Raw genomic sequence first — 116331 nt, forward strand, 5'->3', positions numbered from 1 at the left:
ATGTTGGAAACCATGTGTAGGCCATGGCCTAGCATCATGCCTATTCACAGTTAAAATGCTGGACTATTCTCCTCTCTCTGTGTCCTCTCAGACAAGCATCATATGAATGAACATGAGGTCCTAATAATAAGCTTTACATTACAGGTTATTTTTTTCCCGGAATACTGCGGCTGTAATTAATGGACACTTGGCATGCTTGGTGTGCCTGGCGATTTGTCGAATCCATAAAAAGAGATGTCGAGGTAATTATGTTTGGCATGATATATTGAAAGTAGGAATGGGCGAGCTAGTCAGAATGCCTGACAGCTGTGGTGTGCAGATGCTATCAGACCTCTTGTCCACGGCGATCAAATGAAAGCGGGTCATTTTAACAGCTAACAGCTGTTCATGGCTAATTTGTTCAATTATGTGTGGAGGAGGCACGAAGAGGTTGTTTCTGGGCCCTAAGGGACTTCCACTCCTCCTAGATATTCTCTCTTTCTCTCTCTCTTGTTTTCTGAGAATGAACATACCTGCAAGCAGAGCGACTTTGCATTCTTAGCATTCAGCAGCAGGGGAAGGCTCCGATGATGACACGATTGATGTTGTTATTTCTCTTATGGTAGCTCAATTAATTATCAAGACATACGTATTTATTGCAGTGCAACTGTCTTAATAAAAGGACACCAAGAATAAAAATCCCTTGATGACTTATGGCCAGAACAGTTTTTTTTCCCCTTGAGTGAGAAGTTGCAGGAGTTGTCTGACTGATTTCAAAACCATATAACGTTTATTTTAAATATTTAAAGTGTGTTTATTGGTCTGTGTGGCACGGCAGGATGTGTGTGTGTGAGGGGGGGGGGGTCCACATGTGTTTGTGCATTTGTGCTTGTGTGTGCAAAGCCGTAGCCAGGGTTCATTCACCTCAGTCTATCTACAAACACATAGCCTATTAGCTATATAATTAGCCGCTGCACATTAACTGAGCACAGGGAAAACTACAATTTACACTGAACAAAAATAAAAATGCAACAATTTCAATGATTGTACTGAGTTATAGTTCATATGAGGTAATCAGTCAATTGAAATACATTCATTAAGCCTAATCTATGGATTTCACATGACTGGGAATACAGATATGTATCTGTTGGTCACAGATAGCTTTAAAAAAAAGTAAGGGCGTGGATCAGAAAACCAGTCAGTATCTGGTGTGACCTATATTTTCCTCATGCAGCATGACACATCTCCTTTGTATAGAGTTGATCAGGCTGTTGCTTGTGGCTTGTGGAATGTTGTCCCACTCCTCTTCAATGGCTGTGCGACACACACTGTCAATACTGAGCATCCCAAACATGCTCAATTGGTGACATGTAGCAGTGAATTGGTTTAGGTCTTATATGACCAACAGAACAGAAGCATGTAATGTTGATGATGTTTTGTCAGAGGCCAAATAAATATCCTGTGGAGTACCGCAGGGCCTCGCTTATTTTATATATGCCAGATACAATAAAGTTCAAACTCCTGCTTTATGCTGATGACTCAGCCATACTGGTATCAGTAAGTTTTGCATTTTGTAGAGATTGGTTGACTGACAACAAATTGTCGATACATTTAGGAAAAACTGAATCAATTTTGTCTGGAACAAAACGTAGATTGCTTAGAGTTGACAAGATAAAGGTAAACTGTGCAGGTAAGGATATTGAATCTAAAACAAGTGTAACTTATCTTGGTGTGTCCATAGATTAATCCCTTTCTGGAGACCTGATTTCTGCAAAAATGATTTAAAAAATGGCGACCAAATTGACATTTATATAGATATGATATCCAGTAAGCCTCCCTTTGTATTAGTAGGATCTCCATGTTACCTCCTCTCCTTGGTAGAGCAACATGCTCAATGCCTGTGTATTTGAGGGAGGAGATGGGATGGTTAGCTTCAACAAAGTGAGCTGCTACTGGATAGTCAATGTTCTTACACCTGATTGAGCTGCGGTGTTCAGCTCTGCGTTGTTTTAATTGTCTTTTCGTTTGTCCTACGTAGGCTTTTCCACATGAACAGGTGATGAGAGAGATTACTTGGTCTTGCATGAGATGATACCCCTAACAGGGATCTTTCGACCTGTATGTGGGTGTCTGAAGAAAGACGTTTTATAGTGCTATTGCACTGTGCGCATGAGCCACATTTGTAGTTCCCATTTGGGATCGGTGTCTAGAGTGTCAGGGGCCATGTCAGATCTCACCAAGCTATTTCCATGATTGCGAACACGCTTATAGACCACCAGTGGGGGTTCCTTGAAGAGGTGTGCGATTTTTTTTCTGATTGCAGAATATGCCAGTGCTTTTTCAGGATTGCTTTCATTTTGGGTGGCATGCAATCCAGCAGCATACCACCCTGCATACCACTGCTGGCTTGCTTCTGAAGCTAAGCAGGGTTGGTCCTGGTCAGTCCCTGGATGGGAGACCAGATGCTGCTGGAAGTGGTGTTGGAGGGCCAGTAGGAGGCACTCTTTCCTCTGGTCTAAAACTATTCCAATGCCGTGTGTAGGGTGCTGTCTCTCTGATGGGATGTTAAACGGGTGTCCTGACTCTCTGAGGTCATTAAAGATCCCATGGCACTTATTGTAAGAGTAGGGGTGTTAACCCTGGTGTCCTGGCTAAATTCCCAATCTTACCATCACGGTCACCTAATGATCCCCAGTTTTACAATTGGCTCATTCATCCCCCTCCTCTCCCCTGGAACTATTCCCCAGGTCGTTGCTGCAAATGAGAACGTGTTCTCAGTCAACTTACCTGGTAAAATAACAGATAAATGTAAAAATTCTCCAAACCCTTGGTGTGCTTAGTTCAAAAGATGGTTGTGTTGTTTTTCTTCTTTGGTTGAGTTTTTAGTAATTAGTTTTTAGTAATTCCTCTCTTGGTTTTTGAGATATTTTCATCATTGCAGCATCAAGAGTTTTGTCCTTGTAGCCTCTCATTTTAAATGTATCTGTCATTTTCTTAGCATTGATGTCAAAATGGTGGCCACAGATTCGTTTAACCCTGCATAACTGGCTATATGGTAGACCGTTCTTGAGGGAAAGGGGATTGATGGTTTACATGAGATATTTGAACATAAAAGTTAAGGAACAGTTTGTCCCAACTTTGATTCAGTGTTATTATGACTGCCTGCTCTGCTTGATATAATGGGCTATCAAAAAAGCAACAACAAAAAAGAGAATGCAGGTCATGCAAAATAATGTTATCAGTACAGTGCCTTGGGAAAGTATTCAGACCCCTTGACTTTTCCACATTTTGTTACGTTATAGCCTTATTCAAAAATGTATTCATTCATTTTTTTCCTCATCAATCTACACACAATTACCTATAATGACAAAGCAAAAACAGGTTTTTAGAAATGTTTGCGAATTTATAAAAAATAAAAAAGACATTTCACATTTACATAAGTATTCAGACCCTTTACTCAGAGACACCGTTGGGTATGACACTACAAGCTTGGCACACCTTTATTTGGGGAGTTTCTCCCATTCTTTTCTGCGGATCCTCTCAAGCTCTGTCAGGTTGGACGGGGAGCATTTCTGCAGAGCTATTTTCAGGTCTCCCAGAGATGTTCGATCAGGTTCAGGTTCGGGCTCTGGTTGGGCCACTCAAGGACATTCAGAGACTTGTCCTGGAGCCACTCCTGCATTGTCTTGGCTGTGTGCTTGTAGTCGTTGTAGTCGTTGTCCTGTTGGAAGGTGATGCCGGCAGATGAATGGCACGACAGTGGACCTCAGGATCTCATCACAATATCTCTGTGTATTCAAATTGCCATCGATAAAATGCAATTGTTTTCATTGTCAGTAGTTTATAATTGCCCATACCATAACCCACTGCCACCATTGGGCACTCTGTTTACAACATTGATATCAGCAAACTGCTCACCCACACAACGCCATCTGCCAGGTACAGTTGAAAACAGGATTCATCCATGAAGAGCACATTTCTCCAGCGTGCCAGTGGCCATTGAAGGTGAGCATTTGTCCATTGAAGTCGGTTACGACGCCAAACTGCAGTCAGGTCAAGACCCTGGTGAGGACAACGAGCAAACAGAAGCGATTTTCTGAAATGGTTTCTGGAGAACTTTTTTGGTTGTGCAAACCCACAATTTCATCAGCTGTCCAGGTGGCTGGTCTCAGACAATCCTACAGGTGAAGAAGCTAGAAGTTGAAGTGAAGTTCCTGGGCTGGCGTGGTTACACATGGTCTGCAGTTATGAGGCCGGTTGGACGTACTGCCAAATTCTATAAACATTGGAGGTGGAACATTTCTGGGATCTTTTATTTCAGTTCATTAAACATAGAACCAACCCTTTACATGTTGCGTTTATATTTTTGTTCAATATAATACATGCTGAGGGATCTGTTTGCAGAAAAAGTATTATGTAAACAAATGAATTTGACAGCAAATTTCCAGCAATTCCACACATTTTGCTATGACTTATGGTAGGTTATTAATATTATATCTGAGTGAGATTGACTAACAAAATCATTGGGGCCCCCTGGAGGTCAGGGCCTCTGGGCACTTGCCCTGCATGCCCGGTCGATAATTCTGGCATGATTACTAAGTCTAAAAATCTGTCTAGACTAACTAATTTCCCAATCAAAAATATTTTAACGGTCATGAGCTAATTGAGTGACTGTCAGTGAGTGATATAACATGAGCAAAACTGCTGTAACCAAGTTTCGAAATTGCACCTTGTGTATTCTAACTCTCAACAGCAAATTGAGACTCCGACTGAGGTCCAAAAAATACTGTTTACTAAAGAGTATCGCTGACTAATCCTCTCGCACTGATAAAAAACCACTCAGTGGATGAAAGTCATCAGTAGGGATCTATCCAAACAAACTACCGTCTCTCTCTCTCAGCCCCACTGCTCAGAGGGATTTGGCTCCTTGGTGATTCAACCTGCTAACATATTTCTGCCAATTAAATTAGATATGTGCAAGGCAATATGTAAGATTACTCAGAAATGATGAATATATACAGTTAAAGTCGGAAGTTTACATACACTTAGGTTGGAGTCATTAAAACTCGTTGTTCAACCAATCCATAAATGTCTTGTTAACAAACTATAGTTTTGGCAAGTCGGTTTGTGCATGACACAAGTCATTTTTCCAACAATTGTTTACAGATTATTTCATTTATAATTCACTGTATCACAATTCTAGTGGGTCAGAAGTTTACATACACTAAGTTGACTGCGTCTTTAAACAGCTTGGAAAATCCCAGAAAATGATGTCATGGCTTTAGAAACTTCTGATAGGCTAATTGACATAATTTGAGTCAATTGGAGGTGTACCTGTGGATGTATTTCAAGGCCTACCTTCAAACTCACTGCATCTTAACTTGACATCATGGGAAAATCAAAAGATCAGCCAAGACCCCAGAAAAAATTTGTAGACCTCCAATAAGTCTGGTTCATCCTTGGGAAAAATGTCCAAACGCCTGAAGGTACAACGTTCATCTGTACAAACAATAGTACGCAAGTATAAACACCATGGGACCACGGAGCCGTCATACCGCTCAGGAAGGAGATACGTTCTGTCTCCTAGAGATGAATGTACTTTGGTGTGAAAAGTGCAAATCAATCCCAGAACAGCAGCAAAGGACCCTGTGAAGATGCTGGAGGAAACAGGTACAAAAGTATATACAGTGCCTTGCGAAAGTATTCGGCCCCCTTGAACTTTGCGACCTTTTGCCACATTTCAGGCTTCAAACATAAAGATATAAAACTGTATGTTTTAGTGAAGAATCAACAACAAGTGGGACACAATCATGAAGTGGAACGACATTTATTGGATATTTCAAACTTTTTTAACAAATCAAAAACTGAAAAATTGGGCGTGCAAAATTATTCAGCCCCTTTACTTTCAGTGCAGCAAACTCTCTCCAGAAGTTCAGTGAGGATCTCTGAATGATCCAATGTTGACCTAAATGACTAATGATGATAAATACAATCCACCTGTGTGTAATCAAGTCTCCGTATAAATGCACCTGCACTGTGATAGTTTCAGAGGTCCGTTAAAAGCGCAGAGAGCATCATGAAGAACAAGGAACACACCAGGCAGGTCCGAGATACTGTTGTGAAGAAGTTTAAAGCCGGATTTGGATACAAAAAGATTTCCCAAGCTTTAAACATCCCAAGGAGCACTGTGCAAGCGATAATATTGAAATGGAAGGAGTATCAGACCACTGCAAATCTACCAAGACCTGGCCGTCCCTCTAAACTTTCAGCTCATACAAGGAGAATACTGATCAGAGATGCAGCCAAGAGGCCCATGATCACTCTGGATGAACTGCAGAGATCTACAGCTGAGGTGGGAGACTCTGTCCATAGGACAACAATCAGTCGTATATTGCACAAATCTGGCCTTTATGGAAGAGTGGCAAGAAGAAAGCCATTTCTTAAAGATATCCATAAAAAGTGTCATTTAAAGTTTGCCACAAGCCACCTGGGAGACACACCAAACATGTGGAAGAAGATGCTCTGCTCAGATGAAACCAAAATTGAACTTTTTGGCAACAATGCAAAACGTTATGTTTGGCGTAAAAGCAACACAGCTGAACACACCATCCCCACTGTCAAACATGGTGGTGGCAGCATCATGGTTTGGGCCTGCTTTTCTTCAGCAGGGACAGGGAAGATGGTTAAAATTGATGGGAAGATGGATGGAGCCAAATACAGGACCATTCTGGAAGAAAACCTGATGGAGTCTGCAAAAGACCTGAGACTGGGACGGAGATTTGTCTTCCAACAAGACAATGATCCAAAACATAAAGCAAAATCTACAATGGAATGGTTCAAAAATAAACATATCCAGGTGTTAGAATGGCCAAGTCAAAGTCCAGACCTGAATCCAATCGAGAATCTGTGGAAAGAACTGAAAACTGCTGTTCACAAATGCTCTCCATCCAACCTCACTGAGCTCGAGCTGTTTTGCAAGGAGGAATGGGAAAAAATGTCAGTCTCTCGATGTGCAAAACTGATAGAGACATACCCCAAGCGACTTACAGCTGTAATCGCAGCAAAAGGTGGCGCTACAAAGTATTAACTTAAGGGGGCTGAATAATTTTGCACGCCCAATTTTTCAGTTTTTGATTTGTTAAAAAAGTTTGAAATATCCAATAAATGTCGTTCCACTTCATGATTGTGTCTCACTTGTTGTTGATTCTTCACAAAAAAATACAGTTTTATATCTTTATGTTTGAAGCCTGAAATGTGGCAAAAGGTCGCAAAGTTCAAGGGGGCCGAATACTTTCGCAAGGCACTGTATATCCACAGTTAAACAAGTCCTATATCGACATAACCTGAAAGGCCACTCAGCAAGGAAGAAGCCACTGCTCCAAAACCACCATAAAAATGCCAGACTGCGGTTTGCAACTGCACATGGGGACAAAGATCGTACTTTTTGGAGAAATGTCCTCTGGTCTGATGAAACAAAAATAGAACTGTTTGGCCATAATGACAATCGTTATGTTGGGAGGAAAAAGGGGGATGCTTGCAAGCCGAAGAACACCATCCCAACTGTGAAGCACAGGCGTGGCAGCATCATGTTGTGGGGGTGCTTTGCTGCAGGAGGGACTGGTGCACTTCACAAAATAGACGGCATCATGAGGAGGGAAAATTGTGGATATATTGAAGCAACATCTCAAGACATCAGTCAGGAAGTCAAAGCTTGGTCGCAAATGGGTCTTCCAAGAGATCAATGACCCCAAGCATACTTCCAAAGTTGATGCAAAATGGCTTAAGGACAACAAAGTCAAAGTATTGGATCACAAAGCCCTGACCTCAATCCCATAGAAAATGTGTGGGCAGAACTGAAAAAGTGTGTACGATCAAGGTCTGCAAACCTGACTCAGTTACACCAGCTCTGTCAAGAGGAATGGGACAAAATTCACCCAACTTATTGTGGGAAGCTTGTGGAAGGCTCCCCGAAACGTTTGACCCAAGTTAAACAATTTAAAGGCAATGCTACTAAATACTAATCAAGTGTATGTAAACTTCTGACCCACTGGGAATGTGCTGAAATAAATAAAAGCTGAAATAAATCATTCTCTCTAATATTTCACATTCTTAAAATAAAGTGGTGATCCTAACTGACCTAAAACAGGGATTTTTGTACTCTGATTAAATGTCAGGAATTGTTTAAAACTGAGTTGAAATGTATTTGGCTAAGGTGTATGTAAACTTCCAACTTCAACTAAGTATTTGGGTAGGCTTGCGATGCTGCCCAAGTATGGGCTATAGACTGGGTGAAGACACAGGGATTCACAGGAATATACTGTGTCTGCAGAGTGAACAGAAACAAACTCCATAAGCCTAATATCCACACTATCTGAAACAGGGACATGACTCTGTACGCTTTACTGTGAGCCCTCAATGAGCTGCCCAACTGTGTGTGTCTGAGTGTCTGTAGTAACCCAGTGGTGTGTACGTAAAGATCAACAGCCTGCATTCTCAAAGTCACTGGAGCCAGAGCACAGCCAGAGACATGACTTCTGGTGCTGTTGGGCTAGCTAGTGTTGCTCATAAAATCTCTTATCAGTCTGGCATTCTCAACTCATATCTGTTGCTGAGCTAAGGGTTGGGAAACTGACGGTATGCACCAAAGGCTGCTGTACTGATAGAGCCATATGCAGGGGTGGAATTGGGAGAAATCACCCCAGGAACTTACCACTGTCATATCCCCGGGCATTCAGCTTTGAAACATTGTAGCATCTTAAAATACTCCCCCGAGATTTTCACTTTGTGAACTCCATTCCCCCTGAGATTTTCACTTTGTGAACTCCATCCCCCCCGAGATTTTCACTTTGTGAACTCCATTCCCCCTGAGATTTTCACTTTGTGAACTCCATTCCCCCTGAGATTTTCACTTTGTGAACTCCATTCCCCCCGAGATTTTCACTTTGTGAACTCCATTCCCCCTGAGATTTTCACTTTGTGAACTCCATTCCCCCTGAGATTTTCACTTTGTGAACTCCATTCCCCCTGAGATTTTCACTTTGTGAACTCCATTCACACGTGTGTGACTTTGACGGCATTGACTTGGATCATGTCCACATAGATACAGGTGAGATCGGTCTCACTCCCAAAGACACAAAGCTAATTCATTTGGTTTTCTGCCTGATGCTGCCTCGCTCTGTTTGAGGGACATAGAGATTGTGACGAAATAGTGCCCTCCTGTGGAATAATTATGCACTTTAACTCAGGAACTATATTAATTAAAATGTAAAATCATTCATCATAGCTACATCATTGGAGCCCATCTGTCTTTGGGCTAACAAAGTTGATAACCACTGTATAAGACAAACTATAAAACACAGGCATTGGCAAATCCACCATTTTCACTGGGACCAGGCAGAAAGAACAACCTATTTTTCATTTTTTTAATGAAGGAGAGCATTCTCTCTCAATCAACTATAAAACAATTGCAATTAAAAAACATTCTTTCAGTTAGAATATTTACATATTAACAAGTGGCTGTGCAAAATGTACAAGATATTAATAAGAAGTCATCTGCTTCAGGTTTTTCACTAAAAACAGTTCTCTGATAGAACATGGATAAAGGGAAAGATGCGTAACAGCTGCTAGGGGCTACAGTATTGAAAAATATGTACAGTCTGAAAGGTTTCATCAATACCATCCAAAAGCTTAACAACCAACCAATTAGTATGTGCGCTAAGAAATATAAAGAATATACATAAAGTGGGTGTATGCTTCTGACCGACTGCTTGATTAAAAAACGGATCGTTCGGGGGTGCATTCTGCATACCATCCCACATCACCATGGCAGCTAGCAATGGCCTCCCTTCAATCATAAACGCTACCTATTGCCAACTTTGCATCAGTCTCACTTTTCATTGTTGCATCAATTAATTAATGTAAATTGTTTTACATTACTCTTCTGAAAAAAAAAATATATATATATATTGTATATCAATTTCTTCACACGGTCTACTGATAAAAACCTACAATTTACCGACTGCTTCCATAGGATGTGTGTGTGTTTTCATGTATGCATATACATGTACAAATGTTAGCAACAGACATGCTGACAAAATAAATAATCATTATAAGTGATTAAAAACAAAGTCCAACACACAATCACCTGGGAAGAGATGCTAAAGCAGAAATCAAACAAGTCTAAAATCTCTGTGGAATATTGACTGATTGAGAAGGAGTTCTGTCATCAGAGGTGGAGAGTTAGAGATGTATGATTAATATGGCTTATTATGGCTGCAAGGCAGCTCGATGGAAGAGTAATACCAGTCAAATGAAAATAATCCTCAGTCAGTAAAAGAGCACTAGAATGAATGACTAGAAAATAGGAAAAATAAAACGTCTCCTCAACAAAATGCAAAGAGTCTCTGTATCGTCAGGTATTTGACGTTACTCCTGCAGGTTTATACATTTGTTGGTTAAACGTGTTTAAAAGTCCTCTAGCTGGGGATCTTTCTAAAGAACGTCTAATCATATATTGCATGAGGTTAAAGGATGGAAAAGCTAATGCATGTCCCTACTGCAAAACATGAGGATATTTCCAGACCCAAAGGAGACCTCACAAATAAGAGCATTTCCCCTCTAGGGGAGTGTATGGGAGGGGACCTGGTTGCCAGTAGCAGGTCTCTAACATGGAGAATGATTGAGGCCTCTAGTGGACAAAAGGCCGTATTAGCATAGGCAGCGCCATTGGGGGCATCCACCATTTTAATGTGGTCAACTAGGTGGGACTTCCAACTTTATTGGCAGATCTCTCCTGGTGACCTTGTTGAAGTCATGTCCAACTGGGTCATCAGGAGGGATCAGGCAATTGCGAAGAAGGCCAGAAGAGCTAGTCTGATAGGTCAGTCCCAACAACTCATTGTTTCACAGCTGCAACAGCCTGGTCTCTCTTGAGGAGGGAGTGTAGGGTTCAGCTGATTATTCATTTTCCAGGTGTCATTGGTCTCTCCTCTAGTCTAGGAGGTCATGATTCTAGGAGAGCACAGAGGAAGAGACGGTACCATCAAGGGTAGCTGGTCTATCTTGCCCTTTGAGGGAGGTGCTATTGGTTGTTCTTGTCTCTAGGGGAGGTGCTATAGGGAGTGGCTGGTCTCTGTGTTAGGGAGGTGCTATAGAGGGAGTGGCTGGTCTCTGTCTGTTAGGGAAGTGCTATAGGGAGTGGCTGGTCTCTGTCTGTTAGGGAGGTGCTATAGAGGGAGTGGCTGGTCTCTGTCTGTTAGGGAGGTGCTATAGGGAGTGGCTGGTCTCTGTCTGTTAGGGAGGTGCTATAGGGAGTGGCTGGTCTCTGTCTGTTAGGGAGGTGCTATAGGGAGTGGCTGGTCTCTGTCTGTTAGGGAGGTGCTATAGAGGGAGTGGCTGGTCTCTGTCTGTTAGGGAAGTGCTATAGGGAGTGGCTGGTCTCTGTCTGTTAGGGAGGTGCTATAGGGAGTGGCTGGTCTCTGTCTGTTAGGGAGGTGCTAGAGGGAGTGGCTGGTCTCTGTCTGTTAGGGAAGTGCTATAGGGAGTGGCTGGTCTCTGTCTGTTAGGGAAGTGCTATAGGGAGTGGCTGGTCTCTGTCTGTTAGGGAAGTGCTATAGGGAGTGGCTGGTCTCTGTCTGTTAGGGAGGTGCTATAGGGAGTGGCTGGTCTCTGTCTGTTAGGGAGGAGCTATAGGGAGTGGCTGGTCTCTGTCTGTTAGGGAGGTGCTATAGAGGGAGTGGCTGGTCTCTGTCTGTTAGGGAAGTGCTATAGGGAGTGGCTGGTCTCTGTCTGTTAGGGAAGTGCTATAGGGAGTGGCTGGTCTCTGTCTGTTAGGGAGGTGCTATAGAGGGAGTGGCTGGTCTCTGTCTGTTAGGGAGGTGCTATAGAGGGAGTGGCTGGTCTCTGTCTGTTAGGGAGGTGCTATAGGGAGTGGCTGGTCTCTGTCTGTTAGGGAGGTGAGTGACTTGGTTAGTCTCATTCATTTCTTGTCCCTTAGAAAAGCGTTATTGGGCATGTCCGGTCTCCCTGTGTTATTTGAGGAGGCCTTTATAGAGCAGGTGTGAGCGGCTGGTCTCCCTCTCATTTTCCAGACAGAAGAGCAGGTCCCTGAGGTTAACCCGGGTGATGCGCTGGCGCTGAGGCCTGGAGCCTCCGCTACTGTACCCACCTGACGGAGAGGGACCAGAGCACAAGTCCTGAAGAGAAAGAGGAGGAAGAAGGGGAGAGAGAGGTGGGGGAAGATAGAGGAAGTAAAGTCCATTTGATCTTCAAAAATAAAAATGTGTATGATAGGGTGCTATCATCTAAAAGCATTATTTTCTTGGTTAATATCCATTAGGATACTGTCTCAGCCTCCAGTATTTATGCTGCAATAGTTTGTGTCGGGGGGCTAGAGACAGTCTGTTATATCTGGAGTATTTCTCCTGCCTTATCCAGTGTCCTGTGTGAATTAAAGTATATATTCTCTCTCTCTCCCCCCCTCTCTCTCCCTGAGCCCGAGGATCATGCCTCATGATTACCTGGCCTGATGACTCCTTGCTGTCCCCAGTCCACCTGGTCGTGCTGCTACTCCAGTTTCAACTGTTCTGCCTGCGGCTATGGAACCCTGACCTGTTCACCAGACGTGCTACCTTGTCCCAGACCTGCCGTTTTAAACTCTCTAGAGACAGCATTTACTCCTGAGGTGCTGACCTGTTGCACCCTATACAACCACTGTGATTATTATTATTAGACCCTGCTGGTCATCTATGAACATTTGAACATTTTGGCCATGTTCTGTTATAATCTTCACCCGGCACAGCCAGAAGAGGACTGGCCACCCCTCATAGCCTGGTTCGGGTTTCTGTACAGCACTTTATGACATCAGCTGATGTAAGAAGGGCTTTATAAATTAATGTAATTGATCAGGAGTCAATGATCTAGCCCAGAGTACTAGTCTATGTTTGGTTATGATACTCTACCTCAGCCCCGGTTCCGCTGACAGGGAAGTTCATTTTCCTTTTCTTCCTGGGGCCGATGGCTGCCAGGGCCGTCATGTTGGCCTCCTTCTGCCTGATCTGATTCAGTTCCTGCTGCTGCATCTAGACCACACACACACACACAGAGAGAGAGGGAACAGGCATTACAATACAAGACTACTTTGCCTGAAGACAGACACATGACCACACATACCGGCACCCACTATAAATGAACATATTGACACAAAGAGTATGAGAAACACTAAAATTCATTCACATACAGCATGTTACACACACCATGTATACAGCTACACCAGCCTGTACTCTTACCTCTTTAGCCTTCTGTTTAAGCCGAAGCTGCTCTGGGTCCTCTTGTCGTGATCGAGACTGGGGGAAGAAAGAGGCACAGTATTCAGTATCAACACTACTAGCACTTACAGTATATGACCACTAGATGGCATAAACAGCTATATACATTACTGCCTCTGGTGGAGAGTTAGTTACCTTAGCTGCCTTCATCAGGATCTCTCTCTCCTGCTCCTCCTTCCTCTGTTTCTCCATCTGATCCAGCTGCTCAAAGAACTTCAGCTGTGATCGCACATCACTCACCTGTTCACACTTATCATCCTCCTGAAGGAGAGCGAGAGAGAGATGGAGGGAGAGGGGAAAGATAAATAATGAATTACAAGGGTAAAATGGTTCAATCAGATATTATCACTGGCATCATCAAATTATTTCAGCACTTTTTGCAAAACTGTTGCAATGAGCACCAGTGAAGATCAAATACGAAATAAACTGGTTTTGACTAAATATATATACAACTTGAATAGCTCATGAAATAACTCTTCCACACAAACACCCACAGAAGCTGTGTTCATTCACCTTGAAGGTGATGCTTTTCTGCTGCGCCACCACCGTCAATTTCTCCAGCAGGTTCTGCAGTCGATGCTGTGTTGCATGGGACACGTAGCTGATCACCTCCGGCCCCAGGTCAGTCACCCCTAACCTCCCGCCTGTTACAACACAAGAGGACAGGAGATGTCATAGATTTTAGGTACAGAATGTGGGTGTGTGTATGTGTGTGTGTGTGTCTCACCTATCTCATGTACTCTCTGGGTTAGTGAAGAGGTGTAGAGGAAGGCCTCGTCTTTACAAGAGCGAGTCACCATGCCGACCAGCTCAGAGTTGGTTGCCAGAATGCGGGCACTCTCCTCTGATAGGTTGACTCCAGCCATAGAGGCCACGTCATTTATATCATCATCATCCCTGAGTGGAGGGAGAGAAACTGTTTATAAGGCCTCATTTTCACTTGAAGAATTCCAAAATCATCTGATTTGGACATGTATGTCTATGAGTGTGTGTGTGTGCGTCTATGAGTGTGTGTGTGTGTGTGTGTGTATGTGTTTACTTGAAGGTTCCTCCGCCTGCCTCCTTCTGCCTGTTCTTCAGTACTACAGAGAGCATAGACTGGGGCCCCAGTGGTACCTTGGCTCCTGGTGCTAGAGCCTGCTTCACTACAGGAACTGAGAGAGAGGGAAGAGACGGAGAGAGAGCGCGAGAAAGTGAGGGGGCAGTTACATAACAGAGACACTATATTTTTATTTAACCTCCTAACCCTTTCACATTGTATATCATAACTCAGTAATAAATAATTAACTTTTTCTTGGTAGAGTTGTTGTGAGCAGAAAAGAGAAGCGGACGTCAAGAGGAAGAGAAGAGAGGAAGAGGAAGAGAGATGGCGGAAGAACACATTTCACAGATGGAGAGCTTTCCACGGTTCCCTCAAAACCCCATCCATCAATACACTTGATCAATATAGCATGCAGTTATATACATATGTCACAAGGGGAAGTGTTTCAATATAGTCCTCGGTCAGTGAAGCCAGCAAGGCAAGCCAGGAGGACACTGGACACACATACACACCCACAGCAGCAGCACTTATCATATTACTGCCGTCTCCACTAGCTAATAGCAGCTGGCCACAGACAGAACCAGTACACTTCTTTCTATCTGTCGCCTTCGATCATGGACACTGCTAACTGGCATTGTTCACACTGTGTGTGTCTTTGTCCCAGAGCCTCACAGCCCAGTGGGAAAAATACCTCACACAGGAAAGATCCAATCCTGCACAGGTGTCGTATCACATTCTACAGTGATGGTAGGTATCAAAGCATTAAATAATACAATTAATCAGGTAATACAAAGTACTATTAGGCCCATAGTATATTTTATATTTTGTATAAATTATATTTCTATTAGAATGTTCATCTATGACGAGTACACAAACGCATGCATCAAACACACAGGCAAAATGCAGATAGAGTCGATGTCTGCGCCCCAGCGGAAATCTAATTAGCATTGCCTCACAAGACACATCTGAAGGTCCCCCGTACCAGTTGAAAAAATGAATGGAAGTATACAGAGCATTCTGAAATATTCAGACCCCTGGACTTTTTCCACATTTTGTTACGTTACAGCATTATTCTAAAATGGATTAAATGAATTGTTTTCCTCATCAATCTACACAATATCCCCCGTAATGGCAAAGCAAAAACCAAAGCCATGAGGTCTAAGGAAGTGTCCGTAGAGCTCCGAGACAGGATTATGTCGAGGCACAGATATGGGGAAGGGTACCAAAACATTTCTGGTGAACTGAAGGTCACCAAGAACACAGTGGCCTCCATCATTCTTAAATGGAAGAAGTTTGGAACCACCAAGACTCTTCCTAGAGTTGGTCGCCTGGCCAAACTGAGCAATCAGGGGAGAAGGGCCTTGGTCAGGGAGGTGACCAAGAACCCGATGGTCACTCTGACAGTGCTCCAGAGTTCCTCTGTGGAGATGGAAGAACCTTCCAGAAGGACAACCATCTCCTCAATAAAAGTGAGTGGCCTAGCCGGAGACTGGACTTGAACCTGATCGAACATCTCTGGAGAGACCTAAAAATAGCTGTGCAGCGACGTTCCCCATCCAACCTAACAGAGCTTGAAAGGAATGGCAGAGAAGAATGGGAGAAACTCCTCAAATACAGGTGTGCCAAGCTTGTAGTGTCATACCCAAGAAGACTCAAGGCTGTAATCGCTGGCAAAGGTGCGTCAAAGTACTGAGTAAACAGTCTGAATACTTCTGAAAAAGACTAACGTAACAGAATGTGGAGAAAGTCGAGGGGTCTGAATACTTTTCAAATTTCTGAATACTCCCCCCACCCCCCCGGCTTCGACAGGGCTAAGATTGTAATGGGATAAGAAAGGACACAGAAAATACAAAACACACACACCTGTCTGAAGCTGTCTGACCACCTGCGGCTGCCCCATGATGATGTGACTGTGGGGCTGGCCTCGGAGCGTAACCATGGGTGACTGGGCCAGAGTCACCTGAGGCCTCCCCATTGCCCCCTGCTGCTGAGGCACCATCTACACACACAGAGACAGAGAGAGGCAGAGAGAGACAGAGAGAGGCCATAGAGAGTGAGACCAGAGAGAGAGAGCGACCAGAGAGAGCGAGACCAGAGAGAGAAAACAGAGAGAGAGAAAACAGAGAGAGAGAAAGTGAGAGAGGCCAGAGAGAAAGAAAGAGTGCAGACCTGAACCTTACTGTGCAGGCTCGGGTATTTCCTTTTCACATAGTCCTTTCCAGCATGTTTCCGGCAACTATGGTGGACGCGTAACCAGGCGATACACTTGGGGTCATCCCTCAACATAACATACAGTCATATAGACTTCCCATTACATTAAAACAACAAGGCACCCTACCCATACAACAGAGGAAACACTGAGTGGAGTATCGTTAGGATATAGTATACCAGGCCAGGCTTGTTATGAGGTGTCTGGGCCAGGCTGATGACAGGAGACTGGTGCATGGTCCCCTTGGCCCCAGGGCTACTACTGTTGAGACGGGAGTTCTGTGCCGTGGACATGCCCCCCAGCACCGCAGCAGTCAAGGCCTTGGAGGGGGCGGCAGGCTGGGCGCCAGTGTGAGGCAGCTGGCTCTGCTGGATGAAGGCTGCCGAGTCAGGGGTCATTTGACGCAGTGCAGGAAGACTCCTCTGGAGATGGGGAGGAAGAGCACAAATCATTCTCTCATCTACAGTATATTGCATCGTTGGCCACTTGTATTTATTTGGGTGTATAGCTAGCTACATTAGAGAAGGGAAAAGCCATCAGTCTCACCTTGAGGAAAGGCACGAGATATGGCTGAGGAGAGGAGTTGAGCTCCCGGTATAACCGACTGGTGAAGTCCTCCGCTTCGATCTTACTCTCCTGTGGTGGTAGAAAAACAGACAACATAGAAAGATCAAGTGATAGAAATAGTGAGAGTGAGTGCAAGAGACAGACAGATGGCCAGACAGATGGCCAAACAGACAGAAAGGTGTACCAGCAGGCTCTTGACTAACTCCTTGACGTTGGCTGTGGTCTCAGACGACTGCTTCCCGCTGGATGCCAGTTTGATCAGCGTGGACAGGAAGTTCTTACACTTCTTCACATTCTCCAGGATCTCCTAAACACACATATACACAAGTTAGGACTACTGCATGACTATTTAGGAGTAGATAAATGTCGGCAGGAGGGAGATGAGTGTTGTCTCACCATGGTAGAAACGACTGGTGTCCCTGCTCTCTGGGTGACTGCTGCTGAGCAAGGCTGCACTGGAGCCTGACCTGAGGTGGCGGCCGCTCCACCCAGCATAATGGTGTTCTATAGGAGGTGGGAAAGAGGAAGCAGGGTATGAAATAAGACTAAGGGGGAGATTGAAGAGAATTGAAGAGGGGGATGAGTTGTGTACCTACCTGTTGTAGTACAGGAGGCCTCTGGAGGGTGGTGGTGGCCTGGACGGTGGTCTGGGCCGTGGAGCCCTGCTTAGTGATGGTGGGGGTCACCTGACGGGACATCATGGGCGTCCCTGGAGCCTGCAGGACAGAGGAGAGGACAAGGGTTCAGGGGTTCACACTGTGATCTCTCCATCACTGTAGGTAAGAGATGATTAGTGTGTGTGTGCACCTGTACAGAAGTGATCTGGACAGGGGGAGTGCTGGTGGGGGTAGCTGCCCGTGGGGTCATGGCGCTCTGGGACTGGGATTGCATCTGGGCCAGGGTCTGCTGGTGGATCATCAGAAGCTGCCCACTCTCACTGCGTACCAGCACCATGCCTACACAGGGCATGGAGGGGTCAGGGGTAAGAAGTCAAACAGGGGATATAGATCGACAGACAGACACTTACTTGCTAAATACAAATAACGTTTGGTTAGAAAATACAGTGTTGGCCACTCTTGACAGAAAATGACCTTTTTTATTGTCACAACAACAACAAAAAACATTCAGCTCTCAGTGGAGAGTTTAACTAGAGCTAGCATTTTTAGCCAGAACCTGTGAGACATGCAACTCCCACAGAAAATGTGCCACATGCATGCAACTACATTACATGATGTGCTATGGTGTCAGCGTGCCTATTGATCAAATCAGTCCATTGTATGTGTGCCAGGGTAGCCTGTGTGTGATTTTACAGACGACACAAGTAGACAGAATCAATAGAACGTTCCCACAGGTCAATGTGCTCGTGGAGCATAAACAACTGACAGCAAAACACGCCCACATGCACAAGGAGTTTTGTCTAATGAACAAACCAAAGGTGCAGCAGCGATGGCAACTGTAGCTGATATGACATCTCAAATGTTAACGACAAGTTTGCAACAAAGTTTCTGTTTCACAGAGAGTGTTTTAAGCTGCCCGCAAAATACATTGTAGCCTCTCTCGACTGTGGCTAACTGACATAGGGTGAAGTCAGCTTTAGTGGGACACTTTTTGGTAGATTGCCATGTAGACAGTCAAAATCAGTGTACCCCTACTCAAGCAATGTTAATTTAAATTAATGAATGTCTTATCTACATTTTAATGATAAAACAAGTTAACCATGTATTATTCAGTGGATGCTACATCCCCTAAAACAAAACCAGAGCCCTACAATGCTAGTGGGACACTTTAGTAGATGAAGTGGGACACTATTTTCTCATTAAGAACACAGTGGCCCACTGGCACTTGTGAAATCATCAATTATACTTTGTAGAGGCTTATAGAAAGCACACCATCTGTATAAAAAAAATTAAGTTAAAGACAACCTTCGACTAGACCCTCTCAATGCCCTTGGAAAATGTATTTGGGAACACTCCAAGCTCTTGGTGAAAAATCTAACAGAGACATCACAGCTTTACCCCCCCCCCCCCCAAAAAAAAACACTGTCCCTTTCAAAAATTGTGCCTCTTTTCTATCCTCTCTTTTCTGTCCTTTCTTTCCTTTCCAACTCTTGCTATTTCCCGCTAATTCTATCCATCATCATCCTATGCTGTTTATGTGCCAAATAGCGTCTAGAATCGATTTACAGATGTTAGGAGCAACTAAAAGAATATATTTCAATGTATTTTAGAATATCCAATGAGTGAATTTACATTTAAATTTGATGAAACATTTTATTTTGTGCATTTTAATAGCTGAAAAAGTCCCTGTCCCACTATCCAAACAGTGGGACACCACTATAAATCAGATTTTCATTAATATTATAACTATTTACGTGAATGTTTATTATATTTCAAAACACTACCAGTAAATATTAACTTTAACATGAAAAGCTAGATTGTTGAATTATAGTTGACAGAATGACAGGTTATATGTTTCCTATGTACAGCATGTTTCATCTGGTCTCTCCATCTGAGAAACCTGATTACACACAAACACCACAACGATGTCACACTCAGCAAAACCATGTTTTCATGCACAGAACACAGTCCCAGTTGGGACTGGGCTGCAAAATTATAGTACAGATACAGTACCCTCAAAGAAATGGCCCACTAATGCCGACTTCTCCCTAACTGGCTACTACTACGTCAAAACACCTGAGAATGAAAGTTACCTGGAGGGAGCTGAATGTTTTGGATGTTTGAAGCATTTTGTTGGGGTTGCGGAAGTCTCGGGGAGAACACCTGTGGCGCGATCGCCTTTATCCCACCAGGACAGGCTGCAATTGTCGATGGGATGGAGGTCCTCACATTTTGTAAAACCAGGCTTTTACCTACAACACTGGGGCTGGTCACTTCTGAAGTCGTTTGTGTGGTCGTTTTTGGAGACTCCAATGTGTTGATTTGCGCTTCTGAACTTGCAGGGTGGGCAACGTTGGCAGATCGTATCAGAACCGTATTATTACTCCCGCTCTGCGCGGTGATTGTTCCGAGGGGTTGCATAGGCGGCCTCACGAGCGTGACAGTGGGCACACTGTTTAGAACAGACAGCTGAGACGATATCACAGTTGAAGTGACAGCATTGTGCATAAGAGGTGTTTGAATGACTGTGCTGGAAGTTGAGGGTAAGACTACGTTTCCTTTGACTACGGAGCTCGGTCCGTTGTTGACAACCGCGACGGCGGGCACTGTGCTGCTTGCCGAGCTCACCAAAGCGGCAACACTTCCTGAATTATGAGAGTTTATCACAACGCTCCTTCCATTTAAAGTTTGCACACCAGCCGCCCCAGTTTTTCTGATCCCAGCTCCGTGATCGGGAACCTCCGTTATCACACCACTGACTGCCCCAGTCTTGCTCGGACTGTGCCCGGCTGTCATGCTCGATCCCACCGCCGTTGTCCCGACCGCAGCATACATGGTTGAACCCTGGGACCTCCTACTATTAATGACCCCCCCTGGCACGCCAGTCCCTACAAAATAGGAAACAGATGAGGGATGGGAATATCTATCAATTGAACATGTGTAGCTGTATAAGCAAGTTGTCAAAATGTGTGGCTAAAAGAGACAAAAACAGAAAAACAACGTGACCAGAATAAGCTAACGTTAACCAGTAATCTATTTTACCTGGTTTAGCAAGCTCTTGTGAAAGTCCCATTTCGCTGTCCTGGACATTGGAATTGCGACCTACAGCTGAGTTGTCAATGTGATTTGCTGCAGCCTGGACCCTAACTGAAGACTTTCCACGACCCGATCCCGTGAGCTCAGACTCCAAAGACCCAACTAGATCACTAACTACTTTCTCGTCCACCTCTGTGTTGAAGAAAACATCATCCAGTAAATCGGAGCCCGCCGCCATCTTTACTCGCTCGTGAGACGCCTGCACCGATTGGATACTCCGTCACTCACATCGGATTCCAGGGTGCTCTGATTGGTTATTGTTAGATTTACAGTTTGGGATAAATTGTTATAAATTACATTTAAGGAATCGCAGCAGGATGCGATATAGCACGGGCGAAAAAATTGGGACGACAGTACAGACAGGGTTGCATTTGGTAGTTGTGCGGCTAGCGTTGCCAAATGGAAACGAACCACACATCGATTATGTTACCTTGTTTTGTTACTATTTTGAATCATTATAGAGGAAATGCAGTGGGTTTCTTTGAGTTTTTATTCTCGACTCAAAATGGCTGCGTTGTTTTTCAGGCAGTCTGTCCTACAGCTGCTGTCACCGCCCGCACGAGGGCGCTGGTCGAGCGCTCGCTGCCGACTGTCAGAACTGGACAACCAGCTTCGTGCCCACTGACAAACACTGACACATATGCAGGACAATAGCATCTGTCATTGACTTTGTTTTACTGCGGACATGTAACGGTAGCCTATTCATACGTTAGAGATTGATGTACATGTGATATTTTAACTTTCACTTGGTATGCTGGTGCTAATGCGCTCGAGAGAGAATGTGTAGGCTAAATATAATTTTAATAAAGTTGAATAAAAACATTATAGGCCTATACAATTATCATATATTTCTTGGTTTCGGTCATATTGTACATTTGTTTTTGATTAGCCTATTGATATTTAGCCTAGTTTATGGGCTACAATAAATATCATAGAACGAAATTGCATGAACTCGGCATATTTGCAACGACACTTAGCCAATATGCATATATGCCATCAATAACTGTTACAATAGAGTATAGTTGATTAAGTTCCAATTAACTTTTATAACTCTTCAGCAAATGCAATCCAACCATGACCCCTTGAGGCACAGGTGCACTTGTAAATGAGAAGGCGTGGCCCATGGCTCACCTTGGAGTGATGGTCCATAAATTCCCTCTAATGAGCCGCATATTACCTTGCTGTCATGTGAATCACATTTAAAATACAACGCAGAGATTAGGCTACTTGACGATTACTTGTTGCCATTAGTTCACCAGCCACCATGAGCGTCGGGACTCCTTATATCGGCAGTAAAATCGGCTTGATTTCCAAAGCTCTAAATCGGTATGAGGGCATTTTATACACCATCGATACCGTGAATTCGACAGTGGTGTTGACAAAAGGTAAATTATGCGAGCGGCCAAAGAGAGCATATCCACTCTCAGACAGCAGTTGTAGTCAAAGAAGAACTGTTTGCTCCTAAAATAAGGGATTGTGATCACATGTGGCATTACAAATAGATGATGGAGCCCATACTTTAAACACAGACAATGCGAGCAGTGGGATGTGAAAGTAAAGTTTCAATATGGTCACTTAGGCCTACCGTTGTATTTTACCGGATAGTTTGTGTGTACAGATGTCAATGGATTCCATAGTAAAAACATCTGCGTTGGCCTGTCAATGACCTTCCATGATTGTTTTCTTGTTCATATGCAGTGAAGTCATTTGGATCAGAGGGCCGACCCACAGACAGGCCAACCCCTCCCAAAGACGACGTCTATGAGTACATCATATTCAGAGGAAGTGATATCAAAGACATCTCATTGTGTGAGCCTCCAAAATCCCACCATGGCCTGCCCCAGGACACTGCCATTGTGCAGGTAGGCAGGCTATGCCTCCCTCTCACTCTAAGTGACATTCTGCCTTCTCAACCATTAGCTTCGCCCAAGACTACCTAGTGTGAACTACAGTACTGACGCTGTGTTTTAGCGTTAAGAAACGCCAATCATCGCTTGAGATACTGCTTTTGAAACATATGGCCATTTCATCAAGGGAAAACGTCATTCAAATACTAAAGATACACTTACTGTAGCCGTTTTGCACAGATCGATACAGCTATGGGTGCCTCCATCCAACAAAACTACACTTCCACCACATTTCCAGAGTTGGCTTACACAAAGGTGTTTGGAACACGCTAATTAGCAAAGGTAGTCGCTTGTCTTCTGTTTTCCGTAAACAAACGCTGTAATATGGAGATATGGCAATTTGGGAACACTAGCCCTTGGGTGTTTATCAATTTAAACGTTTTACTTTTTAAAGTATTTCTCGGTGTTGTGTAATGAAAGCTAAAGTCCTTCTGCTTCCAATACTGTACTGCAAGCGACACGTTATTGTTCAGATTGAGCATCGGGGATCTTAACAAAACTCCCCCTACAGAAAACGTCTTCCTCCAATGATTTGTGTAATGTAATTGAGTCATGATCAAGGGCTATGCCATGAGCCCGTCCATAATATCAGTGTTTCGAGTAATTTATTTATACATTTGCTGTATTCTTTCCTTGTTTTGGTGGGGTTCAGTCATCACTCAGCACCTCAGCGTCCTCCTATAATCCAACTCCAGGACCAATCAGTCCCTACAGGATCCCATCGTATAACCAGCTAGCAGCAAACTATCTGCTCAACCAGCAGTATGCTGCATCCCTTGGTTTGGGTGAGTCAGTGAATAAGACTGGGAACTGATGGAGATGATTTGTTGCAACACTATTCATTTTAATGATAAAATCCATTATCGGGTGCTTGTTTCCAATGATGATATATAACCTCCCTCTTGGTCCTGTTCTACTCAGGTGGAACTCATGGCCCTCAAGTGAGAAGGGGTCCTATGGTGGAGCAGGCAGTCCAGACTGTGCCTCTAGATGAGACGGGGCAGAAGAAAGGTCAGAGTCTGTCTCAGGAGCAGCGCAGGGAGACCAGTAGGCCCATGCAGCGAGCTGCACGAGGGAGCCCACAGCCCCAGAGTCGTTCTGGACCAGGCAGTAAGCAGACTGGGAGCAAGCCGGGATGAGCTGGTGGTACTTCAGGCTGATATGGGGGGGGGGGGGGGGGGGGCTCCTCTGTATTTACTTTATGCTTGTAAAATAAGGATAAAGAAATGCATTGTAGAATATGAAAAATAGAAAGGACCTGAATGTGTGTTCAGCTTTTGCATTGTAGAAGATGCACTACTTCCCATAGTATACATTGGCATAATGCCTGATTTTGAATTTAACTGATGTCATTTCACTTGTTTGCTCTGGTTAAGTTGTAGATGTAATAAAAAATGACCCCTTGTGGAAAAACATGCATTCATACTGTAAAACTGACTATGTATTGTGATTTGCAACTAGTTTTCTACCATCAGGTGGCTCCGATGTACAGCTTCGGCGTACAACTTCCCAAGCCAATGACGAGAACAGGCCACCACCAAGGAGGAGACAAGGTGACCCCCCCCCCCCCTTTTTTTTTTTAGCTCTTAGGCCAGGGACAAATCTAATTTGCTCTGGATGGTTGTATAGTAAACCATTTTGTTATAGAATTTCTCATACCTTAGAATGAATGACTTATCATTCTTTCCATTTTTGTCCTGCAGGAGCTCGTAGGCCCAGGAATCGTAATCGGGGCCAGCTCCTTGTGAAGAGCTCCATGCCCAGCACCCTCAAGTTTGAGTCAGACTTCGACTTTGATTCTGCAAATGCCCAGTTCGACAAGGAAGCGCTAGAGCGGGAGATGCAGGACAAATTGAACATCAAAGGTTGGATGCATTAAAATAACCACATGTCCGTGACCAATGGGCCTTCGTGCTTTGTACTGTAGTTGCAGGAATGTGGCAATTTGACCATGACTGTGATCATGCATTAGGCAACCATTAGCTCATGATTTGGCCATCACTGATTGGGGAAATTAATGCAAGAAGGGGACTTATAACTCTGGCGGAAATGTATCCTACAAAAATATTATTTGGTATCATCTGCAAGCATTTCAGAACCATGATTTTGTTCATTGTTCATCCATGCTTGCATCTTCACTAGAAACACAGGATGAAGGGAAGGCGAAACCAGAAGTAGACACTGGTGAGAAGACAGTGGAGAGGGATCCATTTGGGCCCAAGTGCTACTATGACAAGGCCAAATCCTTCTTTGACAACATCTCCTCAGACCATAAATCCAGGTGACCATGTTTATTTTATAGATGTGCTCTGAAAGTGACTATGTATTGTGCTGTCAATTTCATGTGTCACAAAATGCTTATGAAGATCTGACTAATCTCTGTGCTTGTCTAATCATGTTACACTATGACCCAGACGCACTACCAGGGCAGAGGAGAGGAAGCTGAACGTTGAGACCTTTGGGGTTCCTGGTCGCTTCCTGAGGTTCCGTGGGGGCTACCGCGGCCGGCGAGGGCTAGGGTCCGCACAGCGCCGGCCCTCCCAGCGAACTGGGAGGCTGTGAGGGTCAAGTGAGTAAGGACGTATGTTTATTCAAAAGCCTGGATATATATTGCTTGCGATTTGAGTAACCAGGCAAGGCTAGTAATATATATATTTTTTTTAACCCTGCAGGCCTCGTTTGATGCTTGGGTTACCTTGTGCATGAATTGCCACTGTGGTTGGTTGTGTATGTACTTTAGTTTTTGTAGTTAACCAAAATGTAACATTTTGCATTCCATTATTTTTCTCTGCCATCATGAAGTGTTTTGTAATGAGAATTTATTTTGACTCTTGGGACCCCACACCTGAATAACTATATGAGAAGTGAAATGCTTTGCTTTTTCTTTATTTTCTTTGAGCCTAAGGTACATTTTGGCTTTTGACATTGTTTTGAATTTGCTTGTGCTTTTCATCCTTTTCTGTATTTGGATAAATGGATGACATGCAAACTTCCTAAACTGTTCAAGGGATCAATTTGAAGGTGAAACTGGTGAGGGTAAAATACTTCATGATATTGTAAATATTACTTAATATAATTATACTTAACTTAATTAAAACAGACCATGTCTGCTAAAAATATTGAATTCCCATGTATTGGTTTGTTTTCTATCATTTTGAGAAAATAAGTGTTCAATTGTTACAACTCAAATAAACATGGGAAATTGCTTATTCACTTGTTCTCTGTTCAATGATACTAGGTGGATGTTGTAGTTTTTAAATGCAGATATTTTACATTGCAAGAATAAGGTAAAATCTTAAGATTGCATGTGATCCATTAGGGCACCAGTGTTTCTCAATCCATTCCATTGGGACTCCCAGGGTGGGAGCATTTTGTTATAGTCTTAACACCCAGTACCTTGAGCACTGGAGTCTACCAGCACTACCATCGCCTACCTGATTCAACCAAACAATAGTCTGCTGATTAGTCAAATCAAGTGTTTATGCCGGACTAGAACAAAAATATGCAATCCTTGGGGGTCCCTCCAGAAATGGCTAGAGAAAAAATGAGAATTCATGTAAATGATGAGATTCCTGATGCAAAGGCACATGTTTGTTTTGTTGTCATGACTGGTCAAAATGTTCATGGTTTCTTTTGTTTCTCTGTTTCAATAGCTGTGACATATTCCTCGATTTCCTCTTGGACCAGAATCTATTTACAGTAGAAAATAAATAATTAGGGCAACATTATGTTGCACTATTACACAGGTGAGATCCTCTGGATTTGCTAAGATGTCATGATTTCAAACAGACCTTCATTGATTCATCCCGCTTCATAATGGCTAGCTCAATGTTCTTTCCCCCTGACTGGACAACCTGCGAACACAGGGTGCAAACTTTGATGGAGGAAAATCTGTGCTTTGTGTTCCAATCACTACATTGTCGCCGTCAAATGTTCTAAAGTGGTGTAAGCCTCACCTCAAGTAGCGCTCTGATGGCAAGCTTAATGGTGTCTGTATCGGACTCCATATCCTCTTTATAGTTCTCTAGAAACTCCCGAACAGTCTTGGCAGATCTTCCAATAGCATTTGCCTATGTACACAACCACATTTTATTTTTCATGTTTTGAAGCATCTCATCAATGATTCAGATGTATGGGTCAGAAAAACACCCCTACCTTCCAGGCATGGTATGTTCCTGAGGGGTCTGTTTGGTACAGATGGGGTGTTCCATTGAAATCAAACCCCACAATGAGGGAGGAGATGCCAAAGGGCCTTCGCCCATTGCTTTGGGTGTATCGCTGAAAGTCGGAAAATATATATATATATATATAGAAATGACGTATCTGGATGGGTGGGCGGGTGGTACCTGTTTTATGCTGGAGATGTAGCGTGTGATGTACTCTACTGTTGCAGGGTCTTCTATTGTGAGCCTGTGACTCTGACACTCCACCCTGGCCCTGTTAACAATGATCCTGGCATCGGCAGTCAATCCTGCAGGCCATTGGATAAGGAGGAAGTATGTTACACCAATGAAACACCTCACCCAACTTGGTGTAAAATCAATTTGCTCAATTTCAGCAGTAACATTACATGTATCATTCAAAGTAGGCCTACAGTGCCTTAAGTATTTTATACCCTTGACTTTTGTCCACTTTGTTAAAGTGGGATTAAAATGGGTTTAATTCAAATTTGTGAACTATACACAATACTAATGTCAGAGGAAGAAAAACACACAAATTAAACCAACATGATTAGATAAGTATTCAACCCCCTGAGTCATTACATGTTAGAATCACCTTTGGCAGCGATTACAGCTGTGAGTCTTTCTGTGTAAGTAAGCGCTTTCCACACATGGATTGTGCAACACTTGGCTATTTTTTAAATCATTTTCTAAATACTTTAAGCTCTTTCATTGGTTGTTGATCATTGCTAAACAACTTTCAGGCCTTGCCATTGTTTTTAAAAACAAACTCCCCATTCCTTAATGATTACAAGCATACAAATCAAATCACATTTTATTTGTCACGTGCTGAAATGCTTACTTACAAGCCCTTAACAAACAATGCAGTTCAAGAAAGAGTTAAGAAAATATTTACTAAATAAACTAAAGTGGAAAAAAAACTAACAAGTAAATTACATAACGAGGCTATATACAGGGGGTATAGGTCCTGAGTAAATGTGCGGGGGTACAGGTTAGTCAAGGTAATTTGTAAAGTGACTCATAACAGTGTAATCACCACTGTTTGAAAATATGGAGATTGGCACTCCGTAATGCATTGGAGTTGCCCAAACATAACACTTTGTATTCAGGATGAAAAGTTAACTGCTTTCCCACATTTTTTGCAGCATTACTTTACTGCCTTGTTGCAAACAGGATGCATGTTTTGGAATATTTTTATTCTGTACAAGTGGCCTTTTCACTGTCAATTAAGTTAGTGTTGTGAAGTAACTACAATGTGAAATCCCTGAGCGGTTTCCTTCCTCTCTGGCAACTGAGTTAAGAAGGACGCCTGTATCTTTGTAGTTACTGGGTGTATTAATACACCATCCAAAGTGTAATTAATAACTTCATGCTCAAAGGGATATTCAATGTCTGTATTTTTTTTTTATACACATCTACCAATAGGTGCCCTTTGCGAGGCATTGGAAAACCTCCCTGGTCTTTGTGGTTGAATCTGTGTTTGAAATTCACTGCTTGACTGAGAGGCCTTACATATAATTCTATGTGTGGGGGCACATAGATGAGGTAGACATACAAAAATAATGTTAAACACATTGCACAGAGTCCATGCAATTCATGTGACTTGTTATGTACATTTTTACCTCTGACCTTATTTAGGCTTGTCATTACAAAGGGGTTGAATACTTATTGAGAATAATTATTGTAAAAATTCTAAACATTATTACACTTTGACATTGGGGTATTGTGTGTAGGCCAGTGCCAAATCTCAATTTAATCCATTTTAAATTCAGGTTGTAACAGTGGAAAAAGTCAAGGGGTGTGAATACTTTTTGAAGGTACTCAAATGTTGATGACATAAATTATACCAGACATGGTAATTACATATTTTCAATCACCACTTGACACCGTCTGTGGTTTGGTGTGCACTATCCTATGTTTAAAATTTACCTGCAAAGGCCATGAAGATATTGTCATCCAAGGAGCAGATTTTGCGCACTGTCCTGTCTTCTTGGAGCTTGGCAACAGTTTTCTTCTCCACTCCTAGAACAACAACATGTTTTCCTCACACTCCAACCTGTAAAATAATTAGGCACAATTGATACAGTTACGCCAGTTGGAGCTCAATTTGGTTCCCACCATGCACTTCTCTTTGATAGGCTACATGGTGGCATGCTTGACCCAAAAGCCATTTCAATATTTAAAGGGGTAGTTCGTTTTCTAAGAAGCTATCTTTGTTTATTTTTAACAATTTTTATTTAAAACAATTACAGTAAGGTACTGTTACTCAGAAATGATTTGATATTGAGATTTAAAAAATGGAGCATTGGAACTTTAAGAACATAACGTGGTACTTACAGCAGTTGAACCTTTTTTGACCGCCTCCTGTGCGTAGTCCACCTGGAATAAGTGGCCATCAGGTGAGAACACTGTGATGGCACGATCGTAGCTCATCTTTCATTCAATTCACTTTTACATACAATATTATTTCTGTGTCCTTGGCTTGCCTACGCTCTGTAAACAAAAGTAAAAGTAATCAGACTGAAGGAAACAACCAAGCACGAGCTAGCGAGATACTATTGGGGCATGTATTTGCACGTATTTGCATATTTCCGTTAGGGAACGATGCCTACTCTGTAAAGTGCGGTTGTGCAATAACTAAATTCGCCCTTGCACTCCTTCTAAACAACGCAATTTGGCAAAAGGTCAAATCTATCAAACCTTGCCCACTCGGTTCGTAACAGATTCTAGTTTTGGGACAGAAAACTGTATTGGGAAAAATGAAAACATTTGCATAATGTCGGCCAAAATCCATCTTCTCCCACTGCCGGACACTAGGCTTCCTCATCACCATATTTAGTAGTGAGTTGAAACGCCAACCGGGTGCTTCACACTTACACATCCGGTGAAATATCTGTGTAATTGTTCTATCTGTGATTCTGTGGAACAGCCATCGTCTGATTTATTGCGGCCATCAACCTGTCTCTATTTACGTTGGAGAGCGAGCGTAGTGAATCAAAAAACACCCATACCACCGTTTCTGGACTGATGTAAAACTGTATCTTGGCCTCAAATTGCATACAACCGTTGAAACTTTGTTTGACATATTATTTTACTACATTGATTCCACAATTGAACGTGAGTATGTCATAAATCTCTTTATTTTATTAGGATAATTTGTCATACCCAAATCAAAATTGATGAAGAAAAATCCCCTTTTCTTTTTTTTTAAAGTCTGATTTGGAAAACTATTTAGAGTCATTAAAACGTATTCAAAACAAAATGTTTTTAAAAAGTATTCGATACATGTCTGTATTCGAATTGATATAATGTGGATTAGTTTTATTTTATTTTTAAATTAATTTCTTTGTGGAATCTCTTTGGCTGTTTTGTTTATGTTTTGCATGTTACTGTTAGTAAAAAACAATTTTTTTTTAAATACCGTTTCTAAACCCAGAGGCGCAACATTGCAAGACTTCCGGGTATAGCTTGTGAAACAGACCAGGGCCCAGATTCACAAAACCTTAAGAAGACATTTCATCTTAACTGCCATTTTTCCCTTAACAATAGATTGACAAAGAAAGTTAATCTTGGAAATGTTGTTAAGCTATTTACCTTGTTTCTCATTTAGTAAAAGTTAAGAAGAAATTTGATTCTTGAAAATAACGTTTTTAGATTTCTTCTTAATTCCAAGATAGCTAAACCCTTGTCTTAAACTCAGGCAGTGAGAGAATAAGTGCATGAAAGCAATTGAACATGTTTCATTCACCCAAGAACATGTTTTAGAACAGTAATCCCAGTAGGAAATATATAGTATATAGTTAAGAAAAAAATGTCAGTTAACAAGAAATTGCTTCTTAAGGTTTTATGAATTTGGGCCCTGCACCTGCGAAATTCGGCGCGAAAGGACCCGATTTCGTGTTTTTACGAATTAGTTTAGCTATCCAACGTTGCCATGACATCGACTACAAGTGTGATGGGAGAAGGAGAAGCAGTTATTGGAGAAGCAGTTTTAGCAAAGATATAACTAAGCCAAGATAGTTCATCTGTGTCGTTCACAGTGGGCGTAAATGAAGCATTGTGCGCGGTGCAAGGAGATCGGAAAAGCTAAGTACTAGCTGGTGAAATCCTATTGTCGCGTTGTAGCATGTATTTGCATATTACCGTTAGGGCTCGACACGTCTGTGAAGTGCGCGTGTGTACAAACTAAATTCATTCCTTCTTAACAACGCGATATTTTACAACTTAGTGCACTGTGTTCGTAACAGATTCTAGTTTTGGGAACAGAAAAAGGTATTGAGATCAGATGTCTCATGGATGAGAAATAATGTCGGCTCGGTTTCATCTAGTTCCACTCTCTCTCACTACCCGCGACTGGACTTCCATTCAATTCAATTCAAGGGGCTTTATTGGCATGGGGAACATGTGTTAACATTGCCAAAGCAAGCGAGGTAGATAATATACACAAGTGAAATAAACAATAAAAATGAACAGTAAACTCACTACCATATTTCGTGGTGAGAACGTTCTAAACGGATGCTTCCTTCAGCTTTATAGCCATGTGACGTGTCTGGGTTACCTCTTCTCTCTGTGGTCTTCTTACTGTACTGTCTTTGCCTCTATTACTGGGTTGTCTGGATATATCGTAAACATTTATGAAAACAAAAATTTGCTTTATGGTCTTAATTTAATGTTAGGGTTATGTTTAAAATCACATTTTAAGAAAACAAATTGTAGAAATGGGCGGGGTTTAGGACTTTGTGGCTGTGGTAACTAGGGACGACCCTACTACTGTGAGAAAAAATCTACTGCAGCCTGCAGCCTATGTCTGGTTTATACCAAAAAATTACTGAGTGAGCGTCTCGATCAAAGCGAATCTTTTCATAGACATTATGGAACTCTCCATCTTTGCAACATCACCAAATGTAGAGTAAACTATCAATTTGCGTCCAGGAGAATATTGTTGTTTATTCGTAATTTCTTTTCATTTTGTTGTAATCCAGGGGTTCACACACCCCTATGATTTTCATAAAATGGGAAACCTAACTATGTTATAGAGGGCAACTATGTTATAGAGGTCTGCGCGCTAGATATAAGCTACATATTACAATAAAAATAGGCTTTTCATTTTTTCCATTTCCTAATATCACAATGTCGGTTGCATTTTCATCGGCGCGCCCAAGGAGCAAAGGGGAGGTGACACAACAAACTATACAAAAGGTAATGCTATTTCTTTTTGCTCCATTACGTCGTCAAATATGACATATTTTGTCGACTTGAGAGCTTGCATAGTCAGTCAGTGTCAATGGTGGGAAAGTAGTGAACATCAGCACAGAGAAGGCAACTGGTACAGTAGAGCGAGGCAAACAGCGAGGGGATGATATGACACTATTAAAACAGATTGACATTACTCAAAGGCTACTTTTTGTTGTTGTTTCCGTTGCCCCCTAAAACTTCAGTGTGTCTTTCTATGTAAGCTTACATAACGGCTACTATGTTATGCGTTAAAACATCAATGTTGTCTAATAATAGAGCATAAACATCCTAGAAAAATATGCAAGTTTGTTCCGAGTCTGACTGAAATATTGCTTATTCTGGTGCATGCCCTTCATAGGATATTTGTGAACTGTTGCGAGTGATTTTTTTCTTGGATCAATATTGTTTCTTTTGAAAACCATACTCCAAATTGTTACCAAAAATAGCAAGCCGTGACAGAGACGTGAGAGTAGACTAGTGATAATTATTTGGACAGCCAATGAGTGGTAAGAGGCACGTGCACTCGATGAACGGATAGTCTGACATTGGCGACAGAGAGTGATTCATGGAAGGTGTGTGGATTACGGGACAGTTTTGAGCCTACGTGCAACATACTTGGACCTTTGTTAAACCTAGAGGGAATCAGGCAGGCATTGCATTAATTTAGGCTGGCTTTCAAATGTTTTAGGGCATCTGGAAGTATTTTAATCAAACACGGTTAGAGCGCTTAATTTGGATATGCGTACCGTAGTTAATAGAGGACAGCACAGGTTCTCCTTTCTAGTTCACTCTGTTTTTTTTTGTCACTGATGACGGAATGTTATGATTGGCTGAAGATAATGAAAGACTTGAGTTGCAGGGAAAAAAAGAAACAATGGCTCCGTTCCACTGAAACCGTCTCTTCTGCGACGTTAATGATGCTCCAAGAAAAACATCCGACCCAGATAATTGTGTTGAGCAAGAAAGGGGGGGGGGGGAGTATTCAGGACAATTTATTATAGTGTAGTAACATTATAGTAAACTACTCTAACGTTTTTTTTTTGGTAACACTTTACTTGACACCCAGTGTCATGACACAATCATAATATGTCATAATAGCTGACATAACTTGTCATAACCTGTCATAATATGGTCATGACCCATATATTTACACCTGTTGTGACATACACTATATATACAAAAGTATGTGGACACCCAGTGGATTCAGGTATTTCAGCCACACCTGTTGTTGACAGGTGTATAAAATCGAGCACATAGCCATGCAATCTCCATAGTCAAACAATGGCAGTAGAATGGCCTTACTGGAGAGCTCAGGGACTTTCAACCTGGCACCGTGATATGATGCCACCTTCCCAACATGTCAGTCCACCAATTTCTGCCCTGCTAGAGCTGCTCCAGCCAACTGTAAGTGCAGTTATTGTGAAGTGGAAACATCTAGGAGCATCAACAGCTCAGCCGCGAAGTGGTAGGTCACACAAGCTCACAGAATGGGTCTGCCGAGTGCAGAAGTGCATAGAATATAGAAATTGTCTGTCCTCGGTTGCAACACTCACTACTGAGTTCCAAACTGCCTCTGGAAGCAATATCAGCCAAATAACTGTTAGTCGGGAGCTTCATGAAATGGGTTTCCATGGCCGAGCAGCTGCACACAAGCCTAAGATCACCATGCGCAATGCAAAACGTCTGCCGGAGTGGTGTAAAGCTCGCCACCATTGGACTCTGGAGCATCTGGAGTGATTAATCACTCTTCACCATCTGGCAGTCCGGCGAACAAATCTGGGTTTGGTGGACGCCAGGAGGACACTACCTCCCCCAATGCAACTGTAAAGCTTGGTGGATGAGGGATAATGGTCTGGGGCTGTTTTTCATGGTTCGTGCTAGGCCCCTTAGTTCCAGTGAAGGGAAATATTAATTCTACAACATACAATGACATTCTAGCTGATTCTGTGCTTCAAACTTTGTGGCAACAGTTTGGGGAAGAACCTTTCCTGTTTCAGCATGACAATGCCCCCATGCCCAAAGCGAGGTCCATACATAAATGGTTTGTCGAAATCAATGTGGAAGAACTTAACTGGCCTGCACAGAGCCCTGACCTCAACCCCATCAAACACCTTTGGGATGAATTGGAACGCAGACTGCGAGCCAGGCCTAATTGCCCAACATCGGTGTCCGACCTCACTAATGCTCTTGTGGCTGAATGGAAACAAGTCCCCACAGTAATGTTCCAGCATCTAGTAGAAAGCCTTCCCAGAAGAGTGGAGGCTGTTATAGCTGCAAAGGGTGGGCCAACTCCATATTAATCCCCATGATTTTGGAATGAAATGTTCGACAAGTAGGTGTCCACGTACTTTTGGTCATGTAGTGTATATTGCGTTATCTTATGGCTGGTTCTGACACTGACATAAGAGTGTAGGTGTCATTTATTCAAATAATTTATTGGCAGGGAATAACATTTTCTTTGGTTTGAAAGTTTGTTTCTCAAATTCTATGTTACTTTGTGCTGTCATTTTGCCCGGAATAAAAAGTGTGCCTGTTCACTACACTCTGCTCTCCTGCACCTGACTTCACCTCCAATACACACTCCTAACATCTGCTCCTGCATTCATTCCAGTCACCTTATAGCAAGGTGCTCCATCATGCTGGAAAAGGCATTGTTCATCACCAAACTGTTCCTGGATGGTTGGGAGAAGTTGCTCCCGGAGGATGTGTTGGTACCATTCTTTACTCATCGCTGTGTTCTTAGGCAAAATTGTGAGTGAGCCCACTTCCTTGGCTGAGAAGCAACCCAACACATGAATGGTCTCATGATGCTTTGCTGTTGGCATGACACAGGACTGATGGTAGCGCTCACCTTGTCTTCTCCGGGCTTCCAGGGTGTTATTCAAACTCAATCAGCATGACAGAGTGATCTCCAGCCTTGTCCTCGTCAACACTCACACCTGTGTTAACGAGAGAATCACTGACATGATGTCAGCTGGTCCTTTTGTGGCAGGGCTGAAATGCAGTGGAAATGTTTTTTGGGGATTAATTAATTAATTGCAATTCATCTGATCACTCTTCATAACATTCTGGAGTGTATGCAAATTGCCATCATACAAACTGAGGCAGCATACTGCGTGAAAATTAATATTTGTGTCATTCTCAAAACTTTTGGCCACTACTGTGTGTGTGTGTGTATATATATATATATATATATATATATATATATATATATATATATATATATATATATATATAATGTGTGTGTCATGACAGTGTTATGACCATATTATAACAGGTTATGCCAGCAGTTATGACATAACGTGTTATGACGCTGTGTGTCAAGTGAGGTGTTACCTTTTTTTTTTTACCTCCCAAAGATGCTGGATGAAAATCACCATCTGATACAATATATAATGGATTACCAGAACAAAGGAAAAACAGCAGAATGCACACAGTAGGTGTCACATCTGTCTTCATAGGCCTACTGTTGTGCACATATGCATGTTATAGGTTACTGTATAGCAGATGTTTGCCTGGAAACTCGATGTTGAATTGCATTGAATTCCACTTTGGGCAGAAATTAGTGTTTGCATCAGGAAAGTTTCCTTTCCTGATGTTGAATTAAATTATTTTTTAACATACTTTACCGGTTGTCCGTGCGGTTGGTACTTTTGGCGGTAGGAATGTGAGACAATATATCCACAGGAAAGTATAATTAAATAAACTTTTCAAAGTTCTGATGAATGAATGAATTACCTTTTATTTTCGCATCAAATCGCCAGTTGGCAACCCATCCCTTATGGGATTAATTGACACATAAACAAACAATACAATAATTAACTGTGATAATTCAGTGATAATTGTTCTTCTGGGGTTTTCTGCTGTGCGCATCACATAAAAAGTGAACAAAATTAAAGATAAAAATCAATACATAATAATTAACAAGGTTATCCACACAGTAATTATATCCCTAGAGCAGTAAATAATATACATACATACAATTACATATATTCATACACATACCTGTCACGCCTGTTCCCACTCCCCCTCCCTGGCGCCTTGCGCCAGGCTCCCCACATTACACACTCCTGCCACCATCATTACGCACACCTGCCTTTCCCCCGTCACGCGCAACAGCGATTATTGGACTCACCTTGACTCAATCACCTCTGTCATTATCTCCCCTATATCTGTCTGGTTCCCTGCTTCAACATTAATTGCCGTTTGTCGTTTTGTACCCGTGTGCTGACGCTGTTCTTGTCTTGGTCATTGTCCGTTTCCTGATTAAATGTTGACTCCCGGTACCGGCTTCTCATCTCTGGCGTCGGTCTTTACAGAATGCTGAAGCCCCCAAACGAAGCTTCGGGGAGTGCTGGCTTTCCGGTTGGTGGTAACGTTGGGTCCGGGGGCCGCCACCAATGGACCCGGGGGTGCCTAAGCCAGCTCGTCGGCCTGTCACGCCCTAGCTGGCTAGAGAGGTTTCTTGCCCCGGTTCATAATTAACTGTGATAATTCAGTGATAACTGTTTTCATTTTCTCATTATTGGGTATTGTGTGTAGTTTGAAGATTATATATTTTTTGTGAATTAATTTAAGAATAAGGCTGTAATGTAACAAAATGTGGAAAAAGTCAAGGGGTCTGAATACTTTTCGAATGCACTGTACATATACACATACAGTTGAAGTTGGAAGTTTACATACACTTTAGCCAAATACATTTTATCTCAGTTTTTCACAATTCCTGACATTTAATCCTAGTAAAAAAATCCCTGTTTTAGGTCAGTTAGGATCACCACTTTATTTTATGAATGTGAAATGTCAGAATAATAGTAGAGAGAATGATTTATTTAAGTTTTTTTTCCATCACATTCCTTGTGGGTCAGAAGTTTACATACATTAAATTAATATTTGGTAGCATTGCCTTTAAATTGTTTAACTTAGGTCAAATGTTTAGGGTAGACTTCCACAAGCTTCCCACAATAAGTTGGGTGAATTTTGGCACATTCCTCCTGACAGAGCTGGTGTAACTGAGTCAGGTTTGTAGGCCTTTTTGCTCGCACATGCTCTTTCAGTTCTGCCCATACATTTTCTACAGGATGAGGTCAGGGCTTGACTTTGTTGTCCTTAAGCCATTTTCCACACTTTGAAAATATGCTTGGGGTCATTGTCCATTTGGAAGACCCATTTACGACCAAGCTTTAGCTTCCTGACTGATGTCTTGAGATGTTGCTTCAATATATCCACATAATTTTCCATCCTCATGATGCCATCTATTTTGTGAAGTGCACCAGTCCCTCCTGCAGCGAAGCACCCCCACAACATGATGCTGCCACCCCTGTGCTTCACAGTTGGGATGGTGTTCTTCGGCTTGCAAGCCTCCCCCTTTTTCCTCCAAACATAACGATTGTCATTATGGCCAAACAGTTCTATTTTTGTTTCATCAGACCAGAGGACATTTCTCCAAAAGCTATGATATTTGTCCCCATTTGCAGTTCTTTGTCCCCCAAACTGTAGTCTGGCTTTTTTTATGGTGGTTTTGGAGCAGTGGCTTCTTCCTTGCTGAGCGGCCTTTCAGGTTATGTCGATATAGGACTCGTTTTACTGTGGATATAGATACTTTTGTACCTGTTTCCTCCAGTATCTTCACAAGGTCCTTTGCTGTTGTTCTGGGATTGAATTGCACCAAAGTACGTTAATCTCTAGGAGACAGAACACGTCTCCTTCCTGAGCGGTATGACGGCTGCGTGGTCCTATGGTGTTTATACTTGCGTACTGTTGTTTGTACAGATGAATGTGGTACCTTCAGGCATTTGGAAATTGCTCCCAAGGATGAACCAGACTTGTGGAGGTTTACAATTTTTTTTCTGAGGTCTTGGCTGATTTCTTTTGATTTTCCCATGATGTCAAGCAAAGAGGCACTGAGTTTGAAGGTAGACCCTGAAATACATCCACAGGTACACCTCCAATTGACTCAAATGATGTAAATTAGCCTATCAGAAGCTTCTAAAGCCATGACATAATTTTCTGGAATTTTCCAAGCTGTTTAAAGGCACAGTCAACTTAGTATATGTAAACTCCTGACCCACTGGAATTGTGATACAGTGAAATAATCTGTCTGTAAACAATTGTTGGAAAAATTACTTGTGTCATGCACAAAGTATATGTTCTACCCGACTTGCCAAAACTATAGTTTGTTGACAAGCAATTTGTGGAGTGGTTGAAAAACGAGTTTTAATGACTCCAACTTAAGTGCATGTAAACTTCCGACTTCAACTGTACATACATGCGTTGGCGATTTTAGTATGTAAATCTTGGTGGGGGAAAAAAAAGAAGGTTGGATGCATGCGAGCAAAGCCACTCCACAATACAACACTAAACAATATAGGAATTGCACTCTAACTTTGACATTTTGGGCCCACAAACGGTTAGGGCCTACATAAAGCTGTCCCAACAGCAGTCCCAAAGTCTTACCACTGCTCCACCTGGCTATCAGTGGTGCCTTGTCTGGCAGCAAAACAGTTCAGTTCATTCAGCCTCATTTACTGCCATTAACAAGGGGCATATAAGCAGACAATGAAAGCTCTTACAATATTCTATGTTTACATTTCTCTAAAACAGGTTAAAGGCTACATGTGCACCACCAAGTCAGAACAGTAGGCGTAATTAAAAGATTTGGATGAGATGAGAGAGGCCTGTAATTTTCATCATAGGTACACTTCAACTATGACAGACAAAATGAGGGGGAAAAATCCAGAAAATCACATTGTAGGATTTTTAATTAATTTATTTGCAAATTTTGTCTGTCATAGTTGAAGTGTACCTATGAGGAAAATTACAGGCCTCTCATCTTTTTAAGTGGGAGAACTTGCACAATTGGTGGCTGACTAAATACTTTTTTGCCCCACTGTACATACATACATACATACATACATAAATACATACATATACAGTACCAGTTAAAGGTTTGGACACACCTACTCATTCAAGGGTTTTTCTTTATTTTTATTATTTTCTAATTTGCAGAATAATAGTGAAAACATCAAAACTATTGAATAACACATGGAATCAGGTAGTAACCAAAAGTGTTAAATATTTTGATGACAGCTTTGCCCACTTTTGACAATCTCTCAACCAGCTTCATGAGGAATGCTTTTCCAACAGTCTGGAAGGAGTTTCTACATATGCTGAGCACTTGTTGGCTGCTTTTCCTTCACTCTGTAGTCCAGCTCATCCCAAACCATGTCAATTGGATTGAGGTCGGGTGATTGTGGAGGCCAGGTCATCTGATGCAGCACCATCACTCTACTTATTTGTCAAATAGCCCTTACACAGCCTGAAGGTGTGTTTTTGGTCACTAAGCGCAAACCAGATGGGATGGCATATTGCTGCAGAATGCTGTGGTAGCTATGCTGGTTAAGTGTGCCTTGAATTCTAAATAAATCACAGACAGTGTCACCAGCAAAGCACCCCCACAACATCACACCTCCTCCTCCATGCTTCACGGTGGGAACCACACATGCGGACATCATCCGTTCAACTACTCTGCGTCTCACAAAGACACGGCGGTTGGAACCAAAAATCTCAAATTTGTATTTCCACCAGTCAAATGTCCATTGCTCGTGTTTCTTGGCCCAGGCAGGTCTCTTCTTCGACCATGAAGGCCTGATTTACGCAGTCTCCTCTGAACAGTTGATGTTGAGATGTCTCTGTTACTTTTATTCTGTGAAGTATTTATTTGGGCTGCAATCTAATGAACTTATCCTCTGCAGCAGAGGTAACTCTGGGTCTTCCTTTCCTGTGGCGGTCCTCAGTTTCATAATGGCACTTGGTTTTTGCAACTGCACTTGAAAGTTCTTGACATTTTCCGAATTGACTTACCTTCATGTCTTAAAGTAATGGACTGTCGTTTCTCTTTGCTTATTTCAGCTGTTCTTGCCATAATATGGACTTGGTCTTTTACCAAAAAGGGCTATCTTCTGTATACCACCCCTACCTTGTCACAACACAACTGATTGTCTCAAATGCATTAACTTTTAACAAGGCACACCAGTTAATTGAAATGCATTACAGGTGACTACCACATAAAGCTGGTTGAGAGAATGCCAAGAGTGTGCAAAGTTGTCATCAAGGTAAAGGGTGCCTACTTTAAATATATTTTGATTTATTTAAAACTTTTTTGGTTAGTACATGATTCCATATGTGTTATTTAATAGTTTTGATGTCTTCACTATTATTCTACAATGTAGAAAATAAGAAAAATTAAGAAAAACCCTTGAATGAGTAGGTTTGTCCAAACTTTTTACTGGTACTGTACATATGTATACATATACTTACTGTACACGGTATACATACACATACATACATAACATCTACAGAAAAATTAAACAAGGCATTTGAACTGTCTATCATTTCAATAATGCGCAGAACCTTGTAAACACATGCAAGAGTTCAAGAAAGTATGCATGTTTCTGTAGATGTATGTTTATCTTGTACACATGCTTCAGGTGATAGAAATTTGAACGCCCTACCAGCGCTTTGAAAGTTGTGTAGTTATACTTTCCTGTGGATATATTGTCTCACATTCCTACAACCAAAAGGACCAACCGCGCGGACAAATGGTAAAGTACTTTAAAATGGTATTTTATTCAACATTCTGGCTTGTAGAGATCGTGAGAGGAAACTTTCCTGATTGAAACGCTCATTTCTACCCGACATAGAACGTAGTTCAACGTCAGGTTTCCAGTCAAAGCAGATGTATACTTGGATGAAGATGTTTTAAGCATGAAGATAGTATATCACAGGTTAATGATAGTCATTATGTTAAAGTCTTTCTGTGCTTTGATAGGTATCAGCAGATTCTTCACAGAAACCTGGTCTATCTGGCCACGATAGCAGATTCTAATCAGAACATGCAGTCACTGTTACCTGCGGTAAGTCTGCATGGAGTTACGCAATTTAGTCATTTTTTTCTCTCTCTCTCTCTCGTTATCTCTCAATTTCTCTCACCACACACCTCTCTTTTAATGTCTTTCTTCCTCCCTCACCCTTAGAGCTGCTATTTTTCTGTAACACAATTCTCGAGAGATGTAAATTCACATCTCTCCTCTCTTTCTTTTTTTGCCAGCCTCCTACCCCTAACATGGGGAGTATGGGTCCTGGAGGGATGGGGCAGAACGGGGGCAGTGGGCCCATACACTCCCAGAGTAACCTCAACGACGCCATGACACCTGGCCTGCCCCCCCCCTCCATGATGCAGAGTCAGATGAGCAATGGTGAGACCCCCATCTCCACACACGAACACACACACACACCTCCATCCACACACACTCACACACCTTTGTCTGTACGTGTGTACGTGTGTACAATCTCACTGCTGGTTTCTCTGCTCAACTGACTGTCTGCTGCATTGTCTGTCTGTCTGCCCCTCCAATTCACCCCCCTATAGCTTGGCAGCATCTCGGATCTCAAGTCTTCTCATCTCTGCAGACATCATTTTATGGGTGCATATTGATAGTTTAAAGTGGCTTCTTATTCTAATATCTTCATAATCTTCTTCAGCTGCACTGATCCCTTAAGACAGGATAAATGGATGCAATTTGGCAGATGCTAACTGTGCATTTACTTTCACCTGGCCAGTTCTCTCATGGTATTGCACATTAAGGAATGGAAAAATGGAGAGGAAGCCACTTTAGACTATTGAGATGCACCTTTATGTATCCATACAGGTCTTTTTCCTCTTGTCAATCTGTCCCTCCTTGTTTCCACTAATTCTTCTCTCGTTAAGTGTCTCTGCATAATCTCAGCACCCCAAACCTCTTAATTTAGTCCTACACAAGCCTCCTGTGGTGTAGCGATGAACTGAATGTGGTTAGTTTCCGTGGTGCCTGTGGCCATGGTGGCATTACGTGTGCCTCAGGGTCCGGCTGCTTTGACTGCTCAGTGTGTTGTCAGGCCCCAGCCACGCTCCCATGCAGCAGCAGCAGCAGCATGCGGGTCAGACACAGCCGGCTGGGCCCTCCTCCACGTCCCTCAGCCTGCCGGCCAGCACCCACAGCTCAGCCTTGGGCTACAGCCACCCCGTGCCCCCCTCTTCCCAGGGCAGCATGATCCAGGGGCCTGGCCCAAGCCCAGGCTACGGTTCTTCCTCTTCTTCCTCCTCCCGCAGCAACCTCAACATGCAGTCCAACCCAGGTGAGCCAGGTGCAGAGGAACCAGAGACCAAGGACCAGTGGCATAGCAATACGCCATCAAAGCCAATGATATTCAATAATTGAAAACACAATTCCTTTGGAAATACATGATTTCTAATTTGGCTGTTCTATTTTGCTTGCCTCTAGTGAGTCTTGTTGCTAAGTACGTTACTAGTGAATGACGAGTCCATTCCTAGCTCAGGGAGTGTGATTGGCCAGCCCCCACTACAGTAAATGTCAGAGCTCTGGAGGGGAAGGGGGGATGATCAAGGAGAAAGGGAAGCTGAGAGGATGAACATTGGAGGATGAATCTTAGACTGAAAGATGTGAATCTGAGAGTGGAGTGTATTCTGGAGTTTGCGTGAGGTTGTAGTTTTGGCCTAGCTCTCAGCAGGGCAAAGAGAGGGAGGGAGCGATAGGGAGTTGTGCTCTCTCTGAGGATTCTAGAAAATTACGATTGTAATGATTTAGACAGGACACCAGTGAATGATTGACTGATCCAGGGAACCCTGAAGGTATTCCACCTCCACAACTCTTCCACATCGTTCTCTATAACCTCCCTTCTCTTCCCTAGCTTTGAGAAAACCTTTTCTAGTCTTTATACGCTTGAACTTCACAATCCATAACCTCTGAATATCGCATTGTCCCGTATGAACGACAAGAAGATCCAAACATATTCAGTTCATCAGACTGTTAGGCATCCCCTTCCTCCCTCTGGAGTCTAGTATCGTCCCCAATCCCAGTCACCACCCTGCTTCAGGCTCTCCTCTCCTGACCTCTAACCCCTGACATGCATCCCTGCAGCCCGCCCTCGTCTCCCTGGTTGTCAATGTGTATTTATCTCTGTTTTATGCACTGACCCCTCTCTGGCTTCTTTTGCATTTACTGCAGAGATTTACTCCCCCAATTTCTGTTCTGGTTATGAATGATGACGACAATAATGAAGACGATGATGATGTTGACATTGGGTGTGTGTGTTGATGTATAAGATCTCACCCTATAACGGCCCTTCCCCCCACCATCCTCTAGTCTCCATGATGCAGCAGCCTCATTACCCGTCGTCCCAGACTGGGGCCGGGCAGCAGCACTACCAGGGCCAACAGACTGCTATGGGCATGTTGGGGCAGAGCGGACAAGGCAACAGTATGGTGAGCCAGAGGCCCATGGGGACTTACCGACCCACACAGCAAGGTAGGGACCATGTCTTTCTCTGTGTTCCTACAGGCTGCTGCGTTTTGGTTAAGGGCTGCAGGGGCATGCTAAGTCTGCAGGGATGCATGTGGCTCACTGTGGTCTATCGGTGGAGAAGATGGCTGTATGGTTTTGGGTGTAGGTGATTACTTGTGAAAGATGTAGCCAAAGTGAATGCAAAGGACATGGATGTGGGGTGAAACTTTGAGATGTTAATAGTTAGCAGGCGTTTAGGAAGTGTGCGCCTAAAAAACAGACTATGATATGTAGGGTGGATGTAATCTGTCAATGATGCACGTACGTTACCATGGTATCGCAGGTGTGTAGCCTAGAGGATCTGACCTATGGTAATGGTCTGCCAATGACTTTAGGAAGAAGCAGACTGAAGATTTATGGCTGTTGTCACTTGGAGTCCCAGTCTCTGTAAATCACTTTACCCACGCTGTGTCAGCATGTGCCTAAAAATAGTCCCCCAACATCCCCTTGTTTGGTGTGGGATGTGGGCTAGACACGTTCCTCACAGAGACTCGTCAGTAGCTTGTCTGTACTGGATTTCTGAGACACTGTCTCCAGGGCAACAGAGGTCACTAGCCCTGGGTTGTATGTTGTGACTTACCCTGGTCTTATCCCAGCTTGTCCAGGTACAGTCACTGGGTCCTGTCTACATGGACTGTATTGTTCTGACTCCGAGTTGGGTTAAGTGACCAGCTCACAAGCCATCCTCTGATTGGTCGAATGGTTGTTGCTTAGGCTCTTCTCTCGACTGTGTCTGGTGATATTGGGTATTGTATTGTCGGATATCACGCTTGGAGATTGTCTTTCTAACACTGTCAGACTTTTTTTGTGGCAAATTGTTGCCGGTGTGTAGTTTATCTCTGACAATGGATATTTATCAATGGGACATTTAAGCCTTTCTTTTGCCATGGAAGATGCTTTCTTCTCTAGCTGTTGACTGCTGTGATAATGGTCCTTTTGCATTACGTCAAAGGATCAATATGTTATAGAATATTTATATTTTGCGAGACTGAGTTTCTATCTTGCAGATATAACGATATTTCCAGCAATACATTTGGCAACAGAAAGAAATATATTTTTTTGAGTTGGTAGTTTGTGATGTAAAAGGAAGGAATGGCATCTGTAGTTTTTGCAGACCACCAACAACACCACCACCAACAACACCACCAATACCAACACCACCAATAACACCACCAACACCACTGCTTTCTCATGTGATTGACCCGCTCAGATTTCTGAAAACTTCCATCTCTGTCATTGATCTTTTCAGAAAGTAATATTTATTTTAATTCTCATAGGAATCTATCATTTTTCAGATCATGGTTTGGATAGGGCTGAATATTCTGAAATGAGAATGATTAGACTAAAATGGCAGCCAAAATCCTTCAGTTCTTTGATGCATTTTCTTCCCAACACAAACATTATCAATTCACATTTCAGATAGAGTAGGGAATAGCCATCCTTCGGAACAAAATAAGTGAAAACCAGAATACGTGGGTTTCAACAAAGAGACTTCAGTCTACTTACCGCCTCCTACACTATCATGTATTCAGTCTAATTCTACTTGAACTTCAGTCATTCAACCACAAAAAAGCTTCTCATGACATCATTAGCACCCATATGACGCCACTTCTCCTCTCTCTCACTCTCATACGCACAGACACACACTCATGCACATACTAATGCACGCAGGCACGCATTGTGCATCTCTCACTCTCGTGCCTCTCGTTCTCTCTCACACTCACACACATTATGCTATTCTATCCTCATGGGGAGCTATTTTCCCTAACCTTAACCCCAGCCCTAAACCTAACTAGAGTAACCACTTACTCTAATTGTAACCCTAACCGCTATTCTTAAAATAGCCTTTGTCTTCATGGGGATGTGGGAAATGTCCCCACAAGGAAGAATTGTCCTTGTTTTACCTTACTTGTAGGGACTTTGGGGGATTTAAGGATTCAACCCTGACTCCTAAACCTAATTATAATCCTAAACCTAACCCCTAAGCCTAAAATAGTCATTTTCCTTCTTGGGACTTGTGAAAGGTCCCCACATGTCTGAATTCTCCTTGTTTCATTATCCTTGTGAGGACTTCTGGTCCCCACAAAGATAGAAGAACCAACACACTTTTGTTTTACTATCCTTGTGGGGACCAAACAATTGAATAACAAATCCTATTTTACCTAACCCTTAAGCCCTAACCCTAACTCCTAAACCTAACTCCTAATTCTAACCCCCAAGCCTAAAATAGTAATTTTCCTTCATGGAACCAGTGAAATGTTCACACTGAATTTTCCTTGTTTACTATTCTTGTGAGGACTTCTGGTCCCCAGAAGGATAGTAAAACCAAACACACAGACACTCCCCTCCAACTCTCCAACTCCCAAAGTGTCCTGGCCCAGCCTCCTTTAGTCACCAACAGAGCCCCATTGGTCGGACCAGCTGATTAACCAATCCTGGTGTCGCCTGTCTTGCAGGATGTGCACTGCAGTACATGGGACAAGACGAGTTCTACGGAGAGCAGTATGGACACACTCAGAGCTCCAGTGAGCCCATAAACCAGCAGTATTACCCTGATGGTAATCATTCAGAGCCTTGACCCTCACACACACAACCACACCTTTCAGACATCTCAATCACACACACACATATACATGCCTTCCCGTCTGTGTTATCCCACTGCCCTGTCTTCAGCGCTGAACTCAATAAATCAATCCTCTGGCTTCTTGTCTTTTCTTTATCTTCTTGTGGGAGTTTAATGGGAGTCTTTTGTACGGTCATAATATGGATGGATTATGATTGTTATGGCAAAGTGCAGAGGTTGGTCCCAGAACTGTTACCTCCTGGTGTGTCTCTGTTAATAGTGTTCCCCTTTGGTGTACCTAAACTTGCAGTTGGTCCCAGAGATTTCCCAAAGCCCCAACTGATTGTAGGGTGTTTGTGTGTGCTTTGTTTAAATGTGAGTTTGAGTGTCCGAGGCACGGCAAATGTCTGTTTGTGCTCTTGTCATCTTATGGGTGCACACCTATGTATGTATAAGCTTTATGAACTGTGAGAGGACCAGGCTCTCTAGCATATGTGTGAGGATCCACATTGTTTATTATAGAGTGGTTTTGGCACGTGCTCATTCCTGCCCACTCCAGGTCATGGCGAGTACTCCTACCAACAGTCGTCCTATGGCGAACAGGGCTATGAGAGGCCCTTTGACGAGTCCTCACAGCACTACTACGAAGGAGGTATGTTCCCAAACCACATCAGACTCATGCCTAATAAGCATAAAGGTTGTGATAGTATTGTAGCTGCTAGCTATCTGCCACACTAGGCCTAATCTCAGACGCCCAGAAGTAAAATATAGCAGATGCTTGATTACTATTTATGTTATGTGCATCTGTCCACGAGGAACTACAGTCCGCTTAATACAAGTCTGAAGTCAATCTTGAAGTAGTTACATCCCTACTTCTGACCCCCAGGCAACTCCCAGTACAGTCAGCAGCAAGCCCAGTACCAGCATGGCTCAGGTCAGCAGCAGCCCTTCAGCCAACAACAGTACCCCTCACAGCAGGGCTACAGCACACAGCAACAGGGCTATGGTAAGGAACACACACACAGGTGCGCACTTGCCTATGTTTTGCTATGGACATGTTGATGCAGATGGTTGGGAATTGAACATTAAATCAGTAAATTGTTATTTTGAGAAGATGATTGTTTTACTGTTACATCTGTCAGAGTGATTGAATACTTGGTTGATTGACTGATTTGGTCTCCAGGTCCAGGTCAGGGTGCGTCGTCCCATTACTCCCAGTACCAGCAGGGTCAGGGCCAGCAGTATAGCTCCTACCGCTCCTCCCAGGCTGCCCCTGGGGCACAGACACAGAGGCCCTACGCTTACGAACAGGTACAGCTACAGCTACCCCTGACCCCACGTTTTGAGGAGGACGGTGCTGTCCAACCAAACATTGGGTAAATTGGGCAACTCACACCGCAAATTACCACAATGGCGATGCCCATGGGTTGCTTTTAATCATGAGAAAGTATTAATGATCGAAAGTATTCCCCATCTCATGCTGACCTGAAATGACTAAAGATTTGTGCTTTCTTTTCTACCTCCCACTCCCTTAGGGTCAATATGGAAACTACCAGCAATAAGGCACCACCTCCTGGGCAAACTGGTGGACAGGTTAGGCAAGGGAACAGTTCTGTGAATGCCCCTTAACAGTCATGTGTAAACCAGTCTGAGTAAATTAGTTAGATTAAGCTCTGAATCCTTTTAGTTTGCTGAGAGACAGATTAGAAGGCTAGAATATCAGCTCCATTGTCCGCTTGTTCACTATTTTCTAGCTAAGTAGAGGTTAACTGGTTCAGGAGATCCTGTATGAAGCACCTCTCATCTCTGCTTTCTCTCCTCACCCTCTATAAGAGGCTTTGAATTAGGGGGGTATCTGGTAACAAATCGGGGCATCCTCAATAGTATTATTATATAAACATGGGCACTATATGTGTTTTAAACTCATGTGAAATTTTAAACCTGCCTCTAAATGTCTTCCTTCCTTGGTCTGTGACCTCTATCAGCCTCTACCTGGCTCCTCATATCCTCCCTTTCTGTCTTTGTCTTTCACAGGGTGCACAATACAAGTGCTATCCTCTCTTTAAGAATGTAATTGGAAATGTGCCAATTAGGTTGTTCACATTTACATAAGATTGATCTAATATAATACATTCAGCATCTATTATTCATTGTAGAGAATAACTTAGAGTTGAGTCTTGATAAGTGTACTTTGATTAAGGTGAAAATGGGGCTTGTCGGTGGTGTTCAACCTGTCTTCAGGTTGTGTTTTTTTAAATCTGTGAAGTTGTGTAGGTCAGTGTGTGGTGTGACCGACTGTTTTGTGTTAACACTCTCTTTGTGTAAGAAGAACCAATGTTTTAGTAAGGTAATAGACACAATAGCTGGTGAATTGACAAGTGTGCATCAACTACACTACATTGCCAAAAGTATGTGGACACCTGCTCATCGAACAGACTGCCAGATGGTGAAGCGTGATTCATCACTCCAGAGAACGTGTTTCCACTGCTCCAGAGTCCAATGGCGGTGAACTTTATACCACTCCAGCCGACGCTTTGCATTGCACATGTTGATCTTAGGCTTGTGTGCGGCTGCTCGACCATGGAAACCAATTTCATGAAGCTCCCGATGAACAGTTATTGTGCTGACGTTGCTTCCAGAGGCAGTTTGGAACTCAGTAGTGAAGTGTTGCTCGACTTTATACACCTGTCAGCAACGGGTGTGGCTAAAATAGCTGAATCCACTAATTTGATGGGGTCCACATACTTTTGTATATATAGTGTATCAACACCATCATAATCTCATCACATAATACAGTATGGAAAATCCATATCCATGATCAACCCCTTTTGTTCATTCTTAAATTTGGTCTGATTGCCTTTCTATTTTTTAACTAAGTGTTTTTTAAATTAAGCTAAATCATTTAACTTTTATATGGTATATTGGAACTTTTTCCATCCTATATTTATTTATCAATATACAATTAATTTTATTTAATTATCAGATGTTTCAGTATTTATTATTCTGTTTCTTTCTCTGTAATGCACTTTTATTTATCATAGTGTCATTCAAGTTGTTTCTAAGAAATGATTTCCAAACAGAAGAATGTGTTTGGCAATCGGTACAACACCTTTTCAATACGAGCAATACAGTCAGTCATTGGAGCAGAGTGATATTATCAGTAGGCTTGTAATTAGATTTTCTGTGTGCTACCACACATTTTTGAGTCTATAGCCTATTAGAGTACAAAAATGAAAGTCTTTATTAGCCTTGTGTCTTGTTGAATACATAACCCAAAGTATTATTGTTGCCAATTGGGTTTGGATTTTGCTTCAACTGTCTTAGCCCATATGAATGGATTTTTCATTTAAAAAAATTACGTTCTTACGAAATTGATGTAGTCATAGCCTATGTCTGTGAGTGCATATGACATACTGACATATTTGGTTTGCCAAAGTTTGCCATTTGTCTTGCTCAATTGACTATATTTGACGTGATCATAGATCAAGTTCGGGGTAAGGCCTTAGTGTTTTAGAAGACAATTGTCAAATCAGTTTGTCACACAAACACATTGCCTTATTATTTATTGACAAAGTACAATAAAGAGATTTTGTAAAAAGATTTTGTGGTGGTTTTTATTTACCTCAAAAGATTTTATCATTTTTGAAAATCATGGTATGCTTTGTTGTATAGGCCACCATTAATATATCCTCTGTAATAATCGTAGTAATGTCAGACTAGAACTCTCCTATATGGTGCTGAAATGATATGAATCTCAAAAGGGGACAGCACAAGTCATTACACCTGGAAGTTGCCATAACTTACCAAGACAGTGGGAATATCTGGCTGTCAAACAGCTCACCTGTATGTTAAATTAACTATACAGTGACAATCATAGGCTTCTTTTAATTGCATAATAATGTATTATTATCCCTAGCCGTGTCCTCAGAGCATGTGCAGACCAGCTGGCTAGAGTGTTTCCAGACCTATTCAATCTCTCCCTATCCCAGTCTGCTGTCCCCACTTGCTTCAAGATGTCCACCATTGTCCCTTTACCCAAGAAAGCAAAGGTAACTGAACTAAATGACTATCGCCCCATAGCACTCACTTCTGTCATCATGAAGTGCTTTGAGAGGCTAGGTAAGGATCATATCACCTCCACATTACCTGATACTCTAGACCCACTTAAATTTGCATACCGCCCCAATAGATCCACAGACAATACAATTGCAGTCACACTGCCCTATCTCATCTGGACAAGAGTAGTCCCTGTGAATAGTCCCTGCGAATAACATCTAATAGTACCCGTGATATGCAACTGTTCAGAGAAGTCAGGAACCAATACACACAGTCAGACAGGAAAGCAAAGGCTAGCTTTTTCAAAGAGAAATTTGCATCCTGTAGCTCTAACTCCAAAAAGTTTTGGGACACTGTAAAGTCAATGGAGAACAAGAGCACCTCCTCCCAGCTGCCCACTGCTCTGAGGCTAGGTAACACGGTCACCACCGATAAATCCATGATAATCTAACATTTCAATAAGCATTTCTCTACGGCTGGCCATGCTTTCCTCCTGGTTACCCCAGCCAACAGCTCCGTCCCCCCCGCAGCTACTTGCCCGAGCCTCCCCAGCTTCTCCTTCACCCAAATCCAGATTGCAGATGTTCTGAAAGAGCTGAAAAACCTGGACCCGTACAAATCAACTGGGCTAGACAATCTGGACCCTCTATTTCTAAAACTATCCACTGCCATTGTTGCAACCCCTATTACCAGTCTGTTAAACCTCTCTTTCGTATCGTCCGAAATCCCTAAAGATTGGAAAGCTGCCGCGGTCATCCCCCTCTTCAAAGGGGGTGACACTCTAGACCCAAACTGTTATAGACCTATATCCATCCTGCCCTGCTTCTCTAAAGTCTTTCGAAAGCCAAGTTAATAAACAGATCACTGCCCATTTCGAATCCCACCGTACCTTCTCCGCTGTGCAATCCGGTTTCCGAGCTGGTCACGGGTGCACCTCAACCACGCTCAAGGTCCTAAACGATATCTTAACCGCCATCGATAAGAAACATTACTGTGCAGCCGTATTCATTGATCTGGCCAAGGCTTTCGACTCTGTCAATCACCACATCCTCATCGGCAGACTCGACACCCTTGGTTTCTCAAATGATTGCCTCGCCTGGTTCACCAACTACTTCTCTGACAGAGTTCAGTGTGTCAAATCGGAGGGTCTGCTGTCCGGACCTCTGGCAGTCTCTATGGGGGTGCTTTACAAAATAGCCTCCAATACCCTACTCAACAAATTGGATGCAGTCTATCAAGGTGCAATCCGTTTTGTCACCAAAGCCCCATATACTACCCACCATTGCGACCTGTACGCTCTCGTTGGCTGGCCCTCGCTTCATACTCGTCGCCAAACCCACTGGCTCCATGTCATCTACAAGTCCCTGCTAGGTAAAGTCCCCCCTTATCTCAGCTCGCTGGTCACCATAGCATCACCCACCTGTAGCACGCGCTCCAGCAGGTATATCTCTCTGGCCACCCCCAAAACCAATTATTTCTTTGGCCGCCTCTCCTTCCAGTTCTCTGCTGCCAATGACTGGAATGAACTACAAAAATCTCTGAAACTGGAAACACTTATCTCCCTCACTAGCTTTAAACACCAACTGTCAGAGCAGCTCACAGATTACTGCACCTGTACATAGCCCACCTATAATTTATCCCAAACAACTACCTCTTTCCCTACTGTATTTATTTTATTTATTTATTTATTTTGCTCCTTTGCACCTCATTATTTTTCTTCCACTGCAAATCTACCATTCCAGTGTTTTACTTGCTATATTGTATTTACTTTGCCACCATGGCCTTTTTTATTTTTTTACTTTCCCTCCCTTATCTCACCTCATTTGCTCTCATCGTATATAGACTTGTTTATACTATATTATTGACTGTATGTTTGTTTTACTCCATGTGTAACTCTGTGTCGTTGTATGTGTCGAACTGCTTTGCTTTATCTTGGCCAGGTCGCAATTGTAAATGAGAACTTGTTCTCAACTTGCCTACCTGGTTAAATAAAGGTGAAATAAAATAAATAAATAAACATTGAAGAATCTCAAATATAAAATGTATATTTTTTGACAGGTACTGTATATATATAACCAATTATGAATGTTTAGCTGCTTGTTCAGCTTCGATTTATTTTACTGTTTTAATACGTAAAATAAATCGACTTTCCGCTAGTTTTGTATCCGTATTGTATTATTTATGAAGAAGCAATGTGTAGACCCATCGCTGTGATTTGCTGTGCTTTTTGACCCTCCGTAGGTCCCGTAGGTAGATCTCGTTGAAGATGACATTCAAAATAGGTACCGTGTAGCTCATTTGATCTAAAAGCTACATATTACTTAGAGTTGCAGATGGCGATGTTATGTGTAAACTCTAGATAGATTATTGTTGTCATTTGTTATCGTTTTAATTAGCTATTCGGTTTATTGACGGTGATTTCGTTAACTAGCAATAGTAGCTAACATTAGCTTGCAGGCTACAGCTGGTCTAACGCAGGGTTTTCTGGGTGCACGTTTTGGTTTTTGCCCTAGCTCGTCACAGCTGATTCAAATAATCAAAGATTGAAGATGGGTTGGTTATTTGAATCAGCTTTGTAGTGCTAGGGCAAAAAAAACTAAACGGTGCCCAGGACAGAGTTTGGGATACCCTGCTTTAACGAAACGAGTTCAGGGCTACACTGGCTGTCTCACTACAAAATAACTACGGTCTATGCTCTGAGATTACATTTGATTATTTTGCAATGTTAACTACATTGACCAAATTTCAAAGCCGAAGATGGTTTGTCCAAGAGATAAGTCGACTATTTGCACAAGTTTGCGTTAGGCACGAGTTCATTGGCAGCTTGTTGCTAGGGCTCAAAAGCAACTTGGCAGCACAGAGGAAAACAACTGGAATCATGAATGTCAGCACGTCCTGTGCATTGTGCGCCAAACCTCGAATTTCTAAAAAGAAAGAACTTTCAGAAAAGAAACTGGTATGTCATGATATACTAGGCAGATGGCTATCTCATATCCTCTGTCCTCATCACACTAGCCAAGCACACGTTGGTTTGTTTATATTTGCAATACCCAAGTTAGCTAGTTTGTTTAGATTGCTTGTTTTCTTGGTCTTCTGCTTGTTTTCTTGGTCATCTGCTTTATCATGCACTCACACATGGATAAGTAGATATTGATGACACTATGAGTTAAGATGAAACATTGGTGCTATGCCAGTCCAGTGTGATATGAGTTTAGACCAATGACTTGTGTATATAGACTGCAGGTGGCTAGTTAACGAAGCTTATGTTAATGTTCACTTTGGGTCTCTCTCTCTCTGTTGCTCAGACTCGCCACTTTGTGGACCACCGCAATGTAAAGCTAGTGGCTGGAGCAGGTGGAAAAGGGGCCTGCACCTTCCACAGTGAGCCCCGGAAAGAGTGGGGTGGACCAGACGGAGGGAATGGAGGAGATGGTGGGAACATAATCATCAAAGGTGTGTCAGACACACCGTCACACTCAAGTGTTGCACTGTTCCCAAACAGAATTGTTTATTAGAGGTCGACCGATTATGATTTTTCAACGCCAATACCGATTATTGGAGGACCAAAAAAGCAGATACCGATTAATCGGCCAATCTTTTTATTATTTACATTTTTTTATTTTTTTTATAATAATGACAATTACAACAATACTGAATGAACATTTATTTTAACTTAATATAATATATTGATAATCAATTTAGCCTCAAATAAATAATGAAACATGTTCAATTTGGTTTAAATAATGCAAAAACAAAGTGTTGGAGAAGTAAAAGTGCAGTATGTGCCATGTAAAGAAGCTAACGTTTGAGTTCCTTGCTCAGAACATGAGAACATATGAAAGTTGGTGGTTCCTTTTAACATGAGACTTCAATATTCCAAGGTAAGAGGTTTTATGTTGTAGTTAATATAGTATTTATAGGACTATTTCTCTCTATACCATTTGTATTTCATATACCTTTGACTATTGGATGTTCTTATAGGCATTATAGTATTGCCAGTGTAACAGTATAGCTTCCGTCGCTGTCCTCGCCGCTATCTGGGCTCGAACCAGGAACACATCGACCACAGCCACACTCAAAGCAGCGTTACCCATCGCTCCACAAAAGCTGCGGCACTTGCAGAGCAAGGGGAATAACTACTCCAAGTCTCAGAGCGAGTGACGTTTGAAACGCTATTAGCGCGCACCCCGCTAACTAGCTAGCTATTTCACATCGGTTACACCAGCCATTAGGTTGATAGGCTTGAAGAGCTGCTGGAAAAACGCACGAAAGTGCTGTTTGAATGAATGCTTACGAGCCTGCTGCTGCCTACCATCGCTCAGTCAGACTGCTCTATCAAATCACAGACTTAGTTATAACATAACACACAGAAATACGAGCCTTAGGTCATTAATATGGTTGAATCCAGAAACTATCATCGAAAACAAAACGTTTATTCTTTCAGTGAAATACGTAAGCGTTCGGTATTTTATCTAACGGGTGGCATCCCTAAGTCTAAATATTCTTGTTACATTGCACAACCTTCAATGTTATGTCATAATTACGTAAAATTCTGGCAAATTAGTTTGCAATGAGCCAGGCTGCCCAAACTGTTGCATATACCCTGACTCTGCGTGCAATGAACGCAAGAGAAGTGACACAATTTCAACTGGTTAATATTGCCTGCTAACCTGGATTTCTTTTAGCCAAATATGCAGGTTTAAAAATATACTTCTGTGTGTATTGATTTTAAGAAAGGCATTGGTGTTTATGGTTAGGTACAGTCGTCCAACGATTGTGCTTTTTTTGCAAATGCGCATTTGTTAAATCATCCCCCAGCTTTGCATCGATTATATGCAACGCAGGACACGCTCTAAACTAGTAATATCATCAACCATGTGTAGTTATCACTAGAGATTATGATTGTTTGTTATGAGAAGTTTAATGCTAGCTAGCAACTTACCTTGGCTTCTACTGCATTCGAGTAACAGGCAGTCTCCTTGTGGAGTGCAACGAGAGGCAGGTGGTTATGGCGTTGGAATAGTTAACTGTAAGGTTGCAAGATTGGATCCCCCAAGCTGACAAGGTGAAAATTTGTCGTTCTGCCCCTGAACAAGGCAGTTACCCCACCATTCCTAGGCCGTCATTGAAAATAAGAATGTGTTCTTAACTGACTTGCCTAGTTAAATAAAGGTATAAAAAATTGGCAAAATCGACACCCAAAAATACCGATTTCCGATTGTTATGAAAACTTGAAATCGTCCTTAATTAATCGGCCATTCCGATTAATCGGTCGACCTCTACTGTTTATACATTGTTTATAATCTCGTTACAATGTGTTGGTCTTCTGAGGTGCTCTCGTTTGGCTATTCAGATCAATATGTTGATCATCAGGAGATCCACAATAGGCTTACAATTTCACACAAGGATATAATCAGGCCGAAGAACATATTTTTAATTTGTAGGGATATTTTAACCAAGGCATTGGAGACGGTTTTCGTATGTGTACTTCAAGCCATCAAGTCCTATTTCCGAATATCTGTGATTTGCGTGCCTCCAGTCGACCTGCAGGTGAAATCCCTGGCGCAGGTCGCCCCCTTTTACAAAGGAGACAACGGCGATTCAGGAGGCAGTAAGAACTGCTACGGACGCAACGCCAGCACAACCTACATCGCTGTGAGTTAGTTCCCATGACTACAGCTGGGGTGTTCCTTTTAATTAGGGGTTCTTTATATTATTATTATTATTTTTTTTTTTTACTTTCGTTTAGCCGTGTAATTGCCACAAATACCAGATACTCAAATGCTGACTGTAAAATAGTGTAATTGAATATTGTTTGGTATTTTGTGATGGTGCAGGTGCCAGTGGGCACGGTGGTGAAGGAGCTAGGGAAGACGGTGTCAGACCTCTCCCAGCACAACCAGGAGTATGTGGCTGTGTTTGGGGGGGCAGGGGGAAAGGGAAACCGCTTCTTCCTGTCCAATGAGAACCGCGCCCCCATGACGGCCACCCTGGGAGAGAGGGGACAGGAGAGGGTCCTCCAGCTGGAGCTGCGCACCATGGCCCACGCTGGACTGGTGAGACACGGAAGAGGGATTCACTCCACTGACTAGGCCTATCTTATTAAATGTGGGCTGGTTAAAATAATGTTGTAGAAATATAAATGGTATGTAGTCTATCCCCCAAAAATGTATAACATTTTCTTGATTTACCTGTTGGTGTGTGTCTTCCACTCCAGGTTGGGTTTCCCAATGCAGGGAAGTCTTCCCTTCTAAGGGCCATATCCAATGCCAGGCCTGCTGTGGCTGCCTACCCCTTTACCACCCTTAACCCCCATGTGGGTATTGTCAACTACAGGGACCATGAGCAAGTGGCAGGTAAAGGAGTTTTTGATTTTAGTGTTGTATATTATGTTGGGCACAAAGGTTGGTGTTGTAGTTTACTGTCCCCATCCTCTTGTCTAGTGGCTGACATTCCTGGTATCATCTGTGGGGCCCATCTGAACCGAGGCCTAGGGATCTCCTTCCTGCGCCATATTGAGCGCTGTCGCTTCCTTCTCTTTGTCCTGGACCTGTCCTCCCCAGAACCATGGACTCAGCTCCAACAACTGCGCTATGAGCTGGACCAGTACGAGCCCGGCCTCACCCACCGGCCCCACGCTATCGTAGCCAACAAAATGGACCTGCCTGGGGCTCGGGGAAACCTTGAGGCCCTCCGGGGCCACGTGGCCCACAGGGTGATCCCTGTGTCTGCCCTCACAGGCCAGAACACAGAGGAGCTGATCCTGCACCTCAGGGAGTTATATGATGGCTATCTACAGACCCATGGACAGGGCAGTGGGCAGGACATGCCCACCAGGTGGTAGGTCTGCCCTGGAAAAGGACTGAAAGACTTCCATGCCTTTTCCTCACTGCGCCTCACCTGCTAAGTGTATTTTGTTTAAATTATAGATCTAAATAAATACACTGCTCAAAAAAATAAAGGGAACACTAAAATAACACCCTAGATCTGAATGAATGAAATATTCTTATTAAAAATACTTTTTTCTTTACGTAGTTGAATGTGCTGACAACAAAATCACACACAAATTATCAATGGAAATCAAATTTATCAACCCATGGAGGTCTGGATTTGGAGTCACACTGAAAATGAATGTGGAAAACCACACTACAGGCTGATCCAACTTTGATGTAATGTCCCTAAAACAAGTCAAAATGAGGCTCAGTAGTGTGTGTGGCCTCCACGTGCTTGTATGACCTCCCTACAACGTCTGGGCATTCTCCTGATGAGGTGGCGGATGGTCTCCTGAGGGATCTCCTCCCAGACCTGGACTAAAGCCTCCGCCAACTCGTGGACAGTCTGTGGTGCATCGTGGCGTTGGTGGATGGAGCGAGATGATGTCCCAGATGTGCTCAATTGGATTCAGGTCTGGGGAACGGGCGGGCCAGTCCATAGCATCAATGCCTTCCTCTTGCAGGAACTGCTGACACACTCCACCCACATGAGGTTGTCTTGCATTAGGAGGAACCCAGGGCCAACCGCACCAGCATATGGTCTCACAAGGGGTCTGAGGATCTCATCTCAGTACCTAATGGCAGTCAGGCTACCTCTGGCGAGCACATGGAGGGCTGTGCGGCCCCCCAAAGAAATGCCACCCCACACCATGACTGACCCACCGCCAAACCGGTCATGCTGGAGGATGTTGCAGGCAGAACGTTCTCCACGGCGTCTCCAGACTGTCACATATGCTCAGTGTAAACCTGCTTTCATCTGTGAAGAGCACCGGACGCCAGTGGCGAATTTGCCAATCTTGGTGTTCTCTGGCAAATGCCAAACGTCCCGCACGGTGTTGGGCTGTAAGCACAACCCCCACCTGTGGACGTCGGGCCCTCATACCACCCTCATGGAGTTTGTTTCTGACCGTTTGAGGAGACACATGCACATTTGTGGCCTGCTGGAGGTCATTTTGCAGGGCTCTGGCAGTGCTCCTCCTTGCACAAAGGCGGAGGTAGCGGTCCTGTTGCTGGGTTGTTGCCCTCCTACGGCCTCCTCCACGTCTCCTGATGTACTGGCCTGTCTCCTGGTAGCGCCTCCATGCTCTGGACACTACGCTGACAGACACAGCAAACCTTCTTGCCACATCTCGCATTGATGTGCCATCCTGGATGAGCTGCACTACCTGAGCCACTTGTGTGGGTTGTAGACTCCGTCTCATGCTACCACTAGAGTAAAAGCACCGCCAGCATTCAAAAGTGACCAAAACATCAGCCAGGAAGCATAGGAACTGAGAAGTGGTCTGTGGTCACCAACTGCAGAACCACTCCTTTATTGGGGGTGTCTTGCTAAATGCCTATAATTTCCACCTGTTGTCTATTCCATTTGCACAACAGCATGTGAAATGTATTGTCAATCAGTGTTGCTTCCTAAGTGGACAGTTTGATTTCACAGAAGTGTGATTGACTTGGAGTTACATTGTGTTGTTTAAGTGTTCCCTTTTATTTTTTTGAGCAGTGTATTTATTCAACTGTGAAAATGCAATTGATTTAATAAATGCGTTTCAGTAAATCTGATTCCTCATTGTTTTATTTACACAAGTACTGAGATCTGTGTACAAGGGTCAGTACTGATGACATCAGATAGTTATTGTGATCTCATATGTACTTGTTTTCCCTTATATCAACATCACACATTTTACCCCTTGGGGATGTCTAGAAACACACTTCATCAAAAATGCAAGTACTGGTACATCTTAGACATTTGGATTATTTTAACTACGCTGATAAAAAATATTAACGCAACAGGTTTCCTTATATGAACTGTAGCTCATTAAAATCTTAAATTGTTGCATGTTGCGTTTTATATATTTCAGTACAGGAATTCTCATTGATGCATCTGTCACCTTCGCTAAAGGATTTTTCTGTGTTTCTTGGTTGAAAAACAAAACAGCAGTGAGTTTCTGCTGACCTTTGACCTCTGAGAGCAAACTAGATCAGGTATGGGCTGGCACACCATGGCTAGGTTTCATTCTAGAAAACTGATCCCTCTGTCCTTGTTATATGGCAGAAACTAGGTGGAGCTAATGTATGTAACAATTAGAGAATAGAAGCAATTAGAGAATTAGAGAAACAATTAGAGAATAGAAGGGGATAAAATAAAATGTAGTGCTTGTGTTGTGGATGGGGTTGGGTCTAGTCATGTGACAAACAAAACAACATCAAATTTAAACTTGAGTGGGTGTGCAAGCAGGTTAGCAGGAAATAGCTAGGCTTTAACAGCAGTAGAGCTCTGTTGATGGTTTCTCACAGATCTTTCACGTTGGAACCTTTCAGATTTGTGTCTACTTATTTCTACTCCACTTAGAAACACAATCATCAGCCTACACTCAGACCAGTCAGTCAAATAAAAATGGACAAAGACAGTTGTACACTAATACAGCGTTCGTGCTATAAGAATTATCGGAAGCTCCAAGTTCCCTGTGGGAAATTTTGCTTGATAGACACACCAAATCGTAATTACAAGTGGGAAACTTGTGTTTGCAAGTTGTGACTTTTCACTCACTGACCTTTTACCTTTTCAACCAAAATATGACAAATCAGTTTATTACAATACATATTGACCTTATCAATATGTATAATGTAGCTAATTTGACCATATGTCAATGTTAAACAAGCTAGCTAATAACTGGGAACTCGGAAAGAAATGTGGTCAAATCATGACATCAGTGATCTTCAGGTCAGAAAGTCGGAACTCTAGTTTCCGATTTAGAATTCCGTGTTGGATGACCGTTCAAAACGATTTATCCTAATCGGATATCGTTTTCCCCCTAGTTCCCAGTTGTCTTGAACACGCTATAGCAGGAGATTTACCTAGTTGTTTTGAACGCGGCATTACAGAGACTCACCAACCAATCGAATAAGAGAAAGGAGGCCTAATCAGCCGGCCGGATAAAGAGTGAAATGTAAATTAGCCAATGAGTGTTAGACTGAGCAGCTGGATATCATTTAGACTAGCCAATCACAATAATGCCATAGAGTGGAATCTGCAGTGGAATATGCCGGAACATTGGCAGTGCATCCTGGGTAAGAAAACATTGACAGGTGTATGAGAACAGTCGAGATAGGGAGAGTATCGCGCAGGATGAAAGAAAGAGACCTGGATAGAGAGCCGCTGGGGTGTGTAAAAGCTTTCATCCTTGCGACAAATGAGAAATAGAACGACAATTCTAATGGCTTCTGAATGATGTTCGGGGAGTTAATGAGTTTAACACGGGTGCAGTGTAGTGTGTTGAGCATGGCCACTTCTGCAGCAGACGTCTGTACTTTTAAAGGATGACCCACGACACCTGCCCTCAGGGCGCTGTTATTGTGGTCTGCATGCTGCTGTTGCGTCACATGTTCATTGTCAACTCGACGGGCCTCCACTACAGCTCAGTTTGTTCTCCCCTGAGGTGAGGTGGAGTGCCTCCTCTCCACACATGTATTTAATGAGGACATTGTTGACCTGTGAAAAGGTCTACTTTTAATTATTGATTCATTCAGTATCATGTTGTTTATTCCATTTGGTTCTGCATTTGAAGTCTCTTTCTCTCCCACAGACCAGCATGTGAGAGAAATGGACAAAGAGAGTGAGAAGTGGGCCAGAATTCTGTGGGACTACCTTTGTCTGCCCCATTCTCTGGAAAAGGCAAGCCTTCATATCTGATTGTACAGACACATAAGATACGTTTTGACTGGATTTAAAATGAACTGCAATCAGAATTGTAAGCAGTATGATGCTACATCCTTCCCCATTATCTTTTGATTTGATATGATTATATGATGTGCTCTTCTGGCTTCACCAAAAATAACAACATAATGATCTGTACTCTTTTAGGATGATGTCATACTCCTAGATTTTCTCTCAGGGTTTTGTAACAATCAATGCTGTCACCTCTGTTGAATAATCATGTATGTTCTGTCAGTGATGTCATAATTTGAAATGCCATGATGTCCTTTGTTGAAGTGCCATAATCCTGTCATAGTGATGTCATAATTTATGTATCTGAAATTGCATCATAATCCTGTCTGATCTCAGAGTGATGTCATAATAGGCCTGGGTTGCCATGATGTGCGTGTGGCGGAGAGGTCAGCCGCTCTCTTCCTGGAAGGGTGGGCTCCTTGGCTGCTCTTCACTGGTTACCAAGGCAACCAGACTGCAGGTCAGCAAGACTGAGCATCATTCTCTCTTTCTGTCCCTCTTTCTGCCAATGCAAGAAAGCACAAAGGCACGCACACATACCATTTTTCTACCCAATGTCTCTAATGTCTGATGTGTGTCTTGTGTGGTCCAGGTGTGTGGTCGAGGCCAGAGGCTGACGTGTTCCTGGATGTGGCTCTGAGGATGGGAGTGCCCAGGGTGAACATACTGCTGGAGACAGAGGCCACCAACACTGGAGACAACATCTGCTTCTCATACAGGCTCCTCAAGGAGAGAAACATCCCAGGTGAGACTCTCCTCATTAGACACAATGATGGAGAACCTTTCTTATGAAATGTCTGTTATTGTTGTTACGTTATTCTACAGCTAGGGGGCAGGACAGCACAACTGAATCACTGGAACACATTTCAGCCAAGCCAATATTGTATTCCTATTACAGGAGGCTGTTGAGGGGAGGACGGCTCATAATAATGGCCTGAACGGAAAAAATAGAATGGCACCAAACGCATGGAAACCATGGAATGGCATCAAATGCATGGAAACCATGGCATGGCATCAAACGCATGGAAACCATGGCATGGCATCAAACGCTTGGAAACCATGGCATGGCATCAAACGCTTGGAAACCATGGCATGGCATCAAACGCTTGGAAACCATGGCATGGCATCAAACGCTTGGAAACCATGGCATGGCATCAAATGCATGGAAACCATGGCATGGCATCAAACACATGGAAACCATGGCATGGCATCAAACGCTTGGAAACCATGGCATGGCATCAAACGCTTGGAAACCATGGCATGGCATCAAACGCTTGGAAACCATGGCATGGCATCAAACGCTTGGAAACCATGGAATGGCATCAAATGCATGGAAACCATGGCATGGCATCAAACGCTTGGAAACCATGGAATGGCATCAAATGCATGGAAACCATGGAATGGCATCAAATGCATGGAAACCATGGCATGGCATCAAACGCTTGGAAACCATGGCATGGCATCAAACGCTTGGAAACCATGGCATGGCATCAAACGCATGGAAACCATGGAATGGCATCAAATGCATGGAAACCATGGCATGGCATCAAACGCATGGAAACCATGGCATGGCATCAAACGCTTGGAAACCATGGCATGGCATCAAACGCTTGGAAACCATGGCATGGCATCAAACGCTTGGAAACCATGGCATGGCATCAAACGCTTGGAAACCATGGCATGGCATCAAACGCTTGGAAACCATGGCATGGCATCAAACGCTTGGAAACCATGGCATGGCATCAAACGCTTGGAAACCATGGCATGGCATCAAACGCTTGGAAACCATGGCATGGCATCAAACGCTTGGAAACCATGGCATGGCATCAAACGCTTGGAAACCATGGCATGGCATCAAACGCTTGGAAGGCATGGCATCAAACGCTTGGAAGGCATGGCATGGCATCAAACGCTTGGAAACCATGGCATGGCATCAAACGCATGGAAACCATGGCATGGCATCAAACGCATGGAAACCATGGCATGGCATCAAACGCATGGAAACCATTCCAACCATTCCACTCCAGCCATTACCACGAGCCCGTCCTCCTCAGTTAAGGTGCCACCAACCTCCTGTGATTCCTATGTACAGTATGCTGATGTGTATTTTGTCTTGTACCCATTTGTGGTTGTCATGTCTACCCCAGCCAACAGGGTGATCCTGGTCCAGCAGCCCTTTATGGAGCGCAGGGTCTCTGCAACATTCCTGCGCCAGTGGCCTGACCAAGGGGAACACACGCATGCCATTGTTACCTCCCCCCAGATGGGCATCTCTGCCTACCCCCATCCCACTGTGGGCACTGCCGCGGACCTCATCACATACATGCTAGGTATGTACTCTGTCCATAATCCCAGGACTTGTGTGTTGTCTTAAAGCATTTAGACCATGTAAAATAAATATTTATATGGTAAGCCCACCTGTCATCTTTCTAGTGCAGGAATGTATGAAGGATTTCAGAATCAAATATTGTAAAAGACGTGTAGAAACAACAGACCAGAGTATGATGCTGTGAGTAAGGTGTAAACGTGTGTTCCAGGTGTTCTAGAGAGGATCCGTGACTACCCACAGAAAGGTTTCCAGGTGGAGCAGGAGATCACACCCAGTGCTCTCTCTGCCTACCACTGGTTCCTACAGGCTGGCTACATTCCCAAGTGAATACACAACACACACACACACACTTGTGCTTAAGTTTCGCTATGGGCATGTTGATGCTGCTGATGGTTGGGAATTTAACATTAAATGACAGTAAATTCATATTTTGCGAAGATGGTTGTTTCATTGATACCGTGACCTGAGGCGTATGAAAATATGCCACAGAACTCAATTTGTGCTTTCCCTTATTTACATACCATATAGAATATACATTAAAAGACAACCTCAAAATATATACACCCAAATAAAACAACTGGACTTAAGCCCAAGTGTTTAATTGATAATAATCTTAAACATGACCATCATATGTAACATCATTAGACTATTTTTATCTTGCCATATGTGGGTAAGAGATGGTATGTTAAAAGAATGACCTTTCTCTCTCATTCACCATTATAGCACTATTTCATTGCAGCCATCGCATTTGTAAAATCAGAGCTAAAAAGTAATTGACATTCAAGTATTTTCCACTCCATGTTGCTCACTTCCCTGGTCTGTTCTCAGTGCAGAAATCCATTTGTTTTTTGCTGGCTGGTCAAACCAGTGAGCCCTGGCCAGTGTACAATAGAGTAGAATGTAGCATGCCTGATATGTACAACCAGGCTCCCTACGGCACAGCTGTACATAGCTACTGCCCATGTAAGATCCATTGGTAAATTGCATTTATTTTCCTTCCAGCACTGAGTTCCATCTTGGTCTTTGTATTGGTCATTGATCTCCATAGTCCTGTGTATTTTATGCTTGAAAAAAAAGTAAGTTTAACATTGTTTGTTGTTATCCAGATTTTCCAAGAGGAGGTTTGCTGTTCTACCTCATTTTTAAGCATGAGTGATCAGTTCAATTTATAATCCATGAAAGCAGCCGGTACCTAGCCTGTTATGCCCATGCTAACTAGCCAGTCCTGGCAGAGCCTCTTGCCCAAGAGGGTGAGGGAGAGGTGGGCTTAGGATGCGCTGGGGTATGGGGTGTTGCAAATGGAGGCCAGCGTGTTGAACCTGGCGCCCAAGTAGAGTAGCTTTTCCTGGTCTCGGATGGCAATAGCACCCAGCTGGAGGTCGGTCTCTAGGTCCCCCTCTTTAGCGTAGGGGTGGGGGGCATAGTCCCCCAGCTCCTCTCCGGGAATCTGCAGAATTAACATCCTCTGGAGAAGGGAGGGATTGGAGGTCACAAAAAGGTTAATGAAGGGATAGAGTTCACCAGATAGATTTAAAAAATAAACATTAGAAACAGTTTTTTTGTTTTTGTCACAGTCATGATTGTTTGACTGTTGCACATTGTTACATGATTGAGTAGAGTCACCAAGGGCCTGGTGTTATTGAGAGAATAATTTTCTCCCCATGAGGAGTATCTTGTTTTTGTCATCATTGATCTGCTCATCGTTGACCCCTGAGTGATCAGAAACATACTCTACACACACAACCAATACAATGCAACATTAATCAAGTCAACTACTTTTTCTGAGAGTTCCACAAGTTTAATTGAAATTTTAGATCTTGAAATACCTGTCCATAACCATTGGAGTAATTTTGTGGGCGCACTCTGAAACCAAATTCAAAATGTTGCTGTAGTTCAGTGCCACTGAAAATGTAATTGACAGGTCAAAAGTGGATGACGGTAGTAGATTTATTAGACTTACAGTGCCTTGCGAAAGTATTCGGCCCCCTTGAACTTTGCGACCTTTTGCCACATTTCAGGCTTCAAACATAAAGATATAAAACTGTATTTTTTTGTGAAGAATCAACAACAAGTGGGATACAATCATGAAGTGGAACGACATTTATTGGATATTTAAAAAAAAATTTAACAAATCAAAAACTGAAATTGGGTGTGCAAAATTATTCAGCCCCCTTAAGTTAATACTTTGTAGCGCCACCTTTTGCTGCGATTACAGCTGTAAGTCGCTTGGGGTATGTCTATCAGTTTTGCACATCGAGAGACTGACATTTTTTCCCATTCCTCCTTGCAAAACAGCTCGAGCTCAGTGAGGTTGGATGGAGAGCATTTGTGAACAGCAGTTTTCAGTTCTTTCCACAGATTCGATTGGATTCAGGTCTGGACTTTGACCATTCTAACACCTGGATATGTTTATTTTTGAACCATTCCATTGTAGATTTTGCTTTATGTTTTGGATCATTGTCTTGTTGGAAGACAAATCTCCGTCCCAGTCTCAGGTCTTTTGCAGACTCCATCAGGTTTTCTTCCAGAATGGTCCTGTATTTGGCTCCATCCATCTTCCCATCAATTTTAACCATCTTCCCTGTCCCTGCTGTAGAAAAGCAGGCCCAAACCATGATGCTGCCACCACCATGTTTGACAGTGGGGATGGTGTGTTCAGCTGTGTTGCTTTTACGCCAAACATAACGTCTTGCATTGTTGCCAAAAAGTTCAATTTTGGTTTCATCTGAGCAGAGCATCTTCTTCCACATGTTTGGTGTGTCTCCCAGGTGGCTTGTGGTAAACTTTAAACAACACTTTTTATGGATATCTTTAAGAAATGGCTTTCTTCTTGCCACTCTTCCATAAAGGCCAGATTTGTGGAATATATGACTGATTGTTGTCCTATGGACAGAGTCTCCCACCTCAGCTGTAGATATCTGCAGTTCATCCAGAGTGATCATGGGCCTCTTGGCTGCATCTCTGATCAGTCTTCTCCTTGTATGAGCTGAAAGTTTAGAGGGACGGCCAGGTCTTGGTAGATTTGCAGTGGTCTGATATTCCTTCCATTTCAATATTATCGCTTGCACAGTGCTCCTTGGGATGTTTAAAGCTTGGGAAATCTTTTTGTATCCAAATCCGGCTTTAAACTTCTTCACAACAGTATCTCGGACCTGCCTGGTGTGTTCCTTGTTCTTCATGATGCTCTCTGCGCTTTTAACGGACCTCTGAGACTATCACAGTGCAGGTGCATTTATATGGAGACTTGATTACACACAGGTGGATTGTATTTATCATCATTAGTCATTTAGGTCAACATTGGATCATTCAGAGATCCTCACTGAACTTCTGGAGAGAGTTTGCTGCACTGAAAGTAAAGGGGCTGAATAATTTTGCACGCCCAATTTCAGTTTTTGATTTGTTAAAGTTTGAAATATCCAATAAATGTCGTTCCACTTCATGATTGTGTCCCACTTGTTGTTGAGTCTTCACAAAAAAATACAGTTTTATATCTTTATGTTTGAAGCCTGAAATGTGGCAAAAGGTTGCAAAGTTCAAGGGGGCCGAATACTTTCGCAAGGCACTGTATATAGCCTACCTTGTGCAGAGAGGTTCCTCGTTGAAACTGTTCCCGTTGCTCTTGGTATGAGGAAAAATACCCTGAATATCCTGAACATACCGGTGCTCGCATACTGGTGGACTCCTGTTCAGCCTGGGGAAAGAGAGTATCATATTTACTTTGCATGAATCAACAATTTTCCATTTGCCAAATATGCCCAGTGTGAACCAAAACAGTACTGATGAATGGTGATTAAATATGGCTGGTTTCCTAACCGGCATCTTGATTGGTAGAAAATCAGCTTTTGTTCCCAGCAGACTGTCCACTTTGAGTGTGATACATGTAGACACCTATGATCAAAATAGCATATTGTGTGATGGAAAAAAGCAATGACCAGAGATGAATGTGATGGTAATGTCTGTTGTTACCTTGCAATCAGTTCCTGGGATCTCAATGTTAGATTTGATCTGACGTTCTTCAGAGTTTTCATCTGTAGGGATCAGCTTCAGTTATTTTTTTACTGGTCAACAGGAGGGACAACAGTAGAAAACCTAGGAGGAACTCACACTTGAATAAATACAAATCTCCACACACACTGAAGTTCTAACGAGCTATACCAAATCAACACTAGGTGGGGGTGTAGGCCAGTATGTCTTTCTCAAGTGTAAGATTCAGATCAGTGGTGAAGTTTCCCCTAGGCACAGATCTAGGATCAGCTTCCCCTCCCCAATCCTAACCTTAACCATTAGTGGGTAAAATGCAAAACTGGCCCACAATTAACATCTAGGGGAATCTTCACCCTACTCCTAAGATTGACTTACTTAGCAGTAGCAGCGTGACACCGATGACAATCCCTACAGCCCTCGCTCCAATCTTGGTTCCAGAGGCCCTGCCGAGACTGCAGCTGGCCACCAGAGCAGTCATACACGGTGACGGATAGATTGTGGAGGGCTCCCTGACCCTGCTGGTCCAACACCATGAGCAGCAGGTCGTAGTGACCTGCGTACCCTGGGTTCTCCTTCACCAGGTTCACTGTGTATCCTGGAGGGATGTGTAGTAAGAAAGAGTCATTAACAGCATTAGTTTAGCTAGTTTATGACTGCATGAAGTGTAGGCTAATAGTATGAGACTTGGGCCTACTTGAGGTGTGTGAAACCTACAATAGTGGTGTGTAAAGGTCAAAGAGACCATATGTAATAATGGATGAGGAATGAGATTCCAGATTGTGTACACACTTTAAAAAAGGTGCTTTCAAGAACCTAACAGGGTTCTTCGGCTGTCCCCATAGTAGAACCCTTTTTGGTTACAGGTAGAACCCATTTGGTTCTAGGTATAACTTTCCACCGATGGTTCTACATGGAACCCAAAAGGGTTCTATCTGAATCCAAAAACGGTTCTACCTCGAACCAAAAAAAGAGTTCTCCTATGGGGACACCCGAAGAACAGGTTTTGACGGTGTGGGTGAAGATTGGCGGATCGTTGACATCCTCCACCGTGACTGTCACCTGATGTTGTGCACTGAAGTCCACAAGCAAAGGGAAAAGGTGATCAGAGGAAAGCGTGTAGATGCGAGAAGGAATTCTACAACGAGCAAAATTATCATGCTGTTTGTATGTGGCTGCTATGAAAGGGAACTGTGTTTGCGTGTGATCAGGGGTGTATTAATTCCGCCGATCCTGTTGAAAAACGTTTCTTAGACGTAAAGAATTGGGGATTAACATACCTGAATTTGTCCAATAGAATCTCTTGTTTGCAACTATTGGACTGATTACACCCTAGATCAGCTAGACGCAGACAAGAGTGTGCAAGGCGGTATTGGATGTGTCACTGTCTGCCACCTTCATTACAAAATGTTCCTCTCGACCTGTTCACCTAAGTTGTAAACTTTCATTCATAGACTAGGTTTTAGCAACCTCATAAGTATAGAGAAATATTAGTATCATGTAGTAGACTAAACCTATCGATGTTACATTGAGCTGGGTGAATGGCAGTCTATTACCAATATGCTGTAATAGAAATGGCCATGCTCATAAAAAAAACCCATTAATGTCACCGACTGCCATTGGTAATTTAAATCCTAGTCTGAATGAAGACAGATGGTTCGGTCCCTCTCACAATAAAACTCCTATTCCACAAGTCACCAGAGGGAATCTCAAATGGTCTTCCCAAACTGTGTCCAAATTAATAGTTGCGCATGATAAACCACTGTGTCTGTCTGCCCGTCAGTCCATTGACCCTGCATCCCTCTATTCAGCAGATAATCGATAGCAAACATCAATCCTTACCAGTATCATGAGCAGACATGTAGTTGTAGTCATCCCCATCATGTATCCAGATGTGTGAAATTATGTTACTCCAATGCCACAGAGTGTGGGCTTGATCCCTAAGTACAATACAGATACAGGCCACCTGAGGTGAAAACACAGCTCAAGAGACGTGTCCTGGCTTCAGTATTTATCTCTCTCTTGCTCTCTTTTACTGTCTCTCTCTCTCTGAGGCCTTAGTCATGCAGTAACTACAGTACCAGTCAAAAGTTTGGACACACCTACTCATTCAAGGGTTTTTCTTAATTGTTTTACTATTTTCTACATTGTAGAATAGTGAAGACAAACTATGAAATAACACATATGGAATCATGTAGTGACCATAAGTGTTAAACAAATCAAAATATATTTTACATTTGACATTCTTCAAAGTAGCCACCCTTTGCCTTGATGACAGCTTTGCACACTCTTGGCATTCTCTCAACCAGCTTCATGAGGTAGTCACTTGGAATGCATTTCAATTAGCAGGTGTGCCTTGTTAAAAGTTAATTTGTGGAATTTATTTATTTCTTAATGCATTTGAGACAATCAGTTGTTGTGGCAAGGTAGGTTTGGCAAGAACCGCTCAAATAAGCAAAGATAAATGACAGTCCATCATTACTTTAAGACATGAAGGTCAGTCAATCCAGAAAATTTCAAGAACTTCAAGTGCAGTCGCAAAAACCATCGCTATGATGAAACTGGCTCTCATGAGGACCGCCACAGGAACGGAACACCCAGAGTTACCTCTGGAAGAGGATGCGTTCATTATAGTTAACATTAGAGTTAACTGCACCTCAGAATTTGCAGCCCAAATAAATACTTCAGAGTTCAAGTAACAGACACATCTCAACATCAACTCTTCAGAGGAGACAGCGTGATTCAGACTTTCATGGTTGAATGGCTGCAATGGAACCACTACCAAAGGACACCAATGTGAAGAAGAGACTTGCTTTGGCCAAGAAACATGAGCAGTACGCCATCCCATTTGGGTTGTGCTTAGTGGGACTATAATTTGTTTTTCAACAGGACAATGACCCAAAACCCACCTCCAGGCTGTGCAAGGGCTATCTGACCAAGAACGAGAGTGATGGACCCCCACATTTTTTGCAAAAAAAAAAAAAAACATTCTTTGGGCTTGCCTGTTTTGCATGTTATTTTGGTATTAATACGTGTCACATATCAGTTTGCAAACAATGTACAAAAATAATTAGAATTGAGTTAATAAAACCAAGTACAAACATGGTCTCTTTTTTGTTTTCTTGAATAAGCAGCTACAAAATGCAGGTGTTTCAGCCTAGCTCAGTGATTTCTGTGGTGATGGGGCAAGCCAGCAGAAAATACGGAGTGTCCCCATGAGTGACAGTATTCTGTCCCTCATGGGGACACTACATCACTGCAAAGTCTAAGGGGAGACCTCAAACATTCTAGCCCCTTGGGTGATGCCCTAGAGTTACATTAGAAGTGCCCATCCAAGAAGGGTCAAGGACATTAGCCACAGATAAAATGACATCAAATCACTGGTCTTATCAGTAGTCTTGTATGTCTTCCATTTCCTAATAATTGCTCCCACAGTTGATTTCTTCAAACCAAGCTGCTTACCTATTGCAGATTCAGTCTTCCCAGCCTGGTGCAGGTCTACAATTTTGTTTCTGGTGTCCTTTGACAGCTCTTTGGTCTTGGCCATAGTGGAGTTTGGAGTGTGACTGTTTGAGGTTGTGGACAGGTGTATTTTATACTGATAACAAGTTCAAACAGGTGCCATTAATACAGGTAACGAATGGAGGACAGAGGAGCCTCTTAGAGAAGAAGTTACAGGTCTGTGAGAGCCAGAAATCTTGCTTGTTTGTAGGTGACCAAATACTTATTTTCCACCATAATTTGCAAATAAATTAATTAAAACTCCTACAATGTGATTTTCTGGATTTTTTTTCTCATTTTGTCTGTCATAGTTGAAGTGTACCTATGATGAAAATTACAGGCCTCTCTCATCTTTTTAAGTGGGAGAACTTGCACAATTGGTGGCTGACTAAATACTTTTTTGCCCCACTGTAGCTGGATATACGCTGCACTTGCAAGATAGAACAGCACATTCCGGTAAGCAAAGGGGGGGTGGTCTGTGCATATTTGTAAACAACATCTGGTGCACGAATCTAAGGAAGACGCTAGATTTTGCTTGCCTGAAGTAGAGCATATTGTGATAGATTGCAGGCCACAATAATTACCTAGAGACTTTTCAGCTATACTTTTCGTGGCTGTTTATTTACCACCACAGATAGATGCTGGCACTAAGACCGCACTCAGTCAGCTGTATAAGGAAATAAGCAAACAAGAAAACCACTCACCCAGAGGCGGCACTCCTAGTGGCCGGAGACTTTAATGCAAGGAAACTTAAATCAGTTCTTCCAAATTTCTAGCAACATGTTAAATGTGCAACCAGAGGGAAAATAATTCTAGATCACCTGTACTCCACACAGAGGCGCGTACAAAGCCCTCCCTCACACTCCATTTGGTAAATCCAAACACAACTCTATCCTCCTGATTCCTGCTTACAAGCAAAAATTAAAGCAGGAAGACCAGTGACTCGGTCTATAAAAAAGTGGTCAGATGAATAAGATGCTAAACTACAGGACTGTTTTGCTATCACAGACTGGAACACGTTCAGGAATTCTTCCGCTGGCATTGAGGAGTACACCACATCAGTCCCTGGCTTTATCAGTAAGTGCATTGAGGATGTCATCCCCACAGTGACTGTATGTACATACAGTGGATTTACAGGCAACATTCGCACTGAGCTAAAGGGTAGAGCTGCCGCTTTCAAGGTGCGGGACTCTAACGCGGAAGCTTACAAGAAATCCTGCTATGCCCTGCGACGAACCATCAAACAGGCAAATGCAGGGCTAAGATCGAATCATACTACACCGGCTCTGACACTCGTCTTATGTGGCAGGGCTTGCAAACTATTACAGACTACAAAGGGAAGCACAGCCGTGAGCTGCCCAGTGACATGAGCCTACCAGATGAGCTAAATCACTTCTATGCTCGCTTCGAGGCAAGCAACACTGAGGCACTGAGCATCAGCTGTTCTGGACGACTGTGTGATCACGCTCTCCAAGGCCGACATGAGTAAGACCTTTAAGCAGGTCAACATACACAAGGATGCGGGGCCAGACAGATTACCAGGACGTGTGCTCCGGGCATGTGCTGACCAACTGGCAGATGTGTTCACTGACATTTTCAACATGTCCCTGATTGAGTCTGTAGTACCAACATGTTTCAAGCAGACCACCAAGAACACAAAGGCAACCTGCCTAAATGACTACATGACTACAGACCCGTAGCACTCACGTCCGTAGCCATGAAGTGCTTTGAAAGGTTGGTAATGGCTCACATCAACACCATTATCCCAGAAACCCTAGACCCACTCCAATTTGCCCAAACAGATCCACAGAGGATGCAATCTCTATTGCACCCCACACTGCCCTTTCCCACCTGGACAAAAGGAACACTTATGTGAGAATGCTATTCATTGACTACAGCTCAGCGTTCAACACCATAGTACCCTCAAAGCTCGTCACTAAGCTAAGGATCCTGGGACCAAACACCTCCCTCTGCAACTGGATCCTGGACTTCCTGACGGGCTGCCTCCAGGTGGTGTGGGTAGGTTGCAACACATCTGCCACTCTGATCATCATCAACACTGGAGCTCCCCAAGGGTGCATGCTCAGTCCCCTCCTGTACTTCCTGTTCACCCTCGACTGCATGGCCAGGCACAACTCCAAACCATCAGAGACTCCAGTCACCCAAGTTATAGTGTTTTCTCTGCTACCCTAAGGCAAGCGGTACCGGAGCGCCAAGTCTAGTACCAAAAGGCTCCTCAACAGCTTCTACCCCCAAGACATTAGACTGCTGAGCAATTCATAAAAATTGGGACAATTTACATTGACCCCCCCCCCTCTTGTACAGATTACCTCAACTAGCCTGTACCCCTGCACACTGACTCGGTACCGGTGCCCCCTGTATATAGCCTCGTTACTCTTACTGTGTTACTTTTTATTATTGCTTTTTATTTTAGCCTACTTGGTAAATATTTTCTTCTTCTTGAACTGCACTGTTTGTTGGTTAAGGGCTTGTAAGTAAGCATTTCACGGTAAAGTCTACACTTTTTGTCTTCGGTGCATGTGGCAAATAAAGTGTAACGACCCTGGGTTTATAAGCGCGGAAATCGACCCTGCCGCTCGAGCATGCTTTTGCGGCACAGTCGATAGCGCGCCGGACCTCGGGCTCGAAGGTCAAGGGTTCGAGACCTGCTCCCTGCTGTTTCATTACAAAAGTATGATTTGATTTGATAAATTGGACACACCTGAGTGTCATTAATGTCTCTAGGACGGTCTAATAGGATAAAGTGCCAGGGCTGAATTCTTGTCCCAGTCCATCCGTGATGGGAAGTCAATTCAGCCCCAATGTCATTTACTTTAGAAGGTGGAAACTGTATAAAAAAATATTAGGACTTGCAATAATGTTAGTAATAGAAATTGGTTTTCTAGCAAATGCTTATGTATTATAAACAAATCAAACTGTTAGCTCCTTATCGATCCTCTGCTTAGGATATGTATTACATAAAGTTGCAGCTCTACTGCAACATAGAGTACAATATTATCTAGTGCTTGATGTTGTGTGCATACTGTTTTTTATATGGCACAAACTTTACAGGATCAAGTCTTGTACCGCACCTCTACACACTCTAGGTCTCTCCACTCCTCTATTCTGTAGTATTACAGAACCTGTTCTACAACTTTGTCTGTAGCATCAACAGGAAGGGAGGGTCAGAGCATGTACTATCAGCATGATTCAAACTCAGTTTGCTGAGGGATCATTAGAATGGGTTAGATATGGGTACACATTTAGATCTTAATTTGAACCAGTTTGCTATAGCAGGAAAATAATCCTGCAGCAACAGCAAATGTGCATTATTATGTGGATTATAATTAATGGCCATTTTTGTAGGGGTTGATATATTCTTCATAAGAGAAAATCAAGTCTGAAATGTCCAAGTGAAAATTACGAACTTCAGAAGCCTTTTTAAACCTGAAATACACTACACGTTTTAAGATCTCCTGCAAAAGAGTGGTCAAATTAGTGCCAGGACTACACAAAAAATGACCTTCTCCTATTCACATGAATTGTTACAGTGGGTGTGTCAGTTTTACGGAGAACACAAGGGGGTGTTCCAAGGAATCCATGTCATTGAAGTGATTTCATGTCATGTGTAGTGTGACAAACCTTGAAAACCATTTAGGATCATAATCGTGTTTGTTGTGAGGTATGGCTGAGAGATACGGAGACACATTTCCATGACGCGCATACTTTAATCAAATTTGAAATATAAACAAAAACATTTTGATATATTGACTATTGATACAAAAGTGGCATAGTGGACGTTAGCAGGGAGTAAAAGAGAAGCAAAGAGAAGAAAAAAAAGACCAGTGCGCAAAAGTGAAGGAAACCAAGTCTAGTATTATACAGTGAACCTTTACGCTATGTTTAGGATACACAACAGCTCAGCTTTGATTGCTCTTAAAGGTTTGGTGAGGGCAGGGCACACACTGGTTCCAGGCTCTCAGATTAGCCATGGTTAGGCATTGTCACTTTTCTGCAGATAGGTGATGATTCCAAAATAGCTATCAATTGTTCTCCTGAATCTGCTGTGTCCCAATTCTATACCACCAGATATCGTGTTGGATTCTACTGCATCGAGGTCAAGAAATTAGTTGAAAGCAACATGTGTAAATCATTATCCTAAACAGAGAGAGGTTATGAATTATCATTCGCACAATAGTAAAACTCCCACAGAGGTGATGTTGACGTTTCCATTCAAGTGTTGGCATCGAAGTTATCCCATTCTGGCATAGCTCGTAGATCAAGAGGTGATAAGCTGCTGCTGAAAAGTACTGTGAAGCGTGATGATAAAAAAACACATTAAACAACTAAACAACAGTGGTGGAAAAGTACCCAATTGTAATACTTGAGCAAAAGTAAAGATACCTTAATAAAAAAGTACTCAAGTAAACGTGAAAGTCACCCAGTAAAATGTACGGATAGCCAGGGGTACACTCCAACACTCAGACATTATTTACAAACAAAGCATTTGTGTTTAGTGAGGTTGCCAGATTAAAGGCCCTATCGATGACCAGGGATGTTCTCTTGACAATTGTGTGAATTGGAAAATGTTCCTGTCCTGCCAAGCATTCAAAATGTAATGCGTACAAAATGTAATGAGTTATTTTCTTTAGTAATGTATTAGAGTAAAAATAAAAGTTGTCAAAAATATAAATAGTAAAGTACTATAAAGTATTTATGCTCAAGTACTTACTTTACACCACTGCAAAACAATCACCATACAAACACACCTCGGCCCTGTCAAAACATAAATTCATCCGAGCATGATGTGGTTTATTCAGTGCAGTGATTCATTGTGTCTTCAGACATCCAAAACATCAAAGTGTCTCTCCCAGTTCCTCCTTGTGTGGGTAAAAGCCAATCCAGCTTGGTTTTGGTCGGTATTTTTTTCCCTCTGTCATATATGACACAAAGCATGATCCAGAATCTCAATGGACGATGTTTGGTGTAACTGTGTCCTCTTCTCCAGCTGATGGCTCTCACCCTATCAGTGTCGTAGAGCAGTTCCGTTAGAACCATCTCCAGTCCCAGTCCAGCCAGTTGTGTGTGTTTGTGTTTGTGTTTGTGTTCATGTGTGTGCGTGTCTACAGCCTGATGTTCCTCTCCTGCATGTCCTTCCGACAGATGCCCCCCAAGGTGTTGAACTTTGACCCCAGGTCCCCCAGGAACTCCAGGTTGTCATCTAGATTGTTTAGCGACAGCTCGTCCAGTGACTGACACTTGCTGCCTGTCCCCTCGTAGCCATACCCGTAGGGTTGGTAGTCCACCTCGTCTCCAATCATATGCAGCTTCTGGAGATCCAATGTGTCAATGTTAGAAAAAAGTTATCTTAAATCATATTTGAATTAGATTCTACAAAATCTTATAAAACTCTCAATACTAGTAACTAAACAAGTAGGCTATTTATATGTAATAGATCCAATAGAGGGATACTTCTTGCATTACAGAATTTGTATTAATGATAAGACAAATATTAGCACCATTTGTTCTTGTTTTCAAGACCACATGGTGCATCACACACATCTTTACCTAAATGTCTCTCTCTGTTCCAACACCACAGGCTACTTACTGTATGCAACCTTTTCCACATGTCTGCATGTCACATACAGTACCAGTCAAACGTTTGGACACACCTACTCATTCAAGGGTTTTTCTTTATTTTTACTATTTTCTACATTGTAGAATAATAGTGATGACATCAAAACCATGACATAACACATATGGAATCATGTAGTAACCAAAAAAGTGTTAACCAAGTCAAAATATATTTTATATTTGAGATTCTTCAAAGAAGCCACCCTCTGCATTGATGACAGCTTTGCAAACTCTTGGAATTCTCTCAACCAGTTTCATGAGGTAGTCACCTGGAATGCATTTCAATTAAGAGGTGTACCTTGTTAAAAGTTCATTTGGGGAATTTCCTTCCTTCGTAATGCATCTGAGCCAATCCTTTGTGTTGTGACAAGGTAGGGGTGGTATACAGTGGGCTCCAGTGTAGCGCAACGGTCTAAGGCACTGCATCTCAGTGCTAGAAGCGTCACTCCAGGCCCTGGATCGATTCCAGGCTGTATCACAACCGGCTGTGATTGGGAGGCCCATAGGGCGGAGCACAATTGACCCAACGTTAGGGTTTGGCCGGGGTGGGCCGTCACTGTAAATAAAAATGTGTTCTTAACTGACTTGCATAGTTAAATAAAAAAATAAAAACTGAAGATCGCCCTATTTGTTAAAAGACCAAGTCCATATTATGTCAAGAACAGCTCAAATAAGCAAAGAGAAACGACAGTCCATCATTACTTTAAGACATGAAGGTCAGTCAATGCGGAACATTTCAAGAACTTTGAAAGTTTCATCAAATGCAGTCGCAAAAACCATCAAGCTCTATGATGAAACTGGCTCTCATGAGGACCACCACAGGAAAGGCAGACCTAGAGTTACCTCTGCTGCATAGGATAAGTTGCCAGCCTCAGAAATCGGCAATTAACTGCAACTCAGATTTAAGCCCAAATAAATGCTTCACGGAGTTCAAGTAACAGACACATCTCAACATCAACTGTTCGGAGGAGACTGCGTGAATCAGGCCTTCGTGGTTGAATTGCTGCAAAGAAACCACTTCTAAAGGACACCAATAAGAAGAAGAGACATGCTTAGGCCAAGAAACATGAGAAATTGACATTAGACTGGTGGAAATCTGTCCTTTGGTCTGATGAGTCCAAATTTGAGATTTTTGGTTCCAACCGCCGTGTCTTTGTGAGACGCAGAGTAGGTGAACGGAGGATGTCTGCATGTGTGGTTCCCACCGTGAAGCATGGAGGAGGAGGTGTGATGTTGTGGTGGTGCTTTGCTGGTGACACTGTCTGTGATTTATTAAGAATTCAAGGCACATTTAACCAGCATGACTGCAACAGCATTATGCAGCAATGCACAATCCCATCTGGTTTGCACTTAGTGGGACTATAATTTGTTTTCAACAGGACAATGACCCAAAACACACCTCCAGGCTGTGTAAGGGCTATTTGATCAAAAAGGAGAGTGACGGAGTGCTGCATCAGATGACCTGGTCTCCACAATCACCCGATCTCAACCCAATTGAGATGGTTTGGGATGAGTTGGACCGCAGAGTGAAGGAAAAGCAGCCAACAAGTGCTCAGCATATGTGGGAATTTCTTCAAGACTGACTACCTCATGAAGCTGGTTGAGAGAATGCCAAGAGTGTGCAAAGCTGTCATAAAGACAAAGGTTGGCTACTTTGAAGAATCTCAAATATTAAATATATTTTAATTTGTTTAACACTTTTTTGGCCTCTTACCCGGTCTATGTGCTCTGAGATGTGCTGGTTTGACAGCAAGCCGAAGGAACGGGAATACCTCGAAGAGTTACTCTGAGGAGAGAGTGGAGAAAACACAAAAAACAAACATGGATGATTGATGGAGGAACAACAGTGTATGTCGTGTGTGTCAATGGTGTGGTGTCAAGTCGACCACATCCTGATGTGCACGGCAACACTTACCCTCATGGTATTGTTCCTGCTTGTAGTCTGGTACTGCAATTAGAAAATACACATTCATATTATACGGATCGATTGCATTAATGCACCCACTTCACTGTATAAAACCTTGATAACCTGTAGTTAATCTGTAATAACCTGTATCTATACACCTGTCAAATCATACAGCACTATGGTAAATAATTCATAAAAGGAGGGTTATGTTTCCCTCTAGTGGCTGCCTGGAGATGTCACTCACCATGCCCCGCCCACCCTGGCTTCTCAGAGTTCCGTTGGCCTCGCCCATTCTCTGGAATGTTCCCCCTCCTGAGAACCCTCCCTCTCCTGACGAGGACACCTGGGTGACCTGGGGAGAGATGGAGGTTGAGTTCTGAGACACAGGCGCTGCTGCTGGGACTGTACTGGATGGCCGCTGTTTTGCAAGCTCTGACCCAACTTCACTATTTTGTGATTCTTTTGTCATTCATTTTTACTTTATTTTCATGAAATGTATCCTCTATCATTTCTTACAACCGACAAGAACATTTATCAGCAGTTAATTACCTAAATTCAGCCTTCATCTTCAACTCAACTCTGCCCTGAGCTCTTTTTGTAATTCCGACCCAATTTTTGGGATACACAAGAGGAAACGCCGGCATTACAGAGGCAAGAGAGGAAGGATTCTGAAGCGTGTAAGGCGAAGGGAAAACCGGCCACCTCTTCCCTCCATTGTACTTTCCAATGTCACTTGATAATAATTTGCTTCTAAAGTGATTCTCGAACTGCAATATTCTCTGCATTTCTGAAACATGGCTCTTGGTCTCCATCACCACTAGGGGTGAAAAAGTCATTGACCACTGTTATTTTACCCACAAGCAAGCATACAAGGCCCTCCCTCGTCAGCCATTCGGCAAATCAGATCATAACTCTGTACTCCTGCTCCCTGTTTACAAGCAGAAGTTCAAACAGAAAGTACCCGTGACACAATTCATTGAAAAATGGTTACAAGAATCAGAGAATATGCTACAGGACTACTTTGCTAGCGCTGATTGGAATATGTTTTGAGACTCCGCCGATAACATCAACAAGCTAACAACTTCCCTCACCGGCTTCATTAGGAAATGCATCGGCGAATTTGTCCCCACAGTGAAGGTTTGCTGCGTCCCCAATCAAAAGCCCTGGAATAACACTGAGGTTGGCGCTAAACTAAAGGATAGGGCTACCGCAGACAGGGCTTTCGCAGCCAACCCTGAGGCTACGGCTGAGGACTGGAACAAGTACAAAAAGTCCTGCTATGTCCTCCGCAGAGTCATCAAACGAGCAAAAGGACAATATAGGAATAAGGTGGAATCATATTACACATGCTTAGACGCCCTCCGCATGTGGCAGTGGCTACAGTCCATTACGAATTACAAAGGAAGACCCAGACATAAACTGCCCAACATTGCCTCTCTATCAGACGAACTCATTGCATTTTATGTATGCTTCGACAATACCAACATTGTGCCGGGTGTGAGGGCCGTCACCGAACCCAGATGATTGGGTGATATCGCTCTCCGAGGTCGACATGACTAAAGTCTTTAATCAGGTCAACACTCACAAGGCCGCGGGGCCCGACAGTATTCCAGGGCGCATTCTCAGAGCATGTGCAGAACATCTGGCAGGCATATTCACAGTCATTTTCAACCTCTCCCTGTTCCAGTCTGTAATCTCCACATGTTTTAAGATAAACACCATCACTCCTGTTCCCAAGACCTATAAGGCTTCATGCCACAATGACTACCTCCCTGTTGCACTCACATTTGTAATCATGTGGTGGTTTGAGAGGCTGGTTATGGCACACATCAACTCCAATTTGTACACCAACAGATCCATAGATGACACAATCTCAATTGTACGCCACACTGCCCTCACCCACATAGATAAAAGGAATACCTATGTGAGAATGTTGTTCATTGACTACAGCTCAGTGTTCAATGCCATTGTCCCCTCAACTCGTAACCAAGCTTACGACCCTGGGACTAAACACCCAGGTGGTGAGGGTAGGCAACATTACCTCTGCCACGCTGACCCACAACATGGGGGCCCCACAGGGGTGTGTGCTTAGTCCCCTCCTGTACTCCCTGTTCATCAACGACTGGTGGCTATGCATGATTCCAACACCATCATCAAGTTAGCTGATGACACAATGTAGGTAGGCCTGATCTTCGGCATTGATGAGACAGCCTACAGGGAAGAGGTCACTTAAAATGTTGACAGTTCCTCTTCCACCTCATGAGGTTGATAAGGTTTGGCAAGGGCCCTCAAATCCTCAAAAAGTTCTACAGCTGTACCATTGAGAACACCTTGACTGGCTGCATGACTGCCTGGTATGACAATAACACCGCCCTCGATCACATGGCGCTATAGAGGGTGGCATGAACAGCCCAGTAGGTCATTGGGGCCGAGCTCCCCGCCATCCAGAACCTCTATCAGGCGGTGTGAAAGGAAGGCCTGGAAAATCGTTGAAGACTCAAGCCACCCAAGCCATAGACTTTTCTCTCTACTTTCGCAAAGCAAGTGGTACTGGTGCATCAAGTCTGACACCAACAGGCTCCTGAACATCTTCTATTCCCAAGCCATAAGACTGCTAAATAGCTAACAAAGTAGCTAACTAAATGGCTACACACACTATCTGAGTTAACCCTTGTCACACACACTGACACTCCAACACATGTAAACACTCACTCCATAGTTTGCTCACACACACATACATTTATACTGACGCTACACTCACCCACTCATATCCAATCATAATTTACTCTGCTGCTACTCTGTTTATCATATATCCTGATGCAGTACATATCTACTTCTAGTGATCCAGTATCCCTGCACATTGTAAATATGGTACTGGAGCTGACCCTGTATCTCGTATGCTTACTGACTTTCTCATGTTCTTCTTATTTCTTATTTTTATTTCTTGTGTGTTTTTGTTCTACTTTTTTTTATTTTTAGTATTACATCGATATTGATTACTGCATTGTTTATAGTTTGCAAGAAAGGCATGTGACATCAAAACTTGAAAGGTTATATACATTTTAATGTAGACTGATGCCCTACTCCATCAGCTGACGGAATTGTGTACCACTGTTGTCACCACTATTTTGTTGCGTTAAGTATCTAACATGGTATGAACATGTTAGATAATGACATAGTAATAAGGAAAATGCACAAAGTGCTAAATGAAAGCATAACAGAGGATTATGAAGAGTTAAATTCTGTTATGTACACTGCGATGTAGTACCACTCAGTGTAGAACTACGGAAAGTGTACCACTGAGACAGGTAGGAAGGGCATTTAAGATCTTCACTCTTTGAAATGTCTCTCACAAATAGTTGACACAGGTCAAATGCAATGTGTATCAGTGCTATTGACCAGACCAACGGGGTCAAGCTAAATAAAACATAGGCTAATATCCTCCCTGAAACAACGTTTCCCACAGTTCAGATTGAGCTGTAGCCAGTGAACAAGGGCAGGCATGAACTGCAAGTATTTCACACTGCCCAAGTGGTTTGATGTGATGTGAGACTTCCATCGACTAGAGATGAGATGCATCCAAATGGGAAAAGTATTTTAAGGTATTTAAAAACACATACTTTTAAAAAAAAGTTTTAAAACAATGCATTGATGTTTGCATTGTGTGGACCTAAGTCTGAAACTTCAATGCTTGAAAATTGTCATTGTCAGTAAGGATGTCACTTACAATGGTCCTCCCTGTGGTTCTGTACATCTCATTGGTCTCTTGGGTCATCTCATTAGTCTTCTGAGTAAACTGTCCAATCAGAGAGCAAGAATTAAGCACAGCATAAACAACAGTTATTTAGACTGTGATCAAAGTGTTGTAGTAAGATGGTAGAAGATATAGTAACTAGTCTTGTTGTTGGTGGTGACAGAATTAAGAATATAATAATATTTACATTTTAGTCACTTATCAGATACTCTTATCCAGAGCGATTTACAGTTAATGAGTTCATACATTTCATTATTTTTTTTCTCCATGCTGGTCCCCCGTGGGAATCAAACCCACAACCCTGGCATTGCAAGCGCCATGCTCTACTGTACCAACTGAGCCACATAATATGATATACAGGTATGTGGAGTAAAAGTTCTCTAACGGTGGCAAATGAGGTGGTGTAGTACAGATGTAGGATCTTCATTTGATCCCCCTGTTGCAGGAGAACTTTTCACTTATAGTGTATTTAAGGTTTTAAAAGGCTTCGGAAGTTTGTAATTTCCACTTTCAAATTTCAGACTTGATTTTCCCTTACGAAAATCTATCAACCCCTACAAAACTGTCCATTAATTATAATCCACATAATAAAGCACATTTCCTGTTGCTGCAGAATTATTTTCCTGCTGTAGCAAACTGGCTCAAATTAGAATCCTACTTCTGTAGCAGATAGAAAGGTAGGGACAGGTATATAATAGGTAGTTCTGTTCAAACAGTAGCACTATCTTACAGATAGGAGACTTGGCTCCAACTCATTCTTCATGGGCAAGCATATGATACATATTGCTAGTAAATCCCTCAATCTTAGGAAACTATCATTTAATGTTACATTATATATACAAAATATATGTGGACACCCCTTCAAATGAGTGGATTCAGATATTTCAGTCACACCCGTTGCTGACAGGTGTACAAAATCGAGCACACAGCCATGCAATCTCCACAAACAAACATTGGCAGTAGAATGGCCTTACTGAAGAGCTCAGTGACCTTCAACATGGCACCGTCATAGGATGCCACCTTTCCAACAAGTCAGTTTGTCAAATTTCTGCCCTGCTAGAGCTTCCCCCAGTCAAATGTAAGTGCTGTTATTCTGAAGTGTAGGAGCAACAACGGCTCAGCCGCGAAGTGATAGACCACACAAGCTCACAGAACGGGACTGCCGAGTGCTGAAGCACGTAGCACGTAAAATATGTCTGTCCTTGGTTGCAACACTCACTACCGAGTTCCAATCTGCCACTGGAAGCAATGTCTGCACAATAACTGTTCATCGGGAGCTTCATGAAATAGGTTTCCTTGGCCGAGCAGCCGCCCACACAAGCCTAAGATCACCATGCGCAATGCCAAGCGTCGGCTGAAGTGGTGTAAAGCTTGCTGCCATTGGAGTCTGGAGCAGTGGAAATGTGTTCTCTGGAGTGATGAATCACGTTTCACTTTCTGGCAGTCCAGTGGACGAATTTGGGTTTGGCAAGTTATCAGGAGAACGCTACCTGCCCATGCATAGTGCCAACTGTAAAGTTTGGTGGAGGAGGAATAATGGTCTGGGGATGTTTTTATAAAGTTCGGGATAGGCCCCTTAGTTCCAGTGAAGGGAAATCTTAACGCTACAGCATACAATTACATTCTAGATGATTCTGTGTTTCCAACTTTGAGGCAACAGTTTGGTGAAGGCCATTTCCTGTTTCAACATGACAATTCCCCCATGGACAAAGTGAGGTCCATACTGAAATGATTGGTCAAGAACGGTATGGAAGAACTTGACTGGCCTGCACAGAGCCCTAACCTCAACTCCATTGAGCACTTTTGGGATGAATTCAAATCAAATCAAATTTTATTTGTCACATACACATGGTTAGCAGATGTTAATGCGAGTGTAGCGAAATGCTTGTGCTTCTAGTTCCGACAATGCAGTAATAACAAGTAATCTAACTAACAATTCCAAAACTACTGTCTTGTACACAGTGTAAGGGGATAAAGAATATGTACATAAGGATATATGAATGAGTGATGGTACAGAGCAGCATAGGCAAGATACAGTAGATGGTATCGAGTACAGTATGTACAAATGAGATGAGTATGTAAACAAAGTGGCATAGTTTAAAGTGGCTAGTGATACATGTATTACATAAGGATACAGTCGATGATATAGAGTACAGTATATACGTATGCATATGAGATGAATAATGTAGGGTAAGTAACATTATATAAGGTAACATTGTTTAAAGTGGCTAGTGATATATTTACATCATTTCCCATCAATTCCCATTATTAAAGTGGCTGGAGTTGAGTCAGTGTCAGTGTGTTGGCAGCAGCCACTCAGTGTTAGTGGTGGCTGTTTAACAGTCTGATGGCCTTGAGATAGAAGCTGTTTTTCAGTCTCTCGGTCCCAGCTTTGATGCACCTGTACTGACCTCGCCTTCTGGGTGATAGCGGGGTGAACAGGCAGTGGCTCGGGTGGTTGTTGTCCTTGATGATCTTCATGGCCTTCCTGTGACATCGGGTGGTGTAGGTGTCCTGGAGGGCAGGTAGTTTGCCCCCGGTGATGCGTTGTGCAGACCTCACTACCCTCTGGAGAGCCTTACGGTTGAGGGCGGTGCAGTTGCCATACCAGGCGGTGATACAGCCCGCCAGGATGCTCTCGATTGTGCATCTGTAGAAGTTTGTGAGTGCTTTTGGTGACAAGCCGAATTTCTTCAGCCTCCTGAGGTTGAAGAGGCGCTGCTGCGCCTTCTTCACGATGCTGTCTGTGTGAGTGGACCAATTCAGTTTGTCTGTGATGTGTATGCCGAGGAACTTAAAACTTGCTACCCTCTCCACTACTGTTCCATCGATGTGGATAGGGGGGTGTTCCCTCTGCTGTTTCCTGAAGTCCACAATCATCTCCTTAGTTTTGTTGACGTTGAGTGTGAGGTTATTTTCCTGACACCACACTCAGAGGGCCCTCACCTCCTCCCTGTAGGCCGTCTCGTCGTTGTTGGTAATCAAGCCTACCACTGTTGTGTCGTCCGCAAACTTGAATTGGAACACCGACTGCGAGCCAGGCTTAGTCGGCCAACATCAGTGCTCGACCCCACAAATGCTCTTGTGGCTGAATGGAAGCAAGTCCCCGCAGCAATGTTCCAGCATCTAGTGGAAAGCATTCCCAGAAGAGTGAAGGCCGTTATAGCAGCAATGGCGGGACCAAATCCATATTAATGCCCATGATTTTGGAATGAGATGTTCAACGAGTAGGTGTCCATCTTCTGAATCTCACTGATGTGGTCCACCGGGCCTACTTCACCATGCACGCTGTGTCCTACACAATCCAATACACTCAATATCTTAGTACATACTAATTCGCTCCATAATATCCGTACACTCTATACATCTCTGGTACACACTACTTAGATGTGGCCTATACTTAGCTCTTTAGTAGTCACATCTGTACTGTATTCTATAATTAATCTTCACCCTTTACAAAATGCAAGTCTCCTCCAAGACTTGTAAGCAAATGTTTAGGTTTCTAAAAGCACATTTTACAGTGGAACTGCCACCTGTTCTGGGCGCTCTAACACATTCTTTGAGCAGATGAGTCATCTTCCCTGCACAGTCAGCCTTACCATATAAATGTGGTTTGGAGAATGTGGTCAGTGTTGTAAATTACTCACTCTGCATGTTCTCATGAGTCACACCAAAATCATGGATGTGATCTCTTTAACTCTCTCATTGGTACTACAGAAACTAAATGATGCTAATAGTGACCGAACCTGCTTCATTCAGTGATTACCATACATACAGTACGTTTTAGAGGGAAGCACACACCCTACACAGAAACCACTAATTACCTGTAACTGTCGTGATATTAATGCCTTTCCCCTCCAACATATGACACCTCACACACTCTCACACGCTCTCTCACACACTCTCACACAACTCCACCTAACCGTGCAGAATACACCCACAGATACGACATTGAAAAATGTCAGACCCTGTGTTGACCATAGACTGTTTTTTGTCTTTTTAAATAAGGGTTGTGACACGGAAAAATATGAGTTACAGAAAGAATGAAAAAGAAGACAAGAAGAAAGTAAGAATAGTGGCCAGTTTACCGGTATGCCTGGGGTGGCCTGCTTCATTCCATCTATCACTTCCCTGTTAGGAGTGGTGGGGGTCAGGATCAACATGGGCTCACCCTAAAAGGTAGGGACAGGAGGGGAGGGAGAGAAGAAAAAAAGGAGGGTATGGGTATAAGAGCGGAAGAGAGGAGAGAGGAGAGGTAAGTAGAGAGGATGAGTTTATGATTGCAGAGGAGAGGAAAGAGAAAAGAGATGAGGAGAGGAAAGAGACGAGGAGAGGAAAGAGATGAGGAGAGAAAAGAGGAAAGATATGAGGAGAGGAAAGAGAAAGAGATGAGGATAGGATAGAGATTAGGAGAGAAAAGAGGAAAGAGATGAGGAGAGGAAATAAATGAGGATAGAAAAGAGATGAGGAGAGGAGAGGAAAGAGGAAAGAGATAAGGAGAGAGATGAGGAGATGAGTAGAGGAAAGAGGAAAGATATGAGGAGAGAAAAGAGATGAGGAGAGGAAAGAGAAAAGAGATGAGTAGAGAGATGAGGAGATGAGTAGAGGAAAGATATGAGGAGAGAAAATAGATGAGGAGAGGAAAGAGATGAGGAGAGAAAAGAGATGAGGAGAGGAGAGGAAGGAGGAAAGAGGAAAGAAGTGAGGAGAAGAGGAAAGAGAAAAGAGATGAGAGGAAAGAGATGAGGAGAGAAAAGAGATGAGGAGAGTAAAGAGATAAGGAGATGAGGAGAGGAAAGAGGAAAGAGATGAGGAGAGAAAATAGATGAGGAGAGGAAAGAGGAAAGAGGTGAGGAGAGGAAAGAGAAAAGAGATGAGGAGAGGAAAGAGATGAGGAGAGGAAAGAGATAAGGAGATGAGGAGAAGAAATAGGAAAGATGAGGAGAGGAAAGAGGAAAGAGATGAGGAGAGGAAAGAGAAAAGAGATGAGGAAAGAGACGAGGAGAGGAAAGAGAAAAGAGATGAGGAGAGGAAAGAGACGAGAAGAGGACAGAGAAAAGAGATGAGGAGAGGAAAGAGAAAAGAGATGAGGAGAGGAAAGAGACGAGAAGAGGAAAGAGAAAAGAGATGAGGAGAGGAAAGCGAAAAGAGACGAGGAGAGGAAAGAGACGAGAAGAGGACAGAGAAAAGAGATGAGGAAAGAGTAAGAGATGAGGAGAGGAAAGAGACGAGGAAAGGAAGAAGAAAAGAGATGAGGAGAGAAAATGAACATTGAAAGTTATTACAATATGAAACATCATGTCAGACTACAAACTGTTCACATACCAGAGGAAGAATACCTGTCTTGCCAACAGTAAAAACATGTCTTACCCAGACTCAATGACAACAATAACATGACTAGGGTTTCAAAGCTACTGGTGATTTACCAAAGTTACCGGAATCGTCAGTAATTTTGGTTATTTACAGAACATCTATGGCAACCTATTGTAACTTTGGTCAATTATACTTGAATAACTTAAATGTATATATATTTTTTATATATGTGTCAATATCATCCATGAGTATCTAGTAGATAGACCATATGGTTCAAAAGAAAATAGTCCAATTCATGAATAAAGCATCTAACTAACATGGCATTATTTTCAATTACCTCTGAAACTCTTCAACTATTGACTTTTTCACAACTGCCACCAGTTTGACGCCAAAACATTGACAACAAATACATACTGACATAGTAAAATAACTACATACTGACATAGTAAAATAACTACATACTGACATAGTAAAATAACTACATACTGACATAGTAAAATAACTACATACTGACATAGTAAAATAACTACATACTGACATAGTAAAATAACTACATACTGACATAGTAAAATAACTACATACTGACATAGTAAAATAACTACATACTGACATAGTAAAATAGCTACATACTGACATAGTAAAGTAACTACATACTGACATAGTAAAATAACTACATACTGACATAGTAAAGTAACTACATACTGACATAGTAAAATAACTACATACTGACATAGTAAAGTAACTACATACTGACATAGTAAAATAACTACATACTGACATAGTAAAATAACTACATACTGACATAGTAAAATAACTACATACTGACATAGTAAAATAACTACATACTGACATAGTAAAATAACTACATACTGACATAGTAAAATAACTACATACTGACATAGTAAAGTAACTACATACTGACATAGTAAAATAACTACATACTGACATAGTAAAATAACTACATACTGACATAGTAAAATAACTACATACTGGCATTGTAAAATAACTACATACTGACATAGTAAAATAACTACATACTGACATAGTAAAATAACTACATACTGACATAGTAAAATAACTACATACTGACATGGTAAAATAACTACATACTGACATAGTAAAATAACTACATACTGACATAGTAAAATAACTACATACTGACATAGTAAAATAACTACAAGTGTGTAAAATATGTATAAAGGATATCTCATATTAAACACCAATGGTATTCACTAAGTTAATGGTTTATATTTAGGATGATGTTTTACAGCTTTGTCATTCTATTTTTTATTTTAAAATAATCTTGTTTAATTATTACATATTTTACATGTGATAAGGCCACACAGAGTGCCAGAGATAGTTACAGACACCTGTGATATTCTGAAGTACCCAAAAAGGCCGCGAGATGTCTTGTGATAGATAACATAACATCTGTGAAAGACACAAATTCTGGTAGTTTACTGGTAAACTTAGAAAGTTTCCATTAATATACCCTCCCTTTGCAACCCTACACATGACAGCTCAGTAAGTGATTGTATTGTACACTCCTGTCTTTGTGCTGAACACCCAGACACATAACTTAATGTATACATTCGGCACAAATACTGTAGATATACATGCACGCATGCACGTGAACATATACACCCACACACACCTTGCATGCACTGCCCCCTGCCTCCTCATTGTATTTGATGAGAGTCTGGTTGCCCTCTTCTTGCAGGTTGAGGGGGAGGTGTGTGAACGTCTTACCACCACACTCACACAGCAGGAGGAAAAGCAGTAGCACTGGGAGAGGGACATACAACCACAGAGTCACCACTAACAGTCATATCTCATAGCATTTTACCATACAAAAATGAATGGATGTTTAGTCATGTTTTTATAACTTTTCATAGCATGCTGTATCACTGCTATCTATCAACATGTTTTAATTACAATAATGCATCAAAAGGTTGCTCTCAATTTGATAGATGTGATTTAGTTTAGACTGAATTGGTGTCTCTCTCTTCATTTTTTCCACTCTGAATTTCAGGCCACAACCATTACGTTCTAAGAGTGTCTAACTGACTTAGTGATTATCCTCCTACTCTATAACTATCCCTTATCCCTATATACAGTACTCCATTCCTATTCCCTTCTAACTCACGTAAGAGGAGCAGCAGTCCAGCCAGCAGTAGTCCTATAGCGGCAGGGCCCAGGCTGGAGCTCCGGGGGAGAGAGGCCCTACACTTGTCTCCTTTCCCACAGTCACACACTATCACCTGGACAATGTCATGTGCCTCCTGGCTTTGCTGGTCGAGGATCACCAGAGGCACCGTGTAGTTACCGTACGGCAGGGTCTTCAGACTGACCAGACCCGCCTCCATACCTGACCACCGGGGGGAGAGCGGTGAATGGAGAGGAAAAGAAAGTAGGAGGTTAATTAAGTAATAAGTCCTGAGGGGGTGTGGTACATGGCCAAAATACCACGGCTAAGGGCTGTTCTTACGCATGACTCAACCCAGAGTGCCTGGATACAGCCCTTAGCTGTGGTATATTGACCGTAAAGACCTGACGTCTGAGTAGTGGTATTGTCTAGGTTAGCAGGTTGTATGGAGATAGTAGATGGATAAAAGCAGTGCTTTGGTGTGTGGGTGTGTGTGTCCGTGCGTGCGTGCGTGCGGGTGTGTGTGTGTGTGTGTGTGTGTGTGTGTGTGTGTGTGTGTGTGTGTGTGTGTGTGTGTGTGTGTGTGTGTGTGTGTGTGTGTGTGTGTGTGTGTGTGTGTGTGTGTGTGTGTGTGTGTGTGTGTGTGCGTGCGTGCATGTGTATATGGGTGTGTGTGATTCTTCTGACCATTGGCAGGGTCCAGTTTCCAGTGGCTCTTCAGTGTTTTGTCTCCATTGTCCACTCCCAGGGAGAAGGAACAGGGGCATCCAAAGGGAGGTTTGTCCTTGTCTTCTACTGGCACAATCACTTTGTTACCACACATGACCAACTCCTTCTCCACCAAAGAGGGTATGTTATCATTGATATCCCCCAGGTGAACCAGAATGGTACCTGTAGCTGTGGCAGGAGGTTTGCCTGAGAGAGGAAGAGATTCTTTAAATACTCTATTATGCTCAATAGTATATACTGTACATATGCATACGTACGTACACACACAGCTACATGCATGTTCACACGCACACAGGTGCACACGCAGGCACACACACAAACACTCACACACAGACACAGACAAACGCACACCTCACGCACTAACCGTCATCTATGGCATGGATTAGGATAGTGTATATGTTGTCTTTGTTGACGTGAGGTGACTCCCGGTCCATCTTCTTCACTGTGGTAACCGCTCCTGTCTTGTTATCTATGGTGACCCAGCCTGCTGGGTCCTCAACTAACTCATACCTGGTCAGGACATGGATGGGACAGATAGATGCTTACTTTGAATGCATACTGTACATACAAAATAAGTTGTGGTAATCAATTTCACAACCCAGGTGAATCTGAGTCATCACATGTTGCCACCTACCTGATTTTTCCCACATCTGAGTCTACGTCAGTGACCTTGGGCGTGTACAGCACCTTCCCTGTCACCTCCTCCTCCTTCACGTACACGTCTACCACCTTTTTGTCAAACTCCGGGGGGTCGTTCACGTCAATCACCTTCACCGCCACGTTCACTCTTTGGGGGAGCGCGGTCAGGGTTTTAGGGGAGTTGGGCCCTCCTGAGCCACACACAAACAGAGGCTCCTCGTTCTCCACGGCGATCTCCACGTTGGTCACCGTCGTCTTCTCAAAATCCTTCCCCTGGGAAATGTAGTCAATAAGTCAATACAGAACAAAAATGGAAAAAACTACTTGGAACTAATACTATCTTAATTTGACCAGTTTCTCACAGCAGGAAAGTAATCCTGCAGCAACAAGACATGTGAGTTAATATGTGGAGTATAATTAATGGTAATTTATGTAGGGGTTTATACATTTTTCATCAGGGCAAATCAAGTCTGACATTTTAAGGTGGAAATTACAAACTTTTGAAGCCTTTTTAAACTTTGAATACACTAGAAGTTTGCATTTACTGTTGTGCAGGAAAATGATCTGCAACAACAGAGTGATCAAATTAAAATGGCATATCTGTAAGTGACGTTGATGCTCAGAACCTTGTATAAGGTCATAAGGTCAAACAGACTCACCTTGATGACAGTCAGTATACCCTCGTTGGTCTTGGGGTCGGTCTCAATCTTATAGTTCCCTTCCTCGTTCCCCTTCACAATGGAGTAAACAGCCCGCCATGCGGGGGTGTTGGGGGTGTCTGCGTCAGTCACAGCCACTCGGAGTATCTCCCGATTGGACTCCATCTCCATAACCTGAGTATTGTACTGCACAGAAAGAAGGTAAAGTAAATATTTGTGTTTCACAAATTACTTAAGACATGTTCACTCAATCAATCAGTTGATCAATTGATCAATCAACCAACAAATCAGTGAATCAGTCAATCAACCAGTCAACCAACTTGGAACTTACAGTCTTGTTTTTGAACACTGGCTGGTGAGTGTTGGAGTCCATTATGTGAAGGTTGACCACTGCAGTTGAGGACAGGGCTGGTTTCCCATGATCCTTGGCTTCAACAGTCACTTTATACATCTTTACTTTCTACATGAAGAACAAAATAAATTAAATATTGATCCCACCATTTTAAAATACATATTAAGAACACCTTTGTAATATTGAGTTACACCCCCTTTTTGCCCTCAGAACAGCCTCAATTCTTCGGGGCATGGACTCTACAAGGTGTTGAAAGTGTTCCACAGGGATGCTGGCCCATGTTGACTCCAAAGCTTCCCACAGTTGTGTCAAGTTGGCTGGATGTCCTTTGGGTGGTGGACCATTCTTGATACACACAGGAAACTGTTGAGCATGAAAACCCCAACAGCGTTGCAGTTCTTGACACAAACCGGTGCACCAGGCACCTACTACCTTACCCCATTCAAAAAGGTGCTTAAATATGTTGTCTTGCCCATTCACTCTCTGAATGGCACATACACAATTCATGTCTCATTTGTCTCAAGGCTAAAACATCCTTCTTTATCCTGTCTCCTCCACTTCATCTATACTGATTGAAGTGGATTTAACAAGTGACATCAATAAGGGATCATAGCTTTCACCTGGATTCCCCTGGTCAGACTCCCCATGTCATGTTCATAATGTTTTGTGTATGTGTTTGTGCGTGGGTGCGTCAAGTGGGTGTGTGTCTGTGCATGTAATGGCTTGTCTGTGTGTGCGTGTGTGTTGTAGTGGAATCTCACGTCGTAGTCGAAGCAGCCGGTGAAGGTGAGCTGGCTCATCTTGGTGCCCTCCACCTGCTTCAATTTGATCTGGGGCTCAGCTGGCTCCTGAGACAACACCCTTAAACTGATGGCGGAGTTCTCTGTGTTCGCCTCATCCCTGTCCTTGACTATCAGAGGCACTGGCAGATAGCCTTAGACGGGGAGACGAGGGCAGGAGGGGAAGATCAGGAAGGATGAGGAGAAATATTGGGGAAGAGGAGAGAAGAGGAGAGAAGGGGTAATTAGTTCCCTTTTACATGTTCTCTCTGCTCAAAAAGAGCACCCACTTGCCACTTGATTTCTCAGCCGAACACAATGACTGATTGGCGAACAGTCTAGTTAAGTATATTTTGTGCAAGGCCTATATGCAGGCACATGATTTACAGCCTTTCTGTGTACTGACCCTCTGGTAAACTTTCTTTCACACTGGCTTTCGTGACAAGGTTCTCAAAGTAAGGCTCATTGTCATTGATGTCCTTAATCGCCACGTCGAACCCCAGAGTCCTGTCCACGGGATTACCAGTCTCCTTGTCCATGATGTCAAAATTAATCTGTAGGAAATAATATTATTATTGTCAATTTATGTTTAAATATTATTTTTGGTTAAGATAGTTTTATCTGTCTGTTCTGTAATTTATCTGTAGTTTTATATTTTATCTGTCTGTTCGTCCGTCTGTCTGTCTGTCCGTCCTTCTGTCTGCGTGTGTCGATGCTCACGTGAAAGAAGGGGTATGTCTCCCTGTCGATGGGCTTGTGTACAGAAACCACTCCGTCTGTTTCGCCGATGGAGAACACGCCCATCGGTTCCTCGGTCACTCCGGTTCCACTAATACGGAACTGGTAGTTGTTTATGAGCATTGGTGTTCTATCGTTGAACATCTGGAAAGACAGCCTTGTTGATGAGCAGTTTGCAGTGCTATGAATACTGGATCCCTGGTTTAGGAGTAGCCCAAAATGGGTCCAGGATTTACAGTATGACTTACTACAGAGTTGGAAGCAACTGTTCTTCTAATGAATGACTATTAGACTATTTATGTGCCCAGTGCTTTTGTACCTTGTTTGGTGGTGTATGATGTTTTTACCTGTGTGGCTATCTTGGGAAAAGGTCCAGGGTCCTCCTCCACTAGCTCAATGGTGGACAGGACCCACCTTCTTTTGGAACGCACAAGCAGCTCCTTTAGGAAAAGGGATGAGGGCCATTGTACTTCTTTCTTTAAACTCAAAAATGTATTTCAAATTGTTCTCAATTTTTTTCTGGAAATGCCCATGACATACCCGCTTTTCCCGCTTGTTCATTGTGTAGTTGCCAGTATCGTGTGCCAGTGCTAATGCAACCATGATTGAGACCTGATGACAGAAACAGTGCAAACATGCAATTAGAGAGAATATATGTGTGCATAGTAAAAAAATTAAATACATAAAGATGAAGGTGTGATTCATCCAGCCATATTCCCACCCTGGGTTCGATCCAATAGCCTGCAGGTGAGTCATTGTAGGTGACAGACCTCTGGGAGACATGATCTATCTCTCTCTCTCTCTCTCTCTCTCTCTCTCTCTCTCTCTCTCTCTCTCTCTCTCTCTCTCCCATGAACACTGTTCATAGACATTTGTATAGACATAATAAAAAACACAAATTATATCTAATGAATCATCCAATGAGGTAGCCTAGCGGTTAATAGCGTTGGGCTAGTAACCAAAAGGTTGTGTGTTTGAATCCCTGAGCTGACTAAGTGAAAGATCTGTTGATGTGTCCTTAAGCAAGGCACTTATCCCTAATTGCTCATTGACAGTTTTGGCCAGTAAAGAAGTTCAGAGTGAAAACGCAATTCGATAGATCTGTGATCGATTAAATTCTGGAGAATGTTACAAAGTAGGACGTGAAATGAGGGCACTTGCATTCTCACCACCACGGCCTCTGATAAAGACTTCAGGTTTATTCATCCTCCAGAAGCCCTCCATACTCAGCTATCAACACCCATTCAATGATGTCACAATTATCATGGGAGATTTTCAAAGTCACTATTGATTCAAAGCTCAGTGAACTCCCTACATGCTCAGACAGGTAGTTTTAGTAGAGAGTAGTTTCGCATTAACATTCCAAGAAAGTTATTTAGCATATTTCAGTAAGTGATGCTGTGAAGTTAGGTGAACGGACATGTCACTGTAAATGAGGTGAGAGATGAGACGAGACAAGCTTCACAAAATAATGGTGGTAAAAGTTTAAGGGAAGATGGTATATTTACAGTTAAGTAGAGTGTGTGCAGAGCATTGGATAGCATAATTACTTACGCCTGACATGATTTTCAATGGAAAGTCTAGTTTAAAAAAGTTCACCGGATAATACCAGTTTGCAAGCTAGATTCAGCTAGCCTACAGTACAGCTAGCTAATTTCTCTGAGGTGATTTGGGTAACTAGACAGCTAATATGGACATAATCAGCTTTGTAAAACTTGGATGAACTTGACTGATGCTCCAACAGGCAGAAGCAGAGATTCGAAGACTAGGAAAAATAGTCTCTTCCCATCAGTTGTTGATGTTTTGATTTGTAGTCTACTGGCCTGAAGCACACTTCGCAGCTGAATGTAAAATAATAGGCATCCTTGCACACTCACACTTAAAACCTCTTAAGGATCCGCCCCTTTTTTCAATTTTCGCCTAAAATGACATACCCAAATCTAACTGCCTGTAGCGCATGCTCTTTAGCAAGGATATGCATATTCTTGGTACCACTTGAAAGGAAACACTTTGAAGTTTGTGGAAATGTGAAAGGAATGTAGGAGAAATAAAACAAAATTTTGTTGTATTTTTTTGTACCATCATCTTTGAAATGCAAGAGAAAGGCCATAATGTATTATTCCAGCCCAGGTGCAATTTAGATTTTGTCCACAAGATGGCAGCAGTGTATGTGCAAAGTTTCAGAATGATCCAATGAACCACTGCATTTCTGTTCAAAATGTTGTAACAAAACTGCCCAAATGTGCCTAATTTGTTTATTAATAACTTTTCATGTACAAAACTGTGCACTCTCCTCAAACAGTAGCATGCTATGCTTTCACTGTAATAGCTACTGTAAATTGGACAGTGCAGTTAGATTAACAATAATTTAAGCTTTCTGCCAATATCAGATATGTCTATGTCCTGGGAAATGTTCTTGTTTCTTACAACCTCAGCTCAACCGTCCCGTGGAAGGGACACCGATCCCGAAGAAGTTTTCAAGACAATGTCAATCAGATGGCAATGAAATCTCCCATTTGTCCAAAGTGTAATGGGTACATGCCTATGTGTAGCCTAACTGAACATCAACGGCACCAGGTAGCCTAGTGGTTAGAGTGTTGGGCCAGAAACCAAAAGGTTGCTAGATTGAATCCCTGAGCTGACAAAGGAAAAATCTGTTGTTCGGCCCCTGAACAAGGCAGTTAACCTACTCTTCCTAGGCCGTCATTGTAAATAAGAATTTGTTCTTAACTGACTTGCCTCGTTAAATACAATGAAAAGCCCCAGCTAACACACCTGACTCCAATAACCAACTAATCATGATCTTCAGTTAAAAATGCAATTAGTTTAAGTCAGGTGTGTTTGCTAGGGATGGAGAAAAGTGTGACACCAATCATGCCCTGAGGACTGGAATTGCCCAGGACTGCCTGGAGGGTTAAAACCCCTGGTAGGTATTTTGTGCCATTGTTTATGAGGTAGGCTAGATATACTAAAAACCTTTCAACATTCAGAGAGAAAACACTCAAAGCATTGCAGAGTGGCATACTAAAGTTATAACATGATATATTGCACCCAGATGACACTTCTGTGATCAATATTTCAGGTATGTTTACATTTATACCAGGGGTTGGAACCGGTTCATGGAACAGAACCGAAAATCAGAAAATAACATTTTTTGAGGAACATTACCAGAACCGAGAACAAAAGTGATCTATACTGTTCCGGAACAGAACTGTTATTTTAAAGCATGGGAACAGGTTATAATGTTGTTTTACACTCTGGACATTTTTTTCCAATCCCACAAAAAAACACAACAAAGCGCCTATGCAAAACCCTCACTGTCACTCAGAAATGTGTCTGCCTGCTGAAAATCTTTGCTAGTGTGTGTGTGTGTGTGTGTGAAGCCCACCTGCCCCTCCCTCTGAAGCATGCATAGGGTACTGTAGGTACTGACGTTACAGGGGTGATTCAGAAATTAGGGAGAGATTTTAATTAGAGAACAATGGATACACTTTTTCAATGCCAGTTAACAATATTATAGTTATCACGTTTCACATTGTATTTATCAACTACAAAAAGGTAAGAAGTGTTTTTATTTTAATTCTGGTGTTGCTCCACACATACAATCTTGTTAGCTAGCTAGCTTGTTAGCTAGCTCTGATCTAGCTCTGGAAAACTCTAGGTGACATTATGTGTAATGTAATGGATCTGAGATTCATGATCAAGAGCTAGCTCTGGTCCAACATTAGTTAAGCCAACTCTCTGAAATTCAAAGACATTCAAAGTTCCTTCATAGAAGCCGATCCTCCGTAGGTATAATTCTGTGGGTCTAATTCAGATAATGCATGTCATAACAACAAGATGCCCAGTGCTTCATGCCCAGAGCTCTCTTCATCCTCAAAATTTAGGTTGCATGTCGCACCCTACACTACACTTCTATGAACAATGCATGTACATAGCTTGCCCGCTCCACAGCAAGCTACTCTATCCATTGGTGAAGCGATTTAATGTCAAGCTAAATGGGTCGAAACGTTTCAGAACTTTATTTTGCTGGTCGGAACAGTGAAACTGAACACAAAAAATGAGGGTTCTGTTCAGAACTAAACGATTGGAAAATAATTTTTGTTCCAACCCCTGGTTTAGACAAATGTGCCTATTTTGTCAATGCTAATCTACTTTAGCACAATGAATTCTGTAGAAGCTGGTTTTGTACTCACTATCAGCTGAAGCAAGGACAACTTCCCCATTTTGGACCGTTCCGCTTGATATCCTCTGGGTGAATGTCAACAACTCAGCTTGAGACACTTATGTGACGGATGTATGTGAGGGACGGCCCACTATCCCTCCAGGCAGAACAGGCGTGTTTGATCCTGTGTGCGTGTGTGTGTGTGTGTGTGTGTACATTATCAGGACCCTAATGTGCTAACAAATCACCAGAATGTCCTAACAAGGTAGGAAAACAAGAAGATTTTAGAATATTCTGAACTTTTATCATGTTCTGAATTAGTTCAAATGCTATTTTAGGCTTAAGGGTTACACTCTTAGAAAAAAAGGTGCTATCTAGAACCTAAAAGGGTTCTTCGGCTGCCCCCATAGGAGAACCCTTTGAACAACCCCTTTTGGTTCCATGTAAAACCCTTTCCACAGAGGGTTCTACCCACTGTTCTCTCTAAGCTGTTCGCTGCACAGGACTGCACAGTCCCCGGGACTCAGGCCCATACTCTTCTACACAGACTTGTGTGCCATAACCAGTCAGAGCTGCAGTACGCCTATGTGCAAATAGACCAGTGCAATGTACTGTACGGATCTGTGCCCTTCAGCGGTTGTAATTAGATGAGCTTGTTTTGAGATCAAAGAGAGAGCTACATGTAGCGACGTGAGCACATTTGTACATTTGTTCATATCCTTTGCTTGTAAGTGATTTATTAGCCCCGTTACAGATAATGTGTAGTCAGCAATGGAGGAGTGATTACCTCCTACAAGAGCACAAAACATGTGCATATCTAGACATTGTTGACCAATAAAATTGATACAAATTCTAAATTAATTTACCTTTCGTCTCTCTGTGTCAATTAGCATGTGGCTGAATCTCACAGGAGAAATCATCCGAGTGAGGGAAACAGTGCCCCTCTGTCTCAGTATGTGTAACCCATGTATCTGATGCTATCTGGAACAAAAGAGTATGACATGTTGCCGCCATAGCATTTGATTGATTGATGCTGGCAAGCATTTGGCCTCCCTTGATCATTTTTCAAAATAAAATAATTAGCCAATCAGCGTTGAGCTGAGCTCAATTGTGGGTTGTCCTGGCACAGAAAAATGCCCCCCAAGGAAAGTCAGTTTGGATTTGCCTTACACCAATCAAGTCACATCCTAAGCTAAACGTCATCGTTGTCAGTCAAACGTGTCTGTTTCTGGTCTGCTTGTGTTGATGTCCTGCAGTAGCTAGCTTGCTAAATCAGCCCTTTCCTAAGCCATGGATGGAGATTTGGATTTGGACTTGGGGTTTTGACTGAAATCTCGGTACAGTCCAATGATTATGAAGGCGATTCTGATCTAACCATGAATTAATATATTGTGCCACTGGTCTGTGATGATTTAATTTCCATATGTAGCCTTAACTAGCTAGCTAACTTAGCTGATTCCTTTTTGCCCATGCATTTTAGCAAGGTAGCCTATGAAAACTAAAACTAAAAGAGTACTGTATGACAGAACCATAAACCATTTTGCAAACATGAAAGAAAGGAGAATGGCATTGGCATTCAACTAATCTACAAGTAGGGTGAGTCAACATTATTTTGTTTAACTTGCGCATGCATGCAAATACAGACACACACAGACACACACAGACAGACACACACACACACACACACACACACACACACACACACACACACACACACACACACTTGCTTCTACACCTGCATTGCTTGCTGTTTGGGGTTTTAGGCTGGGTTTCTGTACAGCACTTTGAGATATCAGCTGATGTACGAAGGGCTATAGAAATAAATTTGATATGATTTGATGACACACACACACACACACACACAGACAGACAGAAATCAGTACCATTGCAAGCCACATGATACAGTGCATTCTGAAAATATTCAGCCTTCAGCCTTATTCTAAAATGGATTCAATTAATTGTGTTCCTCATCAATCTGTACACAATACCCCATAATGACAAAATGAAAACATATTTTTTAGATTTTTTTGCTAATTTATTAACAAAAACCTTATTTACATACAGTACCAGTCAAATGTTTACTCTTTCTTAAATTGTAGAATAATAGTGAAGACATCAAAACTATAAATAACAAATATGGAATCATGTAGTAACAAAATAAATGTTAAACAAATCAAATATATATTTTATATTTGAGATTCTTCAAATTAGTCACCATTTTTGATGACAGCAATGCACACTCATGGCATTCTCTCAACCAGCTTCATGAGGCAGTCACCTGGAATGCATTTCAATTAACAGGTGTGCCTTGTTAAAAGTTTATATGTGGAATTTCTTTCCTTCTTAATTAGTTCGAGCCAGTCAGTTGAGTTGTGCCAAGGTATGGGTGGTATACAGAAGATAGCCGTATTTGGTAAAAGACCAAGTCCATATTATCACAAGAACAGCTTAAATAAGCAAAGAGTAACAACAAGAGTCCATCATTACTTTAAGACATCATGAAGGTCAGTCAATACGGAACATTTCAAGAACTGAACATTTCTTTAAGTGTAGTCGCAAAAAACATCAGGAAAGGAAGACCCAGAGTTACCTCTGCTGCTAAGTTCATTAGATTTAACAGCCTTCAGAAATTGCAGCCCAAGTAAATGCTTCACAGAGTAACAGACACATCAACTGTTCAGAGGAGACTGTGTGAATCAGGTCTTCATGTTCGAATTTCTGCAAAGAAACCACTACTAAAGGATATCAATAAGAAGAAGAGACTTGCTTGGGCCAAGAAACATAAGCAATGGATATTAGCCTGGGGGAAATCTATCCTTGGTCTGATGAGACCAAATTTGAGATTACTGGTTCCAACCGCTGTGTGTTTGTGAGACACAGAGTAGGTGGACAGATGATCTCTGCATGTGTGGTTCCCAATGTGAAGCATTGAGGATGAGGAGTGATGGTGTGGGGGTGATGGTGTGGGGGAGCTTTGTTGGTGAAACTGTCAGTGATTTTTTTTAGAATTCAAGGCACACTTAACCAGCATGTCTACCACAGCATTCAGCAGCGATATGCCATCCCATCTGGTTTGTGCTTAGTGGGACTATCATTTGTTTTTGAACAGGACAATGACCCAACATACCTTCAGGCTGTGTAAGGGCTACAAATATAAAATATATTTAGATTTGTTTAACACTTTTTTGGTTACTACATGATTCCATATGTGTTATTTCATAGTTTTGATGTCTTCACTGTTATTCTACAATGTAGAAACCCTTGAATGAGTAGGTGTGTCCAAACTTTTGACTGATACTGTAAGTATTCAGACACTTTGCTATGAGACTTGAAATTGAGCTCAGGTGCATCCTGTTTCCATTGATTGATCATCCTTGAGATGTTTCTACAACTTGGAGTCCATCTGTGGTAAAATCTATTGATTGGACATGATTTGGAAAGGCTCACAACAGTCTATATAATGATTAACAACTCATGGTGTAATTGTAACAACATACAGGAACTCAAGTCATTTAGTTCACCTAACCTAGAATGCAGACCATATTATCTCCCACGAGAATTCTCTTCCGTTATTGTCACAGCCGTGTATATCCCCCTCGAGCCGATACCATGACGGCCCTCAAGGAACTTCACTGGACTTTATGCAAACTGGAAACCATATATCCTTAGGCTGCATTTATTGTAGCTGGGGACTAACAAACTAATTTGAGAACAAGGCTATTTAAATTCTATCAGCATATCATCTGTAGCACTCAAGCTGAAAAAAACGCAGGACCATTGACCCTCCTTTCGGCAAATCTGACCACGACTCCATTTTTGCTCCTCCCTTCCTATAGGCAGAAACTCAAACTTGAAGTACCAGTGCTAAGGGCTACTCAACGCTGGTCTGACAAATCAGAATCAACGCTTCAAGATTGTTTTGATCACGCGGACTGGGATGTTTCGGGTAGCCACAGAGAATAATATTGACGTATACGCTAACACGTTGAGTGTGTTTATAAGGAAGTGTATAGGAGATGTTGTACCCACTGTGACTATTAAAACCTACCCTAACCAGAACCGTGGATAGATGGTGGCATTCGCGCAAAACTGAAAGCACGAACCACTGCATTTAACCATGGAAAGGTGACTGGGAATATGGCTGTATACAAACAGTGTGGTTATTCCCTCCGCAAGGCAATCATACAAGCAAAACGTGATTATAGAGACAAAGTGGAGTCGCAATTCAAAGGCTCAGACACGAGATGTATGTGGCAGGGTCTACAGACTATCACAGGCTGTAAAAGGAAAACCAGCCACGTCACGGAAACCGACGTTTTGCTTCCAGACAAACTAAACACTTTCTTTGCCCGCTTTGAGGATAATACAGTGCCACTGACGCGGACCACTACCAAGGACTGTGGGCTCTCCTTCTCCGTGGCCGACATGAGTAAGACATTTAAATGTATTAACCCTCGCGAGGCTGCCGGCCCAGACAGCATCCCTAGCCGCGTCCTCAGGGCATGCGCAGACCAGCTGCCTGGTGTGTTTATGGACATATGCAATCTCTCCCTATCCCAGTGTGCTGTCCCCACATGCTTCAAGATGGCTTGGGGGTAGATCTGTTAAGAAGCCTTTTGGACCTAGACTTGGTGCTCCGGTACCGCTTTTTAGCGGCAGGGACTGGGAGACTATTTAGGATCAAGGGAAAGATTAACGGAGCAGAAAGACCCCTTGATGAAAACCTGCTCCAGAGAGTTCTGGACATCAGACTGGGGAAAAGGTTCACCTTACAACAGGACAACGATCCTAAGCACACAGCCAAGACAACACAGGAGAGGCTTTGCGACAAGTCTCTGAATGTCCTTGAGTGGCCCAACCAGAGCCCCGTCTTGAAACCAATCGAAACATCTCTGGAGAGACCTGAAAATAGCTGTGCAGTGACGCGCCCCATCCAACCTGACAGAGCTAGAGAGGATCTGCAGAGAAGAATGGGAGAAACTCCCCAAATACAGGTGTGCCAAACTTGTAGTGTCATACCCAAGAAGACTCGGCTGTAATTGCTGCCAAAGGTGCTTCAACAAAGTACTGAGTGCAGAGTCTGAATACTGTAAAATTTCAGTTATTTCAGTCTATTTTTATACATTTTGAAAAATGTTGAAAATGTTGCTTAGTCGTTATGGGGTATTGTTTGTAGATTGATGAGAATAAAAAAAATCCATTATAATCAGGGTGCACATGGGTGGGGTCCCAGGTCTCCTCCGAGCGCTTAAACCATTCATCCACCGCAGGAGCTTCGATCTGGCTCTGATCCCAAGGTGCCAGAACCGGCTGATACCCCAGTATGCACTGGAAGAGAGAGAGAGAGGTTAGTGGAGGAGTGGCGAAGTGAGTTTTGGGCCATCTCTACCTAGGGGATGAATGCCGCCCACTCCCACGGCCGGTCCTGGCAATACCACATCCTGGTTTACTCTCTCCACCTGCCCATTACTCTCGGGGTGAAAACCTGAGGTAAGGCTGACCGAGCACCCCCAGACGTTCCATGAACCCTCTCCAGACCCTGGACATGAACTGGGGACCCCGATCAAAGACTATGTCCTCAGGTAAGCCGTAGTGCCGGAAGACGTGAGTGAACAGGGCCTCCGCAGTCTGTAGGGCTGTAGGGAGACCCGGCAAAGGGATGAGACTGCAGGACTTAGAACAACAATCCAAAACGCCAGGATGGTGGGGTTGCCCTGTGAGGGAGGAAGATCCATCAGGAAGTCCACTGACAGGTGCAACCATGTAATCTCCCTCTGGGCAGGTGCCTGGGAGCCTTGTACTGGGTGCACACCGAGCAGGTGGAAACATAAACCCTCACGTCCTTGGCCAAGGTGGACCACCAGTACCCACTAAGGCAACGCACTGTCCGACTGATGCCAGGGTGACCAGAGGGGGGTGACGTGTGGGCCCAATAGATCAAATGGTCGCGGACAGCAGACGGAATGTACAGGCGCCCAGCTGGACACTGGTGGGGAGTGGGCTCTTTGCGTAACGCCCGTTCGATGTCCGCGTCCAGCTCCCACACCACCGATGCCACCAGGCAAGAGGCTGGAAGTATGGGAGTGTGATCCATGGACCGCTCCTCTTTGTCATACATCCGGCTCAGTGCATCTGCCTTAGCATTCTGGGAACCTGGTCTTTTAGGTCAGGGTGAAAACAAAACGGGTAAAGAACATGGCCCACCTTGCCTGGCGAGGGTTCAGTCTCCTCGCCGCCCGGATGTACTCCAGATTGCGGTGGTCAGTCCAGATGAGAAAAGGGTGTTTAGCCCCCTCAAGCCAATGTCTCCACACCTTCAGAGCCTTGACAACAGACAACAGCTCCTGGTCCCCCTCATCACAGTTTCGCTCGGCCGGGCTGAGCTACTGAGAATGCACGGCTCCTATTCCAGCCTCGGACGCGTCCACCTCCACATGAACGCCAAAGAGGGATCCGGATGAGCCAGCACGAGAGCCGAGATAAACAGAGCCTTCAGGTGACCAAAAGCCCTGTCCGCCTCAGCCGACCACTGCAGCCGCACCGGTCCCCCCTTCAGCAGTGAGGTAATGGATGCTGCTACCTGACCAAAACCCCTAGAAACCGCTGCACTTCCTTTACCATGGTGGGAGTCGGCTAATTACGCACGGCTGAAATGTGGTCACTCTCCATCTCCACCCCTGACGTGGAAATGCGGTAACCTAGGAAGGAGACTCTACCCTCGGGTTGGTGGTCGAAGACTGCCCGGAGGCGGTGGGTGAAATCCTCAAAATGGTCCAGCGCCACATCTCCTTCTCCCCACATGGCGTTGGCCCACTCCAGGGCTTTCCCGAGAGGCACGAGACGAGGGCGGACACCTTCTCACGGCCAGAAGGAGCCGGGTGGACGGTTGCCAGGTTGCCAGAGATCCAGCTGCAACAGGAAACCCTGGCAGCGTGCAGCCGTCCCATCGTACTCCCGGGGAAGGGCGAGACGAATCCCACTGGGACTGGGTGCAGGGGGTGCGAGTAGTGTAGACCTCGGTTGTGCTGGTGGAGGCGCTGGAGGAACTCCCTGTCTCTCCCAGCGGTCCATGGTTTGGACGACGTGGTCCAAGGTTGCACCGAGATGGTGGAGCATCGCCGCGTGCTCCCGGACGCGCTCCTCAACCCCTATACCAGGGGCACCTGCTCTTGCTGACTCCATATTCGGGTGTGAAATTCTTTAAGAGGTGTGTGACTTGCTGCAGGGAAGTCAGGCGCAGGAGCGCAGAACTGAGTAATAACAGGAGCGGTTTAATGTGCAAAACCAATGGCACCCAGAACAGCAAAATATGGGTACAAAATAACCCGTGGTGAACCAGTCAGAGAGCACAAACACTTTACAACAAACTATTTCACACACAGACATGGGCGGAACAGAGGGTTAAATACACGACAAGTAATGAGGGAATGTAAACCAGGTGTGTGAGAAAACAAGACAAAACAAATGGAAAATGAAAGGTGGATCGGCGGTGCCTAGAAGACGGGTGACGTCGTCCGCCGGATGCCGCCCGAACAAGGAGAGGAACCGACTTCGGCGGAAGTCGTGACAGTCTAGAGGCAACTCAATCATTCTTTTTAATTGCCTAGTTTGCTTTTAATACCATAGTTAGGATAGCTTCTCCTAGCTAATTAGCTAAATCTCTCAGGATGTGATGGTGAATGGCTAGAAACACTTTTGATATTTTAGGGAGGCAGTTGACACAGTCTAGTGTTGTAATTCCAACCTTGTTGCCAACTTTTCAGTTTGATATGTTCTGTGTAAATAAAGGATTGTCCTATGATTTGTTTTCTTATGTTTTCTTATGCCAATCCCTATTCATTTCTATGTACAGATGACTAAGCATTGCAAATGTATCCAATCTATATTATCAGGCTGTACAAAAATATGAATCAAATAGAACATTAACAGTACAATTGTTCTCTATGGTCCAAGACAGTCACTACTGTTTCCTGAAAGATGGTTCACAGCTATTTTCACCAGGCATGCAGAAATGAGAGCAGATCGTCTTGAAGTAGGCCTATGTCCGGTGATATGGTATATGATTGACACATTGGTGCAGTTCACCCCTTACCTTGAGACATTGTAGACTCCTATGATGCCATGTTTAAGAGCAGATTCACATCTAAAACTATACAACCTAACACCACACGCTATATAACGCTGTACAATATTCATGAAATGCTTTTATTATAGCTTGAGAAGCTACAATTCCTGGGCTTTAGGCCAGTGTTGCTACTTCGTAAAAGCAGAATGCCAGGACAGTGGAGGTGTGAAACGATGACCCCAAGAGCAATCTTGGTATAGTCCTCCAAAGTTTGCCTTAAAAAATGCAGGGCATTTTTGAAATTGTGGTAGACAGTAAGATGACCTTATTTCACTTGGCTTAATTGGGGGGGAAACATTCTGGTTTCGGTAGATTGAAGTGAGGTACATTGAGTGTGCAGACTTAACCAGAGCAATTAAAATGTCTGATTAACCCAGAGGAGGCACACGTGTTTAAAGCCACAATTTTCAGTATTGATTTATGGTAAACTGAGGGATAAGGTTGGAGAAATGTAGACAGAGCTGTGGATTCACGGATGGGCAGTCGATGATAATTTTAAACACATTTAAAGCTGTACATTGCTTTCAAACAAGCATAAACAATGCGCTAATACAGGCTTAGTTCTTGGTACCAAACTTGCATACAAGTTGGAGTTACCTTTGCAGTTCAAGTTCCCTGTGAAATGCAAGAAAGGAATTGTAGATGGAAGAGGAAAAAGGATATTGATAATAACTACAAAGTTGAAATATATCTTATATCTGTTACGGTGCGTGAATGAGGACCCAAAAGCGAATTAACGTAAACAGAGCTTCTTTAATGACAAAACATAGGTAGGCTCAGATGGACCGGCAGATTCCGACAGGACAGGACAAGGTTGCAGCAAACATGACGATAGTCTGGTTCAGGCATGAATAACACAAACAAGAATCCGACAAAGACAGGAGCAAAAACAGAGAGAGATATAGAGGACTAATCAGAGGGAAAAAGGGAACAGGTGGGAAAAGGGGTGACGAGGTAGTTAGGAGGAGACAAGGAACAGCTGGGGGAAAGAGGGGGAGAAAAGGTAACCTAATAACGACCAGCAGAGGGAGACAGGGTGAAGGGAAAGGACAGAAACAAGACACAACATGACAATACATGACAGTACCCCCCCACTCACCGAGCGCCTCCTGGCGCACTCGAGGAGGAAACCTGGCGGCAACGGAGGAAATCCTCGATCAGCGCACGGTCCAGCACGTCCCGAGAGGGAACCCAACTCCTCTCCTCAGGACCGTACCCCTCCCAATCTACTAGGTACTGATGACCACGGCCCCGAGGACGCATGTCCAAAATCCTACGGACCCTGTAGATGGGTGCGCCCTCGACAAGGATGGGGGGGGGGGGGAAGACGAGCGGGGGCGCGAAGAACGGGCTTGATACAGGAGACATGGAAGACCGGGTGGACGCGACGAAGATATCGCGGAAGAAGAAGTCGAACTGCGACAGGATTAATGATCTGAGAAATACGGAACGGACCAATGAACCGCGGGGTCAACTTGCGAGAAGCGGTCTTAAGGGGAAGGTTCTGAGTGGAGAGCCAAACTCTCTGACCGCGACAATATCTAGGACTCTTAGTTCTACGCTTATTAGCAGCCCTCACAGTCTGCGCCCTATAACGGCAAAGTGCAGACCTGACCCTCTTCCAGGTGCGCTCGCAACGTTGGACAAAAGCCTGAGCGGAGGGGACGCTGGACTCGGCGAACTGAGATGAGAACAGCGGAGGCTGGTACCCGAGGCTACTCTGAAAAGGAGATAGCCCGGTCGCAGACGAAGGAAGCGAGTTGTGGGCGTATTCTGCCCAGGGGAGCTGTTCTGACCAAGACGCAGGGTTGCGAAAAGAAAGACTGCGTAAGATGCGACCAATAGTCTGATTGGCCCGTTCTGCTTGACCGTTAGACTGGGGGTGAAAGCCGGAAGAGAGACTGACGGAAGCCCCAATCAAACGGCAAAACTCCCTCCAAAATTGAGACGTGAATTGCGGACCTCTGTCCGAAACGACGTCTGACGGAAGGCCATGAATTCTGAAAACATTCTCGATGATGATTTGTGCCGTCTCTTTAGCAGAAGGAAGCTTAGCAAGGGGAATAAAATGAGCCGCCTTAGAGAACCTGTCGACAACCGTAAGAATAACAGTCTTCCCCGCTGACGAAGGCAGTCCGGTGACAAAATCTAAGGCGATGTGAGACCACGGTCGAGAGGGAATGGGAAGCGGCCTGAGACGGCCGGCAGGAGGGGAGTTACCGGACTTAGTCTGCGCGCAGACCGAACAAGCAGCCACGAAGCGACGCGTGTCATGCTCCCGGGTGGGCCACCAAAAACGCTGGCGAATGGAAGCAAGCGTACCCCGAACGCCAGGGTGGCCGGCTAACTTGGCAGAGTGAGCCCACTGAAGAACGGCCAGACGAGTAGGAACGGGAACGAAAAGAAGGTTCCTAGGACAAGCGCGCGGCGACGGAGTTTGAGTGAGTGCTTGCTTTACCTGCCTCTCAATTCCCCAGACAGTCAACCCGACAACACGCCCCTCAGGGAGAATCCCCTCGGGGTCAGTGGAGGCTACTGAAGAACTGAAGAGACGAGATAAAGCATCAGGCTTGGTGTTCTTAGAGCCCGGACGATAAGAAATCACGAACTCGAAACGAGCGAAAAACAGCGCCCAGCGCGCCTGACGCGCATTAAGTCGTTTGGCAGAACGGATGTACTCAAGGTTCCTATGGTCAGTCCAAACGACAAAAGGAACGGTCGCCCCCTCCAACCACTGTCGCCATTCGCCTAGGGCTAAGCGGATGGCGAGCAGTTCGCGGTTTCCCACATCATAGTTACGTTCCGACGGCGACAGGCGATGAGAAAAATACGCGCAAGGGTGGACCTTGTCGTCAGAGAGGGAGCGCTGAGAAAGAATGGCTCCCACGCCCACCTCTGACGCGTCAACCTCGACAACGAACTGTCTAGTGACGTCAGGTGTAACAAGGATAGGTGCGGATGTAAAACGATTCTTGAGGAGATCAAAAGCTCCCTGGGCGGAAACGGACCACTTAAAGCACGTCTTGACAGAAGTAAGGGCTGTGAGAGAAGCTGCCACCTGACCGAAATTACGGATGAAACGACGATAGAAGTTCGCGAAGCCGAGAAAGCGCTGCAGCTCGACGCGTGACTTAGGGACGGGCCAATCAATGACAGCTTGGACCTTAGCGGGATCCATCTTAATGCCTTCAGCGGAAATAACAGAACCGAGAAAAGTGAAGGAGGAGGCATGAAAAGAGCACTTCTCAGCCTTCACAAAAAGACAATTCTCTAAAAGGCGCTGGAGGACACGTCGAACGTGCTGAACATGAATCTGGAGTGACGGTGAAAAAATCAGGATATCGTCAAGGTAACCGAAAACAAAGATGTTCAGCATGTCTCTCAGGACATCATTGACTAATGCCTGAAAGACAGCTGGAGCGTTAGCGAGGCCGAAAGGAAGAACCCGGTATTCAAAGTGCCCTAACGGAGTGTTAAACGCCGTCTTCCACTCGTCCCCCTCCCTGATGCGCACGAGATGGTAAGCGTTACGAAGGTCCAACTTAGTGAAAAACCTGGCTCCCTGCAGGATCTCGAAGGCTGAAGACATAAGAGGAAGCGGATAACGATTCTTCACTGTTATGTCATTCAGCCCTCGATAATCTATGCAGGGGCGCAGGGACCCGTCCTTCTTCTTAACAAAAAAAAACCCCGCTCCGGCGGGAGAGGAGGAGGGGACTATGGTACCGGCGGCAAGAGCTACAGACAAATAATCTTCGAGAGCCTTACGTTCGGGAGCCGACAGAGAGTATAGTCTACCCCGGGGGGGAGTGGTTCCCGGAAGGAGATCAATACTACAATCATACGACCGGTGTGGAGGAAGAGAGGTGGCCCTGGACCGACTGAACACCGTGCGCAGATCGTGATATTCCTCCGGCACCCCTGTCAAATCACCAGGCTCCTCCTGTGAAGAAGAGACAGAGGAAACAGGAGGGATAGCAGACATTAAACATTTCACATGACAAGAGACGTTCCAGGAGAGGATAGAATTACTAGACCAATTAATGGAAGGATTATGACAAACTAGCCAGGGATGGCCCAAAACAACAGGTGTAAAAGGTGAACGAAAAATTAAAAAAGAAATGGTTTCGCTATGATTACCAGAAACAGTGAGGGTTAAAGGTAGCGTCTCACGCTGAATCCTGGGGAGAGGACTACCATCCAGGGCGAACAAGGCCGTGGACTCCCTTAACTGTCTGAGAGGAATGTCATGTTCCCGAGCCCAGGTCTCGTCCATAAAACAGCCCTCCGCCCCAGAGTCTATTAAGGCACTGCAGGAAGCTGACGAACCGGTCCAGCGTAGATGGACCGACAAGGTAGTGCAGGATCTTGAAGGAGAGACAGGAGTAGTAGCGCTCACCAGTAGCCCTCCGCTTACTGATGAGCTCTGGCTTTTACTGGACATGAAGTGACAAAATGACCAGCAGAACCGCAATAGAGACAGAGGCGGTTGGTGATTCTCCGTTCCCTCTCCTTAGTCGAGATGCGGATACCTCCCAGCTGCATAGGCTCAGCACCCGAGCCGGCAGAGGAAGATGGTAGTGATGCGGAGAGGGGGGCAACGGACAACGCGAGCTCCTTTCCACGAGCTCGGTGACGAAGATCAACCCGTCGCTCAATGCGAATAGCGAGTTCAATCAAGGAATCCACGCTGGAAGGAACCTCCCGGGAGAGAATCTCATCCTTTACCTCTGCGCGGAGACCCTCCAGAAAACGAGCGAGCAAAGCCGGCTCGTTCCAGCCACTGGAGGCAGCAAGAGTGCGAAACTCAATAGAGTAGTCTGTTATGGATCGATTACCTTGACATAGGGAAGACAGGGCCCTGGAAGCCTCCTCCCCAAAAACAGATCGATCAAAAACCCGTATCATCTCCTCCTTAAAGTCCTGATACTGGTTAGTACACTCAGCCCTTGCCTCCCAGATTGCCGTGCCCCACTCACGAGCCCGTCCAGTAAGGAGAGATATGACGTAGGCGACACGAGCAGTGCTCCTGGAGTAAGTGTTGGGCTGGAGAGAAAACACAATATCACACTGGGTGAGGAACGAGCGGCATTCAGTGGGCTCCCCAGAGTAACACGGCGGGTTATTGATTCTGGGCTCCGGAGATTCGAAAGCCCTGGAAGTGGCCGGTGGATCGAGGCGGAGATGGTGAACCTGTTCTGTGAGGTTGGAGACTTGGGTGGCCAGGGTCTCAACGGCATGTCGAGCAGCAGACAATTCCTGCTCGTGTCTGCCTAGCATCGCTCCCTGGATCTCGACGGCTGAGTGGAGAGGATCCGAAGTCGCTGGGTCCATTCTTGGTCGGATTCTTCTGTTACGGTGCGTGAATGAGGACCCAAAAGCGAATTAACGTAAACAGAGCTTCTTTAATGACAAAACATAGGTAGGCTCAGATGGACCGGCAGATTCCGACAGGACAGGACAAGGTTGCAGCAAACATGACGATAGTCTGGTTCAGGCATGAATAACACAAACAAGAATCCGACAAAGACAGGAGCAAAAACAGAGAGAGATATAGAGGACTAATCAGAGGGAAAAAGGGAACAGGTGGGAAAAGGGGTGACGAGGTAGTTAGGAGGAGACAAGGAACAGCTGGGGGAAAGAGGGGGAGAAAAGGTAACCTAATAACGACCAGCAGAGGGAGACAGGGTGAAGGGAAAGGACAGAAACAAGACACAACATGACAATACATGACAATATCTGTCCAGGGAGACGCCCTTGACATTAGACCTGTGACCAGTGACCCATGACTCAACATAAAGTGAGTGCAATCTAGGAAAATTGTCTTAGACACAGTATACACAAACATACAAATTATTTTGGTGGAGTTTCCCTTTAACCTAACCCTTGTACCTAAACAATATCAACCCCCATTCCTAACCTTAAGTTTTCATTCTGCCACTTCCTAATGACATAGTTTAAAAACCGGTGTATAGAATGCTTGCTTCAACAAGGGGAATACATGTGTAGAGTAGGTGTACATTTAGTCTGCAATTGTTCCTAAAATGTGTGGTCTTTCTGATCTTTTAAATAATTGATTGTGCCTCTCTCAGGTTGGATACCCTTTAACCCTGATGGCACCTCGAACAACATCACCCAGGTCAACAAAAGCCAGGCTAACATCCCTCAGGCCAATGACAGTCAGGCCTCCGTCTCCCAGATCAACGTCACCCAGGCCAACGTCACCCAGGCAGACCGACGTGTCCCAGGCCAACGACAACCAGGCCAAAGTCTCCCAGGTGAACAACAGCCCAGACAACATCACACTCAGATACCCCCCCTGACTCCGGACAGCCCGGATGACACTGTCACCCTGAACTCAATCTCAGTTGACTCCCTATCCCTCCCGACAAAGGCAGGAAGAAGGATGAAGAAGACATGTATGTTTAGTGCCTTGGAGCATATTCACAAATCCACATCTGATTCTGATCTTTGTGTTTAGTACCTTTATTGGCACTAAAATATGTAAATTAAAAACAAAACAAAGTCTTGCTCTAACAAATCTTGTTAGCTGCCTGAGGTGGTTGTAGGAACAGTGAAAATATATGAAGATGTCGTTTTTAGATCAGAAGTAGTTGAGTACATAAGGCTCCGTAACTGCAACAGAGTGATACTTCTGAAGATGTAAGATAAGTTGGGCAGTATGTGAAGTTGCACTCAAGAACAGTATTTCCCTCCCTTGTCTGTCTCTGATAGCTGTCTCCCCTTCTCTTGGCTCTTTGAACTCTGTGGCTCATTCAATGCCTCAGCTAGCCTCACAGTTGCATTCTCAAGCAGGAAATCTGTAGATGATTAGTGTTTGTAGTTAAGGTAATTTCTTTTTGTAGTTGAAAGGGAACTTAGTCATTCTGCTTTTGACATTGCAGTGTACACAATGGCGTATGGCCAGTGAAGTCCGTGATCAGGGAAAGGTTGGGCCAGGCAAGGCACAGAAAGAGAAAATAAATGTGATCGTATAACCTACTGTACGTATAATTGAAGATCATTGGCTGTTTATAAGAAAAATCACAATGTCCCATGATTAGGACCTGTGTTTTGTGCAATCATTTCACATAGCCTGAGGATGGTTTAAATAAAGGTACAAGTACAGGCATTTCACATGATTTCACAAAACACAGGGTCGTACCCATGATTTCCCAATAGCAGTGGTACATAAAGGTGACAGATCCCATACACTTACCACAAATTCCTCGTTTTGCCAAGTTCTCCATATGGTACATTGCTCTCCGTTACTGTTTTTTGTATGGTTATTAGCAGGGTATACATGAGGCCAATTTTAGCTTCAAGACACAGGCAAAAAAATGAAATAATATATTGTGCTGATTCATTGGTATATTGAACCATATCGCTCGCCGTAGTTTAAAAACTCAGTGTGGATAGTGTTAACAATAACATTTTGGGATTCTGCCATCTATGCACCTTCCCCAATGTATCTCAGCTTATACATTTGATTAATTTATGTTTTTTTCTTTGCAGTGGGATGACGTTTGGCCAATTTGCTGTAGTGGTGGCGACTACAGTAGCAATGGTGGTAGTAATGGCAGATAGTCCACTTAAATATTTTGTCTTGCCCATTCACCCTCCGAATGGCACACATACACAATCCATGTCTCAAGGCTTAAAAATCCTCCCCTTTAACAAGTGACATCAATAAGGGATCATAGCTTTAACCTGGTGTCATGTACTGTCATGTTGTCTTGTCTCTGTCCTTTCCCTTCACCCTGTCTCCCTCTGCTGGTCGTGTCAGGTTACCTTTTCTCCCCCGCTTTCCCCCAGCTGTCCCTTGTCTCCTCTAACTACCCATTCACCCCGTTCCCCACCTGTTCCCTTTTTCCCTCTGATTAGGTCCCTATATCTCTCTCTGTTTCTGCTCCTGTCCTTGTCGGATTCTTGTTTGTTTGTTTGTGTCATTCATGCCTGAACCAGACCATCGTCGTGTTCCTGTAAACCTTGTCCTGTCCTGTCGGAATCTGCCTGTCCGTCTGAGCCTACGTTTTGTTTTGTAACTAAAGATACTCTGTTTTGTTAATTCGCTTTTGGGTCCTCATTCACGCACCGTAACAGAAGAATCCGACCAAGAATGGACCCAGCGACTTCGGATCCTCTCCACTCAGCCGTCGAGATCCAGGGAGCGATGCTAGGCAGACACGAGCAGGAATTGTCTGCTGCTCGACATGCCGTTGAGACCCTGGCCACCCAAGTCTCCAACCTCACAGAACAGGTTCACCATCTCCGCCTCGATCCACCGGCCACTTCCAGGGCTTTCGAATCTCCGGAGCCCAGAATCAATAACCCGCCGTGTTACTCTGGGGAGCCCACTGAATGCCGCTCGTTCCTCACCCAGTGTGATATTGTGTTTTCTCTCCAGCCCAACACTTACGCCAGGAGCACTGCTCGTGTCGCCTACGTCATATCTCTCCTTACTGGACGGGCTCGTGAGTGGGGCACGGCAATCTGGGAGGCAAGGGCTGAGTGTACTAACCAGTATCAGGACTTTAAGGAGGAGATGATACGGGTTTTTGATCGATCTGTTTTTGGGGAGGAGGCTTCCAGGGCCCTGTCTTCCCTATGTCAAGGCAATCGATCCATAACAGACTACTCTATTGAGTTTCGCACTCTTGCTGCCTCCAGTGGCTGGAACGAGCCGGCTTTGCTCGCTCGTCTTCTGGAGGGTCTCCGCGCAGAGGTAAAGGAGGAGATTCTCTCCCGGGAGGTTCCTTCCAGCGTGGATTCCTTGATTGAACTCGCTATTCGCATTGAGCGACGGGTTGATCTTCGTCACCGAGCTCGTGGAAAGGAGCTCGCGTTCTCCGTTGCCCCCCTCTCCGCATCACTACCATCTTCCTCTGCCGGCTCGGGAGCTGAGCCTATGCAGCTGGGAGGTATCCGCATCTCGACTAAGGAGAGGGAACGGAGAATCACCAACCGCCTCTGTCTCTATTGCGGTTCTGCTGGTCATTTTGTCACTTCATGTCCAGTAAAAGCCAGAGCTCATCAGTAAGCGGAGGGCTACTGGTGAGCGCTACTACTCCTGTCTCTCCTTCAAGATCCTGCACTACCTTGTCGGTCCATCTACGCTGGACCGGTTCGTCAGCTTCCTGCAGTGCCTTAATAGACTCTGGGGCGGAGGGCTGTTTTATGGACGAGACCTGGGCTCGGGAACATGACATTCCTCTCAGACAGTTAAGGGAGTCCACGGCCTTGTTCGCCCTGGATGGTAGTCCTCTCCCCAGGATTCAGCGTGAGACGCTACCTTTAACCCTCACTGTTTCTGGTAATCATAGCGAAACCATTTCTTTTTTGATTTTTCGTTCACCTTTTACACCTGTTGTTTTGGGCCATCCCTGGCTAGTTTGTCATAATCCTTCCATTAATTGGTCTAGTAATTCTATCCTCTCCTGGAACGTCTCTTGTCATGTGAAATGTTTAATGTCTGCTATCCCTCCTGTTTCCTCTGTTTCTTCTTCACAGGAGGAGCCTGGTGATTTGACAGGGGTGCCGGAGGAATATCACGATCTGCGCACGGTGTTCAGTCGGTCCAGGGCCACCTCTCTTCCTCCACACCGGTCGTATGATTGTAGTATTGATCTCCTTCCGGGAACCACTCCCCCCCGGGGTAGACTATACTCTCTGTCGGCTCCCGAACGTAAGGCTCTCGAGGATTATTTGTCTGTAGCTCTTGACGCCGGTACCATAGTCCCCTCCTCCTCTCCCGCCGGAGCGGGGTTTTTTTTTGTCAAGAAGAAGGACGGGTCTCTGCGCCCCTGCATAGATTATCGAGGGCTGAATGACATAACAGTTAAGAATCGTTATCCGCTTCCTCTTATGTCTTCAGCCTTCGAGATCCTGCAGGGAGCCAGGTTTTTCACTAAGTTGGACCTTCGTAACGCTTACCATCTCGTGCGCATCAGGGAGGGGGACGAGTGGAAGACGGCGTTTAACACTCCGTTAGGGCACTTTGAATACCGGGTTCTTCCTTTCGGCCTCGCTAACGCTCCAGCTGTCTTTCAGGCATTAGTCAATGATGTCCTGAGAGACATGCTGAACATCTTTGTTTTCGTTTACCTTGACGATATCCTGATTTTTTCACCGTCACTCCAGATTCATCTTCAGCACGTTCGACGTGTCCTCCAGCGCCTTTTAGAGAATTGTCTTTTTGTGAAGGCTGAGAAGTGCACTTTTCATGCCTCCTCCGTCACATTTCTCGGTTCTGTTATTTCCGCTGAAGGTATTAAGATGGATCCCGCTAAGGTCCAAGCTGTCATTGATTGGCCCGCTCCTAAGTCACGCGTCGAGCTGCAGCGCTTTCTCGGCTTCGCGAACTTCTATCGTCGTTTCATCCGAAATTTCGGTCAGGTGGCAGCTCCTCTCACAGCCCTTACTTCTGTCAAGACGTGCTTTAAGTGGTCCGTTTCCGCCCAGGGAGCTTTTGATCTCCTCAAGAATCGTTTTACATCCGCTCCTATCCTTGTTACACCTGACGTCTCTAGACAGTTCGTTGTCGAGGTTGACGCGTCAGAGGTGGGCGTGGGAGCCATTCTTTCTCAGCGCTCCCTCTCTGACGACAAGGTCCACCCATGCGCGTATTTTTCTCATCGCCTGTCCCCGTCGGAACGTAACTATGATGTGGGAAACCGCGAACTGCTCGCC

The 116331-nt window shown here is 43.5% G+C and overlaps 6 protein-coding genes and 1 pseudogene across 20 annotated transcripts; 3 read left to right on the top strand and 4 right to left on the bottom strand.

Annotated features, from left to right (window-relative positions):
- Positions 1–9389: 9389 nt before the first annotated feature.
- On the bottom strand, positions 9390–21141 carry LOC110492390 (transcription initiation factor TFIID subunit 4). Its single transcript, XM_021566661.2, has 16 exons — positions 20782–21141; positions 19833–20627; positions 17930–18078; positions 17719–17838; positions 17519–17626; positions 17307–17429; positions 17102–17191; positions 16735–16977; positions 16210–16345; positions 14344–14458; positions 14032–14201; positions 13818–13948; positions 13440–13565; positions 13266–13322; positions 12939–13058; positions 9390–12173 (listed from the first exon to the last, which is right to left on the bottom strand). The coding sequence occupies exons 1-16, from the start codon at positions 21011–21013 to the stop codon at positions 12009–12011; spliced, it is 2880 nt and encodes a 959-aa protein (XP_021422336.2). The 5' UTR covers positions 21014–21141; the 3' UTR covers positions 9390–12008.
- Positions 21142–21950: 809 nt separating this feature from the next.
- LOC110492393 (protein LSM14 homolog B) lies at positions 21951–25955 on the top strand. 3 transcript variants are annotated; one of them, XM_021566670.2, is made up of 9 exons: positions 21951–22220; positions 22534–22697; positions 23395–23527; positions 23664–23852; positions 24218–24295; positions 24446–24607; positions 24885–25023; positions 25157–25323; positions 25415–25955. In XM_021566670.2, the coding sequence occupies exons 1-8, from the start codon at positions 22100–22102 to the stop codon at positions 25302–25304; spliced, it is 1134 nt and encodes a 377-aa protein (XP_021422345.2). In that variant the 5' UTR covers positions 21951–22099; the 3' UTR covers positions 25305–25323; positions 25415–25955. The 3 variants fall into 3 exon arrangements, with proteins under 3 accessions (XP_021422345.2, XP_021422346.2, XP_021422344.2); XM_021566671.2 differs by having other exon boundaries at positions 25157–25315; XM_021566669.2 differs by having other exon boundaries at positions 25157–25311.
- A 389-nt stretch (positions 25956–26344) lies between these two features.
- Positions 26345–29848, bottom strand: LOC110492394 (annotated as a pseudogene).
- LOC110492391 (calcium-responsive transactivator) lies at positions 29842–49718 on the top strand. Of its 8 annotated transcripts, none has more exons than XM_021566663.2 (11): positions 29842–30040; positions 35518–35594; positions 40986–41070; positions 41265–41412; positions 42092–42331; positions 43360–43521; positions 46014–46115; positions 46680–46772; positions 47007–47126; positions 47304–47496; positions 47656–49718. In XM_021566663.2, exons 2-11 carry the CDS (start codon positions 35518–35520, stop codon positions 47747–47749), a joined length of 1314 nt encoding a protein of 437 aa, XP_021422338.1. In that variant the 5' UTR covers positions 29842–30040; the 3' UTR covers positions 47750–49718. The 8 variants fall into 8 exon arrangements, with proteins under 8 accessions (XP_021422338.1, XP_021422341.1, XP_021422337.1 ...); XM_021566662.2 differs by lacking the exon at positions 29842–30040 and adding an exon at positions 30605–32122; XM_021566665.2 differs by lacking the exon at positions 29842–30040 and adding an exon at positions 30605–32122 and having other exon boundaries at positions 47304–47431.
- A 2671-nt stretch (positions 49719–52389) lies between these two features.
- LOC110492396 (mitochondrial ribosome-associated GTPase 2) lies at positions 52390–63647 on the top strand. Of its 5 annotated transcripts, XM_021566675.2 has the most exons (7): positions 52390–53132; positions 53482–53629; positions 60750–60838; positions 61229–61352; positions 61485–61637; positions 63040–63222; positions 63430–63647. In XM_021566675.2, the coding sequence occupies exons 1-7, from the start codon at positions 52899–52901 to the stop codon at positions 63546–63548; spliced, it is 1050 nt and encodes a 349-aa protein (XP_021422350.1). In that variant the 5' UTR covers positions 52390–52898; the 3' UTR covers positions 63549–63647. The 5 variants fall into 5 exon arrangements, with proteins under 5 accessions (XP_021422350.1, XP_021422349.1, XP_021422351.1 ...); XM_021566674.2 differs by lacking the exons at positions 60750–60838; positions 61229–61352; positions 61485–61637; positions 63040–63222; positions 63430–63647 and adding exons at positions 55716–55831; positions 56014–56232; positions 56394–56532; positions 56620–57237 and having other exon boundaries at positions 52392–53132; XM_021566676.2 differs by lacking the exons at positions 52390–53132; positions 53482–53629 and adding an exon at positions 59904–60234.
- Positions 63648–63649: 2 nt separating this feature from the next.
- On the bottom strand, positions 63650–69260 carry LOC110492397. 2 transcript variants are annotated; one of them, XR_005036561.1, is made up of 6 exons: positions 69045–69260; positions 67581–67800; positions 67188–67310; positions 67035–67109; positions 66799–66912; positions 63650–64686 (listed from the first exon to the last, which is right to left on the bottom strand). XR_005036561.1 is itself a non-coding variant. In XM_036947375.1 (5 exons), the coding sequence occupies exons 3-5, from the start codon at positions 67038–67040 to the stop codon at positions 64489–64491; spliced, it is 318 nt and encodes a 105-aa protein (XP_036803270.1). In that variant the 5' UTR covers positions 67041–67310; positions 67581–67800; positions 69045–69260; the 3' UTR covers positions 63650–64488. The 2 variants fall into 2 exon arrangements, 1 of the variants encoding a protein (XP_036803270.1); XM_036947375.1 differs by having other exon boundaries at positions 67035–67310.
- A 5151-nt stretch (positions 69261–74411) lies between these two features.
- Positions 74412–97629, bottom strand: LOC110492399 (cadherin-like protein 26). The gene is made up of 19 exons (XM_021566683.2): positions 97549–97629; positions 93893–93964; positions 93700–93792; positions 93335–93496; positions 93021–93168; positions 92597–92769; positions 91815–91943; positions 91484–91669; positions 90820–91097; positions 90550–90695; positions 90144–90371; positions 89457–89678; positions 88965–89095; positions 86086–86169; positions 81971–82039; positions 78488–78595; positions 78253–78285; positions 78052–78123; positions 74412–76033 (listed from the first exon to the last, which is right to left on the bottom strand). Exons 1-19 carry the CDS (start codon positions 97576–97578, stop codon positions 75827–75829), a joined length of 2571 nt encoding a protein of 856 aa, XP_021422358.1. The 5' UTR covers positions 97579–97629; the 3' UTR covers positions 74412–75826.
- Between the last annotated feature and the right edge of the window lie 18702 nt (positions 97630–116331).

The sequence above is a fragment of the Oncorhynchus mykiss genome, chromosome 16 (assembly GCF_013265735.2).
Source record: "Oncorhynchus mykiss isolate Arlee chromosome 16, USDA_OmykA_1.1, whole genome shotgun sequence".
NCBI classification, from domain to species: Eukaryota; Metazoa; Chordata; class Actinopteri; order Salmoniformes; family Salmonidae; genus Oncorhynchus; species Oncorhynchus mykiss.

Coding starts and splice junctions, on each gene's coding strand:
- LOC110492390 (XM_021566661.2), bottom strand. CDS start 21,013: ATGGCGGCGGGCTCCGATTTACTGGATGATGTTTTCTTCAACACAGAG. Junction 14,202..14,343: donor GCAGGCGGAGGAACCTTCAA/GTAAACACATAC, acceptor CCCTCCACTCAG/GGATGATGATGATATAAATG. Junction 12,174..12,938: donor TCAGCGGAACCGGGGCTGAG/GTAGAGTATCAT, acceptor CTTTCTCTTCAG/GACTTGTGCTCTGGTCCCTC.
- LOC110492393 (XM_021566670.2), top strand. CDS start 22,100: ATGAGCGTCGGGACTCCTTATATCGGCAGTAAAATCGGCTTGATTTCC. Junction 22,221..22,533: donor GACAGTGGTGTTGACAAAAG/GTAAATTATGCG, acceptor GTTCATATGCAG/TGAAGTCATTTGGATCAGAG. Junction 22,698..23,394: donor AGGACACTGCCATTGTGCAG/GTAGGCAGGCTA, acceptor GGTGGGGTTCAG/TCATCACTCAGCACCTCAGC.
- LOC110492391 (XM_021566662.2), top strand. CDS start 32,054: ATGTCGGTTGCATTTTCATCGGCGCGCCCAAGGAGCAAAGGGGAGGTG. Junction 41,071..41,264: donor TGCAGTCACTGTTACCTGCG/GTAAGTCTGCAT, acceptor TTTTTTTGCCAG/CCTCCTACCCCTAACATGGG. Junction 47,497..47,655: donor GCTGTCCAACCAAACATTGG/GTAAATTGGGCA, acceptor CCACTCCCTTAG/GGTCAATATGGAAACTACCA.
- LOC110492396 (XM_021566674.2), top strand. CDS start 52,899: ATGTTAACTACATTGACCAAATTTCAAAGCCGAAGATGGTTTGTCCAA. Junction 53,630..55,715: donor TGGGAACATAATCATCAAAG/GTGTGTCAGACA, acceptor GCGTGCCTCCAG/TCGACCTGCAGGTGAAATCC. Junction 56,533..56,619: donor GGACCATGAGCAAGTGGCAG/GTAAAGGAGTTT, acceptor CCTCTTGTCTAG/TGGCTGACATTCCTGGTATC.
- LOC110492397 (XM_036947375.1), bottom strand. Junction 64,687..66,798: donor GAGGAACCTCTCTGCACAAG/GTAGGCTATATA, acceptor TCCCTTCTCCAG/AGGATGTTAATTCTGCAGAT.
- LOC110492399 (XM_021566683.2), bottom strand. CDS start 97,578: ATGGGGAAGTTGTCCTTGCTTCAGCTGATA. Junction 89,096..89,456: donor TGGACTGCTGCTCCTCTTAC/GTGAGTTAGAAG, acceptor TCCCTCTCCCAG/TGCTACTGCTTTTCCTCCTG. Junction 82,040..86,085: donor AGGCCACCCCAGGCATACCG/GTAAACTGGCCA, acceptor CTGATTGGACAG/TTTACTCAGAAGACTAATGA.